The sequence below is a fragment of the Salmo salar genome, chromosome ssa06 (genome assembly GCF_905237065.1).
Source record: "Salmo salar chromosome ssa06, Ssal_v3.1, whole genome shotgun sequence".
Classification (NCBI taxonomy): Eukaryota; Metazoa; Chordata; class Actinopteri; order Salmoniformes; family Salmonidae; genus Salmo; species Salmo salar.
This window is the reverse complement of record NC_059447.1, coordinates 26,526,849-26,665,728: the sequence shown is the minus strand read 5'-3', so window position 1 is coordinate 26,665,728 and position 138,880 is coordinate 26,526,849. Positions and strand designations below refer to the sequence as shown.

Genomic DNA, 138,880 nt, shown 5'->3' with positions numbered 1-138,880 from the left:
GTTTACCTTAAATCCTACATCTTGACATTCTTTGACTCCTATTCTATAAGTCACTCGTCCTTGATGGTCAGTGTGTTATATAGTTTGTCTTTTACTTCTTATCAATGACAACGGCATTGTATAATTAGTACCGGAAGGTGGTGGATCTGGATGTATCAGAAAGATTACCAAGACTATGATGCAGCTCAGAGTCCCTAATATTTCCAAAAACCGCCAACCCTCTCCTGCCCTTAGTCGGTCTGCTAGGTACCACCCCATACTCACACTTCTAGGAGCACACACAGTGATGATAGGTCAGGGTAGGAAATCTTCGTTAAAGTGGTAACCCCGGACCCTATTGGTACTCGGTTCTGCTCCCTAACTCTGTGTGTGTTCAGCAGTGTTTGTATGCGTTCCTACCTTTTTGCAGTGGGTAACGTGGACCCAAGTGGCTCTCTCCGCTATTCTAATGGCAAAGGCGGTGGTTAACAGAACCTGGTATGGGCCGTCCCAACGGGGCCACTTCCAGTCTTTTCTCCTCAAGGATTGAATCCACACCCAGTCTCCCAGTTGGATCGAGGGAATCACCGTCTTCTGTAACTCACCTTTAGGACACAAAAGCTTTGAAATACGGGTGTGGTTAACCTGTTAGGGCTAGGGGGCAGTATTTACATGGCCGGATAAAAAACGTACCCGATTTAATCTGGTTATTACTACTGCCCAGAAACTAGAATATGCATATAATTATTGGCTTTTGATAGAAAACACCCTAAAGTTTCTAAAACTGTTTGAATGGTGTCTGTGAGTATAACAGAACTCATATGGCAGGCAAAAACCTGAGAAGATTCTGTACAGGAAGTGCCCTCTCTGACCATTCCTTGGGCTTCTTGGCTCTCTTTATTGAAAACTGAGGATCTTTGCTGTAACGTGACACTTCCTACGGCTCCCATAGGCTCTCAGAACCCGGGAAAAAGCTGAATGATGTAATTCCAGCCCCTGGCTGAAAAACATTAGCGCCTTTGGTAAGTGGTCTATCAGAGAACAATGAGACTGAGGCGCGTGCACGAGGCGACCCCATGTTTTTATTTTCTCTCGCTTTGAACTAAAACACAGATTCCCGGTCGGAATATTATCTCTTTTTTACGAGAAAAATCGCATAAAAATTGATTTTAAACAGCGGTTGACATGCTTCGAAGTACGGTAATGGAATATTTAGAACTTTTTTGTCACGAAACGCGTCGGGCGAGTCACCCTTCGTCACCCTTCTGATAGTGTCTTGAACGCACGAACAAAACAGAGGATATTTGAACATAACTATGGATTATTTTGAACCAAACCAACATTTGTTATTGAAGTAGAAGTCCTGGGAGTGCATTCTGACGAAGAACAGCAAAGGTACTCCAATTTTTATTATAGTAAATCTGAGTTTGGTGAGGGCCAAACTTGGTGGGGTTCAAAATAGCTAGCCCGTGATGGCGAGCTATCTACTCAGAATATTGCAAAATGTGCTTTTGCCGAAAAGCTATTTTAAAATCTCACACCGCGATTGCATAAAGGAGTTCGGTATCTATAATTCTTAAAATAATTGTTATGTTTTTTGTGAACGTTTATCGTGAGTAATTTAGTAAATTCACCGGAAGTTTGCGGTGGGTATGCTAGTTCTGAATGTCACATGCTAATGTAAAAAGCTGTTTTTTGATATAAATATGAACTTGATTGAACAAAACATGCATGTATTGTATAACATAATGTCCTAGGAGTGTCATCTGATGAAGATCATCAAAGGTTAGTGCTGCATTTAGCTGTGGTTTGGGTTTATGTGACATTATATGCTAGCTTGAAAAATGGGTGTCTGATTATTTCTGGCTGGGTACTCTGCTGACATAATCTAATGTTTTGCTTTCGTTGTAAAGCCTTTTTGAAATCGGACAGTGTGGTTAGATTAACGAGAGTCTTGTCTTTAAAATGGTGTAAAATAGTCATATGTTTGAGAAATTGAAGTAATAGCATTTCTAAGGTATTTGAATAACGCGCAATGGGATTCCACTGGCTGTTGAGTAGGTGGGACGATTTCGTCCCACATACCCTAGAGAGGTTAATGTAACCACGTTAACCGAGTTCAAAAAGGCTTTACGGCGAAAGCATAAAGTTAGATTATGTTAGGACAGTGAAAACACAAGAAAAACCACACAGCCATTTTCAATGCAAGGACAGGTGTCACCAAAAGCAGAAAACCAGCTAAAATGATGCACTAACCTTTGACGATCTTCATCACATGACACTCCTAGGACATTATGTTATACAATACATGCATGTTTTGTTCAATCAAGTTCATATTTATATCAAAAAACAGCTTTTTACATTAGCATGTGACGTTCAGAACTAGCATACACACCGAAAACTTCCGGTGAATTTACTAAATTACTCTTGATAAATGTTTACAAAATACATAAGAATTATTTAAAGAATTATAGATACAGAACTCCTTTATGCAATCGCGGTGTCAGATTTTAAAATAGCTTTTCGGCAAAAGCACATTTTGCAATATTGTGAGTAGATAGCTCGGCCATCATGGCTAGCTAAACAGACACTCGCCAACATCGAGGCTCAGTAAACTCAGATTTACTAGTAGAAAAATTGGATTACCTTTGCTGTTCTTCGTCAGAATGCACTCCCAGGACTTCTACTTCAATAACAAATGTTGTTTTGGTTCAAAATATTCCATAGTTATGTTCAAATATCCTCCGTTTTGTTTGTGTGTTCAGGTACCTATCCGAAGGGTGATGCGCGGACGCCTGTCGTGACAAAAAAATTCTAAATATTCCATTACCGTACATAGAAGCATGTCAAACGCTGTTTAAAATCAATTTTTATGCTATTTTTCTCATAAAATAGCGATAATATTCCAACCGGGCGACGTTGTTTTCGTTCAAAGGCTGAAAGAAAAACATGGCCACTTCTCGGGGCCGCGCATCTCCTGTCTCTGAGCCACCAGCCTGACCACTCACAAACAGCGCTCCTGTACCTAGCCCAGAGACAGCAGAGATCTCATTCCACTTTCTGGCGCCTTCAGAGAGCCTATGGGAGCCTTAGAAATTGTCACGTTACAGCAGAGATGCTGTATTTTTGACAGAGATGCCACAGAAGCACAAGAAATGGTCAGAGAGTGCACTTCCTGTATGGAATCTTCTCGGGTTTTGGCCTGCCATATGAGTTCTGTTACACTCACAGACACCATTCAAACAGTTTTATAAACTTTAGAGTGTTTTCTATCCAAATCTACCAATTATATGCATATTCTCGTTCTGGAAAAGAGTAGTAACCAGTTTAAATCGGGTACGTTTTTTATCCGGCCGTGAAAATACTGCCCCCTAGCCCTAAGAAGTTAAATGAAGGTCATAACAAAAATCCTAATCCGAAGAGTTATGATTAGAGATAGGCTTAGAACAGTCATCGATAAGTATGTGTTGACAGTATATGCATTTGTTTTCTCTGATGTCCTGAATTAGTTTGATTTTGTGTGACATTTCTGAATTAGTGTGATTTTGTGTGACATTTCTGAATTAGTTTGATTTTGTGTGAAATTTCTGAATCCAATAAAAATAGATGTGTTATAGTGTATGTGAAATATTTAGCCAATAGGGTGGATTGTAATGGAAATCATATGATTAACCTGTTATGGCTAGGGGGCAGTATTTTCACGGCCGGATAAAAAACGTACCCGATTTAATCTGATTATTACTCCTGCCCAGAAACTAGAATATGCATATAATTATTAGCTTTGGATAGAAAACACACAAGTTTCTTAAACTGTTTGAATGGTGTCTGTGAGTATAACAGAACTCATTTGGCAGGCCAAAACCTGAGAAGATTCCTTACAGGAAGTGCCCTGTCTGACCATTTCTTGCCCTTCTTGATTATCTCTATCCATTACAGGGGATCTCTGCTGTTACGTGACACTTCCTACGGCTCCCATGGGCTCTCAGAAGGCGGCAAAAAGCTGAATCGTGGCTTTGCAGGCTCTGGCTGAAAAAAAGTAGCGCGTTTGGTTAGTGGCTGGTCACAGTACTGTGAGACTCAGGCTCGTGCACGAGGGGATCCCATGCTTTTATTTTCTCTCTCTTTGTATGTATACACGCTTTCCCGGTCGGAATATTATCGCTTTTTTACGAGAAAAATGGCATAAAAATTGATTTTAAACAGCGGTTGACATGCTTCGAAGTACGGTAATGGAATATTTACAATTTTTTTGTCACGAAATGCGTCGTGCTCGTGACCCTTATTTACACTTCGGATAGTGTCTTGAACGCATGAACAAAACGCCGCTATTTGAATATAACAATGGATTATTTTGAACCAAACCAACATTTGTTATTGAAGTAGCAGTCCTGGGAGTGCATTCTGACGAAGAACACCAAAGGTAATCAAACTTTTCTAATAGTAAATCGGAGTTTGGTAAGGTCTAAACTTGGTGGGTGTGTAAATAGCTAGCCGTGATGGCTGGGCTATCTACTCAGAATATTGCAAAATGTGCTTTCACCGAAAAACTATTTTAAAATCGGACACCTCGATTGCACAAAGGAGTTCTGTATCTATAATTCTTAAAATAATTGTTATGTTTTTTGTGAACGTTTATCGTGAGTAATTTAGTAAATTCACCGGAGGTTTGCGGGGGGTATGCTAGTTCTGAACGTCACATGCTAATGTAAAAAGCTGTTTTTTGATATAAATATGAACTTGATTGAACAAAACATGCATGTATTGTATAACATAACGTCCTAGGTGTGTCATCTGATGAAGATCATCAAAGGTTAGTGCTGCATTTAGCTGTGGTTTTGTTTTTTGTGACATTATATGCTAGCTTGAAAAATGGGTGTCTGATTATTTCTGGCTTGGTACTCTGCTGACATAATCTAATGTTTTATTTTCGCTGTAAAGCCTTTTTGAAATCGGACAGTGTGGTTAGATAAAGGAGAGTCTTGTCTTTAAAATGCTGTAAAATAGTCATATGTTTGAAATATTGAAGTTTTTGTATTTTTGAGGAATTTGTAATTCGCGCCACGCCTATCATTGGATATTGGAGCAGGTGTTCCGCTAGCGGAACGTCTAGATGTAAGAGGTTAAAGTCAAATCATGATAGAGCACTACAGAAGCCGAGTCCTCTACTGCCCGAGCTGCTGCCACCATAGACTCTAAACATAGTGGCATGGCTTGGGCTACTTCCTTTAATCGGGAGGAATAGTAAGCAATAGGCCTATTTTCCCCCCCGTGTCTCTGGGTAAAGTACTGACGTCATGTACCCCTCCCTACAGTCTACTGTCTGTGTAAAGGGGCGATCATATCTGGGAAACGCCAGTACAGAGCTAGATGTCAATAACCTCTTTATGTTTACAAACTGATTTTCAGCCTCATCTGTCCACTTGATCTTATCTTTTGCTGCCATAGCTTTACCATATATCAATTCACTGAGCTTCCCTGTATGTAATGCAAAGTGGGGTATCCACACACGGCAATAGTTAATCATTCCAAGAAAACTCATCATCTATTTCTTATTGAGTGGTTTAGGTGCTTCTAGAATGGCTGTCTTTCTTGTAGAATTAAGTGTTCTCCCTTCCTGGGTTATAGTGTGCCCCAAATAAATAACTTCCTCCTGCCAGAGTTGCAACTTCCTCTTGCTAACTTTATGACCTTGTTCTGCTAAGAATACTAACAGAGCCAGAGCATCAGCCTTACAGCCCTCCTGAGAGGGATTCGCCATCAATATATCGTCTACATATATCAAAATTTGGCTGTAATTCGGGGGGTCAAATTGTCCTAGATTTTGGGTAAGGGCTTGGCTAAATATTGTTGGACTTTCCTAAAATCCCATTGGCAGTCTTGAATACACCCATTTCTTTCCCAAAAAGGTAAAGCCGAACCATCCCTGGCTGTCTGGGTGTACTGGAATGCTAAAAAATGCATTTCCTAAGTCTGTCACCGTGAGTTAAGCATTTTTGGGTTTCAACCGATTCAGTAAGGTGTGTGGGTCCGGTACGCATGGAATTCGTGGAATAATTTTATTATTAACCCCTTGTAAGTCTGTTACCATCCTCCAATCAGTACTGGGTGCTGTCTTGTTAACAGGGAAAACTGGTGAGTTGCAAAACGTTTCATCTCCTGGCACTATCACCCCTCCTTGTCTCAACTGCTCAAAAACAGGCATAATGCCTTTTATTGCCTCAGGTTTCATGGGATATTGCTTCTGATATGGTCGGAAATTTGATTTTGGCACTACTTGTTTGGGGACTACTCCTTTAATTAATCCTACATCTGCTGGGCCTTGTGACCATAAATATTCAGGAACTTGTCTTAACCTCTTGGGGCTAGGTGGGACGCTAGCGTGCCACCTGTGGTGCACTCCATCAACAGCAGGTGCATTTCAAGAGCGGCAAATTTGAATCCAAATAAATGTCAAAATTCAAATTTTTCAAAAATACAACTATGTTACACCATTTGAAAGATAAACATCTCCTTAATCTAACCACGTTTTACGATTTCAAAAAGGTTTTACGGCGAAAGCATAAATTTAGAGTATGTTAGGACAGTACATTTACAAGAGTTGTGTGTAATGTTTTGTCAAGTCAAAGACAGGGTCACCAAAACCATAAAACCAGCTAAAATGATACACTAACCTTTTACAATCTCCATCAGATGACACTCCTAGGACATTATGTTAGACAATGCATGCATTTTTAGTTCTATCAAGTTCATATTTATATACAAAAACAGCGTTTTACTATGGCATTGATGTTGAGGAAATCGTTTCCCTCCAATAACCGGCAGTCAAGTCAGCGTCAGAAATTAAATAATTAAAATTAGAAAACATTGTTAAAATATTATATTGTCATTTAAAGAATTATAGATTTACATCTTTTGAACGCAATCAACTTGCCAGATTTAAAAATAACCTTACTGGGAAATCACACTTTGCAATAATCTGAGCACTGTGCCCAGAAAAATACGCGTTGCGATACAGACTAGACGTCATGTTGGGGAGATCTAAAATCGAAAATACTATGTAAATAATCCATTACCTTTGATTCTCTTCATCAGATGTCACTTCCAGGTATCACAGGTCCATAACGAATGTAGTTTTGTTCAAAAAAGCTCATCATTTATGTCCAAAAATCTCCGTCTCGTTAGCACATGATGTAAGCCAGCCGGACTTCTCGTCATGAACGAGGGGAAAAAATATATTTCCGTTCGTTCAAACATGTCAAACGTTGTATAGCATAAATCATTAGGGCCTTTTTTAACCAGAACATGAATAATATTCAAGGTGGACGAATGCATAGCCTTTTATAACGTATTGGAACGAGGGTACCCAACATGAAGTAGCGCGCCAGGTGTCTAATGGGACATCACCGTTCCATGGCTCTTGTTCGGTCAGATCTCCCTCCAGAAGACTCAAAACACTTTGTAAAGGCTGGTGACATCTAGTGGAAGCAATAGGAAGTGCCAAAATATTCCTAAACCCCTGTGTCTTTCAATGGGATAGCTTTAAAGTCAATACAACACATCAGGTATCCACTTCCTGTCAGAAAATGTCTCAGGGTTTTGCCTGCCAAATGAGTTCTGTTATACTCACAGACACCATTCAAACAGTTTTGGAAACTTTAGAGTGTTTTCTATCCATATATAATAAGTATATGCATATTCTAGTTACTGGGTAGGATTAGTAACCAGATTAAATCGGGTACATTTTTTTTATCCAGACGTGCAAATGCTGCCCCCTAGACCCAACAGGTTAATTCCTCCTCTTGTCCCTCAGTCAGCAGATACATCTTTTCTCATTTCCCCCCATGGTCGCTCAGATGTACCCCAGGAATACTATTGGCTCTCCAATTCAGCTTCCTACGGTATCGATCAGTGGAGGGACTGTGCTGGTCTCCCCCCGTCACATCAATCCAATCTGTAATTCTCTTTCCCTTAGACACCCACTCTCCCATGTCCTCCCACCCCTCTGAAGGCTCTTTGGCGAGAGATACATGCGCACTCCCTCTCTCCCTGAACAGCTTCTTAGTCTGAGGCAACAATTCTACTTCGACTGCAGCGTGTGTACTGTCATAGTGAAACCAATTCAAACCGATAGTTCTTTCTGCTGTTTTAAACAAAACCTCCTCATAGGCTGGGTCTGGACCCGAATGCTTGTTATACCAGAGAGTACAGTGTAAATCATTGGGGGACATCTTAGTGGGTCCTGATACTACATCATCAGCGAGTTCCATCAAAGTTTTAGGAATATTGGTCAATCCCCCCCTCAGTAAATCTTGACTGTACCAATAATATGGTTCCCCATCTCCACAGACAACCATATTATCTCTGACTATGTATGCTTTCATTCCCCTCTCCGTGGGAGTAACTACCACATTCAGTTTAGTCATTACATCCCTACCTAACAGGTTAACCTCTTACATCTAGACGTTCCGCGAGCGGAACACCGCTCCAATATCCAATGATAGGGTGTGGCGCGAAATACAAACTCCTCGAAAATCCTATCCTAATTCTATCCAAAGCCAATAATTATATGCATATTGTAGTTACTGGGCAGGAGTAGTAACCAGATTAAATCGGGTACGTTTTTTATCCAGCCGTGAAAATACTGCCCCCTAGCCATAACAGGTTAACTTGGGTCAAACGTTTCGGGTAGCCTTCCACAAGCTTCCCACAATAAGTTGGGTTAATTTTGCCCCATTCCTCTTGACAGAGCTGGTGTCTCTGAGTCAGGTTTGTAGGCCTCCTTGCTCGCACACGCTTTTTCAGTTCTGCCCACAATTTTTCTATGGGATTTGGGTCAGGGCTTTGTGATGGACACTCCAGGAACCTCAAATTAGTATAATATGTTATGTTTGGTATGGTTATATAAGACAGAAGGTCACTTGAGGCAAAATCGAAAGGAGGGTGGTTGTTCGGAGTGGATTGGTGGGCACATAACACGAACATCTAGCAAATCAAAGGTTGCGTGTTTGAATCACATCAAGGACAACTTTAGCATTTTAGCTAATTATCTACTTTAACCATCAGTCATTGTTCTTCATGAATCTTTGCCACACTTGATGTTCTGACTCATTTTCTGTGTTCTGACACATGTTATGTTCTGATTTCATCTTCTGTCTCACTTTGTAAAAAAAGCAATTCTGCAATCCAGAGACAGAGTCCAGAAACAGACAGAGAGATACAATACCTGACCCACTCAATCTCTCAGCACACTTTCCTGTGTAGGAGGGTGGATAAAGTCCAAGAGGAAAATGTGTTTGTGTGTGTGTGTGTGTGCCTATGGTTTAACCTCTCTAGGGTAGGGGGCAGTATTTGCACGGCCGGATAAAAAACGTACCCGATTTAATCTGGTTATTACTACTGCCCAGAAACTAGAATATGCATATAATTGTTTGATTTGGATAGAAAACACCCTAAAGTTTCTAAAACTGTTTGAATGGTGTCTGTGAGTATAACAGAACTCATATGGCAGGCAAAAACCTGAGAAGATTCCTTACAGGAAGTGCCCTCTCTGACCATTTCTTGGCCTTCTACACTCTCTTTATTGAAAACTGAGGATCTCTGCTGTAACGTGACACTTCCTACGGCTCCCATAGGCTCTCAGAAGGCGGCAGAACGTTGAATGATGACTTTGCAGCCCATTGCTGAAAAACAGTAGCGCATTTGGATAGTGGTCGATCAGAGAACAATGAGACTGGGGGCGCGTGCACGAGACGACTCCATGTTTTTATTTTTTCGTCTTTGAACGAAAACAGGGTTTCCCGGTCTGAATATTATCGCTTTTTTATGAGAAAAATCGCATAAAAATTGATTTTAAACAGCGTTTGACATGCTTCGAAGTACGGTAATGGAATATTTTGATTTTTTTTGTCACGAAACGCATCGGGCGAGTCACCCTTCGTCACCCTTCGGATAGTGTCTTGAACGCACGAACAAAACAGAGGATATTTGAACATAACTATGGATTATTTTGAACCAAACCAATATTTGTTATTGAAGTAGAAGTCCTGGGAGTGCATTCTGACGAAGAACAGCAAAGGTAATCCAATTTTTCTTATAGTAAATCTGAGTTTGGTGAGTGCCAAACTTGGTGGGTGTCAAAATAGCTAGCCCGTGATGGCGAGCTATCTACTCAGAATATTGCAAAATGTGCTTTTGCCGAAAAGCTATTTTAAAATCGGACATAGCGATTGCATAAAGGAGTTCTATATCTATAATTCTTAAAATAATTGTTATGTTTTTTGTGAACGTTTATCGTGAGTAATTTAGTAAATTCACCGGAAGTTTGCGGTGGGTATGCTAGTTCTGAACGTCACATGCTAATGTAAAAGCTGTTTTTTGATATAAATATGAACTTGATTGAACAAAACATGCATGTATTGTATAACATAATGTCCTAGGAGTGTCATCTGATGAAGATCATCAAAGGTTAGTGCTGCATTTAGCTGTGGTTTGGGTTTATGTGACATTATATGCTAGCTTGAAAAATGGGTGTCTGATTATTTCTGGCTGGGTATTCTGCTGACATAATCTAATGTTTTGCTTTCGTTGTAAGGAACTGACTTCGGCGGAAATCGTGACAACGCTCTTCTCAATTTACCTCAACAACATAGCCCAGGCAGTAGGAAGCTCTCTCATCCATTTATATGCAGATGATACAGCCTTGTACTCAGCTGGCCCCTCCCCAGATTTTGTGTTAAATGCTCTACAACAAAGCTTTCTTAGTGTCCAACAAGCTTTCTCTACCCTTAACCTTGTTCTGAACACCTCCAAAACAAAGGTCATGTGGTTGGGGAAGAGGAATGCCCCTCTTCCCACAGGTGTGATTACTATCTCTGAGGGTTTACAGCTTGAGGTAGTCACCTCATACAAGTACTTGGGAATATGACTAGACGGTGCACTGTCCTTCTCTCAGCACATATCAAAGCTACAGGCTAAAGTTAAATCTAGACTTGGTTTCCTCTATCGTAATCGCTCCTCTTTCACCCCAGCTGCCAAACTAACCCTGATTCAGATGACCATCCTACCCATGCTAGATTATGGTGACATAATTTATAGATCGGCAGGTAAGCGTGCTCTCGAGCGGCTAGATGTTCTTTACCATTCAGCCATCAGATTTGCCACCAATATGTACATGAAAATATATGAATGAGCGATGGCCGAACGGCTTAGGCAAGATGCAGTAGATGGTATAGAGTACAGTATATACATATGAGATGAGTAATGTATGGTATGTAAACATTATATAAAGTGGCATTGTTTAAAGTGGCTAGTGATACATTTATTACATAAATGTTTCATTATTAAAGTGCCTAGAGATGAGTCAGTATGTTGCAGCAGCCACTCAATGTTAGTGATTGCTGTTTAACAGTCTGATGGCCTTGAGATAGAAGCTGTTTTTCAGTCTCTCGGTCCCCGCTTTGATGCACCTGTACTGACCTCACCTTCTGGATGATAGTGGGGTGAACAGGCAGTGGCTCGGGCGGTTGTTGTCCTTGATGAACTTTTTGGCCTTCCTGTGACATCGGGTGGTGTAGGTGTCCTGGAGGGCAGGTAGTTTTCGTCCGTTGATGCGTTGTGCAGACCTCACCACCCTCTGGAGAGCCTTGCGGTTGAGGGCGGTGCAGTTGCCGTACCAGGCTGTGATACAGTCCGACAGGATGCTTTTGATTGTGCATCTGTAAAAGTTTGTCAGGGTTTTGGGTGACAAGCCACAGTTCTTTGTTGGTAATCAAGCCTACCACTGTAGTGTCGTCTGCAAACTTGATGATTGAGTTGGAGGCGTGCATGGCCACGCAGTCATGGGTGAACAGGGAGTACAGGAGAGTGCTGAGAACGCACCCTTGTGGGACCCCAGTGTTGAGGATCAGCGGGATAGAGATGTTGTTACCTACTCTCACCACCTGGGGGCGGACGTCAGGAAGTTAAAGACCCAGTTGCACAGGGCGGGGTCAAGACCCAGGGTCTCGAGCTTAATGACGAGTTTGGAGGGTACTACGGTGTTAAATGCTGAGCTGTAGTCGATGAACAGCATTCTTACATAGGTATTCCTCTTGTCCAGATGGGTTAGGGCAGTGTGATTGCGATTGTGGACCTATTGGGGCGGTAAGCAAATTGGAGTGGGTCTAGGGTGTCAGGTAGGGTGGAGGTGATATGGTCCTTGACTAGTCTCTCAAACACTTCATGATGACGGAAGTAAGTGCTACGGAGCAATAGTCATTTAGCTCAGTTACCTTAGCTTTCTTGGGAACAGGAACAATGATGGTCCTCTTGAAGCATGTGGGAACAGCAGACTGGGATAAGGATTGATTGAATATGTCCGTAAACACACCAGCCAGCTGGTCTGCGCATGCTCTGAGGACGCGGCTGGGGATGCCGTCTGGGCCGGCAGCCTTGCGAGGGTTAACACGTTTAAATGTTTTACTCACGTTGGCTACAGTGAAGGAGAGCCCACAGGTTTTGGTAGCGGGCTGTGTCAGTGGCACTGTATTGTCCTCAAAGCGAGCAAAGAAGTTGTTTAGTTTGTCTGGGAGCAAGACATCGTGGTTCGCGACAGGGCTGGTTTTCCTTTTGTAGTCCGTGATTGACTGTAGACCCTGCCACATACCTCTCGTGTCTGAGCCGTTGAATTGCGACTCTACTTTGTCTCTATACTGCCACTTAGCTTGTTTGATTGCGTTGCGGAGGGAATAGCTACACTGTTTGTATTCGGTCATGTTTCCGGTCACCTTGCCCTGATTAAAAGCAATGGTTCGCGCTTTCAGTTTTGCGTGAATGGTTTCTGGTTGGGGAATGTTTTAACCTCTTACATCTAGACGTTCCGTGAGCGGAACACCTGCTCCAATATCCAATGATAGGCGTGGCGCGAAATACAAACTCCTCGAAAATCCGGAAACTTAAATTTTTCAAACATATGACTATTTTACACCATTTTAAAGACAAGACTCTCGTTAATCTAACCACACTGTCCGATTTCAAAAAGGCTTTACAACGAAAGCAAAACATTAGATTATGTCAGCAGAGTACCCAGCCAGAAATAATCAGACACCTATTTCTCAAGCTAGCATATAATGTCACATAAACCCAAACCACAGCTAAATGCAGCGCTAACCTTTGATGATCTTCATCAGATGACACTCCTAGGACATTATGTTATACAATACATGCATGTTTTGTTCAATCAAGTTCATATTTATATCAAAAAACAGCTTTTTACATTAGCATGTGACTAGCATTCCCACCGAACACTTCCGGTGAATTTACTAAATTACTCACGATAAACGTTCACAAAAAACATAACAATTATTTTAAGAATTATAGATACAGAACTCCTTTATGCAATCGCTATGTCCGATTTTAAAATAGCTTTTCGGTGAAAGCACATTTTGCAATATTCTGAGTAGATAGCCTGGCCATCACAGGCTAGCTATTTTGACACCCACCAAGTGTGGTACTCACCAAACTCAGAATTACTATTAGAAAAATTGGATTACCTTTGCTGTTCTTCGTCAGAATGCACTCCCAGGACTTCTACTTCAATAACAAATGTTGGTTTGGTTCCAAATAATCCATAGTTATATCCAAATAGCTGCGTTTTTTTCGTGCGTTCAAGACACTATCCAAAGGGTGACGCGCCCGGCGCGTTTCGTTACAAAAAAATTCAAAATATTCCATTACCGTACTTCGAAGCATGTCAAACGCTGTTTAAAATACATTTTTATGCGATTTTTCTCGTAAAAAAGCGATAATATTCCGACCGGGAGTCGTTGTTTTCGTTCAAAGACTGAAAATGAAAACATGGAGCCATCTTGTGCACGCGCGCACCAGTCTCATTGTTCTCAGATCGACCACTTACCAAATGCGTTACTGTTTTTCAGCCATGGCCTGCAAAGTCATCATTCAACGTTCTGGCGCCTTCTGAGAGCCTATGGGAGCGTTAGAAAATGTCACGTTACAGCAGAGATCCCCTGTTTTGGATAGAGATGATCAAGAAGGCCAAGAAATGGTCAGAGAGGGCGCTTCCTGTTTGGAATCTTCTCAGGTTTTGGCCTGCCAAATGAGTTCTGTTATACTCACAGACACCATTCAAACAGTTTTAGAAACTTTGGAGTGTTTTCTATCCAAAGCTAATAATTATATGCATATTCTAGTTTCTGGGCAGGAGTAATAATCAGATTAAATCGGGTACGTTTTTATCCGGCCGTGAAAATACTGCCCCCTATCCATAACAAGTTAATAGACGCTGTGGGTACAACATCACCGATGCACTTGCTAATAAACTCACTCAACCAGACCCACTGGTTGCTGCTTTTTTTAACTCTTAAGCCTCACTTCCCCCTATCTCTGATATCTACTGCAGCCCTCATCCTCCACATACAACACCCGTTCTACGAGTCACATTCTGATAAAGATCCCCAAAGCACACACATCCTTGGGTCGCTCTTCTTTTCAGTTCACTGCAGCTAGTGACTGGAACGAGCTGCAACAAACACTCAAACTGGACAATTTTATCTCAATCTCTTCATTCAAAGACTCAATCATGGACACACTTACTGACAGTTGTGGCTGATTTGTGTGATGTATTGTTGTCTCTACCTTCTTGCCCTTTGTGCTGTTGTCTGTGCCCAATAATGTTTGTACCATGTTTTGTGCTGCTACCATGTTGTGTTGCTACCATGTTGTCATGTTGTGTTGCTACCATGTTGTTGTTGTGTTGCTACTATGCTGTGTTGTCATGTTGTGTTGCTGCCTTGCTATGTTGTTGTCTTAGATCTCTCTTTATGTAGTGTTGTGTCTCTCTTGTTGTGATGTGTGTTTTGTCCTATATTCATATTGTATTTATTTATTTATTTTATTTTTAATCCCAGGCCCATGTCCCCGCAGGAGGCCTTTTCCTTATGGTAGGCCGTCATTGTAAATAAGAATTTGTTCTTAACTGACTTGCCTAATTAAATAAAGATTAAATAAAAAATATATAATAATAACATAAGTAACCTATAGCCATACTGCCTGCCATACTATACGTAACATACAGCCATACTGCCTGTCCTACTATACGTAACCTATATCCATACTGCCTGTCAAACTATACATAACCTATAGCCATACTGTCTGTCATACTATATGTAACCTATAGCCATACTGCCTCATACTATCCTTTCAAAATATCCCAGGTTTCGCATCTCATTTTTATTTTACTGAATTTTTTTATTCAACCTTTATTTAACCAGGTAGGCCAGTTAAGAACAAGTTCTCATTTACAACTGCGACCTGGCCAAGATAAAGCAAAGCAGTGCGACAAAAACAACAACACAGAGTTACATGGCGAGGTTTGTAAATGTCTAACCAAGATGCCTGGACAAGTGAATACATTATGGCTCCTATAAATGGTGTCTGAGGGAAGCAGTGTTGGCAGATAAAAACAAATGACAGGACTCTAATAGAGGCCTACCACTCCAACCGTTGCAATGACGTTGAAGGCTGAAGGGAAAAGAGAGACGAGGAGGAGGAGGGAGGGGTGAGTGGTTAGATGGAGAGAGTGGGTGAAAGAGACTCAATGCAATTGTTAAAATTCTATAAATAAAAAAATGTAAATCATGATTTCCGAAGATTTTGTTGAAAAGTTTGTTTTTAAATACCTCACCAACGTCTCTCTACCTCACTATCCATACCCTGACACAGGAAGCAGCAGATTTTACAGCGTTCCTAAAACAGCTGCCAGGAAATGAAACCTAAGATGTCACCATCAGGGTATCTATTCAATAGCCAGGTCCCAGATCTGTTTGCGCTGTCTTGCCAACCCCTATGGTCATTGTCACGCTATTGGTACAAACAGATCTGGGACCTGGCTATCTATTCAGGGGCTGGTTAACAGTGGGACCAGGGTCGATACACTTTTGCCTACATACTGTATAGCCAACAGTACCACGTTATTCACACACTAGTGAAAGTTCTGAAGCTGTGGTCAACAACATCAGACTGGTGTTAGAGTGCCACTTTCCATTGTGGACAGGCAAGGTGCTCTCATTTTAAGATATTTTTTCCATCAAGAAAGTCATCAAAACATAATAATCTATGCAGTGCAGTATATCAGCTATATGGTGGTGCTGCTGTAATTGTCACGTTCTGACCAGTAAAGGGGTTATTTGTTATTGTAGTTTGGTCAGGATGTGGCAGGGGGTATTTGTTTTATGTGGTTCGGGGTGTGTGTTTATGTAAAGGGGTGTTTGGTTAGTGTTTTCCAGGATTTTTGGGCTATGTTCTATGTTAGTATATTTCTATGTTCTAGTCTAGTCTTTTTAGTTTATTGATTTGGCCTTCAATTGGAGGCAGCTATTCCTCTTTGCCTCTGATTGAAGGTCATATAAAGAGGGATGTGTTTTGTTTGGGTTTCGTGGGAAGTTGTGATTGCATAGCTGTGTTTAGCCTGTAATCCTGTTCGGTTGTACGTTTTCGTAAGTGTTCAAAAATAAATATATAATGAGCACTCAACCCGCTGCGCTTTGGTCCACTTACTACGACGACCGTTACAGTAATGCTTGACATGATGCAACAGTTCTGTTCATGTTCGCAACGCAACAGTTCATTGGTTGCAGAGCAACAGCTTGTGTTTTAAAAGGGGATGTGGTTATGAGAGGGTGGTTTTCAGGGTTGAGTTAAATATATTCTGCTTTATAAAAGGCTGGCGTAGAGTAAGAGAGCAAGGAAGTCACAGAGCGAGCTGTGAAGAGATGATCTACACTAGATATTAGATAATTTTGTGATCTTTTAATGACTTTTGATTGAACAGAATCAATCTAAAACAGTTTGCATATGTTATGTTCTTGGAACAGTATGTCATATTTATATTTTATGTGACTATGTGGGTCAAAAACACTTGTTTTCATTTTCCGATCGCAAAAAGTTTTCATGGGGTGTGCCCTAGTGAACACAACCATTTCCTCTCCACATGCTGCGCCGGCTCCAGTCAGGCCTCTGGTCTAGTCCAGGTCAGGAAGTAGTTGAGACAGGCAGCCCATGTTTGACGGCTGTCTCGATTGTTTGAGCCTTTAGAAGAAACACAAAAAACAAATAGATCCAAAATAAATCCCAAACATTTGTCTAATATATTCATCATCTGCATGAACAGGAGAAGGGGTGAGGAGACAACAGGATGAGCTGGAACCGTGCCAAGATCATATCTATTGGCCTGTGATTGGCTCGCTAGCATATAAAGGGACTGTGTGGAATTATGTGTGTTGAATGGCTAGAGGAGGAACTTTGGGACAGAATAAACTGGTCTGTAAAGTGAATGTGCATTGACCCATAAAAATCACTCCAAGATCAGTGACAAACCACTTACCCAATTTGCAAAACTGGTTGAATCAACGCTGTTTCCATGTCATTTCAACCCAAAAAACTGAATAGGTTTGCAAAAATTCACCAACATAAGTGAATTTTGTATTTTTTTCACCTAACTTTTAACCTAAATATGATGACAGGGTAAAATTTGTGGTTGATTTCAAGTTGAATTCACATTCAATTCAAGTTAGTTGACAGCTCAACCAAATGTAAATCCAAACTAGACGTTGAACTAATGTCTGTGCCCAGTGGTTATGCATTACAATCAGTCAGGCTATTATGGTGAACAAGCCCATTTTTCTAAGTCTGGGGTAATATGATGAAGCAAGAAGTGTAAACTCAAAGGGTGAAACAGAATGGTAAACATTCATCTGACATGGCATCTGACATGACATTTGACAGGAATTAGGGTTTTCGTGTATTTCGTGAAAAGGTTAATTTTCCTTGGTACTGTAGCCCAGTCTCACTGACTGGCTTTAACGTCAGCTCTGAATAAAGTCTGTGGTGGACCATTTATACATCTGTGCTCCACATCTTCTCTAGTAGGGTCCAGAACATGTACAGTAGGTGAAATACTATTGTAATCCTATGTATAAGAACTATATTATCTAAAGCAAAGGCTTTGTGTACATACTCATTGTGAGTGTGAGGAAGTACATCTGCCTACTAAGCTAGTCTTTGCGTTTTTATGTATTGTAAGAAAGTTATGTTGGGAAATGAGCTACACTAGATGAATTATTGGCAGTGATTATTTTGTAAGGGATAAATGGTAGGTTATCAAAATGTTTTTCAGGTCCCACCTGCTCAAATATCTCAAAACTGCATCTGTTCAATCTTCTCTGCCTTAGTTCACAGTATCATCTGTCGGTGTAACTTAGCAAGAGTTCCCTCATCACTACCATGAGAATCCTTGGCAACTAAGGGCAGTACGTACAACAGACCCACACTAGGAATCTTGATGAATTCTTTGATCCATTGTTGGCACCACTAAAGTCTTGCCCAGGTCAGATTCTAGTCACACTAGGGTCACAGTAGAGTAAAACTGCTGCTCCTCCCTGGGCACCAGAATGAATCCAGGCCATGCCAGTTGTCTGTCACCACTAGGTCCACAGGTCACCAGAGCTCCATGCCTGTGCTATTGTTTAGGAGCGGGGAACACTGACGTATTCCAGATGGCCATCCCCACCCATCACCCAAATGTCCTCACCCCAAGACCTCACAAGTTCGTCAAGTCAACCAGCGTGTATTCCCCGTGCTCCTGCTTTTTCTATTCTCTCTTTTGCTAGTCCTCCCGGTTTTGACCCTTGCATGCCCTGACTCTGAACCCGCCTGCCTGACCATACTGCCTGCCCTGACCTCGAGCCTGCCTGCCACTCTGTACCTCCTGGACTCTGACCTTGTTGTGATATTTTTGCCAGTCCACGACCATTCTCTTGCCTGCCCCTTGGAAACTAATAAAAATCTGAGACTCGAACCATCTGCCTCCCGTGTCTGCATCTGGGTCTTGCCCTGTGCCCTTATAGGTTGGTCAAAATGAGGCTACATGAAAAGTGGAATTGTAACGGCTGTCGTCGGGAATAGGGGACCAAAACGCAGCAGGAATGTGGATGCTCATCTTGTTATTTTAAATAAAGATACCACCAAAATAACAAAACAGTCTTGTCACACTCACACAGGCAAAACAATCTCCCACAACACCAAACCAAACAATTACCCATATATAGGACTCTCAATCAGAGGCAACGAGAAAGCACCTGCCTCCAATTGAGAGTCCAACCCCCCATCAACCTAAACATAGAAATACAACAAACCAGAAAGAACACAGAAATATAGAACATAGACCAAAACCCGGAAATAATAAATCAAACACCCTACTACATACACAAACAAAATACCCTCTGCCACGTCCTGACCAAACTACAATAGCAAATACTCCCTAAACTGGTCAGGACGTGACAGGAATAATGTTAATAAAACCGTGTGTTAGTGTGGGTTTTCAATGAATTTATGTAAATTACAAAGCTCATCTGTATTTCCTCAACCACATTTCCTGTGATCAAATTAAGTGCCTACAGTGGTGACGTCTGCCACTAAGAAGGTGTTGACAACACCATAACCAAAAAGAACACCGTGTCTCTATAACGTTGTCAGAAACGCCACGTTGCACTCGGCTTCTTTGCTCTCAGCACTCCTTCTTCCTCTTCTAAGACAAATAATAACTGTACTAGCAAGAGGAGCAGAAGTACAATTGATATACTGTTGACGATGTGTTACAGTATGACAACGAATGTTTAAGAAATAGAATAGTGGCATTAAAAGTTAAAATCCTAAAGAAATTGATTATGATTGTGACAAAAAAAGCAACGATGATGATATTGTTCCTTTGAGTAAAATGTTGAATGTGCATTTTCTGTGTGGACCAAATAAACCACACGTTCTAAACCTGTGGTAATCCTGTGGCTTGGGTGGATGACTATTCAGTTTTCTGTCATTCAAAAGCTAAATACTGCTGTCCTATACTTAAAAAAAAAAAAAACTTTAAAATATTTTTTTACGCACAGTTCCCAGAAAGAAAATGACTTGTTTTTAATGTCCATTGTTAGTGGATTCAACTGGGAGTTTTGTATATTACACTACATTGTTATCCGTATGAAAAGACGCTATCTGCTCAAAGACGAAAAGGAGACAACCATATATTTGTCATCACGACCATTAATAGACAACCACAGCCTATGGGAGTGTGTCCAAGCAGTGTTCTGTATAACAATGAACAGTCTCACAACCCAGACTCCTTAAAATGTCTGATTAAATTTAGGCCATACAGTTTGATAGAGTGAAGTGGAAAACAAGGTTGTAGATAGAAAGAAAGACATAGAGAGGGGGAGGAAACTATTTGCACATCATTACAACACAGTATATATCCATAATATGACATTTGAAATGTCTCTATTCCTTTAGAGAGAGAGAGAGAGAGAGAGAGAGAGAGAGAGAGAGAGAGAGAGAGAGAGAGAGAGAGAGAGAGAGAGAGAGAGAGAGAGAGAGAGAGAGAGAGAGAGAGAGAGAGAGAGAGAGAGAGAGAGAGAGAGAGAGAGAGAGAGAGAGAGAGAGAGAGAGAGAGAGAGAGAGAACCACCTAAAAGGAAGCAATTCCCAAACCTTCCATAACAAAGCCATCACCTACAGAGAGATGAACCTGGAGAAGAGTCCCCTAAGCAAACTGGTCCTGGGGCTCTGTTCACAAACATAAACAGACCCCACAGAGCCCCAGGACAGCAACACAATTAGACCCAACCAAACCATGAGACAACAAAAATATAATTACTTGACACATTGGAAAGAATTAACAAAAAAACAGAGCCAACTAGAATGCTATTTGGCCCTAAACTTGCTTTGGCAATGTAAACAAATGTTTCCCTTGCCAATAAAGCCCCTTAAATTGGAGAAAGAGAGAGAGGCCAGTTTAGGTCGTGTTGTTGTCATGGAACCCTAAAGAGCAGAGATAAAAAAATATATAATTAAACAGCAGCAATTGCTAAACCCCCCTCCTCGTCCTCCAACCGCATTGCCCTCCCTCACTGTCTCAGGGGCGTGACTCAACAGCAGCGGCTCAACTGAAACTCTGCCCAGAAACCTCTTAGTATGTCAGTAAGCCAGACACAGCCCAGACCACCACACAGGGTGGAAGAGAAGGAGAGCGAGTCAGAGACAGAGAGTTCTAGGCAAGTGATGAGAGCACAGTGACTACTTGTCATTTTATCTCTCATTTGGTGATGTCAGCAGAACTCAGTCTACTAGACAGAAGCTTGACTGAGTTGATGGAAACGGGTGCCATTTATCTTCAGTAAAACAACCCTGAGAAGTTTGGAGAAACTCCTGAGAAGAAGAGAAGACGGATCTTTATCACACTTTTGAATAGAGTTTCAGCCCTGGTCTAATCTTGTGCGTTGTGATTCTCATAGAAGAGGTAGTGAGATTCTTCTTCACCATGACAGGCAGAGTGCATCTCCTGATTCTGGGTGAGTCATTTTTGTAAACTGTTTACACAGAAGTCATGTTGCCATGGAGAAGGTTGTGTGTTTGGGAGAGAAAGCACTAAATCAGAGAGTGTTTATGTTTGATCGGGGATGGTTAGATGAAGAGTAAAGTAGAGTAAAAGACGTGGATGTTGAACTTGAAGAGGCAAATCCTAACTTGAATTGAATTTTCACTTAGTCTCCCATTGATATCAAAGCATAACTAAGTGATCATTTGACTTAAATTAGGATTTGCCTGAAATGCTACTGTGCAAATTCATTGGCAGGTCATTATGATCAGGGTCCCACAGGAGGTCACTACAGGGTTGAACACCTCTCAGCTTAGCCTGCTCCAAGATCTGTTCTTACTGTCTTGCCAACCCCTATGGTCATGGTCACATGCCAGACACAAACAGATCTGGGACCAGGCTACTCTCAGATTGCATTAGACATAATTTCTGACATGAACTGAAACTACATTTAGGAACAACTGAAAAATGTTATTAAGTAAAGCGGAATGGTTGAGTTATCAGTGGTGGAAAAAGTACCCATTTTTCATACTTAAGGAAAAATAAAGGTACCTTAATAGAATATTTCTCAAGTAAAATTACGCAGTAAAATACTACTTGAGTAAAAGTCTAAAAGTATTTGGTTTTAAATGTACTTATTTATCAAAAGTAAATGTAATTGAAAAAATATACTTAAGTATCAACAGTAAAATATCTGGCAAAAATGCTGAGTTGTGAGTTACAGCCGCTCTAATATTCAAAAGTTATTTCTGGCTGTATATAATAATGCAAAGGACGTTCTGAGCTAATAAGGTGAGAAATAACATAAAAAGGAGCCATGAACACGGCGACCATCTCTATCAGCGCCATCTTGAAAGCTATGCAAGGGGGAAAAGATTATAAGCCTTGAGAGGCACCTAAGGGTAGAATCATGACAAGCCATGATGTCAACTGTCACACTCTGGCAAAACTGTGGAGGGAAAACATGGTGCCTAAGCCAGCCTGTCGGGCTTTCACGCCCTGGCTGGCTCGAGAGGTTTTCCTGGTTTGGCGGCTTCCCACCCCCATCACACTCTACTGGATCATCGGGCTCCCCTTCAGCGGGATCGACAGACGTCATGCCTCAGCCGGATCGTCAGGCTCTCATGCTTCAGCCGTGTCTCTAGGCTTTCACGCTCCTGCCGGTTCATCGGGTTTTACGCCCCAACTGGCTTGCCCAGCGCCCATGCCTCGGCCGGTTCGCCCAGGTGGGACGCCGGGTGGCGTTCCAAGATTAAGGGAAAACCCCCCTAATTTGGACAAAATAACATGGGAACATATTGGCATAGCACGAATCATACACACGATTGTAAATACCACCGAAAGCGGTCCATCTCCGGGCCAATCATATGGCAATTTTCCGATGGCAATTGCCAATTGTAACACCCCAAATTTCCAATAGATGGCGAGCGCGCTCCACCGTGGATTGATACCCAAGTCTACACCCAAGGGTCAGATTTTGATAATATGATATTTTTTTGAAAACTTATCAACCCTTAAAAAAGTGGTTTCTGGACCGTTTTTCGAAAATTTTTCGATTGTTATGTCAATTACACATGTATAAGAGCTGTATGAACATGCTTATGACGTTTTTTATTGACGTCGTTTTTTGGGTTGCTTTTGCTTGTGCACAAGGCATATGATTTGTGCATTTTGAATATGATTTCATAGGAAAAAAGTGACATTTTTCTTTTCATTTTTCTGGCAAAATGACATATCCAATGCTTTTTTTTGTCAATTATGAAAGTATTGAATGTGCCAAATCACAGCAAATATCCAATAGATGGCTAGAGCTCTCCGCAGTGAATTTTCATATTGCAAATGTAACACAATTCAAGACCCAAGAGTCAAATTTTGAAAAAATGACATATTTTTGGAAAACTTTTCAACCCCTTAAAAAGTGGTTTCTGGACCGTTTTTCGATTTTTTTTCGATTGTTATGTCAATTACACATGTATAAGAGCTGTATGAACATGCTAATGACGTTTTTTTATTGACGTCGTTTTTTGGGTTGCTTTTGCTTGTGCACAAGGCATATGTTTTGTGCATTTGGAATATGATTTCATAGGAAAAAAGTGATTTTTGTTTTTCATTTTTTTTGCAAAATGACATGTTCAATGCTTTTTTTTGTCAATTATGAAAGTATTGAATGTGCCAAATCACAGCAAATTTTCAATAGATGGCTAGAGCTCTCCGCTGTGAGTTTTCATATTGCAAATGTAACACAATTCAAGACCCAAGAGTCAAATTTTGAAAAAATGACATATTTTTTGAAAACTTTTCAACCCCTTAAAGAGTGGTTTCTCAATTTTTATGGCAATTACACATGTATAAGAGCTGTATGGACATACATTTGACATATTTTATTGACATAATTTTTTGGGTTGTTTTTGCTTGTGCATAAGGCATATGTTTTGTGCATTTGCAATATGATTTCATAGGAAGTCAAAAGTGACATATTTGCTTGTGCATAAGGCATATGATTTGTGCATTTGGAATATGATTTCATAGGAAGTCAAAAGTGACATATTTTTTTCTTTTTTTTATGCCAAATGCCATTAGAAATGTGCAAATGAAATGTCCAATTCTTTTTTGTCAATTATACGTGTATGAAAGTATTGAAGGTGCCAAATCAGGATGTTTGTCTGTTTGCCATGTACGATCATAGGAAGTCGGTTTCCAAACCCAAAAGTCAGTGAACCATAGTCCAAATGGTATTTATACTGCCCAAATGATATATAGCCCTATGTTAAGCCATGAATCAATGCAGACAGTCTACTTGTCATGTATGATGAGGGAGAAGTGGGACACTGTTGCTTTAAACATTTTTAACGGAATTTGACATGCTCAGAATGCCCAACTATCACATATGTCAGAGAAGGCCCATAATTCACAGTGCTTTCAATTTTAACCATAAAAAACCATAAAACACATAGTTACGTTATAGCTGCGGGTCCAGCTCTGACAATATGTGTAGGCCTATGTGAGGCGACCCCGAATCCCAAGTTTCGGCTCGATAGGTCATTCGGTGCCCGAGCAATGGCCTTAATTGGTGCTGAAAATCCACTTTTTCATGGTGTTACTACGGGGTCCCTGAATGAGCTATCGGACAGAGACATTGGGGTCCGTCTCTATGGGCTGAGGCGGTTTCAATGCACCTAGTCTTGCGACTCTGGGACATTTCTACATGTCGCCATGTCCGTGATATTCAAAATGAATTGAACATATTGCAAATGCACGAGGCGATTTCTCGGTCTGAGAACCTTCTAGAGCCACATAAATCACCGTGCACTATCGACTTGAGCTCTAGAACAGGTTTCTAAAATTTCGGAGCTCTAGGTCTGACGGTTCTTGAATTGTTTGAACGAAAATAACTATTGAAGGCGGTATAAGCCTCTAAGCCCCACACTATGTAACTATGGCCAAATTGTGTGTATGTGTTTTAGTTTTTTTTTGCAAAAAGAATAGACACACGTTGTCTTTGGGGTAGGCATATACAGAATCCTGAATATGAAATCTCTACCTTAAGAATTGAATGAATGACAGATGGTTGAGTTGCGTGATTTTCACTATATGAGTTTTATATGACAATAGCTCTAGGCTGTTTTTAACAACTTCCGGTTGTCACAGGAAGTTCTTACTCAACACACGTTGTCTTTGGGGTAGACATAAACAGAATCCTGAATATGAAGTCTCTACCTTAAGAATTGACTGAATGACAGATGGTTGAGTTGCGTGATTTTCACTATCTGCTGGTTTGCCATAAGACAATAGCTCTTGGGTGTTTTTATCAACTTCCGGTTGTCACAGGAAGTTCTTACTCCACACACGTTGTCTTTGGGGTAGACATAAACACAATCCTGAATAAGAAGTCTCTACCTTAAGAATTGACTGAATGACAGATGGTTGAGTTGCGTGATTTTCACTATGTGCGCTTTATATGACAATAGCTCTAGGCTGTTTTTAACAACTTCCGGTTGTCACAGGAAGCTCTTGCTCCACACACGTTGTCTTTGGGGTAGACATAAACAGAATCCTGAATATGAAGTCTCTACCTTAAGAATTGACTGAATGGCACATGGTTGAGTTGCGTGATTTTCTCTATCTGCTGGTTGGCCATATGATAATAGCTCTAGGCTGTTTTTAACAACTTCCGGTTGTCACAGGAAGCTCTTGCTCCACACACGTTGTCCTTGGGGTAGACATAAACAGAATCCTGAATATGAAGTCTCTACCTTAAGAATTGATTGAATGACAGATGGTTGAGTTGCGTGATTTTCACCGTGTGCGTTTTATATGACAATAGCTCTAGGCTGTTTTTAACCACTTCCGGTTGTCACAGGAAGCTCTTGCTCCACACACGTTGTCTTTGCGGTAGACATAAACAGAATCCTGAATATGAAGTCTCTACCTTAAGAATTGACTGAATAACAGATGGTTGAGTTGCGTGATTTTCACTATCTGCTGGTTGGCAATATGACAATAGCTCTAGGCTGTTTTTAACAACTTCCGGTTGTCACAGGAAGTTCTTGCTCCACACACGTTGTCTTTGGGGTAGACATAAACAGAATCCTGAATATGAAGTCTCTACCTTAAGAATTGACTGAATGACAGATGGTTGAGTTGCGTGATTTTCACTATCTGCTGGTTGGCCATATGACAAAAGCTCTTGGGTGTTTTTAACAACTTCCGGTTGTCACAGGAAGTTCTTACTCAACACACGTTGTCTTTGGGATAGACATAAACAGAATCCTGAATAAGAAGTCTCTACCTTAAGAATAGACTGAATGACAGATGGTTGAGTTGCGTGATTTTCACTATGTGCGTTTTATATGACAATAGCTCTAGGCTGTTTTTAACCACTTCCGGTTGTCACAGGAAGCTCTTGCTCCACACACGTTGTCTTTGGGGTAGACATAAACAGAATCCTGAATATGAAGTCTCTACCTTAACCTCTATGGGCTAGGTGGGACGCTAGCGTCCCCCCCGTGGTGCACTCCATCAACAGCAGGTGCATTTCAAGAGCGGCAAATTTGCAATATTGCGCGTTACGTTTGCAATATGATTCAATGGGCATTTAGCATCACAAATTTAGGCATGCTCAAAAATACTGCAGAAATGCATAATTGACTGGCCCGATGAACTCGGGATGGCCGGGCAGTGACTGTGGTTCCTCTCCATTGCTTGTCACCCAGCAGTCAGCGTCCATCAGTCAATTAGATGTCATTCTGACACCAAACTGATACCATCTGACACCAAATCCACTTTTTCCAACTCGTATAGAAGCCAACTATCACATATGTCAGAGAAGGCCCATAATTCACAGTGCTTTCAATTTTAACCATAAAAAACCATAAAACACATAGTTACGTTATAGCTGCGGGTCCAGCTCTGACAATATGTGTAGGCCTATGTGAGGCGACCCCGAATCCCAAGTTTCGGCTCGATAGGTCATTCGGTGCCCGAGCAATGGCCTTAATTGGTGCTGAAAATCCACTTTTTCAGGGCGTTACTACGGGGTCCCTGAATGAGCTATCGGACAGAGACATTGGGGTCCGTCTCTATGGGCTGAGGCGGTTTCAATGCACCTAGTCTTGCGACTCTGGGACATTTCTACATGTCGCCATGTCCGTGATATTCAAAATGAATTGAACATATTGCAAATGCACGAGGCGATTTCTCGGTCTGAGAACCTTCTAGAGCCACATAAATCACCGTGCACTATCGACTTGAGCTCTAGAACAGGTTTCTAAAATTTCGGAGCTCTAGGTCTGACGGTTCTTGAATTGTTTGAACGAAAATAACTATTGAAGGCGGTATAAGCCTCTAAGCCCCACACTATGTAACTATGGCCAAATTGTGTGTATGTGTTTTAGTTTTTTTTTGCAAAAAGAATAGACACACGTTGTCTTTGGGGTAGGCATATACAGAATCCTGAATATGAAATCTCTACCTTAAGAATTGAATGAATGACAGATGGTTGAGTTGCGTGATTTTCACTATATGAGTTTTATATGACAATAGCTCTAGGCTGTTTTTAACAACTTCCGGTTGTCACAGGAAGTTCTTACTCAACACACGTTGTCTTTGGGGTAGACATAAACAGAATCCTGAATATGAAGTCTCTACCTTAAGAATTGACTGAATGACAGATGGTTGAGTTGCGTGATTTTCACTATGTGCGCTTTATATGACAATAGCTCTAGGCTGTTTTTAACAACTTCCGGTTGTCACAGGAAGCTCTTGCTCCACACACGTTGTCTTTGGGGTAGACATAAACAGAATCCTGAATATGAAGTCTCTACCTTAAGAATTGACTGAATGGCACATGGTTGAGTTGCGTGATTTTCTCTATCTGCTGGTTGGCCATATGATGATAGCTCTAGGCTGTTTTTAACAACTTCCGGTTGTCACAGGAAGCTCTTGCTCCACACACGTTGTCTTTGGGGTAGACATAAACAGAATCCTGAATATGAAGTCTCTACCTTAAGAATTGACTGAATGACAGATGGTTGAGTTGCGTGATTTTCACTATGTGTGTTTAATATGACAATAGCTCTAGGCTGTTTTTAACCACTTCCGGTTGTCACAGGAAGCTCTTGCTCCACACACCTTGTCTTTGGGGTAGACATAAACAGAATCCTGAATATGAAGTCTCTACCTTAAGAATTGACTGAATGACAGATGGTTGAGTTGCGTGATTTTCACTATCTGCTGGTTGGCCATATGACAAAAGCTCTTGGGTGTTTTTAACAACTTCCGGTTGTCACAGGAAGTTCTTACTCAACACACGTTGTCTTTGGGATAGACATAAACAGAATCCTGAATAAGAAGTCTCTACCTTAAGAATAGACTGAATGACAGATGGTTGAGTTGCGTGATTTTCACTATGTGCGTTTTATATGACAATAGCTCTAGGCTGTTTTTAACCACTTCCGGTTGTCACAGGAAGCTCTTGCTCCACACACGTTGTCTTTGGGGTAGACATAAACAGAATCCTGAATATGAAGTCTCTACCTTAACCTCTATGGGCTAGGTGGGACGCTAGCGTCCCCCCCGTGGTGCACTCCATCAACAGCAGGTGCATTTCAAGAGCGGCAAATTTGCAATATTGCGCGTTACGTTTGCAATATGATTCAATGGGCATTTAGCATCACAAATTTAGGCATGCTCAAAAATACTGCAGAAATGCATAATTGACTGGCCCGATGAACTCGGGATGGCCGGGCAGTGACTGTGGTTCCTCTCCATTGCTTGTCACCCAGCAGTCAGCGTCCATCAGTCAATTAGATGTCATTCTGACACCAAACTGATACCATCTGACACCAAATCCACTTTTTCCAACTCGTATAGAAGCCAACTATCACATATGTCAGAGAAGGCCCATAATTCACAGTGCTTTCAAATTTAACCATAAAAAACATGAAACACATAGTTACGTTATAGCTGTGGGTCCAGCTCTGACAATATGTGTAGACCTATGTGAGGCGACCACGAATCCCAAGTTTCGGCTCGATAGGTCATTCGGTGCCCGAGCAATGGCCTTAATTGGTGCTGAAAATCCACTTTTTCAGGGCGTTACTACGGGGTCCCTGAATGAGCTATCGGACAGAGACATTGGGGTCCGTCTCTATGGGCTGAGGCGGTTTCAATGCACCTAGTCTTGCGACTCTGGGACATTTCTACATGTCGCCATGTCCGTGATATTCAAAATGAATTGAACATATTGCAAATGCACGAGGCGATTTCTCGGTCTGAGAACCTTCTAGAGCCACATAAATCACCGTGCACTATCGACTTGAGCTCTAGAACAGGTTTCTAAAATTTCGGAGCTCTAGGTCTGACGGTTCTTGAATTGTTTGAACGAAAATAACTATTGAAGGCGGTATAAGCCTCTAAGCCCCACACTATGTAACTATGGCCAAATTGTGTGTATGTGTTTTAGTTTTTTTTGCAAAAAGAATAGACACACGTTGTCTTTGGGGTAGGCATATACAGAATCCTGAATATGAAATCTCTACCTTAAGAATTGACTGAATGACAGATGGTTGAGTTGCGTGATTTTCACTATATGAGTTTTATATGACAATAGCTCTAGGCTGTTTTTAACAACTTCCGGTTGTCACAGGAAGTTCTTACTCAACACACGTTGTCTTTGGGGTAGACATAAACAGAATCCTGAATATGAAGTCTCTACCTTAAGAATTGACTGAATGACAGATGGTTGAGTTGCGTGATTTTCACTATGTGCATTTTATATGACAATAGCTCTAGGCTGTTTTTAACCACTTCCGGTTGTCACAGGAAGCTCTTGCTCCACACACGTTGTCTTTGGGGTAGACATAAACAGAATCCTGAATATGAAGTCTCTACCTTAGGAATTGACTGAATAACAGATGGTTGAGTTGCGTGATTTTCACTATCTGCTGGTTTGCCATAAGACAATAGCTCTTGGGTGTTTTTATCAACTTCCGGTTGTCACAGGAAGTTCTTACTCCACACACGTTGTCTTTGGGGTAGACATAAACAGAATCCTGAATAAGAAGTCTCTACCTTAAGAATTGACTGAATGACAGATGGTTGAGTTGCGTGATTTTCACTATGTGCGCTTTATATGACAATAGCTCTAGGCTGTTTTTAACAACTTCCGGTTGTCACAGGAAGCTCTTGCTCCACACACGTTGTCTTTGGGGTAGACATAAACAGAATCCTGAATATGAAGTCTCTACCTTAAGAATTGACTGAATGGCACATGGTTGAGTTGCGTGATTTTCTCTATCTGCTGGTTGGCCATATGATGATAGCTCTAGGCTGTTTTTAACAACTTCCGGTTGTCACAGGAAGCTCTTGCTCCACACACGTTGTCCTTGGGGTAGACATAAACAGAATCCTGAATATGAAGTCTCTACCTTAAGAATTGATTGAATGACAGATGGTTGAGTTGCGTGATTTTCACTGTGTGCGTTTTATATGACAATAGCTCTAGGCTGTTTTTAACCACTTCCGGTTGTCACAGGAAGCTCTTGCTCCACACACGTTGTCTTTGGGGTAGACATAAACAGAATCCTGAATATGAAGTCTCTACCTTAAGAATTGACTGAATAACAGATGGTTGAGTTGCGTGATTTTCACTATCTGCTGGTTGGCAATATGACAATAGCTCTAGGCTGTTTTTAACAACTTCCGGTTGTCACAGGAAGTTCTTGCTCCACACACGTTGTCTTTGGGGTAGACATAAACAGAATCCTGAATATGAAGTCTCTACCTTAAGAATTGACTGAATGACAGATGGTTGAGTTGCGTGATTTTCACTATGTGTGTTTAATATGACAATAGCTCTAGGCTGTTTTTAACCACTTCCGGTTGTCACAGGAAGCTCTTGCTCCACACACCTTGTCTTTGGGGTAGACATAAACAGAATCCTGAATATGAAGTCTCTACCTTAAGAATTGACTGAATGACAGATGGTTGAGTTGCGTGATTTTCACTATCTGCTGGTTGGCCATATGACAAAAGCTCTTGGGTGTTTTTAACAACTTCCGGTTGTCACAGGAAGTTCTTACTCAACACACGTTGTCTTTGGGATAGACATAAACAGAATCCTGAATAAGAAGTCTCTACCTTAAGAATAGACTGAATGACAGATGGTTGAGTTGCGTGATTTTCACTATGTGCGTTTTATATGACAATAGCTCTAGGCTGTTTTTAACCACTTCCGGTTGTCACAGGAAGCTCTTGCTCCACACACGTTGTCTTTGGGGTAGACATAAACAGAATCCTGAATATGAAGTCTCTACCTTAAGAATTGACTGAATGACAGATGGTTGAGTTGCGTGATTTTCACTATGTGCATTTTATATGACAATAGCTCTAGGCTGTTTTTAACCACTTCCGGTTGTCACAGGAAGCTCTTGCTCCACACACGTTGTCTTTGGGGTAGACATAAACAGAATCCTGAATATGAAGTCTCTACCTTAGGAATTGACTGAATAACAGATGGTTGAGTTGCGTGATTTTCACTATCTGCTGGTTTGCCATAAGACAATAGCTCTTGGGTGTTTTTATCAACTTCCGGTTGTCACAGGAAGTTCTTACTCCACACACGTTGTCTTTGGGGTAGACATAAACAGAATCCTGAATAAGAAGTCTCTACCTTAAGAATTGACTGAATGACAGATGGTTGAGTTGCGTGATTTTCACTATGTGCGCTTTATATGACAATAGCTCTAGGCTGTTTTTAACAACTTCCGGTTGTCACAGGAAGCTCTTGCTCCACACACGTTGTCTTTGGGGTAGACATAAACAGAATCCTGAATATGAAGTCTCTACCTTAAGAATTGACTGAATGGCACATGGTTGAGTTGCGTGATTTTCTCTATCTGCTGGTTGGCCATATGATGATAGCTCTAGGCTGTTTTTAACAACTTCCGGTTGTCACAGGAAGCTCTTGCTCCACACACGTTGTCCTTGGGGTAGACATTAACAGAATCCTGAATATGAAGTCTCTACCTTAAGAATTGATTGAATGACAGATGGTTGAGTTGCGTGATTTTCACTGTGTGCGTTTTATATGACAATAGCTCTAGGCTGTTTTTAACCACTTCCGGTTGTCACAGGAAGCTCTTGCTCCACACACGTTGTCTTTGGGGTAGACATAAACAGAATCCTGAATATGAAGTCTCTACCTTAAGAATTGACTGAATAACAGATGGTTGAGTTGCGTGATTTTCACTATCTGCTGGTTGGCAATATGACAATAGCTCTAGGCTGTTTTTAACAACTTCCGGTTGTCACAGGAAGTTCTTGCTCCACACACGTTGTCTTTGGGGTAGACATAAACAGAATCCTGAATATGAAGTCTCTACCTTAAGAATTGACTGAATGACAGATGGTTGAGTTGCGTGATTTTCACAATGTGTGTTTAATATGACAATAGCTCTAGGCTGTTTTTAACCACTTCCGGTTGTCACAGGAAGCTCTTGCTCCACACACCTTGTCTTTGGGGTAGACATAAACAGAATCCTGAATATGAAGTCTCTACCTTAGGAATTGACTGAATAACAGATGGTTGAGTTGCGTGATTTTCACTATCTGCTGGTTTGCCATAAGACAATAGCTCTTGGGTGTTTTTATCAACTTCCGGTTGTCACAGGAAGTTCTTACTCCACACACGTTGTCTTTGGGGTAGACATAAACAGAATCCTGAATAAGAAGTCTCTACCTTAAGAATTGACTGAATGACAGATGGTTGAGTTGCGTGATTTTCACTATGTGCGCTTTATATGACAATAGCTCTAGGCTGTTTTTAACAACTTCCGGTTGTCACAGGAAGCTCTTGCTCCACACACGTTGTCTTTGGGGTAGACATAAACAGAATCCTGAATATGAAGTCTCTACCTTAAGAATTGACTGAATGGCACATGGTTGAGTTGCGTGATTTTCTCTATCTGCTGGTTGGCCATATGATGATAGCTCTAGGCTGTTTTTAACAACTTCCGGTTGTCACAGGAAGCTCTTGCTCCACACACGTTGTCCTTGGGGTAGACATAAACAGAATCCTGAATATGAAGTCTCTACCTTAAGAATTGATTGAATGACAGATGGTTGAGTTGCGTGATTTTCACTGTGTGCGTTTTATATGACAATAGCTCTAGGCTGTTTTTAACCACTTCCGGTTGTCACAGGAAGCTCTTGCTCCACACACGTTGTCTTTGGGGTAGACATAAACAGAATCCTGAATATGAAGTCTCTACCTTAAGAATTGACTGAATAACAGATGGTTGAGTTGCGTGATTTTCACTATCTGCTGGTTGGCAATATGACAATAGCTCTAGGCTGTTTTTAACAACTTCCGGTTGTCACAGGAAGTTCTTGCTCCACACACGTTGTCTTTGGGGTAGACATAAACAGAATCCTGAATATGAAGTCTCTACCTTAAGAATTGACTGAATGACAGATGGTTGAGTTGCGTGATTTTCACTATGTGTGTTTAATATGACAATAGCTCTAGGCTGTTTTTAACCACTTCCGGTTGTCACAGGAAGCTCTTGCTCCACACACCTTGTCTTTGGGGTAGACATAAACAGAATCCTGAATATGAAGTCTCTACCTTAAGAATTGACTGAATGACAGATGGTTGAGTTGCGTGATTTTCACTATCTGCTGGTTGGCCATATGACAAAAGCTCTTGGGTGTTTTTAACAACTTCCGGTTGTCACAGGAAGTTCTTACTCAACACACGTTGTCTTTGGGATAGACATAAACAGAATCCTGAATAAGAAGTCTCTACCTTAAGAATAGACTGAATGACAGATGGTTGAGTTGCGTGATTTTCACTATGTGCGTTTTATATGACAATAGCTCTAGGCTGTTTTTAACCACTTCCGGTTGTCACAGGAAGCTCTTGCTCCACACACGTTGTCTTTGGGGTAGACATAAACAGAATCCTGAATATGAAGTCTCTACCTTAACCTCTATGGGCTAGGTGGGACGCTAGCGTCCCCCCCGTGGTGCACTCCATCAACAGCAGGTGCATTTCAAGAGCGGCAAATTTGCAATATTGCGGCGTTACGTTTGCAATATGATTCAATGGGCATTTAGCATCACAAATTTAGGCATGCTCAAAAATACTGCAGAAATGCATAATTGACTGGCCCGATGAACTCGGGATGGCCGGGCAGTGACTGTGGTTCCTCTCCATTGCTTGTCACCCAGCAGTCAGCGTCCATCAGTCAATTAGATGTCATTCTGACACCAAACTGATACCATCTGACACCAAATCCACTTTTTCCAACTCGTATAGAAGCCAACTATCACATATGTCAGAGAAGGCCCATAATTCACAGTGCTTTCAAATTTAACCATAAAAAACATGAAACACATAGTTACGTTATAGCTGTGGGTCCAGCTCTGACAATATGTGTAGACCTATGTGAGGCGACCACGAATCCCAAGTTTCGGCTCGATAGGTCATTCGGTGCCCGAGCAATGGCCTTAATTGGTGCTGAAAATCCACTTTTTCAGGGCGTTACTACGGGGTCCCTGAATGAGCTATTGGACAGAGACATTGGGGTCCGTCTCTATGGGCTGAGGCGGTTTCAATGCACCTAGTCTTGCGACTCTGGGACATTTCTACATGTCGCCATGTCCGTGATATTCAAAATGAATTGAACATATTGCAAATGCACGAGGCGATTTCTCGGTCTGAGAACCTTCTAGAGCCACATAAATCACCGTGCACTATCGACTTGAGCTCTAGAACAGGTTTCTAAAATTTCGGAGCTCTAGGTCTGACGGTTCTTGAATTGTTTGAACGAAAATAACTATTGAAGGCGGTATAAGCCTCTAAGCCCCACACTATGTAACTATGGCCAAATTATGTGTATGTGTTTTAGTTTTTTTTTGCAAAAAGAATAGACACACGTTGTCTTTGGGGTAGGCATATACAGAATCCTGAATATGAAATCTCTACCTTAAGAATTGACTGAATGACAGATGGTTGAGTTGCGTGATTTTCACTATATGAGTTTTATATGACAATAGCTCTAGGCTGTTTTTAACAACTTCCGGTTGTCACAGGAAGTTCTTACTCAACACACGTTGTCTTTGGGGTAGACATAAACAGAATCCTGAATATGAAGTCTCTACCTTAAGAATTGACTGAATGACAGATGGTTGAGTTGCGTGATTTTCACTATGTGCATTTTATATGACAATAGCTCTAGGCTGTTTTTAACCACTTCCGGTTGTCACAGGAAGCTCTTGCTCCACACACGTTGTCTTTGGGGTAGACATAAACAGAATCCTGAATATGAAGTCTCTACCTTAAGAATTGACTGAATGACAGATGGTTGAGTTGCGTGATTTTCACTATCTGCTGGTTGGCCATATGACAAAAGCTCTTGGGTGTTTTTAACAACTTCCGGTTGTCACAGGAAGTTCTTACTCAACACACGTTGTCTTTGGGATAGACATAAACAGAATCCTGAATAAGAAGTCTCTACCTTAAGAATAGACTGAATGACAGATGGTTGAGTTGCGTGATTTTCACTATGTGCGTTTTATATGACAATAGCTCTAGGCTGTTTTTAACCACTTCCGGTTGTCACAGGAAGCTCTTGCTCCACACACGTTGTCTTTGGGGTAGACATAAACAGAATCCTGAATATGAAGTCTCTACCTTAACCTCTATGGGCTAGGTGGGACGCTAGCGTCCCCCCCGTGGTGCACTCCATCAACAGCAGGTGCATTTCAAGAGCGGCAAATTTGCAATATTGCGCGTTACGTTTGCAATATGATTCAATGGGCATTTAGCATCACAAATTTAGGCATGCTCAAAAATACTGCAGAAATGCATAATTGACTGGCCCGATGAACTCGGGATGGCCGGGCAGTGACTGTGGTTCCTCTCCATTGCTTGTCACCCAGCAGTCAGCGTCCATCAGTCAATTAGATGTCATTCTGACACCAAACTGATACCATCTGACACCAAATCCACTTTTTCCAACTCGTATAGAAGCCAACTATCACATATGTCAGAGAAGGCCCATAATTCACAGTGCTTTCAAATTTAACCATAAAAAACATGAAACACATAGTTACGTTATAGCTGTGGGTCCAGCTCTGACAATATGTGTAGACCTATGTGAGGCGACCACGAATCCCAAGTTTCGGCTCGATAGGTCATTCGGTGCCCGAGCAATGGCCTTAATTGGTGCTGAAAATCCACTTTTTCAGGGCGTTACTACGGGGTCCCTGAATGAGCTATCGGACAGAGACATTGGGGTCCGTCTCTATGGGCTGAGGCGGTTTCAATGCACCTAGTCTTGCGACTCTGGGACATTTCTACATGTCGCCATGTCCGTGATATTCAAAATGAATTGAACATATTGCAAATGCACGAGGCGATTTCTCGGTCTGAGAACCTTCTAGAGCCACATAAATCACCGTGCACTATCGACTTGAGCTCTAGAACAGGTTTCTAAAATTTCGGAGCTCTAGGTCTGACGGTTCTTGAATTGTTTGAACGAAAATAACTATTGAAGGCGGTATAAGCCTCTAAGCCCCACACTATGTAACTATGGCCAAATTATGTGTATGTGTTTTAGTTTTTTTTTGCAAAAAGAATAGACACACGTTGTCTTTGGGGTAGGCATATACAGAATCCTGAATATGAAATCTCTACCTTAAGAATTGACTGAATGACAGATGGTTGAGTTGCGTGATTTTCACTATATGAGTTTTATATGACAATAGCTCTAGGCTGTTTTTAACAACTTCCGGTTGTCACAGGAAGTTCTTACTCAACACACGTTGTCTTTGGGGTAGACATAAACAGAATCCTGAATATGAAGTCTCTACCTTAAGAATTGACTGAATGACAGATGGTTGAGTTGCGTGATTTTCACTATGTGCATTTTATATGACAATAGCTCTAGGCTGTTTTTAACCACTTCCGGTTGTCACAGGAAGCTCTTGCTCCACACACGTTGTCTTTGGGGTAGACATAAACAGAATCCTGAATATGAAGTCTCTACCTTAGGAATTGACTGAATAACAGATGGTTGAGTTGCGTGATTTTCACTATCTGCTGGTTTGCCATAAGACAATAGCTCTTGGGTGTTTTTATCAACTTCCGGTTGTCACAGGAAGTTCTTACTCCACACACGTTGTCTTTGGGGGAGGACATAAACAGAATCCTGAATAAGAAGTCTCTACCTTAAGAATTGACTGAATGACAGATGGTTGAGTTGCGTGATTTTCACTATGTGCGCTTTATATGACAATAGCTCTAGGCTGTTTTTAACAACTTCCGGTTGTCACAGGAAGCTCTTCCTCCACACACGTTGTCTTTGGGGTAGACATAAACAGAATCCTGAATATGAAGTCTCTACCTTAAGAATTGACTGAATGGCACATGGTTGAGTTGCGTGATTTTCTCTATCTGCTGGTTGGCCATATGATAATAGCTCTAGGCTGTTTTTAACAACTTCCGGTTGTCACAGGAAGCTCTTGCTCCACACACGTTGTCCTTGGGGTAGACATAAACAGAATCCTGAATATGAAGTCTCTACCTTAAGAATTGATTGAATGACAGATGGTTGAGTTGCGTGATTTTCACTGTGTGCGTTTTATATGACAATAGCTCTAGGCTGTTTTTAACCACTTCCGGTTGTCACAGGAAGCTCTTGCTCCACACACGTTGTCTTTGCGGTAGACATAAACAGAATCCTGAATATGAAGTCTCTACCTTAAGAATTGACTGAATAACAGATGGTTGAGTTGCGTGATTTTCACTATCTGCTGGTTGGCAATATGACAATAGCTCTAGGCTGTTTTTAACAACTTCCGGTTGTCACAGGAAGTTCTTGCTCCACACACGTTGTCTTTGGGGTAGACATAAACAGAATCCTGAATATGAAGTCTCTACCTTAAGAATTGACTGAATGACAGATGGTTGAGTTGCGTGATTTTCACTATGTGTGTTTAATATGACAATAGCTCTAGGCTGTTTTTAACCACTTCCGGTTGTCACAGGAAGTTCTTACTCCACACACGTTGTCTTTGGGGTAGACATAAACAGAATCCTGAATAAGAAGTCTCTACCTTAAGAATTGACTGAATGACAGATGGTTGAGTTGCGTGATTTTCACTATGTGTGTTTAATATGACAATAGCTCTAGGCTGTTTTTAACCACTTCCGGTTGTCACAGGAAGTTCTTACTCCACACACGTTGTCTTTGGGGTAGACATAAACAGAATCCTGAATAAGAAGTCTCTACCTTAAGAATTGACTGAATGACAGATGGTTGAGTTGCGTGATTTTCACTATGTGCATTTTATATGACAATAGCTCTAGGCTGTTTTTAACCACTTCCGGTTGTCACAGGAAGCTCTTGCTCCACACACGTTGTCTTTGGGGTAGACATAAACAGAATCCTGAATATGAAGTCTCTACCTTAGGAATTGACTGAATAACAGATGGTTGAGTTGCGTGATTTTCACTATCTGCTGGTTTGCCATAAGACAATAGCTCTTGGGTGTTTTTATCAACTTCCGGTTGTCACAGGAAGTTCTTACTCCACACACGTTGTCTTTGGGGGAGGACATAAACAGAATCCTGAATAAGAAGTCTCTACCTTAAGAATTGACTGAATGACAGATGGTTGAGTTGCGTGATTTTCACTATGTGCGCTTTATATGACAATAGCTCTAGGCTGTTTTTAACAACTTCCGGTTGTCACAGGAAGCTCTTCCTCCACACACGTTGTCTTTGGGGTAGACATAAACAGAATCCTGAATATGAAGTCTCTACCTTAAGAATTGACTGAATGGCACATGGTTGAGTTGCGTGATTTTCTCTATCTGCTGGTTGGCCATATGATAATAGCTCTAGGCTGTTTTTAACAACTTCCGGTTGTCACAGGAAGCTCTTGCTCCACACACGTTGTCCTTGGGGTAGACATAAACAGAATCCTGAATATGAAGTCTCTACCTTAAGAATTGATTGAATGACAGATGGTTGAGTTGCGTGATTTTCACTGTGTGCGTTTTATATGACAATAGCTCTAGGCTGTTTTTAACCACTTCCGGTTGTCACAGGAAGCTCTTGCTCCACACACGTTGTCTTTGCGGTAGACATAAACAGAATCCTGAATATGAAGTCTCTACCTTAAGAATTGACTGAATAACAGATGGTTGAGTTGCGTGATTTTCACTATCTGCTGGTTGGCAATATGACAATAGCTCTAGGCTGTTTTTAACAACTTCCGGTTGTCACAGGAAGTTCTTGCTCCACACACGTTGTCTTTGGGGTAGACATAAACAGAATCCTGAATATGAAGTCTCTACCTTAAGAATTGACTGAATGACAGATGGTTGAGTTGCGTGATTTTCACTATGTGTGTTTAATATGACAATAGCTCTAGGCTGTTTTTAACCACTTCCGGTTGTCACAGGAAGTTCTTACTCCACACACGTTGTCTTTGGGGTAGACATAAACAGAATCCTGAATAAGAAGTCTCTACCTTAAGAATTGACTGAATGACAGATGGTTGAGTTGCGTGATTTTCACTATGTGCGCTTTATATGACAATAGCTCTAGGCTGTTTTTAACAACTTCCGGTTGTCACAGGAAGCTCTTCCTCCACACACGTTGTCTTTGGGGTAGACATAAACAGAATCCTGAATATGAAGTCTCTACCTTAAGAATTGACTGAATGGCACATGGTTGAGTTGCGTGATTTTCTCTATCTGCTGGTTGGCCATATGATAATAGCTCTAGGCTGTTTTTAACAACTTCCGGTTGTCACAGGAAGCTCTTGCTCCACACACGTTGTCCTTGGGGTAGACATAAACAGAATCCTGAATATGAAGTCTCTACCTTAAGAATTGATTGAATGACAGATGGTTGAGTTGCGTGATTTTCACTGTGTGCGTTTTATATGACAATAGCTCTAGGCTGTTTTTAACCACTTCCGGTTGTCACAGGAAGATCTTGCTCCACACACGTTGTCTTTGGGGTAGACATAAACAGAATCCTGAATATGAAGTCTCTACCTTAAGAATTGACTGAATAACAGATGGTTGAGTTGCGTGATTTTCACTATCTGCTGGTTGGCAATATGACAATAGCTCTAGGCTGTTTTTAACAACTTCCGGTTGTCACAGGAAGTTCTTGCTCCACACACGTTGTCTTTGGGGTAGACATAAACAGAATCCTGAATATGAAGTCTCTACCTTAAGAATTGACTGAATGACAGATGGTTGAGTTGCGTGATTTTCACTATGTGTGTTTAATATGACAATAGCTCTAGGCTGTTTTTAACCACTTCCGGTTGTCACAGGAAGTTCTTACTCCACACACGTTGTCTTTGGGGTAGACATAAACAGAATCCTGAATAAGAAGTCTCTACCTTAAGAATTGACTGAATGACAGATGGTTGAGTTGCGTGATTTTCACTATGTGTGTTTAATATGACAATAGCTCTAGGCTGTTTTTAACCACTTCCGGTTGTCACAGGAAGTTCTTACTCCACACACGTTGTCTTTGGGGTAGACATAAACAGAATCCTGAATAAGAAGTCTCTACCTTAAGAATTGACTGAATGACAGATGGTTGAGTTGCGTGATTTTCACTATGTGCATTTTATATGACAATAGCTCTAGGCTGTTTTTAACCACTTCCGGTTGTCACAGGAAGCTCTTGCTCCACACACGTTGTCTTTGGGGTAGACATAAACAGAATCCTGAATATGAAGTCTCTACCTTAGGAATTGACTGAATAACAGATGGTTGAGTTGCGTGATTTTCACTATCTGCTGGTTTGCCATAAGACAATAGCTCTTGGGTGTTTTTATCAACTTCCGGTTGTCACAGGAAGTTCTTACTCCACACACGTTGTCTTTGGGGGAGGACATAAACAGAATCCTGAATAAGAAGTCTCTACCTTAAGAATTGACTGAATGACAGATGGTTGAGTTGCGTGATTTTCACTATGTGCGCTTTATATGACAATAGCTCTAGGCTGTTTTTAACAACTTCCGGTTGTCACAGGAAGCTCTTCCTCCACACACGTTGTCTTTGGGGTAGACATAAACAGAATCCTGAATATGAAGTCTCTACCTTAAGAATTGACTGAATGGCACATGGTTGAGTTGCGTGATTTTCTCTATCTGCTGGTTGGCCATATGATAATAGCTCTAGGCTGTTTTTAACAACTTCCGGTTGTCACAGGAAGCTCTTGCTCCACACACGTTGTCCTTGGGGTAGACATAAACAGAATCCTGAATATGAAGTCTCTACCTTAAGAATTGATTGAATGACAGATGGTTGAGTTGCGTGATTTTCACTGTGTGCGTTTTATATGACAATAGCTCTAGGCTGTTTTTAACCACTTCCGGTTGTCACAGGAAGCTCTTGCTCCACACACGTTGTCTTTGCGGTAGACATAAACAGAATCCTGAATATGAAGTCTCTACCTTAAGAATTGACTGAATAACAGATGGTTGAGTTGCGTGATTTTCACTATCTGCTGGTTGGCAATATGACAATAGCTCTAGGCTGTTTTTAACAACTTCCGGTTGTCACAGGAAGTTCTTGCTCCACACACGTTGTCTTTGGGGTAGACATAAACAGAATCCTGAATATGAAGTCTCTACCTTAAGAATTGACTGAATGACAGATGGTTGAGTTGCGTGATTTTCACTATGTGTGTTTAATATGACAATAGCTCTAGGCTGTTTTTAACCACTTCCGGTTGTCACAGGAAGTTCTTACTCCACACACGTTGTCTTTGGGGTAGACATAAACAGAATCCTGAATAAGAAGTCTCTACCTTAAGAATTGACTGAATGACAGATGGTTGAGTTGCGTGATTTTCACTATGTGCGCTTTATATGACAATAGCTCTAGGCTGTTTTTAACAACTTCCGGTTGTCACAGGAAGCTCTTCCTCCACACACGTTGTCTTTGGGGTAGACATAAACAGAATCCTGAATATGAAGTCTCTACCTTAAGAATTGACTGAATGGCACATGGTTGAGTTGCGTGATTTTCTCTATCTGCTGGTTGGCCATATGATAATAGCTCTAGGCTGTTTTTAACAACTTCCGGTTGTCACAGGAAGCTCTTGCTCCACACACGTTGTCCTTGGGGTAGACATAAACAGAATCCTGAATATGAAGTCTCTACCTTAAGAATTGATTGAATGACAGATGGTTGAGTTGCGTGATTTTCACTGTGTGCGTTTTATATGACAATAGCTCTAGGCTGTTTTTAACCACTTCCGGTTGTCACAGGAAGCTCTTGCTCCACACACGTTGTCTTTGGGGTAGACATAAACAGAATCCTGAATATGAAGTCTCTACCTTAAGAATTGACTGAATAACAGATGGTTGAGTTGCGTGATTTTCACTATCTGCTGGTTGGCAATATGACAATAGCTCTAGGCTGTTTTTAACAACTTCCGGTTGTCACAGGAAGTTCTTGCTCCACACACGTTGTCTTTGGGGTAGACATAAACAGAATCCCTGAATATGAAGTCTCTACCTTAAGAATTGACTGAATGACAGATGGTTGAGTTGCGTGATTTTCACTATGTGTGTTTAATATGACAATAGCTCTAGGCTGTTTTTATCAACTTCCGGTTGTCACAGGAAGTTCTTACTCCACACACGTTGTCTTTGGGGTAGACATAAACAGAATCCTGAATAAGAAGTCTCTACCTTAAGAATTGACTGAATGACAGATGGTTGAGTTGCGTGATTTTCACTATGTGCGCTTTATATGACAATAGCTCTAGGCTGTTTTTAACAACTTCCGGTTGTCACAGGAAGCTCTTCCTCCACACACGTTGTCTTTGGGGTAGACATAAACAGAATCCTGAATATGAAGTCTCTACCTTAAGAATTGACTGAATGGCACATGGTTGAGTTGCGTGATTTTCTCTATCTGCTGGTTGGCCATATGATAATAGCTCTAGGCTGTTTTTAACAACTTCCGGTTGTCACAGGAAGCTCTTGCTCCACACACGTTGTCCTTGGGGTAGACATAAACAGAATCCTGAATATGAAGTCTCTACCTTAAGAATTGATTGAATGACAGATGGTTGAGTTGCGTGATTTTCACTGTGTGCGTTTTATATGACAATAGCTCTAGGCTGTTTTTAACCACTTCCGGTTGTCACAGGAAGCTCTTGCTCCACACACGTTGTCTTTGCGGTAGACATAAACAGAATCCTGAATATGAAGTCTCTACCTTAAGAATTGACTGAATAACAGATGGTTGAGTTGCGTGATTTTCACTATCTGCTGGTTGGCAATATGACAATAGCTCTAGGCTGTTTTTAACAACTTCCGGTTGTCACAGGAAGTTCTTCCTCCACACACGTTGTCTTTGGGGTAGACATAAACAGAATCCTGAATATGAAGTCTCTACCTTAAGAATTGACTGAATGACAGATGGTTGAGTTGAGTGATTTTCACTATGTGTGTTTAATATGACAATAGCTCTAGGCTGTTTTTAACCACTTCCGGTTGTCACAGGAAGCTCTTCCTCCACACACGTTGTCTTTGGGGTAGACATAAACAGAATCCTGAATATGAAGTCTCTACCTTAAGAATTGACTGAATGGCACATGGTTGAGTTGCGTGATTTTCTCTATCTGCTGGTTGGCCATATGATAATAGCTCTAGGCTGTTTTTAACAACTTCCGGTTGTCACAGGAAGCTCTTGCTCCACACACGTTGTCCTTGGGGTAGACATAAACAGAATCCTGAATATGAAGTCTCTACCTTAAGAATTGATTGAATGACAGATGGTTGAGTTGCGTGATTTTCACTGTGTGCGTTTTATATGACAATAGCTCTAGGCTGTTTTTAACCACTTCCGGTTGTCACAGGAAGCTCTTGCTCCACACACGTTGTCTTTGGGGTAGACATAAACAGAATCCTGAATATGAAGTCTCTACCTTAAGAATTGACTGAATAACAGATGGTTGAGTTGCGTGATTTTCACTATCTGCTGGTTGGCAATATGACAATAGCTCTAGGCTGTTTTTAACAACTTCCGGTTGTCACAGGAAGTTCTTGCTCCACACACGTTGTCTTTGGGGTAGACATAAACAGAATCCTGAATATGAAGTCTCTACCTTAAGAATTGACTGAATGACAGATGGTTGAGTTGCGTGATTTTCACTATGTGTGTTTAATATGACAATAGCTCTAGGCTGTTTTTATCAACTTCCGGTTGTCACAGGAAGTTCTTACTCCACACACGTTGTCTTTGGGGTAGACATAAACAGAATCCTGAATAAGAAGTCTCTACCTTAAGAATTGACTGAATGACAGATGGTTGAGTTGCGTGATTTTCACTATGTGCGCTTTATATGACAATAGCTCTAGGCTGTTTTTAACAACTTCCGGTTGTCACAGGAAGCTCTTCCTCCACACACGTTGTCTTTGGGGTAGACATAAACAGAATCCTGAATATGAAGTCTCTACCTTAAGAATTGACTGAATGGCACATGGTTGAGTTGCGTGATTTTCTCTATCTGCTGGTTGGCCATATGATAATAGCTCTAGGCTGTTTTTAACAACTTCCGGTTGTCACAGGAAGCTCTTGCTCCACACACGTTGTCCTTGGGGTAGACATAAACAGAATCCTGAATATGAAGTCTCTACCTTAAGAATTGACTGAATGACAGATGGTTGAGTTGCGTGATTTTCACTGTGTGCGTTTTATATGACAATAGCTCTAGGCTGTTTTTAACCACTTCCGGTTGTCACAGGAAGCTCTTGCTCCACACACGTTGTCTTTGCGGTAGACATAAACAGAATCCTGAATATGAAGTCTCTACCTTAAGAATTGACTGAATAACAGATGGTTGAGTTGCGTGATTTTCACTATCTGCTGGTTGGCAATATGACAATAGCTCTAGGCTGTTTTTAACAACTTCCGGTTGTCACAGGAAGTTCTTGCTCCACACACGTTGTCTTTGGGGTAGACATAAACAGAATCCTGAATATGAAGTCTCTACCTTAAGAATTGACTGAATGACAGATGGTTGAGTTGCGTGATTTTCACTATGTGTGTTTAATATGACAATAGCTCTAGGCTGTTTTTAACCACTTCCGGTTGTCACAGGAAGCTCTTGCTCCACACACCTTGTCTTTGGGGTAGACATAAACAGAATCCTGAATATGAAGTCTCTACCTTAAGAATTGACTGAATGACAGATGGTTGAGTTGCGTGATTTTCACTATCTGCTGGTTGGCCATATGACAAAAGCTCTTGGGTGTTTTTAACAACTTCCGGTTGTCACAGGAAGTTCTTACTCAACACACGTTGTCTTTGGGATAGACATAAACAGAATCCTGAATAAGAAGTCTCTACCTTAAGAATAGACTGAATGACAGATGGTTGAGTTGCGTGATTTTCACTATGTGCGTTTTATATGACAATAGCTCTAGGCTGTTTTTAACCACTTCCGGTTGTCACAGGAAGCTCTTGCTCCACACACGTTGTCTTTGGGGTAGACATAAACAGAATCCTGAATATGAAGTCTCTACCTTAACCTCTATGGGCTAGGTGGGACGCTAGCGTCCCCCCCGTGGTGCACTCCATCAACAGCAGGTGCATTTCAAGAGCGGCAAATTTGCAATATTGCGGCGTTACGTTTGCAATATGATTCAATGGGCATTTAGCATCACAAATTTAGGCATGCTCAAAAATACTGCAGAAATGCATAATTGACTGGCCCGATGAACTCGGGATGGCCGGGCAGTGACTGTGGTTCCTCTCCATTGCTTGTCACCCAGCAGTCAGCGTCCATCAGTCAATTAGATGTCATTCTGACACCAAACTGATACCATCTGACACCAAATCCACTTTTTCCAACTCGTATAGAAGCCAACTATCACATATGTCAGAGAAGGCCCATAATTCACAGTGCTTTCAAATTTAACCATAAAAAACATGAAACACATAGTTACGTTATAGCTGTGGGTCCAGCTCTGACAATATGTGTAGACCTATGTGAGGCGACCACGAATCCCAAGTTTCGGCTCGATAGGTCATTCGGTGCCCGAGCAATGGCCTTAATTGGTGCTGAAAATCCACTTTTTCAGGGCGTTACTACGGGGTCCCTGAATGAGCTATCGGACAGAGACATTGGGGTCCGTCTCTATGGGCTGAGGCGGTTTCAATGCACCTAGTCTTGCGACTCTGGGACATTTCTACATGTCGCCATGTCCGTGATATTCAAAATGAATTGAACATATTGCAAATGCACGAGGCGATTTCTCGGTCTGAGAACCTTCTAGAGCCACATAAATCACCGTGCACTATCGACTTGAGCTCTAGAACAGGTTTCTAAAATTTCGGAGCTCTAGGTCTGACGGTTCTTGAATTGTTTGAACGAAAATAACTATTGAAGGCGGTATAAGCCTCTAAGCCCCACACTATGTAACTATGGCCAAATTGTGTGTATGTGTTTTAGTTTTTTTTTGCAAAAAGAATAGACACACGTTGTCTTTGGGGTAGGCATATACAGAATCCTGAATATGAAATCTCTACCTTAAGAATTGACTGAATGACAGATGGTTGAGTTGCGTGATTTTCACTATATGAGTTTTATATGACAATAGCTCTAGGCTGTTTTTAACAACTTCCGGTTGTCACAGGAAGTTCTTACTCAACACACGTTGTCTTTGGGGTAGACATAAACAGAATCCTGAATATGAAGTCTCTACCTTAAGAATTGACTGAATGACAGATGGTTGAGTTGCGTGATTTTCACTATCTGCTGGTTTGCCATAAGACAATAGCTCTTGGGTGTTTTTATCAACTTCCGGTTGTCACAGGAAGTTCTTACTCCACACACGTTGTCTTTGGGGTAGACATAAACAGAATCCTGAATAAGAAGTCTCTACCTTAAGAATTGACTGAATGACAGATGGTTGAGTTGCGTGATTTTCACTATGTGCGCTTTATATGACAATAGCTCTAGGCTGTTTTTAACAACTTCCGGTTGTCACAGGAAGCTCTTGCTCAACACACGTTGTCTTTGGGGTAGACATAAACAGAATCCTGAATATGAAGTCTCTACCTTAAGAATTGACTGAATGACAGATGGTTGAGTTGCGTGATTTTCACTATCTGCTGGTTGGCCATATGACAAAAGCTCTTGGGTGTTTTTAACAACTTCCGGTTGTCACAGGAAGTTCTTACTCAACACACGTTGTCTTTGGGATAGACATAAACAGAATCCTGAATAAGAAGTCTCTACCTTAAGAATAGACTGAATGACAGATGGTTGAGTTGCGTGATTTTCACTATGTGCGTTTTATATGACAATAGCTCTAGGCTGTTTTTAACCACTTCCGGTTGTCACAGGAAGCTCTTGCTCCACACACGTTGTCTTTGGGGTAGACATAAACAGAATCCTGAATATGAAGTCTCTACCTTAACCTCTATGGGCTAGGTGGGACGCTAGCGTCCCCCCCGTGGTGCACTCCATCAACAGCAGGTGCATTTCAAGAGCGGCAAATTTGCAATATTGCGCGTTACGTTTGCAATATGATTCAATGGGCATTTAGCATCACAAATTTAGGCATGCTCAAAAATACTGCAGAAATGCATAATTGACTGGCCCGATGAACTCGGGATGGCCGGGCAGTGACTGTGGTTCCTCTCCATTGCTTGTCACCCAGCAGTCAGCGTCCATCAGTCAATTAGATGTCATTCTGACACCAAACTGATACCATCTGACACCAAATCCACTTTTTCCAACTCGTATAGAAGCCAACTATCACATATGTCAGAGAAGGCCCATAATTCACAGTGCTTTCAAATTTAACCATAAAAAACATGAAACACATAGTTACGTTATAGCTGTGGGTCCAGCTCTGACAATATGTGTAGACCTATGTGAGGCGACCACGAATCCCAAGTTTCGGCTCGATAGGTCATTCGGTGCCCGAGCAATGGCCTTAATTGGTGCTGAAAATCCACTTTTTCAGGGCGTTACTACGGGGTCCCTGAATGAGCTATCGGACAGAGACATTGGGGTCCGTCTCTATGGGCTGAGGCGGTTTCAATGCACCTAGTCTTGCGACTCTGGGACATTTCTACATGTCGCCATGTCCGTGATATTCAAAATGAATTGAACATATTGCAAATGCACGAGGCGATTTCTCGGTCTGAGAACCTTCTAGAGCCACATAAATCACCGTGCACTATCGACTTGAGCTCTAGAACAGGTTTCTAAAATTTCGGAGCTCTAGGTCTGACGGTTCTTGAATTGTTTGAACGAAAATAACTATTGAAGGCGGTATAAGCCTCTAAGCCCCACACTATGTAACTATGGCCAAATTGTGTGTATGTGTTTTAGTTTTTTTTTGCAAAAAGAATAGACACACGTTGTCTTTGGGGTAGGCATATACAGAATCCTGAATATGAAATCTCTACCTTAAGAATTGACTGAATGACAGATGGTTGAGTTGCGTGATTTTCACTATATGAGTTTTATATGACAATAGCTCTAGGCTGTTTTTAACAACTTCCGGTTGTCACAGGAAGTTCTTACTCAACACACGTTGTCTTTGGGGTAGACATAAACAGAATCCTGAATATGAAGTCTCTACCTTAAGAATTGACTGAATGACAGATGGTTGAGTTGCGTGATTTTCACTATGTGCATTTTATATGACAATAGCTCTAGGCTGTTTTTAACCACTTCCGGTTGTCACAGGAAGCTCTTGCTCCACACACGTTGTCTTTGGGGTAGACATAAACAGAATCCTGAATATGAAGTCTCTACCTTAGGAATTGACTGAATAACAGATGGTTGAGTTGCGTGATTTTCACTATCTGCTGGTTTGCCATAAGACAATAGCTCTTGGGTGTTTTTATCAACTTCCGGTTGTCACAGGAAGTTCTTACTCCACACACGTTGTCTTTGGGGTAGACATAAACAGAATCCTGAATAAGAAGTCTCTACCTTAAGAATTGACTGAATGACAGATGGTTGAGTTGCGTGATTTTCACTATGTGCGCTTTATATGACAATAGCTCTAGGCTGTTTTTAACAACTTCCGGTTGTCACAGGAAGCTCTTCCTCCACACACGTTGTCTTTGGGGTAGACATAAACAGAATCCTGAATATGAAGTCTCTACCTTAAGAATTGACTGAATGGCACATGGTTGAGTTGCGTGATTTTCTCTATCTGCTGGTTGGCCATATGATAATAGCTCTAGGCTGTTTTTAACAACTTCCGGTTGTCACAGGAAGCTCTTGCTCCACACACGTTGTCCTTGGGGTAGACATAAACAGAATCCTGAATATGAAGTCTCTACCTTAAGAATTGATTGAATGACAGATGGTTGAGTTGCGTGATTTTCACTGTGTGCGTTTTATATGACAATAGCTCTAGGCTGTTTTTAACCACTTCCGGTTGTCACAGGAAGCTCTTGCTCCACACACGTTGTCTTTGGGGTAGACATAAACAGAATCCTGAATATGAAGTCTCTACCTTAAGAATTGACTGAATAACAGATGGTTGAGTTGCGTGATTTTCACTATCTGCTGGTTGGCAATATGACAATAGCTCTAGGCTGTTTTTAACAACTTCCGGTTGTCACAGGAAGTTCTTGCTCCACACACGTTGTCTTTGGGGTAGACATAAACAGAATCCTGAATATGAAGTCTCTACCTTAAGAATTGACTGAATGACAGATGGTTGAGTTGCGTGATTTTCACTATGTGTGTTTAATATGACAATAGCTCTAGGCTGTTTTTAACCACTTCCGGTTGTCACAGGAAGCTCTTGCTCCACACACCTTGTCTTTGGGGTAGACATAAACAGAATCCTGAATATGAAGTCTCTACCTTAAGAATTGACTGAATGACAGATGGTTGAGTTGCGTGATTTTCACTATCTGCTGGTTGGCCATATGACAAAAGCTCTTGGGTGTTTTTAACAACTTCCGGTTGTCACAGGAAGTTCTTACTCAACACACGTTGTCTTTGGGATAGACATAAACAGAATCCTGAATAAGAAGTCTCTACCTTAAGAATAGACTGAATGACAGATGGTTGAGTTGCGTGATTTTCACTATGTGCGTTTTATATGACAATAGCTCTAGGCTGTTTTTAACCACTTCCGGTTGTCACAGGAAGCTCTTGCTCCACACACGTTGTCTTTGGGGTAGACATAAACAGAATCCTGAATATGAAGTCTCTACCTTAACCTCTATGGGCTAGGTGGGACGCTAGCGCCCCCCGTGGTGCACTCCATCAACAGCAGGTGCATTTCAAGAGCGGCAAATTTGCAATATTGCGCGTTACGTTTGCAATATGATTCAATGGGCATTTAGCATCACAAATTTAGGCATGCTCAAAAATACTGCAGAAATGCATAATTGACTGGCCCGATGAACTCGGGATGGCCGGGCAGTGACTGTGGTTCCTCTCCATTGCTTGTCACCCAGCAGTCAGCGTCCATCAGTCAATTAGATGTCATTCTGACACCAAACTGATACCATCTGACACCAAATCCACTTTTTCCAACTCGTATAGAAGCCAACTATCACATATGTCAGAGAAGGCCCATAATTCACAGTGCTTTCAAATTTAACCATAAAAAACATGAAACACATAGTTACGTTATAGCTGTGGGTCCAGCTCTGACAATATGTGTAGACCTATGTGAGGCGACCACGAATCCCAAGTTTCGGCTCGATAGGTCATTCGGTGCCCGAGCAATGGCCTTAATTGGTGCTGAAAATCCACTTTTTCAGGGCGTTACTACGGGGTCCCTGAATGAGCTATCGGACAGAGACATTGGGGTCCGTCTCTATGGGCTGAGGCGGTTTCAATGCACCTAGTCTTGCGACTCTGGGACATTTCTACATGTCGCCATGTCCGTGATATTCAAAATGAATTGAACATATTGCAAATGCACGAGGCGATTTCTCGGTCTGAGAACCTTCTAGAGCCACATAAATCACCGTGCACTATCGACTTGAGCTCTAGAACAGGTTTCTAAAATTTCGGAGCTCTAGGTCTGACGGTTCTTGAATTGTTTGAACGAAAATAACTATTGAAGGCGGTATAAGCCTCTAAGCCCCACACTATGTAACTATGGCCAAATTGTGTGTATGTGTTTTAGTTTTTTTTGCAAAAAGAATAGACACACGTTGTCTTTGGGGTAGGCATATACAGAATCCTGAATATGAAATCTCTACCTTAAGAATTGACTGAATGACAGATGGTTGAGTTGCGTGATTTTCACTATATGAGTTTTATATGACAATAGCTCTAGGCTGTTTTTAACAACTTCCGGTTGTCACAGGAAGTTCTTACTCAACACACGTTGTCTTTGGGGTAGACATAAACAGAATCCTGAATATGAAGTCTCTACCTTAAGAATTGACTGAATGACAGATGGTTGAGTTGCGTGATTTTCACTATGTGCATTTTATATGACAATAGCTCTAGGCTGTTTTTAACCACTTCCGGTTGTCACAGGAAGCTCTTGCTCCACACACGTTGTCTTTGGGGTAGACATAAACAGAATCCTGAATATGAAGTCTCTACCTTAGGAATTGACTGAATAACAGATGGTTGAGTTGCGTGATTTTCACTATCTGCTGGTTTGCCATAAGACAATAGCTCTTGGGTGTTTTTATCAACTTCCGGTTGTCACAGGAAGTTCTTACTCCACACACGTTGTCTTTGGGGTAGACATAAACAGAATCCTGAATAAGAAGTCTCTACCTTAAGAATTGACTGAATGACAGATGGTTGAGTTGCGTGATTTTCACTATGTGCGCTTTATATGACAATAGCTCTAGGCTGTTTTTAACAACTTCCGGTTGTCACAGGAAGCTCTTCCTCCACACACGTTGTCTTTGGGGTAGACATAAACAGAATCCTGAATATGAAGTCTCTACCTTAAGAATTGACTGAATGGCACATGGTTGAGTTGCGTGATTTTCTCTATCTGCTGGTTGGCCATATGATAATAGCTCTAGGCTGTTTTTAACAACTTCCGGTTGTCACAGGAAGCTCTTGCTCCACACACGTTGTCCTTGGGGTAGACATAAACAGAATCCTGAATATGAAGTCTCTACCTTAAGAATTGATTGAATGACAGATGGTTGAGTTGCGTGATTTTCACTGTGTGCGTTTTATATGACAATAGCTCTAGGCTGTTTTTAACCACTTCCGGTTGTCACAGGAAGCTCTTGCTCCACACACGTTGTCTTTGGGGTAGACATAAACAGAATCCTGAATATGAAGTCTCTACCTTAAGAATTGACTGAATAACAGATGGTTGAGTTGCGTGATTTTCACTATCTGCTGGTTGGCAATATGACAATAGCTCTAGGCTGTTTTTAACAACTTCCGGTTGTCACAGGAAGTTCTTGCTCCACACACGTTGTCTTTGGGGTAGACATAAACAGAATCCTGAATATGAAGTCTCTACCTTAAGAATTGACTGAATGACAGATGGTTGAGTTGCGTGATTTTCACTATGTGTGTTTAATATGACAATAGCTCTAGGCTGTTTTTAACCACTTCCGGTTGTCACAGGAAGCTCTTGCTCCACACACCTTGTCTTTGGGGTAGACATAAACAGAATCCTGAATATGAAGTCTCTACCTTAAGAATTGACTGAATGACAGATGGTTGAGTTGCGTGATTTTCACTATCTGCTGGTTGGCCATATGACAAAAGCTCTTGGGTGTTTTTAACAACTTCCGGTTGTCACAGGAAGTTCTTACTCAACACACGTTGTCTTTGGGATAGACATAAACAGAATCCTGAAGAAGAAGTCTCTACCTTAAGAATAGACTGAATGACAGATGGTTGAGTTGCGTGATTTTCACTATGTGCGTTTTATATGACAATAGCTCTAGGCTGTTTTTAACCACTTCCGGTTGTCACAGGAAGCTCTTGCTCCACACACGTTGTCTTTGGGGTAGACATAAACAGAATCCTGAATATGAAGTCTCTACCTTAACCTCTATGGGCTAGGTGGGACGCTAGCGCCCCCCCGTGGTGCACTCCATCAACAGCAGGTGCATTTCAAGAGCGGCAAATTTGCAATATTGCGCGTTACGTTTGCAATATGATTCAATGGGCATTTAGCATCACAAATTTAGGCATGCTCAAAAATACTGCAGAAATGCATAATTGACTGGCCCGATGAACTCGGGATGGCCGGGCAGTGACTGTGGTTCCTCTCCATTGCTTGTCACCCAGCAGTCAGCGTCCATCAGTCAATTAGATGTCATTCTGACACCAAACTGATACCATCTGACACCAAATCCACTTTTTCCAACTCGTATAGAAGCCAACTATCACATATGTCAGAGAAGGCCCATAATTCACAGTGCTTTCAAATTTAACCATAAAAAACATGAAACACATAGTTACGTTATAGCTGTGGGTCCAGCTCTGACAATATGTGTAGACCTATGTGAGGCGACCACGAATCCCAAGTTTTCGCTCGATAGGTCATTCGGTGCCCGAGCAATGGCCTTAATTGGTGCTGAAAATCCACTTTTTCAGGGCGTTACTACGGGGTCCCTGAATGAGCTATCGGACAGAGACATTGGGGTCCGTCTCTATGGGCTGAGGCGGTTTCAATGCACCTAGTCTTGCGACTCTGGGACATTTCTACATGTCGCCATGTCCGTGATATTCAAAATGAATTGAACATATTGCAAATGCACGAGGCGATTTCTCGGTCTGAGAACCTTCTAGAGCCACATAAATCACCGTGCACTATCGACTTGAGCTCTAGAACAGGTTTCTAAAATTTCGGAGCTCTAGGTCTGACGCTTCTTGAATTGTTTGAACGAAAATAACTATTGAAGGCGGTATAAGCCTCTAAGCCCCACACTATGTAACTATGGCCAAATTGTGTGTATGTGTTTTAGTTTTTTTTTGCAAAAAGAATAGACACACGTTGTCTTTGGGGTAGGCATATACAGAATCCTGAATATGAAATCTCTACCTTAAGAATTGACTGAATGACAGATGGTTGAGTTGCGTGATTTTCACTATATGAGTTTTATATGACAATAGCTCTAGGCTGTTTTTAACAACTTCCGGTTGTCACAGGAAGTTCTTACTCAACACACGTTGTCTTTGGGGTAGACATAAACAGAATCCTGAATATGAAGTCTCTACCTTAAGAATTGACTGAATGACAGATGGTTGAGTTGCGTGATTTTCACTATGTGCATTTTATATGACAATAGCTCTAGGCTGTTTTTAACCACTTCCGGTTGTCACAGGAAGCTCTTGCTCCACACACGTTGTCTTTGGGGTAGACATAAACAGAATCCTGAATATGAAGTCTCTACCTTAGGAATTGACTGAATAACAGATGGTTGAGTTGCGTGATTTTCACTATCTGCTGGTTTGCCATAAGACAATAGCTCTTGGGTGTTTTTATCAACTTCCGGTTGTCACAGGAAGTTCTTACTCCACACACGTTGTCTTTGGGGTAGACATAAACAGAATCCTGAATAAGAAGTCTCTACCTTAAGAATTGACTGAATGACAGATGGTTGAGTTGCGTGATTTTCACTATGTGCGCTTTATATGACAATAGCTCTAGGCTGTTTTTAACAACTTCCGGTTGTCACAGGAAGCTCTTGCTCCACACACGTTGTCTTTGGGGTAGACATAAACAGAATCCTGAATATGAAGTCTCTACCTTAAGAATTGACTGAATGGCACATGGTTGAGTTGCGTGATTTTCTCTATCTGCTGGTTGGCCATATGATAATAGCTCTAGGCTGTTTTTAACAACTTCCGGTTGTCACAGGAAGCTCTTGCTCCACACACGTTGTCCTTGGGGTAGACATAAACAGAATCCTGAATATGAAATCTCTACCTTAAGAATTGACTGAATGACAGATGGTTGAGTTGCGTGATTTTCACTATGTGCATTTTATATGACAATAGCTCTAGGCTGTTTTTAACCACTTCCGGTTGTCACAGGAAGCTCTTGCTCCACACACGTTGTCTTTGGGGTAGACATAAACAGAATCCTGAATATGAAGTCTCTACCTTAGGAATTGACTGAATGACAGATGGTTGAGTTGCGTGATTTTCACTATCTGCTGGTTTGCCATAAGACAATAGCTCTTGGGTGTTTTTAACAACTTCCGGTTGTCACAGGAAGTTCTTACTCCACACACGTTGTCTTTGGGGTAGACATAAACAGAATCCTGAATAAGAAGTCTCTACCTTAAGAATTGACTGAATGACAGATGGTTGAGTTGCGTGATTTTCACTATCTGCTGGTTGGCCATATGACAAAAGCTCTTGGGTGTTTTTAACAACTTCCGGTTGTCACAGGAAGCTCTTACTCAACACACGTTGTCTTTGGGGTAGACATAAACAGAATCCTGAATAAGAAGTCTCTACCTTAAGAATAGACTGAATGACAGATGGTTGAGTTGCGTGATTTTCACTATGTGCGTTTTATATGACAATAGCTCTAGGCTGTTTTTAACCACTTCCGGTTGTCACAGGAAGCTCTTGCTCCACACACGTTGTCTTTGGGGTAGACATAAACAGAATCCTGAATATGAAGTCTCTACCTTAACCTCTATGGGCTAGGTGGGACGCTAGCGCCCCCCGTGGTGCACTCCATCAACAGCAGGTGCATTTCAAGAGCGGCAAATTTGCAATATTGCGGCGTTACGTTTGCAATATGATTCAATGGGCATTTAGCATCACAAATTTAGGCATGCTCAAAAATACTGCAGAAATGCATAATTGACTGGCCCGATGAACTCGGGATGGCCGGGCAGTGACTGTGGTTCCTCTCCATTGCTTGTCACCCAGCAGTCAGCGTCCATCAGTCAATTAGATGTCATTCTGACACCAAACTGATACCATCTGACACCAAATCCACTTTTTCCAACTCGTATAGAAGCCAACTATCACATATGTCAGAGAAGGCCCATAATTCACAGTGCTTTCAAATTTAACCATAAAAAACATGAAACACATAGTTACGTTATAGCTGTGGGTCCAGCTCTGACAATATGTGTAGACCTATGTGAGGCGACCACGAATCCCAAGTTTCGGCTCGATAGGTCATTCGGTGCCCGAGCAATGGCCTTAATTGGTGCTGAAAATCCACTTTTTCAGGGCGTTACTACGGGGTCCCTGAATGAGCTATCGGACAGAGACATTGGGGTCCGTCTCTATGGGCTGAGGCGGTTTCAATGCACCTAGTCTTGCGACTCTGGGACATTTCTACATGTCGCCATGTCCGTGATATTCAAAATGAATTGAACATATTGCAAATGCACGAGGCGATTTCTCGGTCTGAGAACCTTCTAGAGCCACATAAATCACCGTGCACTATCGACTTGAGCTCTAGAACAGGTTTCTAAAATTTCGGAGCTCTAGGTCTGACGGTTCTTGAATTGTTTGAACGAAAATAACTATTGAAGGCGGTATAAGCCTCTAAGCCCCACACTATGTAACTATGGCCAAATTGTGTGTATGTGTTTTAGTTTTTTTTTGCAAAAAGAATAGACACACGTTGTCTTTGGGGTAGGCATATACAGAATCCTGAATATGAAATCTCTACCTTAAGAATTGACTGAATGACAGATGGTTGAGTTGCGTGATTTTCACTATATGAGTTTTATATGACAATAGCTCTAGGCTGTTTTTAACAACTTCCGGTTGTCACAGGAAGTTCTTACTCAACACACGTTGTCTTTGGGGTAGACATAAACAGAATCCTGAATATGAAGTCTCTACCTTAAGAATTGACTGAATGACAGATGGTTGAGTTGCGTGATTTTCACTATGTGCATTTTATATGACAATAGCTCTAGGCTGTTTTTAACCACTTCCGGTTGTCACAGGAAGCTCTTGCTCCACACACGTTGTCTTTGGGGTAGACATAAACAGAATCCTGAATATGAAGTCTCTACCTTAGGAATTGACTGAATAACAGATGGTTGAGTTGCGTGATTTTCACTATCTGCTGGTTTGCCATAAGACAATAGCTCTTGGGTGTTTTTATCAACTTCCGGTTGTCACAGGAAGTTCTTACTCCACACACGTTGTCTTTGGGGTAGACATAAACAGAATCCTGAATAAGAAGTCTCTACCTTAAGAATTGACTGAATGACAGATGGTTGAGTTGCGTGATTTTCACTATGTGCGCTTTATATGACAATAGCTCTAGGCTGTTTTTAACAACTTCCGGTTGTCACAGGAAGCTCTTGCTCCACACACGTTGTCTTTGGGGTAGACATAAACAGAATCCTGAATATGAAGTCTCTACCTTAAGAATTGACTGAATGGCACATGGTTGAGTTGCGTGATTTTCTCTATCTGCTGGTTGGCCATATGATAATAGCTCTAGGCTGTTTTTAACAACTTCCGGTTGTCACAGGAAGCTCTTGCTCCACACACGTTGTCCTTGGGGTAGACATAAACAGAATCCTGAATATGAAGTCTCTACCTTAAGAATTGACTGAATGACAGATGGTTGAGTTGCGTGATTTTCACTATGTGCATTTTATATGACAATAGCTCTAGGCTGTTTTTAACCACTTCCGGTTGTCACAGGAAGCTCTTGCTCCACACACGTTGTCTTTGGGGTAGACATAAACAGAATCCTGAATATGAAGTCTCTACCTTAGGAATTGACTGAATAACAGATGGTTGAGTTGCGTGATTTTCACTATCTGCTGGTTTGCCATAAGACAATAGCTCTTGGGTGTTTTTATCAACTTCCGGTTGTCACAGGAAGTTCTTACTCCACACACGTTGTCTTTGGGGTAGACATAAACAGAATCCTGAATAAGAAGTCTCTACCTTAAGAATTGACTGAATGACAGATGGTTGAGTTGCGTGATTTTCACTATCTGCTGGTTGGCCATATGACAAAAGCTCTTGGGTGTTTTTAACAACTTCCGGTTGTCACAGGAAGTTCTTACTCAACACACGTTGTCTTTGGGATAGACATAAACAGAATCCTGAATAAGAAGTCTCTACCTTAAGAATAGACTGAATGACAGATGGTTGAGTTGCGTGATTTTCACTATGTGCGTTTTATATGACAATAGCTCTAGGCTGTTTTTAACCACTTCCGGTTGTCACAGGAAGCTCTTGCTCCACACACGTTGTCTTTGGGGTAGACATAAACAGAATCCTGAATATGAAGTCTCTACCTTAACCTCTATGGGCTAGGTGGGACGCTAGCGTCCCCCCCGTGGTGCACTCCATCAACAGCAGGTGCATTTCAAGAGCGGCAAATTTGCAATATTGCGCGTTACGTTTGCAATATGATTCAATGGGCATTTAGCATCACAAATTTAGGCATGCTCAAAAATACTGCAGAAATGCATAATTGACTGGCCCGATGAACTCGGGATGGCCGGGCAGTGACTGTGGTTCCTCTCCATTGCTTGTCACCCAGCAGTCAGCGTCCATCAGTCAATTAGATGTCATTCTGACACCAAACTGATACCATCTGACACCAAATCCACTTTTTCCAACTCGTATAGAAGCCAACTATCACATATGTCAGAGAAGGCCCATAATTCACAGTGCTTTCAAATTTAACCATAAAAAAACATGAAACACATAGTTACGTTATAGCTGTGGGTCCAGCTCTGACAATATGTGTAGACCTATGTGAGGCGACCACGAATCCCAAGTTATGGCTCGATAGGTCATTCGGTGCCCGAGCAATGGCCTTAATTGGTGCTGAAAATCCACTTTTTCAGGGCGTTACTACGGGGTCCCTGAATGAGCTATCGGACAGAGACATTGGGGTCCGTCTCTATGGGCTGAGGCGGTTTCAATGCACCTAGTCGTGCGACTCTGGGACATTTCTACATGTCGCCATGTCCGTGATATTCAAAATGAATTGAACATATTGCAAATGCATGAGGCGATTTCTCGGTCTGAGAACCTTCTAGAGCCACATAAATCACCGTGCACTATCGACTTGAGCTCTAGAACAGGTTTCTAAAATTTCGGAGCTCTAGGTCTGACGGTTCTTGAATTGTTTGAACGAAAATAACTATTGAAGGCGGTATAAGCCTCTAAGCCCCACACTATGTAACTATGGCCAAATTGTGTGTATGTGTTTTAGTTTTTTTTGCAAAAAGAATAGACACACGTTGTCTTTGGGGTAGGCATATACAGAATCCTGAATATGAAATCTCTACCTTAAGAATTGACTGAATGACAGATGGTTGAGTTGCGTGATTTTCACTATATGAGTTTTATATGACAATAGCTCTAGGCTGTTTTTAACAACTTCCGGTTGTCACAGGAAGTTCTTACTCAACACACGTTGTCTTTGGGGTAGACATAAACAGAATCCTGAATATGAAGTCTCTACCTTAAGAATTGACTGAATGACAGATGGTTGAGTTGCGTGATTTTCACTATGTGCATTTTATATGACAATAGCTCTAGGCTGTTTTTAACCACTTCCGGTTGTCACAGGAAGCTCTTGCTCCACACACGTTGTCTTTGGGGTAGACATAAACAGAATCCTGAATATGAAGTCTCTACCTTAGGAATTGACTGAATAACAGATGGTTGAGTTGCGTGATTTTCACTATCTGCTGGTTTGCCATAAGACAATAGCTCTTGGGTGTTTTTATCAACTTCCGGTTGTCACAGGAAGTTCTTACTCCACACACGTTGTCTTTGGGGTAGACATAAACAGAATCCTGAATAAGAAGTCTCTACCTTAAGAATTGACTGAATGACAGATGGTTGAGTTGCGTGATTTTCACTATGTGCGCTTTATATGACAATAGCTCTAGGCTGTTTTTAACAACTTCCGGTTGTCACAGGAAGCTCTTGCTCCACACACGTTGTCTTTGGGGTAGACATAAACAGAATCCTGAATATGAAGTCTCTACCTTAAGAATTGACTGAATGGCACATGGTTGAGTTGCGTGATTTTCTCTATCTGCTGGTTGGCCATATGATAATAGCTCTAGGCTGTTTTTAACAACTTCCGGTTGTCACAGGAAGCTCTTGCTCCACACACGTTGTCCTTGGGGTAGACATAAACAGAATCCTGAATATGAAGTCTCTACCTTAAGAATTGATTGAATGACAGATGGTTGAGTTGCGTGATTTTCACTGTGTGCGTTTTATATGACAATAGCTCTAGGCTGTTTTTAACCACTTCCGGTTGTCACAGGAAGCTCTTGCTCCACACACGTTGTCTTTGGGGTAGACATAAACAGAATCCTGAATATGAAGTCTCTACCTTAAGAATTGACTGAATAACAGATGGTTGAGTTGCGTGATTTTCACTATCTGCTGGTTGGCAATATGACAATAGCTCTAGGCTGTTTTTAACAACTTCCGGTTGTCACAGGAAGTTCTTGCTCCACACACGTTGTCTTTGGGGTAGACATAAACAGAATCCTGAATATGAAGTCTCTACCTTAAGAATTGACTGAATGACAGATGGTTGAGTTGCGTGATTTTCACTATGTGTGTTTAATATGACAATAGCTCTAGGCTGTTTTTAACCACTTCCGGTTGTCACAGGAAGCTCTTGCTCCACACACCTTGTCTTTGGGGTAGACATAAACAGAATCCTGAATATGAAGTCTCTACCTTAAGAATTGACTGAATGACAGATGGTTGAGTTGCGTGATTTTCACTATCTGCTGGTTGGCCATATGACAAAAGCTCTTGGGTGTTTTTAACAACTTCCGGTTGTCACAGGAAGTTCTTACTCAACACACGTTGTCTTTGGGATAGACATAAACAGAATCCTGAATAAGAAGTCTCTACCTTAAGAATAGACTGAATGACAGATGGTTGAGTTGCGTGATTTTCACTATGTGCGTTTTATATGACAATAGCTCTAGGCTGTTTTTAACCACTTCCGGTTGTCACAGGAAGCTCTTGCTCCACACACGTTGTCTTTGGGGTAGACATAAACAGAATCCTGAATATGAAGTCTCTACCTTAACCTCTATGGGCTAGGTGGGACGCTAGCGCCCCCCCGTGGTGCACTCCATCAACAGCAGGTGCATTTCAAGAGCGGCAAATTTGCAATATTGCGCGTTACGTTTGCAATATGATTCAATGGGCATTTAGCATCACAAATTTAGGCATGCTCAAAAATACTGCAGAAATGCATAATTGACTGGCCCGATGAACTCGGGATGGCCGGGCAGTGACTGTGGTTCCTCTCCATTGCTTGTCACCCAGCAGTCAGCGTCCATCAGTCAATTAGATGTCATTCTGACACCAAACTGATACCATCTGACACCAAATCCACTTTTTCCAACTCGTATAGAAGCCAACTATCACATATGTCAGAGAAGGCCCATAATTCACAGTGCTTTCAAATTTAACCATAAAAAACATGAAACACATAGTTACGTTATAGCTGTGGGTCCAGCTCTGACAATATGTGTAGACCTATGTGAGGCGACCACGAATCCCAAGTTTCGGCTCGATAGGTCATTCGGTGCCCGAGCAATGGCCTTAATTGGTGCTGAAAATCCACTTTTTCAGGGCGTTACTACGGGGTCCCTGAATGAGCTATCGGACAGAGACATTGGGGTCCGTCTCTATGGGCTGAGGCGGTTTCAATGCACCTAGTCTTGCGACTCTGGGACATTTCTACATGTCGCCATGTCCGTGATATTCAAAATGAATTGAACATATTGCAAATGCACGAGGCGATTTCTCGGTCTGAGAACCTTCTAGAGCCACATAAATCACCGTGCACTATCGACTTGAGCTCTAGAACAGGTTTCTAAAATTTCGGAGCTCTAGGTCTGACGGTTCTTGAATTGTTTGAACGAAAATAACTATTGAAGGCGGTATAAGCCTCTAAGCCCCACACTATGTAACTATGGCCAAATTGTGTGTATGTGTTTTAGTTTTTTTTGCAAAAAGAATAGACACACGTTGTCTTTGGGGTAGGCATATACAGAATCCTGAATATGAAATCTCTACCTTAAGAATTGACTGAATGACAGATGGTTGAGTTGCGTGATTTTCACTATATGAGTTTTATATGACAATAGCTCTAGGCTGTTTTTAACAACTTCCGGTTGTCACAGGAAGTTCTTACTCAACACACGTTGTCTTTGGGGTAGACATAAACAGAATCCTGAATATGAAGTCTCTACCTTAAGAATTGACTGAATGACAGATGGTTGAGTTGCGTGATTTTCACTATGTGCATTTTATATGACAATAGCTCTAGGCTGTTTTTAACCACTTCCGGTTGTCACAGGAAGCTCTTGCTCCACACACGTTGTCTTTGGGGTAGACATAAACAGAATCCTGAATATGAAGTCTCTACCTTAGGAATTGACTGAATAACAGATGGTTGAGTTGCGTGATTTTCACTATCTGCTGGTTTGCCATAAGACAATAGCTCTTGGGTGTTTTTATCAACTTCCGGTTGTCACAGGAAGTTCTTACTCCACACACGTTGTCTTTGGGGTAGACATAAACAGAATCCTGAATAAGAAGTCTCTACCTTAAGAATTGACTGAATGACAGATGGTTGAGTTGCGTGATTTTCACTATGTGCGCTTTATATGACAATAGCTCTAGGCTGTTTTTAACAACTTCCGGTTGTCACAGGAAGCTCTTGCTCCACACACGTTGTCTTTGGGGTAGACATAAACAGAATCCTGAATATGAAGTCTCTACCTTAAGAATTGACTGAATGGCACATGGTTGAGTTGCGTGATTTTCTCTATCTGCTGGTTGGCCATATGATAATAGCTCTAGGCTGTTTTTAACAACTTCCGGTTGTCACAGGAAGCTCTTGCTCCACACACGTTGTCCTTGGGGTAGACATAAACAGAATCCTGAATATGAAATCTCTACCTTAAGAATTGACTGAATGACAGATGGTTGAGTTGCGTGATTTTCACTATGTGCATTTTATATGACAATAGCTCTAGGCTGTTTTTAACCACTTCCGGTTGTCACAGGAAGCTCTTGCTCCACACACGTTGTCTTTGGGGTAGACATAAACAGAATCCTGAATATGAAGTCTCTACCTTAGGAATTGACTGAATAACAGATGGTTGAGTTGCGTGATTTTCACTATCTGCTGGTTTGCCATAAGACAATAGCTCTTGGGTGTTTTTATCAACTTCCGGTTGTCACAGGAAGTTCTTACTCCACACACGTTGTCTTTGGGGTAGACATAAACAGAATCCTGAATAAGAAGTCTCTACCTTAAGAATTGACTGAATGACAGATGGTTGAGTTGCGTGATTTTCACTATGTGCGCTTTATATGACAATAGCTCTAGGCTGTTTTTAACAACTTCCGGTTGTCACAGGAAGCTCTTCCTCCACACACGTTGTCTTTGGGGTAGACATAAACAGAATCCTGAATATGAAGTCTCTACCTTAAGAATTGACTGAATGGCACATGGTTGAGTTGCGTGATTTTCTCTATCTGCTGGTTGGCCATATGATAATAGCTCTAGGCTGTTTTTAACAACTTCCGGTTGTCACAGGAAGCTCTTGCTCCACACACGTTGTCCTTGGGGTAGACATAAACAGAATCCTGAATATGAAGTCTCTACCTTAAGAATTGATTGAATGACAGATGGTTGAGTTGCGTGATTTTCACTGTGTGCGTTTTATATGACAATAGCTCTAGGCTGTTTTTAACCACTTCCGGTTGTCACAGGAAGCTCTTGCTCCACACACGTTGTCTTTGGGGTAGACATAAACAGAATCCTGAATATGAAGTCTCTACCTTAAGAATTGACTGAATAACAGATGGTTGAGTTGCGTGATTTTCACTATCTGCTGGTTGGCAATATGACAATAGCTCTAGGCTGTTTTTAACAACTTCCGGTTGTCACAGGAAGTTCTTGCTCCACACACGTTGTCTTTGGGGTAGACATAAACAGAATCCTGAATATGAAGTCTCTACCTTAAGAATTGACTGAATGACAGATGGTTGAGTTGCGTGATTTTCACTATGTGTGTTTAATATGACAATAGCTCTAGGCTGTTTTTAACCACTTCCGGTTGTCACAGGAAGCTCTTGCTCCACACACGTTGTCTTTGGGGTAGACATAAACAGAATCCTGAATATGAAGTCTCTACCTTAAGAATTGACTGAATGACAGATGGTTGAGTTGCGTGATTTTCACTATCTGCTGGTTGGCCATATGACAAAAGCTCTTGGGTGTTTTTAACAACTTCCGGTTGTCACAGGAAGTTCTTACTCAACACACGTTGTCTTTGGGATAGACATAAACAGAATCCTGAATAAGAAGTCTCTACCTTAAGAATAGACTGAATGACAGATGGTTGAGTTGCGTGATTTTCACTATGTGCGTTTTATATGACAATAGCTCTAGGCTGTTTTTAACCACTTCCGGTTGTCACAGGAAGCTCTTGCTCCACACACGTTGTCTTTGGGGTAGACATAAACAGAATCCTGAATATGAAGTCTCTACCTTAAGAATTGACTGAATAACAGATGGTTGAGTTGCGTGATTTTCACTATCTGCTGGTTGGCAATATGACAATAGCTCTAGGCTGTTTTTAACAACTTCCGGTTGTCACAGGAAGTTCTTGCTCCACACACGTTGTCTTTGGGGTAGACATAAACAGAATCCTGAATATGAAGTCTCTACCTTAAGAATTGACTGAATGACAGATGGTTGAGTTGCGTGATTTTCACTATGTGTGTTTAATATGACAATAGCTCTAGGCTGTTTTTAACCACTTCCGGTTGTCACAGGAAGCTCTTGCTCCACACACCTTGTCTTTGGGGTAGACATAAACAGAATCCTGAATATGAAGTCTCTACCTTAAGAATTGACTGAATGACAGATGGTTGAGTTGCGTGATTTTCACTATCTGCTGGTTGGCCATATGACAAAAGCTCTTGGGTGTTTTTAACAACTTCCGGTTGTCACAGGAAGTTCTTACTCAACACACGTTGTCTTTGGGATAGACATAAACAGAATCCTGAATAAGAAGTCTCTACCTTAAGAATAGACTGAATGACAGATGGTTGAGTTGCGTGATTTTCACTATGTGCGTTTTATATGACAATAGCTCTAGGCTGTTTTTAACCACTTCCGGTTGTCACAGGAAGCTCTTGCTCCACACACGTTGTCTTTGGGGTAGACATAAACAGAATCCTGAATATGAAGTCTCTACCTTAACCTCTATGGGCTAGGTGGGACGCTAGCGTCCCCCGTGGTGCACTCCATCAACAGCAGGTGCATTTCAAGAGCGGCAAATTTGCAATATTGCGCGTTACGTTTGCAATATGATTCAATGGGCATTTAGCATCACAAATTTAGGCATGCTCAAAAATACTGCAGAAATGCATAATTGACTGGCCCGATGAACTCGGGATGGCCGGGCAGTGACTGTGGTTCCTCTCCATTGCTTGTCACCCAGCAGTCAGCGTCCATCAGTCAATTAGATGTCATTCTGACACCAAACTGATACCATCTGACACCAAATCCACTTTTTCCAACTCGTATAGAAGCCAACTATCACATATGTCAGAGAAGGCCCATAATTCACAGTGCTTTCAAATTTAACCATAAAAAACATGAAACACATAGTTACGTTATAGCTGTGGGTCCAGCTCTGACAATATGTGTAGACCTATGTGAGGCGACCACGAATCCCAAGTTTCGGCTCGATAGGTCATTCGGTGCCCGAGCAATGGCCTTAATTGGTGCTGAAAATCCACTTTTTCAGGGCGTTACTACGGGGTCCCTGAATGAGCTATCGGACAGAGACATTGGGGTCCGTCTCTATGGGCTGAGGCGGTTTCAATGCACCTAGTCTTGCGACTCTGGGACATTTCTACATGTCGCCATGTCCGTGATATTCAAAATGAATTGAACATATTGCAAATGCACGAGGCGATTTCTCGGTCTGAGAACCTTCTAGAGCCACATAAATCACCGTGCACTATCGACTTGAGCTCTAGAACAGGTTTCTAAAATTTCGGAGCTCTAGGTCTGACGGTTCTTGAATTGTTTGAACGAAAATAACTATTGAAGGCGGTATAAGCCTCTAAGCCCCACACTATGTAACTATGGCCAAATTGTGTGTATGTGTTTTAGTTTTTTTTTGCAAAAAGAATAGACACACGTTGTCTTTGGGGTAGGCATATACAGAATCCTGAATATGAAATCTCTACCTTAAGAATTGACTGAATGACAGATGGTTGAGTTGCGTGATTTTCACTATATGAGTTTTATATGACAATAGCTCTAGGCTGTTTTTAACAACTTCCGGTTGTCACAGGAAGTTCTTACTCAACACACGTTGTCTTTGGGGTAGACATAAACAGAATCCTGAATATGAAGTCTCTACCTTAAGAATTGACTGAATGACAGATGGTTGAGTTGCGTGATTTTCACTATGTGCATTTTATATGACAATAGCTCTAGGCTGTTTTTAACCACTTCCGGTTGTCACAGGAAGCTCTTGCTCCACACACGTTGTCTTTGGGGTAGACATAAACAGAATCCTGAATATGAAGTCTCTACCTTAGGAATTGACTGAATAACAGATGGTTGAGTTGCGTGATTTTCACTATCTGCTGGTTTGCCATAAGACAATAGCTCTTGGGTGTTTTTATCAACTTCCGGTTGTCACAGGAAGTTCTTACTCCACACACGTTGTCTTTGGGGTAGACATAAACAGAATCCTGAATAAGAAGTCTCTACCTTAAGAATTGACTGAATGACAGATGGTTGAGTTGCGTGATTTTCACTATGTGCGCTTTATATGACAATAGCTCTAGGCTGTTTTTAACAACTTCCGGTTGTCACAGGAAGCTCTTGCTCCACACACGTTGTCTTTGGGGTAGACATAAACAGAATCCTGAATATGAAGTCTCTACCTTAAGAATTGACTGAATGGCACATGGTTGAGTTGCGTGATTTTCTCTATCTGCTGGTTGGCCATATGATAATAGCTCTAGGCTGTTTTTAACAACTTCCGGTTGTCACAGGAAGCTCTTGCTCCACACACGTTGTCCTTGGGGTAGACATAAACAGAATCCTGAATATGAAGTCTCTACCTTAAGAATTGATTGAATGACAGATGGTTGAGTTGCGTGATTTTCACTGTGTGCGTTTTATATGACAATAGCTCTAGGCTGTTTTTAACCACTTCCGGTTGTCACAGGAAGCTCTTGCTCCACACACGTTGTCTTTGGGGTAGACATAAACAGAATCCTGAATATGAAGTCTCTACCTTAAGAATTGACTGAATAACAGATGGTTGAGTTGCGTGATTTTCACTATCTGCTGGTTGGCAATATGACAATAGCTCTAGGCTGTTTTTAACAACTTCCGGTTGTCACAGGAAGTTCTTGCTCCACACACGTTGTCTTTGGGGTAGACATAAACAGAATCCTGAATATGAAGTCTCTACCTTAAGAATTGACTGAATGACAGATGGTTGAGTTGCGTGATTTTCACTATGTGTGTTTAATATGACAATAGCTCTAGGCTGTTTTTAACCACTTCCGGTTGTCACAGGAAGCTCTTGCTCCACACACCTTGTCTTTGGGGTAGACATAAACAGAATCCTGAATATGAAGTCTCTACCTTAAGAATTGACTGAATGACAGATGGTTGAGTTGCGTGATTTTCACTATGTGCGCTTTATATGACAATAGCTCTAGGCTGTTTTTAACAACTTCCGGTTGTCACAGGAAGCTCTTGCTCCACACACGTTGTCTTTGGGGTAGACATAAACAGAATCCTGAATATGAAGTCTCTACCTTAAGAATTGACTGAATGGCACATGGTTGAGTTGCGTGATTTTCTCTATCTGCTGGTTGGCCATATGATAATAGCTCTAGGCTGTTTTTAACAACTTCCGGTTGTCACAGGAAGCTCTTGCTCCACACACGTTGTCCTTGGGGTAGACATAAACAGAATCCTTTATATGAAGTCTCTACCTTAAGAATTGATTGAATGACAGATGGTTGAGTTGCGTGATTTTCACTGTGTGCGTTTTATATGACAATAGCTCTAGGCTGTTTTTAACCACTTCCGGTTGTCACAGGAAGCTCTTGCTCCACACACGTTGTCTTTGGGGTAGACATAAACAGAATCCTGAATATGAAGTCTCTACCTTAAGAATTGACTGAATAACAGATGGTTGAGTTGCGTGATTTTCACTATCTGCTGGTTGGCAATATGACAATAGCTCTAGGCTGTTTTTAACAACTTCCGGTTGTCACAGGAAGTTCTTGCTCCACACACGTTGTCTTTGGGGTAGACATAAACAGAATCCTGAATATGAAGTCTCTACCTTAAGAATTGACTGAATGACAGATGGTTGAGTTGCGTGATTTTCACTATGTGTGTTTAATATGACAATAGCTCTAGGCTGTTTTTAACCACTTCCGGTTGTCACAGGAAGCTCTTGCTCCACACACCTTGTCTTTGGGGTAGACATAAACAGAATCCTGAATATGAAGTCTCTACCTTAAGAATTGACTGAATGACAGATGGTTGAGTTGCGTGATTTTCACTATCTGCTGGTTGGCCATATGACAAAAGCTCTTGGGTGTTTTTAACAACTTCCGGTTGTCACAGGAAGTTCTTACTCAACACACGTTGTCTTTGGGATAGACATAAACAGAATCCTGAATAAGAAGTCTCTACCTTAAGAATAGACTGAATGACAGATGGTTGAGTTGCGTGATTTTCACTATGTGCGTTTTATATGACAATAGCTCTAGGCTGTTTTTAACCACTTCCGGTTGTCACAGGAAGCTCTTGCTCCACACACGTTGTCTTTGGGGTAGACATAAACAGAATCCTGAATATGAAGTCTCTACCTTAACCTCTATGGGCTAGGTGGGACGCTAGCGTCCCCCCCGTGGTGCACTCCATCAACAGCAGGTGCATTTCAAGAGCGGCAAATTTGCAATATTGCGCGTTACGTTTGCAATATGATTCAATGGGCATTTAGCATCACAAATTTAGGCATGCTCAAAAATACTGCAGAAATGCATAATTGACTGGCCCGATGAACTCGGGATGGCCGGGCAGTGACTGTGGTTCCTCTCCATTGCTTGTCACCCAGCAGTCAGCGTCCATCAGTCAATTAGATGTCATTCTGACACCAAACTGATACCATCTGACACCAAATCCACTTTTTCCAACTCGTATAGAAGCCAACTATCACATATGTCAGAGAAGGCCCATAATTCACAGTGCTTTCAAATTTAACCATAAAAAACATGAAACACATAGTTACGTTATAGCTGTGGGTCCAGCTCTGACAATATGTGTAGACCTATGTGAGGCGACCACGAATCCCAAGTTTCGGCTCGATAGGTCATTCGGTGCCCGAGCAATGGCCTTAATTGGTGCTGAAAATCCACTTTTTCAGGGCGTTACTACGGGGTCCCTGAATGAGCTATCGGACAGAGACATTGGGGTCCGTCTCTATGGGCTGAGGCGGTTTCAATGCACCTAGTCTTGCGACTCTGGGACATTTCTACATGTCGCCATGTCCGTGATATTCAAAATGAATTGAACATATTGCAAATGCACGAGGCGATTTCTCGGTCTGAGAACCTTCTAGAGCCACATAAATCACCGTGCACTATCGACTTGAGCTCTAGAACAGGTTTCTAAAATTTCGGAGCTCTAGGTCTGACGGTTCTTGAATTGTTAGAACGAAAATAACTATTGAAGGCGGTATAAGCCTCTAAGCCCCACACTATTTAACTATGGCCAAATTGTGTGTATGTGTTTTAGTTTTTTTTTGCAAAAAGAATAGACACACGTTGTCTTTGGGGTAGGCATATACAGAATCCTGAATATGAAATCTCTACCTTAAGAATTGACTGAATGACAGATGGTTGAGTTGCGTGATTTTCACTATATGAGTTTTATATGACAATAGCTCTAGGCTGTTTTTAACAACTTCCGGTTGTCACAGGAAGTTCTTACTCAACACACGTTGTCTTTGGGGTAGACATAAACAGAATCCTGAATATGAAGTCTCTACCTTAAGAATTGACTGAATGACAGATGGTTGAGTTGCGTGATTTTCACTATGTGCATTTTATATGACAATAGCTCTAGGCTGTTTTTAACCACTTCCGGTTGTCACAGGAAGCTCTTGCTCCACACACGTTGTCTTTGGGGTAGACATAAACAGAATCCTGAATATGAAGTCTCTACCTTAGGAATTGACTGAATAACAGATGGTTGAGTTGCGTGATTTTCACTATCTGCTGGTTTGCCATAAGACAATAGCTCTTGGGTGTTTTTATCAACTTCCGGTTGTCACAGGAAGTTCTTACTCCACACACGTTGTCTTTGGGGTAGACATAAACAGAATCCTGAATAAGAAGTCTCTACCTTAAGAATTGACTGAATGACAGATGGTTGAGTTGCGTGATTTTCACTATGTGCGCTTTATATGACAATAGCTCTAGGCTGTTTTTAACAACTTCCGGTTGTCACAGGAAGCTCTTCCTCCACACATGTTGTCTTTGGGGTAGACATAAACAGAATCCTGAATATGAAGTCTCTACCTTAAGAATTGACTGAATGGCACATGGTTGAGTTGCGTGATTTTCTCTATCTGCTGGTTGGCCATATGATAATAGCTCTAGGCTGTTTTTAACAACTTCCGGTTGTCACAGGAAGCTCTTGCTCCACACACGTTGTCCTTGGGGTAGACATAAACAGAATCCTGAATATGAAGTCTCTACCTTAAGAATTGATTGAATGACAGATGGTTGAGTTGCGTGATTTTCACTGTGTGCGTTTTATATGACAATAGCTCTAGGCTGTTTTTAACCACTTCCGGTTGTCACAGGAAGCTCTTGCTCCACACACGTTGTCTTTGGGGTAGACATAAACAGAATCCTGAATATGAAGTCTCTACCTTAAGAATTGACTGAATAACAGATGGTTGAGTTGCGTGATTTTCACTATCTGCTGGTTGGCAATATGACAATAGCTCTAGGCTGTTTTTAACAACTTCCGGTTGTCACAGGAAGTTCTTGCTCCACACACGTTGTCTTTGGGGTAGACATAAACAGAATCCTGAATATGAAGTCTCTACCTTAAGAATTGACTGAATGACAGATGGTTGAGTTGCGTGATTTTCACTATGTGTGTTTAATATGACAATAGCTCTAGGCTGTTTTTAACCACTTCCGGTTGTCACAGGAAGCTCTTGCTCCACACACCTTGTCTTTGGGGTAGACATAAACAGAATCCTGAATATGAAGTCTCTACCTTAACCTCTATGGGCTAGGTGGGACGCTAGCGTCCCCCCCGTGGTGCACTCCATCAACAGCAGGTGCATTTCAAGAGCGGCAAATTTGCAATATTGCGCGTTACGTTTGCAATATGATTCAATGGGCATTTAGCATCACAAATTTAGGCATGCTCAAAAATACTGCAGAAATGCATAATTGACTGGCCCGATGAACTCGGGATGGCCGGGCAGTGACTGTGGTTCCTCTCCATTGCTTGTCACCCAGCAGTCAGCGTCCATCAGTCAATTAGATGTCATTCTGACACCAAACTGATACCATCTGACACCAAATCCACTTTTTCCAACTCGTATAGAAGCCAACTATCACATATGTCAGAGAAGGCCCATAATTCACAGTGCTTTCAAATTTAACCATAAAAAACATGAAACACATAGTTACGTTATAGCTGTGGGTCCAGCTCTGACAATATGTGTAGACCTATGTGAGGCGACCACGAATCCCAAGTTTCGGCTCGATAGGTCATTCGGTGCCCGAGCAATGGCCTTAATTGGTGCTGAAAATCCACTTTTTCAGGGCGTTACTACGGGGTCCCTGAATGAGCTATCGGACAGAGACATTGGGGTCCGTCTCTATGGGCTGAGGCGGTTTCAATGCACCTAGTCTTGCGACTCTGGGACATTTCTACATGTCGCCATGTCCGTGATATTCAAAATGAATTGAACATATTGCAAATGCACGAGGCGATTTCTCGGTCTGAGAACCTTCTAGAGCCACATAAATCACCGTGCACTATCGACTTGAGCTCTAGAACAGGTTTCTAAAATTTCGGAGCTCTAGGTCTGACGGTTCTTGAATTGTTAGAACGAAAATAACTATTGAAGGCGGTATAAGCCTCTAAGCCCCACACTATTTAACTATGGCCAAATTATGTGTATGTGTTTTAGTTTTTTTTTGCAAAAAGAATAGACACACGTTGTCTTTGGGGTAGGCATAAACAGAATCCTGAATATGAAGTCTCTACCTTAAGAATTGACTGAATGACAGATGGTTGAGTTGCGTGATTTTCACTATGTGCATTTTATATGACAATAGCTCTAGGCTGTTTTTAACCACTTCCGGTTGTCACAGGAAGCTCTTGCTCCACACACGTTGTCTTTGGGGTAGACATAAACAGAATCCTGAATATGAAGTCTCTACCTTAGGAATTGACTGAATAACAGATGGTTGAGTTGCGTGATTTTCACTATCTGCTGGTTTGCCATAAGACAATAGCTCTTGGGTGTTTTTATCAACTTCCGGTTGTCACAGGAAGTTCTTACTCCACACACGTTGTCTTTGGGGTAGACATAAACAGAATCCTGAATAAGAAGTCTCTACCTTAAGAATTGACTGAATGACAGATGGTTGAGTTGCGTGATTTTCACCATGTGCGCTTTATATGACAATAGCTCTAGGCTGTTTTTAACAACTTCCGGTTGTCACAGGAAGCTCTTCCTCCACACATGTTGTCTTTGGGGTAGACATAAACAGAATCCTGAATATGAAGTCTCTACCTTAAGAATTGACTGAATGGCACATGGTTGAGTTGCGTGATTTTCTCTATCTGCTGGTTGGCCATATGATAATAGCTCTAGGCTGTTTTTAACAACTTCCGGTTGTCACAGGAAGCTCTTGCTCCACACACGTTGTCCTTGGGGTAGACATAAACAGAATCCTGAATATGAAGTCTCTACCTTAAGAATTGATTGAATGACAGATGGTTGAGTTGCGTGATTTTCACTGTGTGCGTTTTATATGACAATAGCTCTAGGCTGTTTTTAACCACTTCCGGTTGTCACAGGAAGCTCTTGCTCCACACACGTTGTCTTTGGGGTAGACATAAACAGAATCCTGAATATGAAGTCTCTACCTTAAGAATTGACTGAATAACAGATGGTTGAGTTGCGTGATTTTCACTATCTGCTGGTTGGCAATATGACAATAGCTCTAGGCTGTTTTTAACAACTTCCGGTTGTCACAGGAAGTTCTTGCTCCACACACGTTGTCTTTGGGGTAGACATAAACAGAATCCTGAATATGAAGTCTCTACCTTAAGAATTGACTGAATGACAGATGGTTGAGTTGCGTGATTTTCACTATGTGTGTTTAATATGACAATAGCTCTAGGCTGTTTTTAACCACTTCCGGTTGTCACAGGAAGCTCTTGCTCCACACACCTTGTCTTTGGGGTAGACATAAACAGAATCCTGAATATGAAGTCTCTACCTTAAGAATTGACTGAATGACAGATGGTTGAGTTGCGTGATTTTCACTATCTGCTGGTTGGCCATATGACAAAAGCTCTTGGGTGTTTTTAACAACTTCCGGTTGTCACAGGAAGTTCTTACTCAACACACGTTGTCTTTGGGATAGACATAAACAGAATCCTGAATAAGAAGTCTCTACCTTAAGAATAGACTGAATGACAGATGGTTGAGTTGCGTGATTTTCACTATGTGCGTTTTATATGACAATAGCTCTAGGCTGTTTTTAACCACTTCCGGTTGTCACAGGAAGCTCTTGCTCCACACACGTTGTCTTTGGGGTAGACATAAACAGAATCCTGAATATGAAGTCTCTACCTTAACCTCTATGGGCTAGGTGGGACGCTAGCGTCCCCCCCGTGGTGCACTCCATCAACAGCAGGTGCATTTCAAGAGCGGCAAATTTGCAATATTGCGCGTTACGTTTGCAATATGATTCAATGGGCATTTAGCATCACAAATTTAGGCATGCTCAAAAATACTGCAGAAATGCATAATTGACTGGCCCGATGAACTCGGGATGGCCGGGCAGTGACTGTGGTTCCTCTCCATTGCTTGTCACCCAGCAGTCAGCGTCCATCAGTCAATTAGATGTCATTCTGACACCAAACTGATACCATCTGACACCAAATCCACTTTTTCCAACTCGTATAGAAGCCAACTATCACATATGTCAGAGAAGGCCCATAATTCACAGTGCTTTCAAATTTAACCATAAAAAAACATGAAACACATAGTTACGTTATAGCTGTGGGTCCAGCTCTGACAATATGTGTAGACCTATGTGAGGCGACCACGAATCCCAAGTTTCGGCTCGATAGGTCATTCGGTGCCCGAGCAATGGCCTTAATTGGTGCTGAAAATCCACTTTTTCAGGGCGTTACTACGGGGTCCCTGAATGAGCTATCGGACAGAGACATTGGGGTCCGTCTCTATGGGCTGAGGCGGTTTCAATGCACCTAGTCTTGCGACTCTGGGACATTTCTACATGTCGCCATGTCCGTGATATTCAAAATGAATTGAACATATTGCAAATGCACGAGGCGATTTCTCGGTCTGAGAACCTTCTAGAGCCACATAAATCACCGTGCACTATCGACTTGAGCTCTAGAACAGGTTTCTAAAATTTCGGAGCTCTAGGTCTGACGGTTCTTGAATTGTTAGAACGAAAATAACTATTGAAGGCGGTATAAGCCTCTAAGCCCCACACTATTTAACTATGGCCAAATTATGTGTATGTGTTTTAGTTTTTTTTGCAAAAAGAATAGACACACGTTGTCTTTGGGGTAGGCATATACAGAATCCTGAATATGAAATCTCTACCTTAAGAATTGACTGAATGACAAATGGTTGAGTTGCGTGATTTTCACTATATGAGTTTTATATGACAATAGCTCTAGGCTGTTTTTAACAACTTCCGGTTGTCACAGGAAGTTCTTACTCAACACACGTTGTCTTTGGGGTAGACATAAACAGAATCCTGAATATGAAGTCTCTACCTTAGGAATTGACTGAATAACAGATGGTTGAGTTGCGTGATTTTCACTATCTGCTGGTTTGCCATAAGACAATAGCTCTTGGGTGTTTTTATCAACTTCCGGTTGTCACAGGAAGTTCTTACTCCACACACGTTGTCTTTGGGGTAGACATAAACAGAATCCTGAATAAGAAGTCTCTACCTTAAGAATTGACTGAATGACAGATGGTTGAGTTGCGTGATTTTCACTATGTGCGCTTTATATGACAATAGCTCTAGGCTGTTTTTAACAACTTCCGGTTGTCACAGGAAGCTCTTCCTCCACACATGTTGTCTTTGGGGTAGACATAAACAGAATCCTGAATATGAAGTCTCTACCTTAAGAATTGACTGAATGGCACATGGTTGAGTTGCGTGATTTTCTCTATCTGCTGGTTGGCCATATGATAATAGCTCTAGGCTGTTTTTAACAACTTCCGGTTGTCACAGGAAGCTCTTGCTCCACACACGTTGTCCTTGGGGTAGACATAAACAGAATCCTGAATATGAAGTCTCTACCTTAAGAATTGATTGAATGACAGATGGTTGAGTTGCGTGATTTTCACTGTGTGCGTTTTATATGACAATAGCTCTAGGCTGTTTTTAACCACTTCCGGTTGTCACAGGAAGCTCTTGCTCCACACACGTTGTCTTTGGGGTAGACATAAACAGAATCCTGAATATGAAGTCTCTACCTTAAGAATTGACTGAATAACAGATGGTTGAGTTGCGTGATTTTCACTATCTGCTGGTTGGCAATATGACAATAGCTCTAGGCTGTTTTTAACAACTTCCGGTTGTCACAGGAAGTTCTTGCTCCACACACGTTGTCTTTGGGGTAGACATAAACAGAATCCTGAATATGAAGTCTCTACCTTAAGAATTGACTGAATGACAGATGGTTGAGTTGCGTGATTTTCACTATGTGTGTTTAATATGACAATAGCTCTAGGCTGTTTTTAACCACTTCCGGTTGTCACAGGAAGCTCTTGCTCCACACACGTTGTCTTTGGGGTAGACATAAACAGAATCCTGAATATGAAGTCTCTACCTTAAGAATTGACTGAATAACAGATGGTTGAGTTGCGTGATTTTCACTATCTGCTGGTTGGCAATATGACAATAGCTCTAGGCTGTTTTTAACAACTTCCGGTTGTCACAGGAAGTTCTTGCTCCACACACGTTGTCTTTGGGGTAGACATAAACAGAATCCTGAATATGAAGTCTCTACCTTAAGAATTGACTGAATGACAGATGGTTGAGTTGCGTGATTTTCACTATGTGTGTTTAATATGACAATAGCTCTAGGCTGTTTTTAACCACTTCCGGTTGTCACAGGAAGCTCTTGCTCCACACACCTTGTCTTTGGGGTAGACATAAACAGAATCCTGAATATGAAGTCTCTACCTTAAGAATTGACTGAATGACAGATGGTTGAGTTGCGTGATTTTCACTATCTGCTGGTTGGCCATATGACAAAAGCTCTTGGGTGTTTTTAACAACTTCCGGTTGTCACAGGAAGTTCTTACTCAACACACGTTGTCTTTGGGATAGACATAAACAGAATCCTGAATAAGAAGTCTCTACCTTAAGAATAGACTGAATGACAGATGGTTGAGTTGCGTGATTTTCACTATGTGCGTTTTATATGACAATAGCTCTAGGCTGTTTTTAACCACTTCCGGTTGTCACAGGAAGCTCTTGCTCCACACACGTTGTCTTTGGGGTAGACATAAACAGAATCCTGAATATGAAGTCTCTACCTTAACCTCTATGGGCTAGGTGGGACGCTAGCGTCCCCCCCGTGGTGCACTCCATCAACAGCAGGTGCATTTCAAGAGCGGCAAATTTGCAATATTGCGGCGTTACGTTTGCAATATGATTCAATGGGCATTTAGCATCACAAATTTAGGCATGCTCAAAAATACTGCAGAAATGCATAATTGACTGGCCCGATGAACTCGGGATGGCCGGGCAGTGACTGTGGTTCCTCTCCATTGCTTGTCACCCAGCAGTCAGCGTCCATCAGTCAATTAGATGTCATTCTGACACCAAACTGATACCATCTGACACCAAATCCACTTTTTCCAACTCGTATAGAAGCCAACTATCACATATGTCAGAGAAGGCCCATAATTCACAGTGCTTTCAAATTTAACCATAAAAAAACATGAAACACATAGTTACGTTATAGCTGTGGGTCCAGCTCTGACAATATGTGTAGACCTATGTGAGGCGACCACGAATCCCAAGTTTCGGCTCGATAGGTCATTCGGTGCCAGAGCAATGGCCTTAATTGGTGCTGAAAATCCACTTTTTCAGGGCGTTACTACGGGGTCCCTGAATGAGCTATCGGACAGAGACATTGGGGTCCGTCTCTATGGGCTGAGGCGGTTTCAATGCACCTAGTCTTGCGACTCTGGGACATTTCTACATGTCGCCATGTCCGTGATATTCAAAATGAATTGAACATATTGCAAATGCACGAGGCGATTTCTCGGTCTGAGAACCTTCTAGAGCCACATAAATCACCGTGCACTATCGACTTGAGCTCTAGAACAGGTTTCTAAAATTTCGGAGCTCTAGGTCTGACGGTTCTTGAATTGTTAGAACGAAAATAACTATTGAAGGCGGTATAAGCCTCTAAGCCCCACACTATTTAACTATGGCCAAATTATGTGTATGTGTTTTAGTTTTTTTTTGCAAAAAGAATAGACACACGTTGTCTTTGGGGTAGGCATATACAGAATCCTGAATATGAAATCTCTACCTTAAGAATTGACTGAATGACAAATGGTTGAGTTGCGTGATTTTCACTATATGAGTTTTATATGACAATAGCTCTAGGCTGTTTTTAACAACTTCCGGTTGTCACAGGAAGTTCTTACTCAACACACGTTGTCTTTGGGGTAGACATAAACAGAATCCTGAATATGAAGTCTCTACCTTAGGAATTGACTGAATAACAGATGGTTGAGTTGCGTGATTTTCACTATCTGCTGGTTTGCCATAAGACAATAGCTCTTGGGTGTTTTTATCAACTTCCGGTTGTCACAGGAAGTTCTTACTCCACACACGTTGTCTTTGGGGTAGACATAAACAGAATCCTGAATAAGAAGTCTCTACCTTAAGAATTGACTGAATGACAGATGGTTGAGTTGCGTGATTTTCACTATGTGCGCTTTATATGACAATAGCTCTAGGCTGTTTTTAACAACTTCCGGTTGTCACAGGAAGCTCTTCCTCCACACATGTTGTCTTTGGGGTAGACATAAACAGAATCCTGAATATGAAGTCTCTACCTTAAGAATTGACTGAATGGCACATGGTTGAGTTGCGTGATTTTCTCTATCTGCTGGTTGGCCATATGATAATAGCTCTAGGCTGTTTTTAACAACTTCCGGTTGTCACAGGAAGCTCTTGCTCCACACACGTTGTCCTTGGGGTAGACATAAACAGAATCCTGAATATGAAGTCTCTACCTTAAGAATTGATTGAATGACAGATGGTTGAGTTGCGTGATTTTCACTGTGTGCGTTTTATATGACAATAGCTCTAGGCTGTTTTTAACCACTTCCGGTTGTCACAGGAAGCTCTTGCTCCACACACGTTGTCTTTGGGGTAGACATAAACAGAATCCTGAATATGAAGTCTCTACCTTAAGAATTGACTGAATAACAGATGGTTGAGTTGCGTGATTTTCACTATCTGCTGGTTGGCAATATGACAATAGCTCTAGGCTGTTTTTAACAACTTCCGGTTGTCACAGGAAGTTCTTGCTCCACACACGTTGTCTTTGGGGTAGACATAAACAGAATCCTGAATATGAAGTCTCTACCTTAAGAATTGACTGAATGACAGATGGTTGAGTTGCGTGATTTTCACTATGTGTGTTTAATATGACAATAGCTCTAGGCTGTTTTTAACCACTTCCGGTTGTCACAGGAAGCTCTTGCTCCACACACCTTGTCTTTGGGGTAGACATAAACAGAATCCTGAATATGAAGTCTCTACCTTAAGAATTGACTGAATGACAGATGGTTGAGTTGCGTGATTTTCACTATCTGCTGGTTGGCCATATGACAAAAGCTCTTGGGTGTTTTTAACAACTTCCGGTTGTCACAGGAAGTTCTTACTCAACACACGTTGTCTTTGGGATAGACATAAACAGAATCCTGAATAAGAAGTCTCTACCTTAAGAATAGACTGAATGACAGATGGTTGAGTTGCGTGATTTTCACTATGTGCGTTTTATATGACAATAGCTCTAGGCTGTTTTTAACCACTTCCGGTTGTCACAGGAAGCTCTTGCTCCACACACGTTGTCTTTGGGGTAGACATAAACAGAATCCTGAATATGAAGTCTCTACCTTAACCTCTATGGGCTAGGTGGGACGCTAGCGTCCCCCCCGTGGTGCACTCCATCAACAGCAGGTGCATTTCAAGAGCGGCAAATTTGCAATATTGCGCGTTACGTTTGCAATATGATTCAATGGGCATTTAGCATCACAAATTTAGGCATGCTCAAAAATACTGCAGAAATGCATAATTGACTGGCCCGATGAACTCGGGATGGCCGGGCAGTGACTGTGGTTCCTCTCCATTGCTTGTCACCCAGCAGTCAGCGTCCATCAGTCAATTAGATGTCATTCTGACACCAAACTGATACCATCTGACACCAAATCCACTTTTTCCAACTCGTATAGAAGCCAACTATCACATATGTCAGAGAAGGCCCATAATTCACAGTGCTTTCAAATTTAACCATAAAAAACATGAAACACATAGTTACGTTATAGCTGTGGGTCCAGCTCTGACAATATGTGTAGACCTATGTGAGGCGACCACAAATCCCAAGTTTCGGCTCGATAGGTCATTCGGTGCCCGAGCAATGGCCTTAATTGGTGCTGAAAATCCACTTTTTCAGGGCGTTACTACGGGGTCCCTGAATGAGCTATCGGACAGAGACATTGGGGTCCGTCTCTATGGGCTGAGGCGGTTTCAATGCACCTAGTCTTGCGACTCTGGGACATTTCTACATGTCGCCATGTCCGTGATATTCAAAATGAATTGAACATATTGCAAATGCACGAGGCGATTTCTCGGTCTGAGAACCTTCTAGAGCCACATAAATCACCGTGCACTATCGACTTGAGCTCTAGAACAGGTTTCTAAAATTTCGGAGCTCTAGGTCTGACGGTTCTTGAATTGTTAGAACGAAAATAACTATTGAAGGCGGTATAAGCCTCTAAGCCCCACACTATGTAACTATGGCCAAATTATGTGTATGTGTTTTAGGTTTTTTTTGCAAAAAGAATAGACACACGTTGTCTTTGGGGTAGGCATATACAGAATCCTGAATATGAAATCTCTACCTTAGGAATTGACTGAATGACAAATGGTTGAGTTGCGTGATTTTCTCTATCTGCTGGTTGGCCATATGATAATAGCTCTAGGCTGTTTTTAACAACTTCCGGTTGTCACAGGAAGCTCTTGCTCCACACACGTTGTCTTTGGGGTAGACATAAACAGAATCCTGAATAAGAAGTCTCTACCTTAAGAATTGACTGAATGACAGATGGTTGAGTTGCGTGATTTTCACTATGTGCGCTTTATATGACAATAGCTCTAGGCTGTTTTTAACAACTTCCGGTTGTCACAGGAAGCTCTTCCTCCACACACGTTGTCTTTGGGGTAGACATAAACAGAATCCTGAATATGAAGTCTCTACCTTAAGAATTGACTGAATGGCACATGGTTGAGTTGCGTGATTTTCTCTATCTGCTGGTTGGCCATATGATAATAGCTCTAGGCTGTTTTTAACAACTTCCGGTTGTCACAGGAAGCTCTTGCTCCACACACGTTGTCCTTGGGGTAGACATAAACAGAATCCTGAATATGAAGTCTCTACCTTAAGAATTGATTGAATGACAGATGGTTGAGTTGCGTGATTTTCACTGTGTGCGTTTTATATGACAATAGCTCTAGGCTGTTTTTAACCACTTCCGGTTGTCACAGGAAGCTCTTGCTCCACACACGTTGTCTTTGGGGTAGACATAAACAGAATCCTGAATATGAAGTCTCTACCTTAAGAATTGACTGAATAACAGATGGTTGAGTTGCGTGATTTTCACTATCTGCTTGTTGGCAATATGACAATAGCTCTAGGCTGTTTTTAACAACTTCCGGTTGTCACAGGAAGTTCTTGCTCCACACACGTTGTCTTTGGGGTAGACATAAACAGAATCCTGAATATGAAGTCTCTACCTTAAGAATTGACTGAATGACAGATGGTTGAGTTGCGTGATTTTCACTATGTGTGTTTAATATGACAATAGCTCTAGGCTGTTTTTAACCACTTCCGGTTGTCACAGGAAGCTCTTGCTCCACACACCTTGTCTTTGGGGTAGACATAAACAGAATCCTGAATATGAAGTCTCTACCTTAAGAATTGACTGAATGACAGATGGTTGAGTTGCGTGATTTTCACTATCTGCTGGTTGGCCATATGACAAAAGCTCTTGGGTGTTTTTAACAACTTCCGGTTGTCACAGGAAGTTCTTACTCAACACACGTTGTCTTTGGGATAGACATAAACAGAATCCTGAATAAGAAGTCTCTACCTTAAGAATAGACTGAATGACAGATGGTTGAGTTGCGTGATTTTCACTATGTGCGTTTTATATGACAATAGCTCTAGGCTGTTTTTAACCACTTCCGGTTGTCACAGGAAGCTCTTGCTCCACACACGTTGTCTTTGGGGTAGACATAAACAGAATCCTGAATATGAAGTCTCTACCTTAACCTCTATGGGCTAGGTGGGACGCTAGCGTCCCCCCCGTGGTGCACTCCATCAACAGCAGGTGCATTTCAAGAGCGGCAAATTTGCAATATTGCGCGTTACGTTTGCAATATGATTCAATGGGCATTTAGCATCACAAATTTAGGCATGCTCAAAAATACTGCAGAAATGCATAATTGACTGGCCCGATGAACTCGGGATGGCCGGGCAGTGACTGTGGTTCCTCTCCATTGCTTGTCACCCAGCAGTCAGCGTCCATCAGTCAATTAGATGTCATTCTGACACCAAACTGATACCATCTGACACCAAATCCACTTTTTCCAACTCGTATAGAAGCCAACTATCACATATGTCAGAGAAGGCCCATAATTCACAGTGCTTTCAAATTTAACCATAAAAAACATGAAACACATAGTTACGTTATAGCTGTGGGTCCAGCTCTGACAATATGTGTAGACCTATGTGAGGCGACCACGAATCCCAAGTTTCGGCTCGATAGGTCATTCGGTGCCCGAGCAATGGCCTTAATTGGTGCTGAAAATCCACTTTTTCAGGGCGTTACTACGGGGTCCCTGAATGAGCTATCGGACAGAGACATTGGGGTCCGTCTCTATGGGCTGAGGCGGTTTCAATGCACCTAGTCTTGCGACTCTGGGACATTTCTACATGTCGCCATGTCCGTGATATTCAAAATGAATTGAACATATTGCAAATGCACGAGGCGATTTCTCGGTCTGAGAACCTTCTAGAGCCACATAAATCACCGTGCACTATCGACTTGAGCTCTAGAACAGGTTTCTAAAATTTCGGAGCTCTAGGTCTGACGGTTCTTGAATTGTTTGAACGAAAATAACTATTGAAGGCGGTATAAGCCTCTAAGCCCCACACTATTTAACTATGGCCAAATTGTGTGTATGTGTTTTAGTTTTTTTGCAAAAAGAATAGACACACGTTGTCTTTGGGGTAGGCATATACAGAATCCTGAATATGAAATCTCTACCTTAAGAATTGACTGAATGACAGATGGTTGAGTTGCGTGATTTTCACTATATGAGTTTTATATGACAATAGCTCTAGGCTGTTTTTAACAACTTCCGGTTGTCACAGGAAGTTCTTACTCAACACACGTTGTCTTTGGGGTAGACATAAACAGAATCCTGAATATGAAGTCTCTACCTTAAGAATTGACTGAATGGCAGATGGTTGAGTTGCGTGATTTTCTCTATCGGCGTTTGGCCATATGACAATAGCTCTAGGCTGTTTTTAACAACTTCCGGTTGTCACAGGAAGCTCTTGCTCCACACACGTTGTCCTTGGGGTAGACATAAACAGAATCCTGAATATGAAGTCTCTACCTTAAGAATTGACTGAATAACAGATGGTTGAGTTGCGTGATTTTCACTGTCTGCTGGTTGCTATATGACAATAGCTCTAGGCTGTTTTTAACAACTTCCGGTTGTCACAGGAAGCTCTTGCTCCACACACGTTGTCTTTGGGGTAGACATAAACAGAATCCTGAATATGAAGTCTCTACCTTAAGAATTGACTGAATAACAGATGGTTGAGTTGCGTGATTTTCACTATCTGCTGGTTGGCAATATGACAATAGCTCTAGGCTGTTTTTAACAACTTCCGGTTGGCACAGGAAGTTCTTGCTCCACACACGTTGTCTTTGGGGTAGACATAAACAGAATCCTGAATATGAAGTCTCTACCTTAAGAATTGACTGAATGACAGATGGTTGAGTTGCGTGATTTTCACTATGTGTGTTTAATATGACAATAGCTCTAGGCTGTTTTTAACCACTTCCGGTTGTCACAGGAAGCTCTTGCTCCACACACCTTGTCTTTGGGGTAGACATAAACAGAATCCTGAATATGAAGTCTCTACCTTAAGAATTGACTGAATGACAGATGGTTGAGTTGCGTGATTTTCACTATCTGCTGGTTGGCCATATGACAAAAGCTCTTGGGTGTTTTTAACCTCTATGGGCTAGGTGGGACGCTAGCGTGCCACCCGTGGTGCACTCCATCAACAGCAGGTGCATTTCAAGAGCGGCAAATTTGAATCCAAATAAATGTCAAAATTCAAATTTTTCAAACATACAACTATTTTACACCCTTTGAAAGATAAACATCTCCTTAATCTAACCACGTTTTACGATTTCAAAAAGGTTTTACGGCGAAAGCATAAATTTAGAGTATGTTAGGACAGTACATTTACAAGAGTTGTGTGTAATGTTTTGTCAAGTCAAAGACAGGGTCACCAAAACCATAAAACCAGCTAAAATGATGCACTAACCTTTTACAATCTCCATCAGATGACACTCCTAGGACATTATGTTAGACAATGCATGCATTTTTAGTTCTATCAAGTTCATATTTATATCCAAAAACAGCGTTTTACTATGGCATTGATGTTGAGGAAATCGTTTCCCTCCAATAACCGGCAGTCAAGTCAACACCACAAATTAAATAATTAAAATTAGAAAACATTGGTAAAATATTATATTGTCATTTAAAGAATTATAGACTTACATCTCTTGAACGCAATCAACTTGCCAGATTTAAAAATAACCTTACTGGGAAATCACACTTTGCAATAATCTGAGCACTGCGCCCAGAAAAATACGCGTTGCGATACAGACTAGACGTCATGTTGGGGAGATCTAAAATCGAAAATACTATGTAAATAATCCATTACCTTTGATTCTCTTCATCAGATGTCACTTCCAGGTATCACAGGTCCATAACGAATGTAGTTTTGTTCAAAAAAGCTCATCATTTATGTCCAAAAATCTCCGTCTTGTTAGCACATGATCTAAGCCAGCCGGACTTCTCGTCATGAACGAGGGGAAAAAATATATTTCCGTTCGTTCAAACATGTCAAACGTTGTATAGCATAAATCATTAGGGCCTTTTTTAACCAGAACATGAATAATATTCAAGGTGGACGAATGCATACTCTTTTATAACGTATTGGAACGAGGGTACCCAACATGAACTCGCGCCAGGTGTCTAATGGGACATCATCGTTCCATGGCTCTTGTTCGGTCAGATCTCCCTCCAGAAGACTCAAAACACTTTGTAAAGGCTGGTGACATCTAGTGGAAGCAATAGGAAGTGCCAAAATATTCCTCAGCCCCTGTGTTTTTCAATGGGATAGGTTTAAAGTCAATACAACACATCAGGTATCCACTTCCTGTCAGAAAATGTCTCAGGGTTTTGCCTGCCAAATGAGTTCTGTTATACTCACAGACACCATTCAAACAGTTTTAGAAACTTTAGAGTGTTTTCTATCCATATATAATAAGTATATGCATATTCTAGTTACTGGGTAGGATTAGTAACCAGATTAAATCCCGTACATTTTTTTTATCCAGACGTGCAAATGCTGCCCCCTAGCCCTAACAGGTTATCAACTTCCGGTTGTCACAGGAAGTTCTTACTCAACACACGTTGTCTTTGGGATAGACATAAACAGAATCCTGAATAAGAAGTCTCTACCTTAAGAATAGACTGAATGACAGATGGTTGAGTTGCGTGATTTTCACTATGTGCGTTTTATATGACAATAGCTCTAGGCTGTTTTTAACCACTTCCGGTTGTCACAGGAAGCTCTTGCTCCACACACGTTGTCTTTGGGGTAGACATAAACAGAATCCTGAATATGAAGTCTCTACCTTAACCTCTATGGGCTAGGTGGGACGCTAGCGTCCCCCCCGTGGTGCACTCCATCAACAGCAGGTGCATTTCAAGAGCGGCAAATTTGCAATATTGCGCGTTACGTTTGCAATATGATTCAATGGGCATTTAGCATCACAAATTTAGGCATGCTCAAAAATACTGCAGAAATGCATAATTGACTGGCCCGATGAACTCGGGATGGCCGGGCAGTGACTGTGGTTCCTCTCCATTGCTTGTCACCCATCAGTCAATTAGATGTCATTCTGACACCAAACTGATACCATCTGACACCAAATCCAATTTTCCAACTCGTATAGAAGCCAACTATCACATATGTCAGAGAAGGCCCATAATTCACAGTGCTTTCAAATTTAACCATAAAAAAACATGAAACACATAGTTACGTTATAGCTGTGGGTCCAGCTCTGACAATATGTGTAGACCTATGTGAGGCGACCACGAATCCCAAGTTTCGGCTCGATAGGTCATTCGGTGCCCGAGCAATGGCCTTAATTGGTGCTGAAAATCCACTTTTTCAGGGCGTTACTACGGGGTCCCTGAATGAGCTATCGGACAGAGACATTGGGGTCCGTCTCTATGGGCTGAGGCGGTTTCAATGCACCTAGTCTTGCGACTCTGGGACATTTCTACATGTCGCCATGTCCGTGATATTCAAAATGAATTGAACATATTGCAGATGCACAAGGGGGTTTCTCGGTCTGAGAACCTTCTAGAGCCACATAAATCACCGTGCACTATCGACTTGAGCTCTAGAACAGGTTTCTAAAATTTCGGAGCTCTAGGTCTGACGGTTCTTGAATCGTTTGAACGAAAATAACTATTGAAGGCGGTATAAGCCTCTAAGCCCCACACTATGTACCTATGGCCAAATTGTGTGTGTGTGTGTTTTAGTTTTTTTTGCAAAAAGAATAGACACACGTTGTCTTTGGGGTAGGCATATACAGAATCCTGAATATGAAGTCTCTACCTTAAGAATTGACTGAATGACAGATGGTTGAGTTGCGTGATTTTCAGGGGTTTTTTCAGGGCGTTACTACGGGGTCCCTGAATGAGCTATCGGACAGAGACATTGGGGTCCGTCTCTATGGGCTGAGGCGGTTTCAATGCACCTAGTCGTGCGACTCTGGGACATTTCTACATGTCGCCATGTCCGTGATATTCAAAATGAATTGAACATATTGCAAATGCACGAGGCGGTTTCTCGGTCTGAGAACCTTCTAGAGCCACATAAATCACCGTGCACTATCGACTTGAGCTCTAGAACAGGTTTCTAAAATTTCGGAGCTCTAGGTCTGACGGTTCTTGAATCGTTTGAACGAAAATAACTATTGAAGGCGGTATAAGCCTCTAAGCCCCACACTATGTACCTATGGCCAAATTGTGTGTGTGTGTTTTAGTTTTTTTTGCAAAAAGAATAGACACACGTTGTCTTTGGGGTAGGCATATACAGAATCCTGAATATGAAGTCTCTACCTTAAGAATTGACTGAATGACAGATGGTTGAGTTGCGTGATTTTCACTATGTGCGTTTTACATGACAATTGCTCTAGGCTGTTTTTAACAACTTCCGGTTGTCACAGGAAGCTCTTGCTCCACACATGTTGTCTTTGGGGTAGACATAAACAGAATCCTGAATATGAACTCTCTACCTTAAAAATTGACTGAATGACAGATGGTTGAGTTGCTTGATTTTCACTATGTGCAGGTGGCCATATGACAATAGCTCTAGGCTGTTTTTAACCACTTCCGGTTGTCACAGGAAGCTCTTGCTCCACACACGTTGTCTTTGGGGTAGACATAAACAGAATCCTGAATATGAAGTCTCTACCTTAAGAATTGACTGAATGACACATGATTGAGTTGCGTGATTTTCACTATCTGCAGGTTGCGTATATGACAATAGCTCTAGGGTGATTTTAACAACTTCCGGTTGCTCCAGGAACCTTAGAATCGACACAGGTAGACCTCACAGTAGCCTGATGGATTGTTATAGAAGACAGGTTCATAAGGCATTCATAACCCACATAGACTTCAGGTTGAATTTAGGAGAATTGTCAATGTATTCCTATGGGGAGAGAAGTCATTGCACACTTTTTGATCTAAACACCTTCTTTTTACTGTGAAGGGTTAATGCCACAGGGTCAAGGTTAGTCTTGCACAGATCGGGAGGACCTCAGGAACGCTCCTGAGGTTGAACTGTGCTTCTAACCCTAACGGTTCTCTCACTGTCACCCAAAAGCACTTGACATATTGGTGCAGGCATCATTTTGGGCCTAGTTTTCTCACGGTCGCTGCGCTCAGACCGAACGACCTATGGTCAAGCGGGGCATCTCGTTGAACTCGTCTCAGCCTAGAGATAATGGTAATGCCATTGCAGGCTCTTTGTGTCTTTAAGCACCGCACTGTGTCACTCCGTCCTTGCTGTGTGTGTGTGTAAGAGAGCTTTTCTTTGACATCTGATGGGATATATGACTGAATTAAAGTTCATGAGGGTTGCCTAGTCACACATATGAAGTTGTGGAAAGATCTGACCTTTTTAACCCTTCAAAACAGCCCCTATGACACCATTTTAAGGCACTTCTGGTTGACACAGGAATCTGAACGTTAGGCTCTTATAGAATATTGAGTTTTAGGTCTTTATGTTAAGAACTGACTTATTTACAGAGGGTTGAACAAGTGTGTGTTGTTTCAGAAAATCACAGAAAATCACAGAAATCTCGCAGAGCTCCGAAACCCGCCTTAACGGACTCATCTGAACATGCTGCAACTGGATATGTAACTTTTTTGAAAAAGAAACCTCCTGTTGTTGAATATCACCAATGTGTCATTGTACAATTTCTCTGAAATGAACATTGGTAAATGCATGGTTCCTTTTTTCCTGACAGCGTAGGCTCATGTAGTTTGATGTGAAGCGGTCAAATCAGCACTCTATTTTCCTGTTTGACTTTCAATCCCAGAAAAATAGCCTTAACTCGAAAAGCGTCGAGGCCTCGACTCCATCCTGTTCGGGGGCCAACTGCCCATAATGCCAAACCCACGCAGACCGAGTTTCGTCTTCGAATTCTTTTCCGTTTAGGAGAAAAAGCCATGTCGTGATTGGTGATATATGTTACATTTGCAATATGATTCCGTTCGCCCTCTCGTGGAATAATCCGGGACTGCAAAGAAATGACAAAATTTTGAACATTTTATTAAACGGAAACGGAAGGTTCGAGAGACTCCGTTCGATGACTTCCTGGAAGATCCGGCCCCCTTGAGCGGCCCGACGCCGTCCGCGGATTTATCGGACGTAGTCGGACGTCGAGTAAGGGAGCGTACATTTGCAACATGCACTTCCTTACTAACCACACAGCTGGCGCACGAGAGTTCCCTTCATGTATGGGAGGGCTACTGTCACGTCTGCTCCCGCTCTTCCCTTCCCCTGGCGCTTGAGGGCGCCAGATTACCCTGCATCACACGCTCCTGCCATCAATCATGCACACCTGCCTTCCCTCGTCACTCGCATCAGCGTTATTGGACTCACCTGGACTCATTTATCACCTGTTATTTCCTCCCCCATATTTGTCAGTTCCCCAGCTCTGTTCCCCGCTGCTGCATTGATTGTTTTTGTCTTTGTATTTGTTTCTGACGCTGTTCCTGTCTCGTTATATGTCCGTTATTCATTAAATGTTTACTCCCCGTACCTGCTTCGTCTCTCCAGCGTCATTCCACGTGACATGGAGGGTTGTGAAGGGAGAGAATAAAGCTACTGTATCAGAGAACAATGTTTGACAGATGGTTCCTCAATGAAAAGTTCCACTATTTAAAAACGTTTTTTTCTTAATATTTTTTACTAGTTAGAATGAAACAGAGAGCACCAGAAATGTGGAGCTTAAACAGTGCATACACATCGTTTTAGAAGACTCTCTCTGTGACAACAACATTCCACACTACTGCTGCCTCTTCTCTCCACTCATTAACACAATGGACTGACTACCCATTCACTATCATACAGACTGAGGAGGTTTACAGTCATTATCACACAGTCCCATGCCAGGTGATGGCTTCCTGGTAAAGAGGAAATGGTCACCTCCGGACAGCCGTGTGCAATTCAGGAGTTATTATGGGCATATCCTGTGAGCACAGATGCCGTAGGAACAATCTGCTGAAATCCAGATAGGGGGTATACCTTTTTGAACAGAGAGAGAGAAATATTTAAACCTTTAAAAACTATTGCTGCACGTTTCTGTGCCTGAAACCTCTCCAACTGATTAATGTTACAACCTTACAATCATAGTCAAAGGTTGGTTCTAAAAAAGTAGTTTTGTCATGTACTTGTCAATATTACACATGTTCAGGGCACTCCCCCAATACCATTCATGTTCTGTGCTATCCAGTATCCTTGGGACGTCCCTACCATATTGAATTTGAAATGTAAAAAGGTAAGAGTGAAGGTTAGGGTAAGGTGAGGGTTAAGGTTAGGGTTAGGCTTTAGGGTAGGGATGTTCCAAGTATCCAGGATAGCAGTGACCATACGATAATGGGACAACTTATTAGAGAATCTGCCTGTTTCTTACTCTGCAGCTCTTCACCTTGCCCCGCTGATGGTACATGTATCAGCCTGTCCCCCAGGATTCTCTACAAAGGGGAAAGATTGCATTGGTATGTACATGTCTGGCTTGTATTATATCTTCTATATACAGTTGAAGTCGGAAGTTCACATACACTTAGGTTGGAGTCATTACAACTTGTTTTTCAACCACTTCATACATTTCTTGTTAACAAACTATTGTTTTGGCAAGTCGGTTAGGACATCTACTTTGTGCATGACACAAGTAATTTTTCCAACAATTGTTTACAGACACAATTCTAATGGGTCAGAAGTTTACATACACTAAGTTGACTGTGCCTTTAAACAGCTTGGAAAATTCCAGAAAATGATGTCATGGATTTAGAAGCTTCTGATAGGCTAATTGACATAATTTGAGTCAATTGGAGGTGTACCTGTGGATGTATTTCAAGGCCTACCTTCAAACTCAGTGCCTCTTTGCTTGACATCATGGGAAAATCAAAAGAAATAAACCAAGACCTCCGAAAAAACTTGTGGACCTCCACAAGTCTGGTTCATCCTTGGGAGCAATTTCCAAACGCCTGAAGGTACCACGTTCATCTGTATAAACAATAGTACGCAAGTATAAACACCATGGGACCACACAGCCATCGTACCGCTCAAGAAGGAGACGCGTTCTGTCTCCTAGAGATGAACGTACTTTGGTGCGAAAAGTGCAAATCAATCCCAGAACAACAGCAAAGTACCTTGTGAAGATGCTGGAGGAAACAGGTACAAAAGTATCGATATCCAGAGTAAAAACGACTCCTTTATCTGCATAACCTGAAAGGCCGCTCAGCAAGGAAGAAACCACTGCTCCAAAACCACCATAAAAAAGCCAGACTACCGTTTGCAACTTTACATGGGGACAAACATCGTACTTTTTGGAGAAATGTCCTCTGGTCTGATGAAACAAAAATAGAACTGTTTGGCCATAATGACCATCGTTATGTTTGGAGGAAAAAGGTGGAGGCTTGCAAGCCGAAGATCACCATCCCAACCGTGAAGCACGGGGGTGGCAGCATCATGTTGTGGGGGTGCTTTGCTGCAGGAGGGACTGGTGCACTTCACAAAATAGATGGCATCATTTGGTACGAAAGTTATGTGGATATATTGAAGCAACATCTCAAGACATCAGTCAGGAAGTTAACTTGTTATGGATAGGGGGCAGTATTTTCACGGCCGGATAAAAAACGTACCCGATTTAATCTGATTATTACTCCTGCCCAGAAACTAGAATATGCATATAATTAAGCTTTGGATAGAAAACACTCATGTTTCTAAAACTGTTTGAATGGTGTCTGTGAGTATAACAGAACTCATTTGGCAGGCCAAAACCTGAGAAGATTCTGTACAGGATGTACCCTGTCTGACCATTTCTTGGCCTTCTTGATCATCTCTATCCAAAACAGGGGATCTCTGCTGTTACGTGACATTTTCTAACGCTCCCATAGGCTCTCAGAAGGGGCCAGAACGATGAATGGTGACTTTGCAGGCCATGGCTGAAAAACAGTAGTGCATTTGGATAGTGGTCGATCTGAGAACAATGAGACTGGGGTCGCGTGCACAAGACGACTCCATGTTTAAATTTTCTGTCTTTGAACGAAAACAACGATTCCTGGTCGGAATATTATCGCTTTTTTACGAGAAAAATCGCATAAAAATTGATTTTAAACAGCGTTTGACATGCTTCGAAGTACGGTAATGGAATATTTTGAATTTTTTTGTCACGAAACGCGCCGGGCGCGTCACCCTTCTTTACCCTTCGGATAGTGTCTTGAACGCACAACAAAACGCCGCTATTTGGATACAACTATGGATTATTTGGAACCAAACCAACATTTGTTATTGAAGTAGAAGTCCTGGGAGTGCATTCTGACGAAGAACAGCAAAGGTAATCCAATTTTTCTTATAGTAAATCTGAGTTTGGTGAGTACCAAACTTGGTGGGTGTCAAAATAGCTAGCCCGTGATGGCGAGCTATCTACTCAGAATATTGCAAAATGTGCTTTCACCGAAAAGCTATTTTAAAATCGGACACCGCGATTGCATAAAGGAGTTCTGTATCTATAATTCTTAAAATAATTGTTATGTTTTTTGTGAACGTTTATCGTGAGTAATTTAGTAAATTCACCGGAAGTTTCGGTGGGTATGCTAGTTCTGAACGTCACATGCTAATGTAAAAAGCTGTTTTTTGATGTAAATATGAACTTGATTGAACAAAACATGCATGTATTGTATAACATAATGTCCTAGGAGTGTCATCTGATGAAGATCATCAAAGGTTAGTGCTGCATTTAGCTGTGGTTTTGTTTTTTGTGACATTATATGCTAGCTTGAAAAATGGGTGTCTGATTATTTCTGGCTGGGTACTCTCCTGACATAATCTAATGTTTTTCTTTCGCTGTAAAGCCTTTTTGAAATCGGACAGTGTGGTTAGATAAAGGAGAGTCTTGTCTTTAAAATGGTGTAAAATAGTCATATGTTTGAAAAATGGAAGTTTTCGGATTTTCGAGGACTTTGTATTTCGCGCCACGCCCATCATTGGATATTGGAGCAGATGTTCCGCTAGCGGAATGTCTAGATGTAAGAGGTTTTTAAAGCTTGGTTGCAAATGGGTCTTCCAAATGGACAATGACCCCAAGCATACTTCCAAAGTTGTGTCAAAATGGCTTAACGACAACAAAGTCAAGGTATTGGAGTGGCCATCACAAAGCCCTGACCTCAATCCATAGAAAATTTGTGGACAGAATTGAAAAAGCGTGTGCGAGCAAGGAGGCCTACAAACCTGACTCAGTTACACCAGCTCTGTCAGGAGGAATGGGCCAAAATTCACCCAACTTATTGTGGGAAGTGTTGATGATTAGTTATTTGAGAAGGAGACAAGTCAAGACGCTGGACCGGGTGATTCAGTTTATAGTAAGGCAGTTTATTATGAGACAAAGATATTTGGCTGAGCGTGCACGGACTCCTTCGTTTAGCTCATAGGGAACTAGCAGAAGAGAGCCCCGAAACATAGTATACATCCAATTTATACAATGAAATAACAGTGTGTTGACGTTGAGTCTAGTAGGTCCGCTCTCCTGACTGGTCGATGAGTGGAGGGACGGTCCACTCTCCAGGTGGTGTCGACTTCCCATTGGCCCTTGGCAGTGTCCTTTGTCCTCGGAGTCCAACACACCTAAGTGTGTGTGTGTGTGTATTTCTGGTAATTCGTGTCTGGGTGCTTGCGATATTCATGGAATGTTGTTCTTTACACCAGTGGTCAGTTCGTGTGGCTAGGGCTTAAGTCAGCCATCTGTCTCTGGGTGTGGTCGTGATTGGTATCAGTTGGTCGCTCAATATGTCTCTGGAATTTTGTTGTGTGTTGTTGTGAAACATGTTGTGCAAATGCCCTCCTTATATATCATTAGGTAAAACGTTAGATTATCTTTATTACAGAAGCTTGTGGAAGGCTACCTGAAACGTTTGACCCAAGTTAAACAATTTTAAAGGCAACGCTACCAAATACTAATTGAGTGTTTTTAAACTTCTGACATTCTCTCTACTATTATTCAGACATTCTTAAAATTAATTGGTGATCCTAACTGACCTAAGACAGGGAATTGTTAATTGGATTAAATGTCAGGAATTGTGAAAAACTGAGTTTAAATGTATTTCGCTAAGGTGTATGTAAACTTCCGACGTCAACTGTATATCTCTCTTATATTTTGAATGACCATTCCCATTCCCCTACCTCTCTTCACACTTTCTCAATGCTTGTTTTTGACCCCAGATGAGAATGAGTGTAATCCTCCTAGTGATGAATATAACGATGACCCTGAAACACCACAAATCTGTGGTGAGAATGCAGCATGCATCAACACTGAAGGAAGCTTCTACTGTCAATGTGCTCCTGGGTTCAGATCATCATCACAGCGGATTAACTTCACAGCTGTCTTACGTGAAACATGTATAGGTAAACGACTCTCTTTTTACTTACCTTATAGCATTTCTATACATTGCAGTCCTGGCCAGAGAACACAGCACTGCTGCAATGTTGGAATCCATACACTTATTCGCTATAGTGACTATACTGAACAAAATATAAACGCAACATGCAACAATTTAAAATAATTTACTGAGTTACAGTTTATATATAAGGAAATCAATCAATTTAAATAAATACATTAGGTCATTATCTATGGATTTCACAGGACTAGGAATACAGATATGATCTCTTGGTCACAGATAACTTTAAAAAAAGATAGGGGCGTGGATCAGAAAACCAGTCAGTATCTGGTGTGACCACCATTTGCCTCATGCAGCACAACACATCTCTTTCGCATAGAGTTGATCAGGCTGTTGATTGTGGCCTGTGGAATGTTGTCCCACTCCTCTTCAATGGCTGTGTGAAGTTGCTGAATATTGATCGGAACTGGAACACGCTGTCGCACACGTCGATCCAGAGCATTCCAAACATGCTCAACATGTCTGGTGAGTATGCAGGCCATGAAAGAACTGGGACATTTTCAGCTTCAAGGAATTGTGTACAGATCCTTGCGATATGGGGCTGTGCATTATCATGCTGAAACATGAGGTGATGGCAGCTGATGAATGGCACGTCAATGGGTCTCTGGATCTCGTCACGGTATCACTGTGCATTCAAATTGTCATAGATGAAATGCAATTGTGTTCGTTGTCTGTAGTTTATGCCTGCCCATACAATAACCCCACTGCCACCATGGGTCACTCTGTTCACAATGTTGACATCAGCAAACCGCTCTCCCACACAACGCCATACATGTGGTCTGCGATCGCGAGGCCGGTTTGAAGTACTGGCAAATTCTCTGAAACAACATTGGAGGCGGCTTTTAGTAGAGAAATTAACATTCAATTCTCTGGCAATAGCTCTGGTGGACATTCCTGAGGTCAATTGCACGCTCCCTCAAACGTGAAAAATCTGTGGCATTGTGTTGTGTGACAAAACTGCACATTTTAGAGTGGCCTTTTATTGTCCGCAGTACAATGTGCACCTGTGTAATGATCATGCTGTATAATCAGCTTCTTGATATGCCGGATTATTTTGGCAAAGGAGAAATGCTCACTAACAAGGATGTAAACAAATTTGTACACAACATTTCAGCTCATGAAACATGGGACCAACACTTTACATGTTGCATTTATATTTTTGTTCAGTGTATATTCTACGTTTGCATTTGAGGTGTGACTGACTATTCCTTTCTCTGTGCCTCAAGACATCAACGAGTGTTTGGAGAAGGCCACCTGTGGTCCCAATGCCGAGTGTCACAATGTGTTAGGGTCATACTCCTGCATCTGCAATGAGGGGTTTGTCTCCAATACTGGAGTGGAAAGATTTATATTTGGCCAAGGAGTCACATGTAAAGGTAAGATGCCAAAGAAAACTGGTGATAACACTTACTATCAAAAGATGTGTACAGTACATCCAGAGAGCATATCAGGCATATACAGGATGTCATCATGTATGAAATGGAGAGTTTCCTTTTCCTAATGGTCTTTTTTACCCAGGTATTTGTAGTTGTCCACATATTCTAAGTCAGAACCGTCCAGAGTAGTGATGCTGGACGGGCGGGCAGGTGCAGGCAGCGATCGGTTGAAGAGCATGCATTTAGTTTTACTTGTATTTAAGAGCAGTTGGAGGCCACGGAAGGAGAGTTGTATGGCATTAAAGCTCGTCTGGAGGGTAGTTAACACAGTGTCCAAAGAAGGGCCAGAAGTATACAGAATGGTGTCGTCTGCGTAGAGGTGGATCAGAGACTCACCAGCAGCAAGAGCGACATCATTGAATGACCATTCCCATTCCCCTACCTCTCTTCACACTTTCTCAATGCTTGTTTTTGACCCCAGATGAGAATGAGTGTAATCCTCCTAGTGATGACTATAACGATGACCCTGAAACACCACAAATCTGTGGTGAGAACGCAGCATGCATCAACACTGAAGGAAGCTTCTACTGTCAATGTGCTCCTGGGTTCAGATCATCATCACAGCGGATGACCTTCTGATTAGAGAATGTATATGTTTAAAGGTAATGACTAAACAATTCCACCCTGAAACGTAATTATGACATGCAACATATATAATGAATAATTAGACAAACGTAACTATTAGTAATTATTAGATTCTGTAACATGTATAATGAATTAGAATGTTAAACTTCAGTCTAATAAGGTTTGGTCAAGACAAGTAGAAATGTGTGTGTGACTAAGAAAATACCGAGAACAATTAAACTGTGTATGACCTGACCTGGCTAGAACTCTGAGAAACTTACGGCAGGAAAGGGAGTTCCATCAAGGTCCCTCTAATCTCGGGGGAATGGAACTGCCAGCTTGGTAGTGATAAACAGTGGTGAGAACTATGGGGAAGGATACATCCCACCTACTGTTCGTGTGTATGTATGTGTGTACGCTATCTACTGTTTGTGTGTAGGTACTGTATGTGCGTAAGCAGGGAGGGAGTGAGTTATAAAATGATATGTTCTTTGTATTTTGACTTTAGAATGTTCTCGTGAATAAACTTTACAGGCCTTTTGCATTAGCTGAGTCTTTGCCTAATTATTATTAAACCCAGAGTCTTACAAACCTTGGGGATTGGTCAAAGCTTATTGATTGTTAGTTATTATCATTGGGATTGAAAATTCTCGTGACACCTTCAGAGCTGACTCACCTGAAAAAGGTATAGGTTAACAACTCTCTTTTTTAGTTACCTTATAACATTTCTATACATTGCAGTCCTGGCCAGAGAATACAGCACTACTGCAATTTTGGAATCCATACACTTATTCGCTATAGTGACTATACTGAACAGAACAAAATAGATGGCATTATGCGGTAGGAAAATTATGTGGATATATTGAAGCAACATCTCAAGACATCAGTCAGGAAGTTAAAGCTTGGTTGCAAATGGGTCTTCCAAATGGACAATGACCCCAAGCATACTTACAAAGTTGTGTCAAAATGGCTTAAATAATTGTTATGTTTTTTTGTGAACGTTTATCGTGAGAAATTTAGTAAATTCACCGGAAGTGTTCGGTGGGAATGCTAGTTCTGAACGTCACATGCTAATGTAAAAAGCTGTTTTTTGATATAAATATGAACTTGATTGAACAAAACATGCATGTATTGTACACTGCTCAAAAAAAATTCTCAAACATATGACTATTTTACAGCATTTTAAAGACAAGACTCTCGTTAATCTAACCACACTGTCCGATTTCAAAAAGGCTTTACAACGAAAGCAAAACATTAGATTATGTCAGCAGAGTACCCAGCCAGAAATAATCAGACACCCATTTTTCAAGCTAGCATATAATGTCACAAAAACCCAAACCACAGCTAAATGCAGCACTAACCTTTGATGATCTTCATCAGATGACAACCATAGGACATTATGTTATACAATACATGCATGTTTTGTTCAATCAAGTTCATATTTATATCAAAAAACAGCTTTTTACATTAGCATGTGACGTTCAGAACTAGCATACCCCCCGAACACTTCCGGTGAATTTACTAAATTACTCACGATAAACGTTCACAAAAAACATAACAATTATTTTAAGAATTATAGATACAGAACTCCTTTGTGCAATCGAGGTGTCCGATTTTAAAATAGCTTTTCGGTGAAAGCACATTTTGCAATATTCTCAGTAGATAGCCCAGCCATCACGGCTAGCCATTTAGACACCGACCAAGTTTAGCCCTGACCAAACTCCGATTTACTATTACAAAAGTTTGATTACCTTTGTTGTCTTCGTCAGAATGCACTCCCAGGACTGCTACTTCAATAAAAAATGTTGGTTTGGTCCAAAATAATCCATCGTTATATCCGAATAGCGGCGTTTTGTTCGTGCGTTCCAGACACTATCCGAAATGGTAAATCAGGGTCGCGAGCATGGCGCAATTCGTGACAAAAAAATTCTAAATATTCCATTATCTTACTTCGAAGCATGTCAACCGCTGTTTAAAATCCATTTTTATGCCATTTTTCTTGTAAAAAAGCGATAATATTCCGACCGGGAATCTCCTTTTAGGTAAACAGAGGAAAGAAAACAAAGCTTTCGGTCGACGCGGGCACGAGCCTGAGTCTCACAGTACTGTAACCAGCCACTACCCAAACACGCAACTTTTTTTCAGCCAGAGCCTGCAAAGCCACGATTCAGCTTTTTGCCGCCTTCTGAGAGCCTATGGCAGCCGTAGGAAGTGTCAAGTAATAGCAGAGATCCTTTGTAATGGATAGAGATGGCAAAGAAGGCCAAGAAATGGTCAGACAGGGTACTTCCTGTACAGAATCTTCTCAGGTTTTGACCTGCCATTTGAGTTCTGTTATACTCACAGACACCATTCAAACAGTTTTAGAAACTTTGGAGTGTTTTCTATCCAAGGCCAATAATTATATGCATATTCTAGTTACTGGGCAGGAGTAGTAACCAGATTAAATCGGGTACGTTTTTTATCCAGCCGTGTCAATACTGCCCCCTAGCCCTAACAGGTTAAATGTATTTCGCTAAGGTGTATCTAAACTTCCGACTTCAACTGTATATCTCTCTTATATACATTATATATATTTTTTTATTTCCCCCTTATTTAACCAGGTAGGCAAGTTGAGAACAAGTTCTCATTTACAATTGCGACCTGGCCAGATAAAGCAAGCAGTTTGACACATACAACAACACAGAGTTACACATGGAGTAAAACAAACATACAGTCAATAATATAGTAGAACAATACGTCTATATACAAAGTGAGCAAATGAGGTGAGATAAGGGAGGTAAAGGAAAAAAGGCCATGGTGGCGAAGTAAATACAATACAGCAAGTAAAACACTGGAATGGTAGATTTGCAGTGGAAGAAAATACAAAGTAGAAATAGAAATAATGGGGTGCAAAGAAGCAAAATAAATAAATAAATACAGTAGGGGAAGAGGTAGTTGTTTGGGCTAAATTATAGATGGGCTATGTACAGGTGCAGCACTCTGTGAGCTGCTCTGACAGCTGGTGCTTAACCCTCCCGTTGTCTAGGCTGGGTCAGAGTGACCCCGGCGGGGGGCAGCATTAGCAAGGTGTATGTTATAACCCCCCCTCCCGTTGTCTAGGCCGAGTCAGAGCGAGCCATGGACTCCACCGACCTGCGTGCCTACGTAGGGCTGCTAATCCTAGCGGGCATCTACAGGTCCCGAGGTAAGGCCGCGGCCAGCCTGTGGGACGCGGAGAGTGGCAGGACCGTGTTCCGAGCCACCATGCCGCTCAAGGTTTTTCACAAGTACTCGAGGCTGCTGCGATTCGACGACCGCCAGTCGAGACCCGCGAGACTCGCCACCGACAGACTGGCGGCCATAAGAGAGGTCTGGGACCTGTGGGAGGAGCGGCTGTCGACCCTCTACAACCCGGGGTCTGACTTGACGGTGGACGAACAACTGGTCCCGTTCAGAGTTACTGTGTGTATGTATGTGTAGTATACAGAGGTAGCAGCAGCAGTAGCATCAGCAGTAGCAGCATCAGTAGTAGTAGCATCAGCAGTAGTAGCATCAGTAGTAGCAGCGGTGGCGTGTAACATAAACGCCGTGCGCCCCAATGATGAGCCAGTAACGACGACGCTGATAATCTCTTCTCCCTCTCCCAAAAGGATGCTGTCCTTTCCGACCGTACATTCCCAGCAAGCCAGCCAAATACGGCATCAAGTCGTAGGTGGCCTGCGATGCCAAGTCCAGCTACGCTTGGAAGATGCAAGTCTACACCGGTAAGGTGGCCAGCGGAGGCCCCGAGAAGAATCAGGGCGTGCGAGTCGTCCTCGATCTGACAAAGTGACTGCGCGGTGGTCACAATGTCACCTTGTGACAATTTCTTCACCTCCTACGAACTCGGACAGTGGCTCTTCGAGAAGAACCTCACCATGGTCGGCACAGTGCTAAAGAACAAGCCCGAGATCCCTCCCGCTCTGCTCCAGTCAAAGGGCAGACAGGTCTCATCCTCCAGGTTCACCTTCACGCCCACCGCCACTCTAGTGTCCTACCTGGCAAAGAGAAATAAGAACGTGCTACTTCTGAGCACGCTGCACACAGAGGCCGAAGTTAGCGATTGCCGCGACCGAAAGCCTGCCCTCGTCCTAGACTACAACAAGGGCGGCGTGGACAACCTAGACAAGGTGGTCGGGACCTACAGCTGCAGATGGATGACTGGCCCCTGGTCATCTTCCACAACATCCTCAACGTGTCCTCCTACAACGCCTTTGTCATATGACGAGAGATCAAGCCCGAGTGGATGCCTCAGAAGCGGAACAAGAGGAGGGTTTTCCTGGAGCAGCAGGGAAAGGCACTTGTGAAGCCGTTGATCCAAAGAAGGCAGCGTCTCCCCCGCACCGAAGCGGCGTCCGCACTTGTCAAAGTCCTACAGAGTGCTACTGCCGCAGATCGTCCGCAAGCCCGGGAACACGCCGCCAGCCCGGCCGCCGCTGACACCCCCGCCGCCCCGCTAGAGGCAAGTAAGAGGAAGAGGTGTCAGCTCTGCCCTCCCAAGAAGGACGCCAAGACACACGCGGCGTGCTGCAGGTGTAAGAAATACATCTGCAAAGGATGTTCACACGCATACTGTCACACTTGTGCCCACTGGGCCTTTAGCCAAGACGGGACAGGGTGACCCGGGGGGACACGGTGTGGTAGGCATAATACGAGGACAACGGGAGGGTTATATAACAACCATTCCCAAAAGGCACAATATCCACAACCAAGGGAAGGTAGTGTAGGAGGGGGGGCATTTTTAGAGTCCATACCCAAACTCACACGGGGCCCAAGGGCAGTACAGGGGGCAGACTGTCCATTCGCACACAGTGCCCTTGGCCAGAATGTTGAATCTGTGAGTTTTCAGGCAGGACCTCTGACTAGTGGCCACCATCACATCTCAGATATCGAACACTTGATATTCTATCCAATGTACTAATACAGGGAAGTACTTATATGTGAGGTTGGGTTGTGTGGTGGCTAATTTCTGCATTACCAAATGAGGATTTACAAACACACCAGTCCGAGTTAAAACTACATCTTTAATACTTTAAGATACTTTTGCAAAAGTTCTTGACCCCACTAATGCATTCTCTCGAATGAACCATTTAATGAGGTGCTTACAGAATGGCTCAGGGATCTTTTATAGCAACGATACAGCCCCTTCAACGTACATTGACAAACCACAGATACTTAGTAACAGTTCACAAAGGTTAAGTTTTGTATGACAGATATCAATAAAACACATCAGACAGTAACTGCTATGTCAACAGGATTAATGGTATAGCCCAGTATCTGGTCTCCTTAGAACTGTCCCTCCCTGGTACGGTATTGAACAGAACTATTTCATCCAATACCATATATCAATTGTCAACTCTAGATACTCCCATCTCAAGCAAACCCCCTCTTGACCCCACTCCTGGACAGGCTCACTGGAGGGAGTGAGCCTCTAGGCCATATATTATCACAGGATAAGGGTGAGATCTAAGAGACCATGGTCCCAGACACTGCCATAAACCTCCCCACAATAAGGAAAAGGAGGGTGTGACTTGCTCACAGACATTGTGGAGACAAGTCATTGGTCCCCCAGTAATCACGCCATCCCTTCACATGGTTTAAGCATAGGTAAAGAGACATTCACATATGAAGACAATATTTCATTCTGTCCTCCTCTCTTGCTGATATTCTGCAGAGCAACAGAGACAAGTAAAAGACAAGTCTGACCTCTTCCCCTCTCTGGGCCCCAAGTGTCTGAGCCCCAGCTAAGGGAAATGTGTAACTGAAAAGACACCAGAGTCCAATGGACACTTTCTAATGACAAGTACCTCAAATAAGCATATTATACTAATAAAACATCTTAATTATCTATGTTACCCAACTAATTCTGATTCGTCCACGACATTCCCCTCTCAAGGGACTCCGTCCCTTCTAGAGAATCAGAACAGTAACGTTACAGCGGAACCAGTGTCTAAACACAGGCTTCATCACAACAGAAAAGACAGTCATCCCTCTGTGTCCCCTCTCAACTTAAAAGAAAATCACCAGATTTAAGAACATTCATTCACATAGAACATACATATATATATTCTACATCAACCAAAAATCACAAAACAATAACTCATTGCATGGGGTTCCTGCACATAACATCCCAAGAAACTCAGCACTGTCTCTTATTATCATCCCCCAACATTTACTAAACACTCTAGCAATTTGTCTGGGAAGGCCATGATACACAGTCACCTGCACGAACCCATGAAGAAAAACAAAAAATGCATACAGTTTATGAGATTCAAAGCTATATTTTCCATAGACAGTGAAAATCGCATATTTAATGCATAATGCAGTGCATGCAACAATGGAGTTTAATAAAATAATCTTTAGTTATCTATCACACTCCAATGGATCAGCATAGTATGTTGGAAATGACTAATCCCAGAAACTAAGATTAGCATATCTTGTTCTACAAATCCATGTAGTGACTCCTGGTTTAAGTAAAATGTATTCCATTGATGCCTAATAAACATGACCCAAGACAAGCATCATGATTCCACTATTTATAAGGCAATGCCTATAGATCAAATAGATTAGGATCAGTTTCACTCTCCAGATCAGAGTTCACCCATGTCATTCACCCATGGCATGCTTATAATAACCTCAACATCTTTAGTTCATAACAACAATCAAAACAATCTCCAATACATTAATTCCTTCACTCATTTAGATATTAACATACTCAACTCAAATCAATCTTTCAGTTTTAAAATTCATTCAATTTCCAAATAAAATCATAATTAGAACTTAATTAGAACTTAATTATCCAACCAAAATTTCAAAATGACATTGCTCAGTGATTCAAATTTGTCTTATCACTCAAAGTAAAAAATAAATTTAAACACACATCAATATTAGCAGAATGTCCATTCATTTTAACATCCAGTATAATTATCCCATAATTTCTACTATTAACAATTTTATCACGATTATTCTACAGATCAGTATCTCAATGCATTCTTAATCTAAATTACTATAATTTTACGTGGTGTAGACCTCTACAATCAACCTGATACCCCAAAAGTCTAAACAGTTATGGGCACAGTTGACCAAACCCCTCTCTCCAGGCACTGATTCTTCTGGCGTCCTCTTCGTTCTTCTTCAGATAACTTTAAAGTTCAAAGTGAATGACCCATTATAATGTCCCAATGTCAATGTTTCACCTTAGATGCCCATTATGTCTTGTCCATTCGTCAACCAATATACCAGCAACATAAGAATAGTTTAGAACAGCACCTTTCCCCATGCTCACTCCATGTGGACTCCTCTCACACTCCTGAGAGAAACATGAGATAAAAGCAGTTGATAGCTTAGATCGGATACTGTACACCGGTTGCTGGCTCGGCCATTCCTCTCAGTAGAAATGGTTCGGACAGGGCCATATTCAACGCCTTCGTCACTCCTTCTTCAGCCAATTAGAGGGGGTTTGAGGTACACACACTTTTCGGTCCAATTATCTCTTCCATGCATTAAGATACCGTCTGATGTCACTTTTCATGATAACCTCGAAAGAACAGATCAGAACAACAGTTTAGTTCAGTTCATTAACTACATGATAAATTATTACTTTTACCAATTATTCTTAATACAAATGTCTAAACATTATTCAAAGAGAATAACAACAAATTCTATTGAAATTATTCTTTCACATTGGCTAATACTTCCCATCACGATTTCAACTCCATCGCAGAGACACAGAATCAGGAAGTTAGACCTATAACCCATCGGTAATAGAACCGAACAAACAACACAACAATACACTCCTTCACATATCACTCAAGGTGTGTAAACTTCAATCCAAATTTCAAAGAACTGAATCCAAACCTTCAAAGGACTGTATCCTCCCCCATTTTTTAACACATAACTCTCCATGAGAGTAATGTATAAAAAACACTACTACAAATCAAAAGATAAAACAAAATGTCAAATAACATAACCAAATGAAAATCACTACTCTGAAAATCTCCACAAAGAAAAAATGATTTACCCATATGGTCATAGGAAAACAGACTTCGAGCAGCCTACCCTAAGTGAAAGGCAATGCCCTATATCACATAGGTCCAAATTACAAATATGTCTAAGAACTTTAAATTCCATCATAATTATAAATTTCACGAATTACCTTGAAATCAGTATAACAAATGACCTAAAATGTATTATCCAAATGGCTTTCCCATGAGGCTGATCAGACCACACAGGAAAACCCAGACAAAGGTCATAAGTCAAACCACCCCTTCCCAGAAATGTTTCTTACTATCTTAGACAAAAAAAAATCTAAATCAAACATCATTTTCTACATGTTGTATCACAGGTTACCCAGAACATTTCATTAACAAAAGAATCCACATGTTTAATTAAAACTCAGGAAAAAACTTCTAAAAATTCCATGTGTATACCCCTTTAAGATATCTTAGCACTAAGTCATATGGAAAACACACCAATCCCACAGGAAATAGAAAAACAAATCAAACATACTATTTTAACAACACAAACAAATAGCAATAACAAATGTGTTGTGTGTGGGTATTTGCAAACCCTAAAGTAAAAACAAACAAAAAATGTCCAGGCCTCTTCCATTTTGGTAGTTTATAGCCTCAATCTCACTCACCCAAGATTATAGCCCCAGGAAACATTCCAAAGAGAGACAATGAAATCCCCATTTTCCCAAAGAAAAACACAAAACACTTCTTTAGCAGTCATTATACTACACCAATTCAGAAACCCAAAAGTTAACTACAAACAAAACCTAATGAAAATTCCACTGTACTCCCTCATCATTAGTTTTAATCTGCATCAATGTATATGCATGCTTAATTGACCCTTAGATACAATTATCCTGGTATCATTACTAGACCAATGTCCAACAAATATGTGATAGCTTTTTTACACCTTTGTATTGTTTCTGTTACCCCACTAAATGAAAAAAAAATTATGTTGCAAATGTAGTACATTTCTCAGCATAAGAAATCAGCAATATTTAATTACAGTCATTTAATAAAATGTAGTTTGAGACGTGTTCTCTCATATCGCCTTTAACATACATACTTCAGTTGACTTTCATCCGTCCTGGAGGAAAGAATCCTACTCAAACACATCAGATAATACAATGTTTAATTAAGTGAAAACAACACCAAAAATAAACAATAAACAGTAAACAATAAACAAACCCATAACCTCTTTCCCGCAATCAAATCATTTCAACCTGTTGCATAAATTTAGTACAACAAACCTTGTTTAACAAATCTAAAACCTTAAAAAAGTGTGCGTCTCATCAGCATAAGAATCAAAACTAACTTTTTTCCACTCATAATATACAATGTTTTAATTCCCCAAAGGTCAATAATGTTCAGCTCATACATGAATGATCTTCCTTCTGTCTGTACAGAGTCTGAAGTTCCAATGTATGCAGATGATACAGTGATAAATGCATGCAATTAACAAACAACCTACACAAAAACTCACTACTGTAATGGTTGAGATGACAAAGTTGCTCAGAGACTCATGTTTGCATCTCAATAAAATTAAAATAAAACACCAAACACAGTCTGCATGTTCCTTACAAAGAAAACAACTGATGCCCCTGAGACAGATGTCTATTTATCAGGGGAAAAGTTCCACGTGATATCTGATTTTAAGTTCCACGGCATCATACTTGATTCCAACCTCTCTTTTAAAAGCAAATGAAAAAGGTCATTCAAATAACCAAATGCAACCTAGCTAATTTCCAAAACATATGAAATTGTTTTACTACATAAGTAACAAAACTATGCTTCAAGGTCTCAGAGCGAGTAACGTCACCGATTGAAACGCTACTAGCGCGCACCATCTCGGTTACACTCACCTCCCTTACAAAGCTCGTCCTCGCGCTATCTTGCGACTCTACGTCTTACAGGAACGCACACGCCGGCCAAGCACACGCACAACTGTGATGAATTTGCACTGTCCCTGTAAAATAAAATTAACTCAACCTGCAATTCACTGTACTGTCCTGACATTGTTCCACGTAATGGAAACAGAGTATAATGTTTAAATACATAAACTTCCTTCTCTAATTCACTGGTGTTACCTAAACATTCAAACCAAGAATCAATAACCAGCTTTCTATCACAAAATCCTTCCTTCCAGCCAAACATAGCCCAAGCATAGCTCAGCGCACATAACCAATTCTCTTCTCATCTTTTGTTTTACCCATAAGCAAAAATATAACCCACTACTCAACCAACGTTCTGCCTTACCTCTATAGTAAGATTAAAACCAAACTTTACAACTTCCTCTTCTCTTTCAGCTTCACACTTATGAAATATCCAAGACTTTAAAAGTAACATGTAAATCGCCATACTTATAAAAATAACATCATTCAACTCTTTCTCTGTATGTCAGTTCCAGCAACAGACAACGTATCATATCAAAATTCCCTCGCTATTATTTTCTAATGAATTAGTCTTTCAATTTAAACTAATCAAGCTATCAAAACGTTACATTTATATCTTAAACAAACGCTAGCAACCGTATCTCTCCAGGCAAAACATTTCAATAGTTAAATTAACATTTAGTCCCCTGGTGCATGGGCTAGGATACCCTGGCCTCCTATGTGGCAGGTGACAATTCTACCCCTGTACCACCAATGCTATTTAATTGAACCAGACTCCCAGCAAATAAACCCATTCACAATTGTCTGTAGTCGTAAAATCAGGCACGTATTACCGAGACAATTCCCAGAAAATAGCCCTAATTTCAAAGTCCAAGCGTTACTCTGGCGATGATTCTCACATGCCAAATGAATAGATTAGCAGTCAAAGAGTAAAATCAACATTCATAGACTAGGAAACAGATCTTGCGCATTTTAATACAAGTAGATTATGTTTTCTCAACGTATTTCAATTACTTTACTTCATCATATTAAAATCAGCCAATGATAATTAGTTTGATGGATACCCTAGGCTTTGTCCGACTTTATAAATTATGTCGAGATTCCATCTTAATTCGCTCCAACTTTATGGAAAACGGTGTATTCAATAAATCCAGCAACTCCTCTCATACTGGGAGGAAAAATAAAACAGTTTCAGACCTTAAGGGCAGTTTTATTTCAACTGTTTTACCCAGACGGATATAATCCAATAAGCATTTATAGTTACATCATTAGGGTAAGATAACCAAAAGTGGACACACTCCAATCAGTTTCTAGAGCACAATTTCCCAAACATTGTAGACAGTTTAATAACGCTTAAAAACTCATCTTTATCAAATTATCCATTAAAGATACCAACTCAAAACCTACGTACGTCTACGAATGGGTGGTTTAAATTGTATCTAATTATATTCTCAGCATTACTTTCTTTATCAAATCTCTAGTAATCGATTATACACACACATACAATTTATCATATTTTCACAGAATCCAAATAAAACGTTAGAAACTTTTAGGGACTCACACAGAACTTTAAGGATCACCCACACAGAATTGGCCCGATACTCACACAGAACTGGTCCGATGTTCACACAGAACATAATTGAAAGGTTAGTCACACAGAGTAAACCTACTCACGCTCACACAGAACGCTCCTACAAAGATTACCTAGTGGTAACTTTAACAAAATACTCACACAGAGTAACCCAGGGCATACCTGGCTAGCACATTTAAAATAATTGGAATTCACCACCTCTGAGGGTCACTTAGACAGTCACACAGACATTCTCAGAACTAGGTCCTTATTCCAATAGGGCTTCACCAAGTACCGTGTTTCACACAGAACACACAGTCACCCTGGCCCCTCACCCCCACAGACCGCACCAATCCCCACTGTGATCAATTCAGTGTCGGGACGGCTCTAGGTCGCCCGCAACCGACCAGTGGCAGAGTATCATTGAGTCCGCAAACTCTCAGATTGCTCTCCTCTGACTCGGCCCTGTTTACGCCTCCAAGGTGCCCCCTCACAAAGGAATACACACTCAGAGCTCACGTAACAGAGGCTTTTCTAAAAACTCGACTTCAAGTGTGTTTTGCTCACCTCTTTCTTTAAAAAAAACTAAGTTTGAAATGTGGTATCCACTCGGCTCGCTACCTCTCAGATCAAAGGTGGGTCCATCTGCTTCGTTCCCGAAGTGTGGTTTCCCTGAGATCCCAAGTTTGAGGGATCCCTCGTGCACGATTTACCTAGGTCGTCAGGAGCGATCATCAAGTGAAGATTCACATCACATCCTCGTTGCCAAATGTGGTGGCTAATTTCTGCATTACCAAATGAGGATTTACAAACACACCAGTCCGAGTTAAAACTACATCTTTAATACTTTAAGATACTTTTGCAAAAGTTCTTGACCCCACTAATGCATTCTCTCGAATGAACCATTTAATGAGGTGCTTACAGAATGGCTCAGGGATCTTTTATAGCAACGATACAGCCCCTTCAACGTACATTGACAAACCACAGATACTTAGTAACAGTTCACAAAGGTTAAGTTTTGTATGACAGATATCAATAAAACACATCAGACAGTAACTGCTATGTCAACAGGATTAATGGTATAGCCCAGTATCTGGTCTCCTTAGAACTGTCCCTCCCTGGTACGGTATTGAACAGAACTATTTCATCCAATGCCATATATCAATTGTCAACTCTAGATACTCCCATCTCAAGCAAACCCCCTCTTGACCCCACTCCTGGACAGGCTCACTGGAGGGAGTGAGCCTCTAGGCCATATATTATCACAGGATAAGGGTGAGATCTAAGAGACCATGGTCCCAGACACTGCCATAAACCTCCCCACAATAAGGAAAAGGAGGGTGTGACTTGCTCACAGACATTGTGGAGACAAGTCATTGGTTCCCCAGTAATCACGCCATCCCTTCACATGGTTTAAGCATAGGTAAAGAGACATTCACATATGAAGACAATATTTCATTCTGTCCTCCTCTCTTGCTGATATTCTGCAGAGCAACAGAGACAAGTAAAAGACAAGTCTGACCTCTTCCCCTCTCTGGGCCCCAAGTGTCTGAGCCCCAGCTAAGGGAAATGTGTAACTGAAAAGACACCAGAGTCCAATGGACACTTTCTAATGACAAGTACCTCAAATAAGCATATTATACTAATAAAACATCTTAATTATCTATGTTACCCAACTAATTCTGATTCGTCCACGACAGTTGTTACAACATTTTACATGTATCAACACTGGGGAAGAGGTATCAGCTATATCAAGCATGACTATAACGGGTCACCTGTTCATTTTTGTTGCAACAATGCACTTGTCTCTATGTGTGCATCTGTATGGAAAGCACAGTGTCATCAGTGATGGACCTGTGCTTGAAGAAGACTACCTGGGTGTGGATGGGGGACTTGACCTTGACGGAGAATATCGTGGTATGGATGGAGGGCCTGAGTTTGACAGAGAAGACAGGGTTGTGAACGGAGGCACTGAGTTTGACAGACCCTGATTACAAGGGAGATCTAGAGTGGCCCGTTCTATCGAAGGTGGTTGGAATGACCACTCTATGCCTGACCTCATTGGGGTAGAGAAAGGTTATTGCTACAGGAACATTTGTATGCAATTTGACACCTGGAACGTTACTTACCGGGTGACATTGATGAAACCATACCAAGTGTATAAACTTGATTGTAAATGTCTGCCTATCACTCTAGTACGCTACTACGGAAAAGGAAAGCCTGACGTCTTGGTGTTCTCTGTGGTGTTTAACTGGAAGACAACGTGTACTCAGTCTCTAATACCCAGTGGATCACAATACAAGGGAGGTGTACAGATCTTGGTGAACTGTGCATCTGGAAGAGACATGGATGGTCCCGGAACAGCCGTGGTAGATCGGCCTTACTATGCAGCCTGTCCTGTGGACTGTACCAGATACAACGTGAACACTGGCGCCAGACTACATTCCCTGGGTCTCAGTGTACTGAAGACTGAAGGTGTGAGGATGATGGACCCAGCATCGGTCTCACTGAATCTGACACTGCTCCGTGAAAGTATGGGGGAGATGTAATTATCCTACAGTTGAAATGTTATATTGTATTAATTTGGTAATATGGACCTCTTTTATCAATAAAGTACTTGACAGTTGCTTGTCTGAGCATACTTTATTTTTTACTTGCATTCAACAGCATTATAAACTATAACATGGCTATAATGTTAGTGTAATGGTGCTATTTACAAGTGGAGCTGTACATTTCACTTTCCATGTAAGTCATTACCTAGAGCATAGTGGTTAACATGTCCATAATAGCCTCATACCCAAGCCCTCACAGTGAACAAGCATGGAAGCCAGTATCGGCTCCTGTGGCTTCTTAGGCCCGCTCTTATAGGGTCCTGTGGCTTCTGTCAAGCTCTGTGTGATTGATGATGCTTCCTTAGTCCCTCCCTAGCAGGACTCAGTCAGCAAGCATGGAAGCCCTTATAGGCTCCTGTGGCTTCTGTCAAGTTCTGTGTGATTGATGATGCTTCCTTAGTCCCTCCCTAGCATGACTCAGTCAGCAAGCATGGAAGCCATTATAGGCTCTTGTGATCTATGACAGATTGTTTAGACCCTGCACTATCATGACTCAGTCTGTAGAACATTTACATTTACATTTAAGTCATTTAGCAGACGCTCTTATCCAGAGCGACTTACAAATTGGTGCATTCACCTTATAATATCCAGTGGAACAACCACTTTACAATAGTGCATCTAAATCTTTTAAGGGGGGGGGGTAGAAGGATTACTTTATCCTATCCCAGGTATTCCTTAAAGAGGTGGGGTTTCAGGTGTCTCCGGAAGGTGGTGATTGACTCCGCTGTCCTGGCGTCGTGAGGGAGCTTGTTCCACCATTGGGGTGCCAGAGCAGCGAACAGTTTTGACTGGGCTGAGCAGGAACTGTGCTTCCTCAGAGGTAGGGAGGCGAGCAGGCCAGAGGTGGATGAACGCAGTGCCCTTGTTTGGGTGTAGGGCCTGATCAGAGCCTGAAGGTACGGAGGTGCCGTTCCCCTCACAGCTCCGTAGGCAAGCACCATGGTCTTGTAGCGGATGCGAGCTTCAACTAGAAGCCAGTGGAGAGAGCGGAGGAGCGGGGTGACGTGAGAGAACTTGGGAAGGTTGAACACCAGACGGGCTGCGGCGTTCTGGATGAGTTGTAGGGGTTTAATGACACAGGCAGGGAGCCCAGCCAACAGCGAGTTGCAGTAATCCAGGCGGGAGATGACAAGTGCCTGGATTAGGACCTGCGCCGCTTCCTGTGTGAGGCAGGGTCGTACTCTGCGAATGTTGTAGAGCAGGAACCTACAGGATCGGGTCACCGCCTTGATGTTAGTGGAGAACGACAGGGTGTTGTCCAGGGTCACGCCGAGGCTCTTAGCACTCTGGGAGGAGGACACAAGGGAGTTGTCAACCGTGATGGCGAGATCATGGAATGGGCAGTCCTTCCCCGGGAGGAAGAGCAGCTCCGTCTTGCCGAGGTTCAGCTTGAGGTGGTGATCCGTCATCCACACTGATATGTCTGCCAGACATGCAGAGATGCGATTCGCCACCTGGTTGTCAGAAGGGGGAAAGGAGAAGATTAATTGTGTGTCGTCTGCATAGCAATGATAGGAGAGACCATGTGAGGATATGACAGAGCCAAGAGACTTGGTGTATAGCGAGAATAGGAGAGGGCCTAGAAAAGAGCCCTGGGGGACACCAGTGGTGAGAGCACGTGGTGCGGAGACAGATTCTCGCCACGCCACCTGGTTGGAGCGACCTGTCAGGTAGGACGCAATCCAAGCGTGGGCCGCGCCGGAGATGCCCAGCTCGGAGAGGGTGGAGAGGAGGATCTGATGGTTCACAGTATCAAAGGCAGCAGATAGGTCTAGAAGGATGAGAGCAGAGGAGAGAGAGTTAGCTTTAGCAGTGCGGAGAGCCTCCGTCACACAGAGAAGAGCAGTCTCAGTTGAATGCGCAGTCTTGAAACCTGACTGATTAGGATCAAGAAGGTCATTCTGAGAGAGATAGCAAGAGAGCTGGCCAAGGACGGCACGTTCAAGAGTTTTGGAGAGAAAAGAAAGAAGGGATACTGGTCTGTAGTTGTTGACATCGGAGGGATCGAGTGTAGGTTTTTTCAGAAGGGGTGCAACTCTCGCTCTCTTGAAGACGGAAGGGACGTAGCCAGCGGTCAAGGATGAGTTGATGAGCGAGGTGAGGTAGGGGAGAAGGTCTCCGGAAATGGTCTGGAGAAGAGAGGAGGGGATAGGGTCAAGTGGGCAGGTTGTTGGGCGGCCGGCCGTCACAAGACGCGAGATTTCATCTGGAGAGAGAGGGGAGAAAGAGGTCAAAGCACAGGGTAGGGCAGTGTGAGCAGGACCAGCGGTGTCGTTTGACTTAGCAAACGAGGATCGGATGTCGTCAACCTTCTTTTCAAAATGGTTGACGAAGTCATCCGCAGAGAGGGAGGAGGGGGGGAGGGGGAGGAGGATTCAGGAGGGAGGAGAAGGTAGCAAAGAGCTTCCTAGGGTTAGAGGCAGATGCTTGGAATTTAGAGTGGTAGAAAGTGGCTTTAGCAGCAGAGACAGAAGAGGAAAATGTAGAGAGGAGGGAGTGAAAGGATGCCAGGTCCGCAGGGAGGCGAGTTTTCCTCCATTTCCGCTCGGCTGCCCGGAGCCCTGTTCTGTGAGCTCGCAGTGAGTCGTCGAGCCACGGAGCAGGAGGGGAGGACCGAGCCGGCCTGGAGGATAGGGGACATAGAGAGTCAAAGGATGCAGAGAGGGAGGAGAGGAGGGTTGAGGAGGCAGAATCAGGAGATAGGTTGGAGAAGGTTTGAGCAGAGGGAAGAGATGATAGGATGGAAGAGGAGAGAGTAGCGGGAGAGAGAGAGCGAAGGTTGGGACGGCGCAATACCATCCGAGTAGGGGCAGAGTGAGAAGTGTTGGATGAGAGCGAGAGGGAAAAGGATACAAGGTAGTGGTCAGAGACTTGGAGGGGAGTTGCAATGAGATTAGTGGAAGAACAGCATCTAGTAAAGATGAGGTCAAGCGTATTGCCTGCCTTGTGAGTAGGGGGAGAAGGTGAGAGGGTGAGGTCAAAATAGGAGAGGAGTGGAAAGAAGGAGGCGGAGAGGAATGAGTCAAAGGTAGACGTGGGGAGGTTAAAGTCACCCAGAACTGTGAGAGGTGAGCCATCCTCAGGAAAGGAACTTATCAAGGCGTCAAGCTCATTGATGAACTCTCCAAGGGAACCTGGAGGGCGATAAATGATAAGGATGTTAAGCTTGAAAGGGCTGGTAACTGTGACAGCATGGAATTCAAATGAGGAGATAGACAGATGGGTCAGGGGAGAAAGAGAGAATGTCCACTTGGGAGAGATGAGGATTCCAGTGCCACCACCCCGCTGGCTCGATGCTCTAGGGGTATGCGAGAACACGTGGGCAGACGAGGAGAGAGCAGTAGGAGTAGCAGTGTTATCTGTGGTAATCCATGTTTCCGTCAGCGCCAGGAAGTCTAGGGACTGGAGGGTAGCATAGGCTGAGATGAACTCAGCCTTGTTGGCCGCAGACCGGCAGTTCCAGAGGCTGCCGGAGACCTGGAACTCCACGTGGGTCGTGCGCGCTGGGACCACCAGGTTAGAGTGGCAGCGGCCACGCGGTGTGGAGCGTTTGTATGGCCTGTGCAGAGGGGAGAGAACAGGGATAGACAGACACATAGTTGACAAGCTACAGAAGAGGCTACGCTAATGCAAAGGAGATTGGAATGACAAGTGGACTACACGTCTCGAATGTTCGGAAAGTTAAGCTTACGTTGCAAAAATCTTATTGACTAAAATGACGAAAATGATACAGTACTGCTGGCTGGTGGAGTAGGCTAGCTAGCAGTGGCTGCGTTGTTGACTTTGAACGTGTAGCTGGCTAGGTAACCTTGATAGTTTCAGTACTACACCTTGTCATGATACAAAAGCAACTTTGTAGCTAGCTAACATAACACTAATCAAGACGTTCCTTTGTAATGTATTTAGTTTCTACAATGCTGCTTGTCGGTAATAGTTGGCTGGGTTTGGAAAAATGGCGTCGCGGGGGAAGGAAATGGCTGGCTAGCTAACCTCGATAATTACTAAACTACACAATTATCAAGCTATGACAAAGACAACTATGTAGCTAGCTAGCTAACACTGCACTAGTCAAATCGTTCCGTTGTAAAGTATTAGTATCTACAGCGCTGCTAGTCGGTAACGGTTGGCTAGCTAGCAGTGGGTTAATGATGACTAGGTGTGTTGACTAAGTCTGGCGTCGCGTCGCGGCTGGCTAGCTAGCCTCGATAATTACTCTAAACTACACAATTATCTTAGATGCAATGACAGCAAAGACAACTATGTAGCTGGCTAACTAACACTAACACTACACTAATCAAGTCGTTCCGTTGTAATGTAATAGTTTCTACAGTGCTGCTCGTCGGTAGAAGTTGGCGTGTTGGCTAGCTAGCAGTGTTGACTAGCTAGCTAGCAGTGATGACTACGTTAGGAGGACGAAGATAGCTAACCTCGATAATTACTCTAAACTACACAATTATCTTTGATACAAAGACGGCTATGTAGCTAGCTAAGAAAAATTGCTCAGATCAAACAAATCAAACCGTTGTAATGTAATGAAGTGTAATATTACCTGTGGAGCGAAGCGTAGTGCGACTGCTCGCTCCAAACCGGAAATGAGCTCCGGGTCTTTGGCAATAGGGGGGCAAATCAATATATTAATGACTACACTGATGCCTCTTAAGAAGCAGAACAGAGTGTATAATGGCACATGGGAAATCAGAGTCTTTTTATACACTCAGATATTGTAATACAGCAAAGGGAAATGACAGTAGCGATGACTCAGACGTTGACTTTGTTAGTGGCAGCACATGCAGAGAGCTGCAGTTCAACCCTGTTACAGTTGAAGATGCCCAGTTGATGTGCACTAGGCTGAAGGTGCAATGCAAGAAGAGGTCTCTCAGTCATACTGCGTCTGGTGTGTTAGGTGCTCCTTGTAAGAATGTGAAAATAAAAGGTGACGGAAATTGTTTCTTCAGAGCGGTCAGTGAAGCACTATGTGGTACAGAGGAGTACCATGAACCAATTCGAAATGCGGTGGTGCAGCAGCTACAGAGCAAACAACATACGTATAGGACCATCCTGAGAATGTGTTACCGTTTAGTGTCAGAGTACATTACGGAGTCCAACATGAATTGTTTAGGTAGTTGGGCGACCAAAGTGGAGATTCAAGCCGCTGCAGACATGTTGGGTGTAAGCATATATACATACTATACCAACCGTTGGATTGAATACAGATGTAATGGTTTAGAGGTGTCTAAGCAAGGCATATATTTGGAGAATAATCGGAACCATTATGAGACAGTTGTTTGTGTCAAGAGGTCTCAGACTCAGTCTTGTTACGGTTACTGCCAGGGTTATGAGATTGGGAATAGCTGTATACCACAAGCAGTTAGATCCTCAGGCTCCAAATCATCTGATTCCGAAAGCAGTTGGGGAGCGGCCATGGCAGGTGACTATGAGGATTGGATGTGTGATGATTATCAGGACTATTGTCAAGAGGACTATACCCATACCCGAGAAACTCCCGGTGCTGACATGGAGGATACCAGAGACCAGGAGGCTGAAACTACTCCCCATTATTATTCAGCCGATAGTCTTGTGGACTACGACATTTACGATTCCGAGGAGTCAGACTACGATGCCCCCACGCAAGATGTCGACAGTAAACAGGTTGACGGTGAAGAGTTGGTGTACTGTGAAGGGGTTGACACTGGCACTGTCGTGGAATGTGAAGAAGTCTTTGATGACGAGGTGGTGGACTGTGATGACCTGTATGATGAAGAGGTTTACGATGACGAGGTGGTGGACAGCAACGAAGGCTACGATGAAGTGGGTAGTCAAGTACAGGTTTACTGTGAAGGTGGTCACGACTCGATTCGAGCTGTGGAAGATTCCAGACAGCAACATCAGATGGAAAGCATGCTTAATTGGTCTATACTGAACAAATCATGGCATTCCTTCCTAGAATGGCTGGGGGAGCACTGGTGGGGATCAGTCTCTAAAGAGCAGATTATCACATTCATGGATAAAGCTAACATTCGCAAAGGGGACATTGTCGTCGCAGCACACTTTGGTGGTATGCAAGGAGGAGTGTGTTCGATTATGGTGAAGACACAGGATTCAGTCATGACCTTTACTGTTGCCATTAGTCGAGGCAGATACATCTGTACCGATATGGTACAAGGTCTATTTTCAACCCCTATTGACATTATGAAAGTTCTGGTGCGTAAACTAGGAGAAGGACACTTGCTACGTAGACCCGGGTACATGACTCATAACCCCAAATGCTTTGCTATGGCACATATAGTGGACGAGATGTGTTATATGGTAAAGGTGCTGAACACATCATGGTGGGGGGCTACATTCCTAAGTTTGAAAATGTCACCACTACATGGTGAAGTGATTGAGCTTCTACGAATGAGGACAAACAAGCACACCAACCCAGCTGCCGCAATCCATTATATCGATGAGGACAGTTTGGGATACCTGTTTGATATTGTAACTGCCAACGGAAAGAGATTCAAGGTGGCGTTTGATAACTCAGGATTTACGATTGGGACAGGCGAACGATTTTCAGAAATCACATCTGTACTTTCTCGCATCTGCTGCCTTGAAAATGTAACCTTTGTAGCACGACCAAGGAACCACATCTTTGGGGATGGAGACCTGGAACGTCACCCAGGTGTCATAGATGCCTGACACACTGTCTAGAGTAGGAAAGATATACGTATGTGGAAAGCAAATGTAATCACTGTCATATTGCTTGGTAAATGTGCCATTTTAAAGTGCTTGTGGTATATTATTCAATGTCCATATCCTTATGTGAATAAAGACAATAATATCCTGAGCAAGAATACCAGGTCACATTTATTTACAGACTACATTACATTACATTTAAATACATCCATACAAAAAGTAGGACATAGTTGCAGTTCAAAAAGGAATAAAATGGGTTCAGTGTAGTAAGGTCTCAACACATTGCAACCTAGTCATCTCCATCCTCATCATCTCCATCCTCATCATCTCCATCCTCATCAGCTCCATCCTCATCATCTGCCATATACTTGAGAGAAAGAGACATAACCACATTACCAACAAGTCATACACACAAGCAAAAGTGTCATCACAGTATACACTACCATATCTACCATTTCATCTTCTGCATTGTTCAGCTGGGGAAGAGGAGGTAATGCTAGGTGAGGTTGAGGCTGGTTGATGACTTCTGGGGGAAACAGTGGAAGAGCTTGTTCCAAGACAAGGTTCCTAGGTCCCTCATCGTCAGACGATAGTATGTAATCACTCTCCTGAATGTGTATTATCGGCATGGGAAATGTATCACCTATACATGGTATACTTTACAACAGTGAATGAAAGGACATCAAACCGAGTACCTACAGAACGGGTCAGGATTATAGTAGATACCTGTGGAGTAGAGTTGAGTGTTAGAATCAGTACAAGCTAAATGTCTATGGTTAGGATGGTCTATGAAACAGGTGTCTATAGAGAATGATAATCATGTGTGTATCTTACCGGGCTCAGCTCACTTGTCAGTTTCTATACCACTCTCCTCTGACATGCTTAGAGGTCAGAATACACAATTGCCTGAGGTAAGGAGATATAGGTCAATGATTAGCTGTTAAATGTGACACCTACTGCAACTGTCACAGTTAAACACCTTTTCATGAGTGGTTTGTGTTACGGATTAGGTATGGTTGTACAGAGGTGAAAGCTGTTCATAAGGCTGCATGTGATCATAATCATGATGAGCAACTAGCCACGTCTCTAGCAACAACAGTTAGAAAACATAAGGCCCTTTCCTGGGGTTGATGATAGTGTGCGGCTTTGGGGTATGGTTCCAATTTCCTACAACTTACAATGGCTGAATCACAAGAACTATGATACCAATTACATACATATAGCGAAATAGGTAAGTGGTTGGAAGATGGCCTATGTGGGGAGAAAACAATTCGAATCACTCCGTGTCTCTAAGCAAAGGACATATGGCAACTGGCCTCTATTGAACAGATCCTGGGGTCATGACCATTGCATTACTGTACATCTCAACTAATATTTGGGACAGTATATGTGTCATTACAATATACATATATATCATTATATACACTTAATAAAGTGTATCACCAGTCATGTCAGAGCCTTGTTCTTCACTTACCATTGCAACTACACATGTTTCACAAAGTGATTATGGCTGGGCTATCCACCCGGTACTGTTTCGTCCAACTGTGTCTGTGCTTTCCACAAAGGCTCCATTCATGCCACAATGCCTTGGTTATTCATCCGTGGCCTGTTACTCAATCACTTGTGTTCATCCAACATTGTCTCTATATCCACACATTATACATACCTCCACCCTAGTGGTGTCTAGGACTCATCATCTTTAGGACTCATAAGGTGGCTGTTGTATCCACACAGGCTTACTTTCTCCAACGCTGTCTTGTGTATCTTACCACCACCTGGACAGTGCTCTACTTGTGTATCCAGCCCTGGGCACTCATCCAGCTGTGTCTGTGTTTTCCAAAATGAGTCCATTCCTGTCACAATGGCTGGGTTAATCATCCCTGGCCTGTTACTCAACCACTTGTGTGCATCCAACCTAGGGGTGTTTAGCAACCCATTTACCAGTCATCATAAGGTGGTGGTTGAGTCCACACAGGCTTACTTCTCCAACCCCTTCTTCTTTATCTTCCCACCACTTTGGCAGGAGTCTACTTGTTTATCCAGCCCTGGGCACTAATCCAAACATGCCTGTCTACCCAACTCAGGGTGTTTACCCAACCAAGTATTTGAGCGAAGCTTCCCTGTGGCTCATTTGGTAGACAGGCATGGTGTGTGCAATGCCAGGGTTGTGGGTTCGATTCCCACGGGGGGCCAGTACAAACAAAAAAAAATGCATGAAATGAAATGTATGCATTCACTACTGTAAGTTGCTCTGGATAAGAGTGTCTGCTAAATGACTAAAATGTAAATGTTAAATAGCAAGGTCTGTTCTTAGGATCTTAAACATTTAGCCTGTCTCAACACGGGGGAAAAGATATCAAGTGTGTATTCCAAATGGCTTGGATGGAAGTAGCATATGGAAACTGGCCTCTATTGGACAGATCATGGCTTTCATTTGTAGAGTCACTGGGTGACCACTGGTGGGGTTCCGTATCTGAGGAAGAAATGACATCTTTCCTGAATATACCTGAGGTGAAGGTGGGAGCTTTTGCCATATCGGAAGACCGTGGAGCGGTGCCGGGAGGAGTGTGTTCATGTATGATGAAGACAGGGGATTGTGTCATTATCTCATTTGCAATATATGTCACCGGAGGCCAGCAAAAATTATAGAAGAAATGATTGCAAAATACCCAGGAGGGTACCTGATGGCTAGACCTAGAGCCATACCTGATGGTGAAAGCAAGGGAACTTGCATACGTGTAATGGAAGAGATGCATAGCATGATACAGTCACTAAAGAGTGCATGGTGGGGACTGTCTGTTGGACAATCACCAAGTGCTAGGTCCCCAGGGTCATGTGAGCACACTGCCTTGTTAAACAGTCTAAAGAGTATGCAAAGTGAAAACAGCAACCCTGCTGCTGCAATATGTTTCATGGATGAACGCCGCTCTGGATACCTCTTTGACATTGTAACAGGGAAAGGAAAGGGATACAAATTGATGTTCGATAGGTCTGGGTTTCAATGTGGGACCAATCTACACTTCTCTACTATAGGAGAGTTGATGGACTACATGACAAGGGCTAGGAATGTACCTTTTGTGCCACGGCCTTCCCCCCCTAAAGTGAGGGGAGACAATGACAATGACAAGGATGGAGTAGGATCGAAGGACACAAGAGGGTCCGATATGCTCAGCACAAGGCTATGGTTATGAATAGTGAACTCTTTTCATAAAATACTCTGTAAGCTATTATACAATGTTACAGCTAGAGTGTAGTTTTCTTTACATGAATAAACCACATGAATGATCAGTCAGAGAGATGTGTATTTTGCCTTTATTCAATATATGTATAACATAGTCCTCCTGCACATATCACGCAATTGTTGTTAACCCATACATGTTGCCCCATAGTAAAAATTATACCAATCCCTTAAGGACATATGGTTATTCAACATAAACTTCAACTGGGTTCTCCTGATCAACACCTCGGTGCTTAACTGTGTAACAGTATCAATACTGTCAGTCTTCTTCCTCACATCCCTACGCAAGCCTCAGCCCATGGATGAGTTTGGTGTATATGTCCCAGAGTGTTGTTCCATTGAGTATGGTGATTGAGAGATGTCCAGTGATTTCACCTATGTTATCAGAGGGGCTCTGGATCAAGACTTTGATGTGAGGCCTATTTTCGTCTACAATGGCAATGTTGTCTGCGTACTCGCTCATGGTCTGGTACAGTGCGGTGACGTACAGCATATGGGATGACAATGCCCCCCGCATACATGTGTCTAGGAGGGAAAGATGTACAGTCGAGGTCTTGGAAGGCTCGCGGGGTTCCAATTGCCATCTCCTGAGTGACTCTGTGGAGAATTCCAAGGTCATCAAGGGAGGCAGATCGCAAAAGAGCGAGGACATTTCTGAGAGCATCATAGTCCTTGTCAGTGCTGAGTTGATGGGAAGGTATGCACACGTAGCTGTCTGCACACTGGGGGAAAGAAAAGGATGCTATTCCACTGGGTCCCCTGGTAACGCTGACAAGGCCTATCGCTGAACACGGGCCGCATGTGAATTGAAAATCCCCTCGGGTAGAAGCGACCAGAACGTCTAAAGCTCTTTTCGCTCTGTCGGAGACCCAGAGACTGTTCGACATCATGAAGGCTAAGACATTGATGAGAGCCTGCCTGTTGTCGTCGTCATACACAGATAGGGTTCGATTGAAAGGCACTGTGTCCGTGCCAGCTATCTTGATACAGGAGCCACCCTTAATGTCAACATTCCACTGGGATGAAAGCTTAGATGGATCATTCGTCAGGATCCTTGTCTTGTTGTCATTGAGGACAGTGAACTTGACTGGTATTTTGTCCAAGGTGCCTTGCTTGTATGCTCTAACTGCCATGTTGTTAATCATGAACAGAGTGCTGCAGTCTCCAAAGGGTATGAGCCCGGGTAAGTCAATCTTGAACATGGTAGGCTGATGTGCTTCACTGACCTTGTTCATTGTGTGGATAAACACATACCCCTTCTGACTGAAAGACATCTTTACCCGTGCTTGGGATGCTATGCTAAAGGTGTACTATCACCGGTGGTTACTTGATGCATGTATAACAAATCGTATATATGGGGCTTTTTGTCTCAATCTAGGTTCAGGCACTGTTGAGGAGAGCGAGACCAGGCCGGGCTCAGGATCACGAGAGCCACCGCCTTTCATTGACACACCGCCCTATCCTTCTCTTCTTGTCTTCACCGTAGACACGCTGGATAAGCCTGTGACCAGGGATATTGTTGGTGAAGAGGTCCATGTAGAAGTTTTTACAACCTGTGCAATGATACATAACCACCCTGCAGTCAGAGAGAGGACGTGTCCTCTTTCCGAGCTTGGCACGAATAGGGGTGATCTACTTCTTCTCCCTTAAGGTCTCGATCCAGGTTCTCATGACTTTGGTGTCGGCGCAACAGTATGGCATGATGCAAAGAGCAGATTTGGGGTACATAACGGGCCCAGAGCTGAACGCGTCAGGGTTCTGTATCTGCAACATGAGTACTGCCTGATACAGAAGGCCTGCCAGGTCAACCAGAGTCCTCTCGCATAGCTCGCTTCTCACTATGGAAAGCCTACCAATAGTAGAGTAGGTGATCCCAGCGTCTTGCAACATGACAATCGGCAACGAAAGCAAGATGGAGGCGTCAGAGCAAGAGTCGTTGTCGACAAGGGACAGTATGCCTTCCGCTATGGCTTCCGTGAGCCTTTTCCCGAGCGAGACGCTTAGGTTCCTGTAGACATCACGGGCTGTAGGGACATGCCCTTGGTGATCACATTGCTGCAGACCTCGAGTTTCTCACCGGGCAGACGCGCCACAGTTTCCCTGTTTATCCTTATCATGTGTTCGGGGCAGTTGTTCATTACCGTGTTGAAAGCCATGGTTGCCCTCTTCAGCCTCTGTCTGACTGAGGAGATGGAGGTGAGCAAGTGCTCTTTGCAATCATCCAGGCTGTGGGAGCCAAGGGCAGAACTGTACATGTAGCGGGGTAAGCAGTAGTCTATAATGCAGTGAGCTAAAAGCTTTCCAGAGCGGTTCACCAAGGTACAGTCTGCGTAGTGAGCTATCAGCACCCTGGAGTTGGCGAAACATTTGTTGAATGGCTGGTAGGGGTGTGAAATGATCTCTGTGTACGAGGAGGAATCGATTGGGGTTAGGGTCCTGGGGGCCTGGTTGTGATGCTCCTCTGTGTTGTCCTCTCTAACGTGATTGGACCCGTAATCGTATTCGTTGTCACCGTCAGACACCTTGCTTGTCTCGGAACGCTTGGCCTCGCATATGAGCGAACCACAGAACATGGCCGTGATACACTCTGTGTTAGCCTGGAGGTTCAAGGGGTATCTGTAGAAGGCTGCTTTGCAAGGGTTACACTTATGATACTCGGGGCACTCGACGGGCTTGACAGAGAGTCCTGTAATCTGCTGTCTTCACAGTTTCTAGGTAGGTTGTTTTAACACTGGAGTTGGCTACCTTCAAGCGATCCAGCGTTTGTTGACTAAAGTGTTTGTTCTTTGATGATTTGATGAGACTGCTCCAAGGAAAGAACCCTGCTGCCATCTTGGACGCGATGAGTTGTGATGCTTTGCACGCTAAAAGGTCTCTGAGGATGGCTTCCTTGCGCGAGAACATGTGGTTCATGCAGTATTTCCAGTCCTTGTACAGTGTTCTCACTGTGATGGTGTCGCTCGACGCAGACTCGTAGCCCTGTACGGGAACCAGTGTCGTAGAGACCGCAGAGAACCCAGAGTCCAGCTTCAACGTTATAACATCGTCCACTCTGTAAGAGGTGAGGAAGGAGCTAGCTCGATGTAAGTCTAACCACTGCCCGAGATCGTCCAGGATCGGTTCCCTCTCCAGGTATAGGATTACATCTCCAGCTTTGAGCTGGTGCCAGGGAGAGGTTGGAAAGCAGGATAACACGTCAGTCTCCAGTTTGACACAGTCTCCCCTCATGACGCAGGATATGAAGGTGTCCGTCATGGCAGAATCACAAGGGGAGCGCATACTTTTGAAGGCTGACAGCCCCCTGACCTTTACGGAGATCGAAGACAGATCACCCTTGTCGTCTAGGTTGTGACTGAGAGCCACGTAGGTCTTCTTAGCTACATGACAGTAGACCAAGCAACTGTTTTCATACTCCAGCTTGACTCTCCTGTCTTTGACGAAGGGTCCTGTGACCTCAGCAACTTCTTCAAACCCAGGGACGCTTGCCACATAAACGGGATATCCTTCCTTGGTGAATGTTTCTTTCGAGTCTCTGACTACATTTCGGTGTGTGTTACCTCTGCCTATCACGTACATCCTCTCGAGAGTGTCCTCAACCAAGGCCATGTGCACGTAGTCCAGAAAGGCAGGCACCTGGGCACCAGCCCTCTTAAACATGTCACCCACAGCCGTCCGGGCCTTACAGGCAAAGCTCTGGAGGAGTTTGCTATCAGTCTCCCCCGACCGGGGCGTATCTGCTCTGTGCAGGACTACATTAGACACGTACCTTTCAGGAAGGTCCCCGGGACCGTATCCAACTGAGACCATGACACTGTCAGTGTCTCTGTAGACAACGGGGCAGCGGTGCTGGTAGAAAGTAGACACGCAGTTGTTTACCACGGAAATCTGTTGCCTGCCATGGCCAGATATGAGAGGCCCGCAGGGACGAGGAGCAGTTCCGTAGAAGGAGTTGGCTAGGACTTTACACTCTCCCTCCTGCAGCTTGTAGAGACCCGCTCGGCCTCGCTGATGTCAGGGTTCTGCAGTTTCCTCTTGAACTCAGCTCGCTGGTTGAGATAATACTCTACTGAGGAAGAGAATATGCCCGGGGCACGACTAAAGCAGCCTTGGGTCTGGTCGTACTTGAGAATGAGCGATGCGTACTGAAACCCCTCAGCCTCCCAGTTATAACACACCCAACCGGATAGATCGTGGGGAAAGTTAACGGGAGGCCAGGGGATGGTGGACTGAGGCGAGATGTTGAGAGCGCACATGATCGAAGGGTACATACTGGAGAAGTCAAACGACAGCTCCAGACCCATGCCAGGCCCCGAGTAGTGTAGGCCAGTGAGTGGGTCACACACAGATCCTCCCTTCCACATGTCACTGTCACCATTGTCTGAGGCGAGATTAGGATCCCATCGCAGGCGGCTGTTCAATTCCATGCCCAGGGGTCCCGCTTTCACTCTGAGGGTATCGAGTGTAAACTTGAGCTGGGGGATCTGAACCGAGTGAATGCTCTGCACAAAGCCGCAAAAGTTATCCCCTTCCGTGTACCACCACGTCTATATTGAGAGTGGCCCTACATCGATGAAACAGAGCTGATACTGGGTTGAGAACTTTAGCCAGCCTGGCGCACAGCTGTGAGTCGACCAAGTTATAGACCAGCACGGCAAATAGACTCCTACCTCCGAGTCTGATCATCTCGTCCATGCTAGAGTAACCCACGTCCGCTAGCTTGCTAAGCTTTCTGGTGTCCGTTGGGGCCTTTCTGTGTAGCTATCTGACCTTGGAGATGACAAAGGGTGCCACGTCGTTCAACTTCATGCTGGTACACGCAAACGTTATATCTCTGGTCCCCGCCATCCTGTACAGATCTATGATGTTCATACCGCAGCTGTTCATCTTGAAGTGGCCCAGCTTGGCCTTCTCTTTGTTGAACGTTTGGATGTGCACAGATATCAGTTGGAGCTTGTACTCGGTCAAGGTTCCGTTGAGCAACACAGAGCCTACGCTCTTCAGCATCTCCTTGTACATATCAAGGTAATGTACGTTTTCGAACTGGAAGAATGGTACCATGTCATGGGCCAGGGCCTTGGTGACAAAAAGGCCGTACCAGGCTCGCAATAGTGAGGCTCCTCGTTCCTGGGTAACGGCGTCTCGGAACTTGTAATTACCTTGTAATTCGATTGGGTGTAAAAATGGACACGCTGCTCAATCACTCTCACATCAAATTCGGCGTTGAACACGTACAGCAGTTCTATGCCGTACTTGTACAGCAGTTGGATCATCTTCTCCAGGACTGTGAGTTCTCCGGCGCACGGGTAAAACATAATCCTTGTGACATCGTCTATACCGGCACCCCTGGCTAGTTCGTGGTCAGCCTCTGGGTGATGGTTGTGTGTTACCTTGCATTTATTATAGACAACTATCAGCTTCTTCCAGTGGTGGTCAGGTGAAGTCTTGGGTATGTGGGAGTTAAGGATCACGAGAGAGATGCAGGTTATCTCGTGCTGCTGACCTGGCATGTCAGGTGATAGAGTAGGGATATAGAAGTGCTTACAATGTTTTGGCAATTGTGCCCTGCCAGTGTTTAGCATGTGAACCAGCTTAGTCCTGTACTCTGTCATGCCCTCGACCGTACGCTCAGTGCAGTAGGGGAACCTGTAGGCGAATGAGTCGCATCTTAGGGACATATCCCGGTATGATTTGTCAAACACGGTCTCAATGTCCAGACACGCTGCCTTGTAGAAATAGGCCACATGTTTACTGTCAAAGAGCTTAGTCTCTGCCTCAGACAGGTCGTGATCATAGATGAGTTCGGACACTGAGAGCACCTGGTTCAGCTTGTTTGCAGATATGAAATAGACCCTACCGAACATGACATCGGAGCACAAGGCAGGCGTGTTACCGTCTCGAGCAATGTAGTAGCCCTTGTCGGGGCAGAAGTCTCCGAAAGTGAGTGCTCCCCTTACAGATTCTACATACCTTTTGGCCAAGGATATACATTTAAGCGGGAAAACGAGAGCATTTACTTTCCGCTTAATGTCATCATGGAGAACGTGGACGTTCACTGGCTCAACAGCAAAGTGTTTAGACCAATTTCTACCAACCAGTTCCCAGGTTTCTTCCTCGCCATCCTGATCGCGACCTAAGTCTAGGTCAAAACCCACAACAGGAGCTATACCAGTAACTTTGAAGTGTACCGTAGTGTAGATGTTGATATCTCGAGCCTGCACCACCAATCCTCTGCATAACAGCGCCTCCTCCTGTCTGTTAAAGAGGACAGACTTGATCATCACCCCTACCAGATTAGGCTCAAGGTCAGGGTTTACAACTCTACGCTCAGGGTAGATGTCAGGAAAGTAATCCACGAAAGGCACGGCTTTGTTCATGATTGTTACTCAAACGACCTAGGGGACTTTATTCTACAGAGTGTTGTCACATCTTTTCATAGAACTACTGTTCAGTGACAACAGGATACCCTTTGTATGGTATCAAGCATCCAACTGCTGCTAAGATATCAAATGTTGAATTAAGGAGCATACGGAGAGCAAAGGGTGAAGATCTTCATTGAAAAACCAAGTACAGGCCTACACAACCAGGGCTGTATTGTCCGTTCAGTGCTGAATCATCCATTTCAGGCCAAGGCTGAGGTACCGACCACGGCTAACTTATCCGTCTCCAGCCAGGTGCCAATATATCCGTACACAGCTAACTTATCCAACTAAGAGACCCCGGTTTATCCGTTCAGAGCTGAATTATCCTGTTCTGGCCAAGTCTGAGGTACCCGACCACGCCGGACCTATCCAACTAAGAGACATTGGTTTATCCGTTCAGAGCTGAATTATCCTGTTCTGGCCAAGGCTGACGTACCCGACCACGGCTGACCTATCCAACTACGAGACATTGGTTTATCCGTTCAGAGCTGAATTATCCTGTTCTGGCCAAGGCTGAGGTACCCGACCACGGCTTTCTTATCCGCTCAGAGCTGAATTAGCCATCTCCAGCCAGGTGCTCATGTATCCAAACACGGCTGACCTATCCAACTACGAGACACTGGTTTATCCGTTCAGAGCTGAATTATCAGTTTTCTGGCCAAGGCTGAGGTACCCGAGTACGGATTAGATATCCAGCCAGGGCTCACATTGTATGACACTACTGACTCACTCATGACTCACCAAAGTATGAGACATTGTGAAACTTGAAAGCTACCCTCTCAAGGACATTAGGTTTAGTGTAACATGTATCCCAAGGGGGGGTAGGAAGTAGTCTCACCTAGAGCTCTCAATTGTGTTAGACCAATTATCTAGGCATGGCCACCAAGAAAGGTACAACGGTGTCAACCTATTGTAATGTTTTGCCTCACAGGCAAGCAAATACAGCTGTATTAGAAACTGAAGGTTCCTTTAGATAGGAGAGCCTTCTTCTTAGCTGTTGACACAGACATACTACACGACAGGATATCCGATGAGCTGTCTTTTGGCGCGTTGTCACCAACGGAGAGAGCTACGTTCCAATTTCTCTTATACCTGACATATTGCTGCAAAGGAGAGGTTCTCCAAGTAACTCTGGAGAACACAGATTTTTGCAGTATGTCACCACCTATCAGAGAAGATTTTGCTCAAGGCCGCCTATTCTGTTTTATCCTAGACATGAGCAAGGAGGAGCCATGTGAAACAAACACGCTATCGTCTAGCCTTGGTGTACAATCCAGGTTAACCTGTTGAGGACAGAACCCCGTTCCGCCTGTGGAACCCCTAGCCAACAGCCAATGGCATCGCACGACGCGAAATACAAAAACCAACTAAAATACCACAATTCAATTTTCTCAAACAATCAGCTATTTTACACCATTTTAAAGATAAGGCTGACCACTCAAAAACAAAGCTCCTGGACCTTGCCCAGAGACATCAGAGATCCCATTCCACTTTCTGGCACCTTCAGAGAGCCTATGGAAGCCTTAGAAATTGTCACGTCACAGCAGAGATACTGTTTTTTCGATAGAGAGGCAACAGAAGGACCAGAAATTGCCACTTCCTATATGGAATCTTCTCAGGTTTTGGCCTGCCATATGAGTTCTGTTATACTCACAGACATCATTCAAACAGTTTTAGAAACTTTAGAGTGTTTTATATCCAAATATACTAATTATATGCATATTCTAGTTTCTGGGCAAGAGTAGTAACCAGATTAAATCGGGTACGTTATTTTCACCCGGTCGTGAAAATACTGCCCCCTATCCACAACAGGTTTTAAGCACACTGGCCTCTTCTGATGACACGGATGGAGTGTCCAGTACCCAGTTGCTCAGTCTCATGAACATGAGTGTGAACATGGACGGGTTCAGAGGAGATGACGCCAGGCATGATACCAATAACGGCCCGTTCCCACATGAAGTAACTGCCGATGATATGACCGAACCCCTTGAGGAGGCGTTCAACGCTTTCATGCGACTGCAATTGGTTAGGAAAAGGGCATGTACACCCCAGCCTGTCAGTCAGGGAGACAGGCTGTTATCTTACCAGAATCTATAATGGACCTAAATCTCAATGTTCTGGAGACCTCCATAGGGAGGATCACAGACAGTACAAGTGAAGGTGAAGCCAAGACGTTGTTCCTAGCAATCATGTCTAAACTGACGAGCGTGCAATGGCTGAAACAGAAGATTATTCAAACGGGTTATAACGCGACCATGCCAGAGGATATGAGGTTCGTTGAAAAACTGAAACGGTTCACGGTTGAACTCAATAGGTCCTCGGGTGGTATGGATGTTGACATCAGAGGTCTCTTGGTATTCAGGTACTCTGTGGAGAAACTCATTGACAGGGAGAACCCGGACCTATTTCTCAACTCTCTGATCCACAGGCACATGCCCGTCACCAGAGCCGCATTGCCAGGGTGTTATGTGACGTAAAGAGAAGATGCAGGACTAAAGCTATCGCGTCTTTGCTGAAGAAAGGACAGTGTCATTGCAAGACAAGGCTCACCAAGGACCGAATTGGAGCATGTAGCGGAGAGTGTCAGACCGCATATTCATGTTTCTACAACACTTCAGAGCATCACCCCTTCATTGTGAGTAAAGATGACCACAGCTACTACTTTGCACACCTGTACCCTCATTTGGGTAAGCTGGAGCGCCTCAGCAAGGAAATTAAAGTAAAGTACAGAGGCCGCAGGATATGGTGTTCAATATCCTTGTCAGGCACCAATTCAGTGAGAAAGTGTCACTGTACGAAGGTTTGACCGACGTGATAGACCACAAAATGAGAAACTCGAGCTTGTCTCTTGGTCACGACCTCACCGAGATACACGAGTCGTTTTACCTGGCGCCGGGCAATAACGAGGAATACCCAGAGCATTTGGACACTCTGAATCCGGTGAAGGTGTATGACCAAGCATTGGTGCGCTACTTGTTCTGTGACAGCCTTCAAGTGGGCAGGTTGTTTCAGGTGTCTACAACGTTCAATTACATTATCACCAACACCGCTTCCAGGTACACGATCGAACGGATTATGCTCTTAAACGTCACGGGTCCCGGTGAAGGTAAGAGTTACGCCAACAACTTGCTAAACTACCAGTTCAGGACTGTAAAAGGCTGCACTGAGACGCTGACATCTTTCACCCCGCAAGCTTTCAAGTACAAGCAGAAGACGAACGCCTGTGTAGTCATGATAGACGACGCCCATTTAACCCACGAGAAGAACATGAAAGCCGTCGACAAAGAGTCCAACGTGATCCCCAATACGTTCAAGAACCTGTTGGACACCAGCATACTGGAGAGCAATGTGGTAACCAGAGACATGAGCAGCGGCAAGGTGGACACTGTGAAGTACCACGCTGTCCACAACTGCGGCTTTGTGTGGAACACCAACACCATGGGCTTTGTGAGCGACACTTGGGCAGACCGGTGTCTGATCATGGAATCAGAGTTTCCCGAACATGTAACTCGTACGCGTAGCACCAATCAGATACAGGACACAGTAGTCAAACTCAAGATGGACCGCATAGCTGCAGTGTGTCTATAGGCAGAACCTGATACAGTCAGCGACAATGATTGCAGAGTCCGAGATAATGCAGTTCGTTGTGAGGTTCGACACCAGCAGGGACGCATGCCTTGCAGCCTTATACGCTAGTCACATTGTGTGCACGGAAGTCATCAGTCGGAGAGTTCCGTTCCTCATCAACCAGCTTGTGTTTGCTGAGGCCATGCAGTTGGCGTGTCACTTTGTCTTTGACATATGGATCCCTCCGTGGACAGACATCCCAGATTAGAAGGATTTTCCCCACCTGAGGGGTTACATGAAGCAGATGAACAAGAACAGACAAAGCTCTCAACAAGCTTTCCTTCGGACAGATCTGCCTAGAGACCAACGCTGTCTACAAACTGTGCACTGCGGCCTGTCTGCCAGACATATGTCCCCGTGCGGTCGACATACAGGGTCACTTTGCCTGCAAGGTGCTAGGGTACATCTTAACCCAGATCCATGAGCAGCAGCTGAAGACTAGTTTGAAAAATGGACACATGTCCATTGCGGGTATAGATGCTATGTTTTTCTCTGATAAAGACATCAAGGGTGGCAACGATGTTGCGAACGGGATGCTTTTTCTGTGCTCCACATGCAAGGTCCCGGCTCGGCGGGGTACGAAACCTGCTGTAACGACTTACAAGCTGTGTACGTACAGATACGCCACCAACCACAGTGCTCCGCATATCAGGAGAGGCAACTCAAATCATTGCAAGAAAGTAGGTTCTGTCACAGTTCCACTTGAAGCTGTATATGATATCCTTGCCCTATACGCTCCAAGGTCTCACTCAGGCTTTTGGGATCAGTTGGGTGAAGCGATGGTGGAGGTGTACGAGAAAGGAGACTTCGAGGACGTGAATGCTTTCGGGCAGTTTGCCAATGGAAGCAGTGAAGAGCAGCTGCATAGGCCCAGATTGACATTCACCTTGGACTTCAACAAGGACCCGCTGCGGTCTATAATACTGGAAGCCATGTCGGCAATAGAACCACTAAACAAACTCACTTTCGACAAGGGCGTGCTGGGAGGGGAGATGTTCCAGTGCTCCGCGCCCTTGTATTATGGGGGAGTTGTCAGAAAGGCCTTGGCTCGGAATGCACCTAAGGAATCTTATGATAAAAGACACCTGAAAGAATCTAGACTAGGCCCGAGAGGCACCTTCCACGGTCCCAGACTGAACGTGTATTCAGCGGAGTACTCTCGTGTACCCGTGAAAAACGTCAGCTCGTTTTGCACCACCCGGACTGTGTATCACCAGAAAAAGATACTTTGACAGTCAACCATGATAATCGCAGTCACTTAGCTGAGTTAAAGGAGGATTGGGAGTGGAAGGATATGACCGAGGTATTGAACAAGGTTCATGGGACTGACGTATTCTCGGTTGAGATGTTGAAACGGGACTACGCTGCGACCATGATGTATGATAGCGGCCGAGTGAGTTGACACTCGTACCTTTGCTAGTGTTTCTGCTACTGTATTCACGACCTTGGGAAGATGTCGGCTTGTGGATGGGATCGGAATTAGGCACTCGTCAAAGGGCACCTTGATGATTACATGGCCCGCTTCTGCCACTGTGTAGAAGGTGGGTACGTCGAGCTCTACCGAAAGATAGTTAGACCTGTAGACGGCTCGGTTCAGAGAGAGAATTGTGGCATCACAAGAGGAGGGTGTGAGAAAGTCCCTGATCTCTGTCGCAGTGGGGTTGTATGCGGGGTCGCGATGTCTTAGACTCATGACACTCGAGACCTCGCAGATGGCAATCGTCGCCGATGCGGCACTATCTGCGTTGGTTATGCCCACCCCAGGTGCTCTGGAATTGGCTATGCAGAACCTGTTGCCTTTGGAATGAAAACAATTTTCCCCCAGTTGAGCGTAACATGTACCTATCGACTCGGAGTCCCCGAGGCCTACATAGGTGAGAACACAGGCGTAAGGAGAGTTCCAGATAGTAAGGACCTCATCTGTCTCTGGCCATATTCTGCTTGCATCTGGGGCGTGTAGCATCCTCCTCAACAGCTTGTAAGCTGAGCACTGAGGATCGGCCACGCAGTCAGCCATGGGGTCCTTGCCGAAGTAATAGTCTCTGTTAGCAGGTGTGGCGTGGAGTAGAATTGAAATCTTATTCAACGGGGTGTTTGCCACAACACGGTCTGAACAATTGAACCCTCCAGGGACCACTACACAGGAGGCCCTGACCAACCTCCTAACATAGGCGCCAAGTATGGAGCCTTCAGCTTGATGCCTGTCGAGATCGCCCACCGAGTCTCGTAAGGGTCTCCAGTGTGTGTAGATCCTCCCCGGGCAGTAGTGTGTGCACACGTCTCTAGTTCTTGTGTAGTTGTTGACATTTAAATCAAAGCCGCTTTGGCTCCTACCCTGACACCAGCCTGTCTGGCTGCTGCATGTGATGGCCGTGACAAACGTAAGGAGCATATCCGTAAGGACCGTTGTTGTTGACAGGGGAGCAGATTAGGTATGGGTGCAATGAGAGTGAGATCACTATCAGGAGCCTCATGGTTGCAATTTTTGATGGTTTAGGTGAAGGGTTCCAGGTCGAATATAATGTCAAGTCTTTGTGATGCATAAACAAAATTAGGATAACAGTCAGTCACACTGTGATATGGTAAGGTTATAGATAGTACCTTGTTATTGCTGACAGTGTTACAACAGAGGATTAGTCGCTGGAACCCTGTCATTGTCTGTGTGCTTGTATTTCATCAATGCTTGACATGTAGACGCAAGACCAATGAACTGTTTAACGGCATCATTGTGAACCTTAGCCACGTCATGGTCAGGAACGAAAAGCGGTGTACCCATGTGAGTGGTGATGCGGTTCATGATGCGTAGAGAAGCAGCATTGGCTAGCAAGTACGATTTGCTAATCAGGTCCACGGACATGTTCTGTATCACACCGATTACATTTTCATCCCTCATAGTGTGGCCTAGATGAATGTTGACTTGTTGCTCTGTGAATCTGTGGTTGTAAGAGTCGAGGTAACCCTTCACCTCATGGCACTTCAGCACTTTGATGGAGTCCAAGGTGTTCCTGTCTAATTCGCACACGGGACAACCGGTGCCCTCATTCTCGTACTGTACTTCGACTATCGAGGGGTGCTCGCTAGCGTTAAGGTTCATGTACAGCATGGGGTATTGTTTCTGTAAGAAGCGGTCATTCTCGCTGATCTTTTATAGCTCCTGATCCTGTTGCTCCACGGGCTCTGGGAACATGTGGAATATAGCGTCAGCTGCCATATCAGAAGAATATCCTCTCTTCGATGCAGCCCACATCCTCTGAGGTCTCCTGATGTCCATTCTGGGGCATGTTAGGGTTACTAATACAAACGGATGCTTGCTTCTTACCACGTGTAGCCTGACGGTGACTGCAGCCGGCAGTGGTTCGAATCTTAGTCCAAGGTTGTTCGTTCATGTCGTCCCGGTCGGTTCTAACCCTTACTCTCTTATTCCGTTGTCCTCTCTCAGGGAGGCTGCCTTGAACACCCTCAGTCGATGATGGAAGCTGCTGAGAGTAACACTCAGAAGGAGAAGAAGAACAAGAAGGTGAAAAGGAAGCTTGTTCTGTCATCTTCCGCTGCTGGTAAAAGCGGAGACGTATACCTGGCTGTGGCTGGATTTATCGAAAGAGATATATATGCACTGTGGCAGGAGGGCTTATAGGGTCGTGTTGCAGCTTACTGTGGGATCGACACTGCTTATTTCGTGTCAGTTCCAAGCACGTAATTTTCATAGTAAACAGTTCACTGATAGGTGACAGAAGCCTAGATCTTCGCCTCATCTGCAATGTCCCCCGGCAAGGTAAGACCCTTGGTGAGCCAGGGGTCTAGGGTAGGCCCTGTGTTCTGCCAGAAAAACATGTGCGCGTTTGTGAAAGTGTCAACCCAGGACAAGAAGAGAGCTGTGGTAAACATTACCAGCATGACCTTAGTCGACTATGCAGATAGAAGCGAGTACCCCAAAGGGCCCCTACATTCTGACCCATCTCTATTTGTGCCGATCTTCTGCACGGAGTGCTACGGCACCAACGATGAGGATTGCACAGAGGCCATAGCTACTGTTGTTTCTACTCAGTGACAAGTTCCTCGTGGGGGTGTGTAGTGTGTATGGAGTGTCTCAGGGTGAGGCTTACCCAGAGTCAAGGAAAGATTTCATTGTGAGCAACGACATGGCTTACTCTGGAGCATGTCAGCCTCAACCTGGAAAGGCTGTATTTTTACACAAGGTCAAAAAGGACATTGGTCACGTTAAGTGTTACTGGCACGTGCACAGTAGGTCAGTTGACAAAACCTACCTGTAATGCTGTGTGGCGTGCGATGACACCGAGTACACCAATGGCGTACTGAATCCCGAGATTATTGCCTTCAGCTTAGGCACAGTGGGAGATAACAAGAGTGGCCCCATAACGGAAGAGTGTAGTTTAGTCTCTGTGTCCATGAGACCGGGCTGCTTTTGCACCATGGTGACAGGTCAATATCTGGCCCAGACAATGACCAGGATGGGATTTTCCACCCTGAAGGACTCAGCCCTCGACACGGGCGTCGATACGAAGGATATCGCATCGGTTGTCTATGCCCCGACAGTAATGCTCTCAGATGCATTGGACGAGAGCTCACAGGGCCAGAGTATCACAGAGACAGTCATCTCACTAAGAAAGGCCGTGCTACACCAAGCTGCAGAGGTGCAAGTGCTGAAGGATCTATTGGAGGCCATCAAGATTCAGAATACCATACTAACTCAGACACTGACATGTCCTGAAGATCCGGACACATTGTTCACGATGCAAGGAGCAAATGATTTCACCCAACATACTGGGGTGAAAACTAAACTGTGCGCTGGGGTTAAACCTACTGACGAAGATACTAACAGCGGAGTAACATACCCTAGAAGAGAAATGCTATCACCTAAGCACCAACAGATGGAAGATACAATGGCCGTTAACCTGTTTGGGATAGGGGGCAGTATTTTCACGGCTGGATAAAAAACGTACCTGATTTAATCTAGTTACTACTCCTGCCCAGAAACTAGAATATGCATATAATTAGTAGATTTGGATAGAAAACACTCTAAAGTTTCTAAAACTGTTTGAATGGTGTCTGTGAGTATAACAGAACTCATATGGCAGGCCAAAACCTGAGAAGATTCTATGCAGGAAGTGCCCTGTCTGACAATTCGTTCTCCTTCTAGGGCATCTCTATCAAAAATACAGCATCTCTGCTGTAACGTGACATTTTCTAAGGTTTCCATTAGCTCTAGGAAGGCGCCAGAAAGTGGAATGAGAGCTCTCCAGTCTCTGGGCGAAAAACAGCAGGAGTTTTTGTGAGTGGTCCTGCTGAGAACAATGACACTGGAGCGTGCGGTCACGAGACGACTCCATTTTTTTCTTTCAGTGTTTGAACGAATACAACGTCGCCCGGTTGGAATATTATCGCTATATTACGAGAAAAATAGCATAAAATTTGATTTTAAACAGTGTTTGACATGCTTCGAAGTACGGTAATGGAATATTTTGAAATTTTTTGTCACGAAATGCGCCAGCGCATCACCCTTCGGATAGTGACTTGAACACACGAACAAAACGGAGCTATTTGGATATAACTATGGATTGTTTCGAACCAAAACAACATTTGTTGTTGAAGTAGAAGTCCTGGGAGTGCATTCTGACGAAGAACAGCAAAGGTAATCCAATTTTTCTTTTAGTAAATCTGAGTTTGGTGAGGGCCAAACTTGGTGGGTGTCAAATTAGCTAGCCATGATGGCCGGGCTATGTACTCAGAATATTGCAAAATGTGCTTTCACCGAAAAGCTATTTTAAAATCGGACACCGCGATTGCATAAAGGAGTTCTGTATCTATAATTCTTAAAATAATTATGTTTTTTGTCAGCGTTTATCGTGAGTAATTTAGTAAATTCACCGGAAGTTTGCGGTGGGTATGCTAGTTCTGAACATCACATGCTAATGTAAAAAGCAGTTTTTTGATATAAATATGAACTTGATTGAACAAAACATGCATGTATTGTATAACATAATGTCCTAGGAGCGTCATCTGATGAAGATCATCAAAGGTTAGTGCTGCATTTAGCTGTGGTTTTGGTTTTTGTGACATATATACTTGCTTTGAAAATGGCTGTGTGATTATTTTTGGGAGGGTACTCTCCTGACATAATCTAATGTTTTGCTTTCGTTGTAAAGCCTTTTTGAAATCGGACAATGAGGTTAGATAAAGGAGAGTCTTGTCTTTAAAATGGTGTAAAATAGTCATATGTTTGAGAAATGGAAGTTTTTGCATTTAAGGTATTTGTAATTCGCGCCACGCTATACCATTGGATATTGGTGAGGCGTTCCACTAGCGGAACGTCTGTCCCTAACAAGTTTTAATCAGACCCAAATAAATAATCTGATCAAGCTTTTGCAGCAGCAGCCGAATCTACCTCAGCAGCAGCCGGTTCTGCCTCAGCATCAACAATATCAGCAGACGCAAGCACAACTACAAGCTCTCCAGAGTTTCATGCATTTGGTACCCACACTTCAGAATTATACCCAACCTCAAGCCCAACATCTGTGGAATCCTCACCACCAGCAGCAGCAGCAGCAGCAGCCGGGGCAAGGGTTCTTCAGGGGAGAGACGATGTACAAACCGAGCTGTTCACCTACTCTTGGTGAGAAATCTTTTCAGTACGGGACTCTGACTGAGGAGCAAAGGAGGAAGATAGCCATGGAGTACAACACGGAAGAATCCGAGAGACAGGCAGCCTCCCAGAAAGAGCAAGAGAAGATGATAGATTCGATAAAGTCCAGCATAAGAGACGTTATTGTAGAACAACAGCGCAGCTCGGTGTCACAGGAGGCAGCCTCTAACCAGTCCAGTATGGATAACTTGCAGAGTTTGGTGAGAGACACTCCGTATAAGCGTGCGCGCAAACAAGCCAAGGATGATCATGATCCTGGTGATGTCTCTAAATTGATGAACGAACTACGCAAATTTACGAAGCAGATCTCAAAGCATGGCAATAGCGGCTCGAGCGAGGAGAGCTGCGACCTGGTCACTATGGACACGGAAGACATGGGGGCTGCAACAACCTCGTCATCCAACAGCCAACAGTGTCAGCCACCAGCACATCAGGCGACTATGACAGTGATGAACAAACAACAAGCTGGGTACTCGGTACCCTCTGGTGGAAGCGGAGGCCTGACCAATTCCACCTCCATGGCTGATTTCATCTCAAGTGTTGTCACAAAGATATACAATACATCTCAATATTACATTAGCCGGACAGGGTACGGTAACATATTGGGAGCATACTAATTTGTACATCCTTTGAAATGGTTTCTATTATACATGTTGATGTATCCCATAACCGAAATAAAGCCTTGCAAAACATACTTGGGTGTAAAGTGTTTGTTTCCTTTAATAACTTGTCATGATAGTTGATCTATTGGGAGTGGGTTATGATGAGGGATGAACTGTTTACACACTAGTAAGCAAGCCACTAACGACACACCTTACAACAGTGTACATCAAACTGACACTCAACCATCGAGACTGTACCTCATCTTACTATGACCATGCAGAGGTCCATCTGTTTCATGCTCAACAAACAACCCCTGACAGCAGCCCCACAACAGCGATCGACCTCACGGAGGCGCTTGATGAACGATGACCGCAGCGATAACCAGGTGCTGGTATTGGGGCTGAACGGCTATAAAGGTCAATGGAACAACCTAGCCCTGGGTAATCTTGACTTCAATCACGTACCCTCTCAACTGATCGCATCAACTACCAAACACCATGCTGGAGTTGGAGACGTGTGTGTCAGATTAATGCCCATTGTCAGTCAATCCGAAGAATATTCATTGATCGCGGACCTGTACAACACCTACATCGCCAAGGGAAGCTCACTGCTAGCCAAACGGTGTATAAACAGCTATACAGGCACCAAGGAACTGTACATCCCCACAATCCCCATCCACACATTTGTCTCGGAGTGGAACAAGTCGCTCCAACAGTTCCACGATATGATCACATTTACATTTTACATTTTAGTCATTTAGCAGACGCTCATATCCAGACTTACAGTAGTGAATGCATACATTTCATACATTTTTTTTCTGTGCTATGATCAGGAGCGGCGGCTTGGGTGACCGTCAGACGCAACGCCAGCGTCGCATCACCCTGGTGTCCAACGTGACAGAGGTCGCTCTCAAGAACGTACCGATTCTAAGTGACCATTTATGGTTCGTACTACACTCTATTGTGTCAAAGCCGTCAATGGTCAGACGAGTCCTGCAGCTGGTGGGCTCCATTGCTTCCAAATCGGGCACGGTGTACCACACAGGCGATGTGGAAAACACCACAGTTCCGGGTGAGGACGCTATGCACGCTGGGAAACTACACCTAATAGCAAAATCTTTACCTTCCACCGGAAACAATGTTACAGTTTTGGGAGACGAAGCCGGTGTTATGCTAGTTCTCATCTGGGTCACTGGCGAAGACGCACTGCAAGACCACCTGCGAAACAGCCAAAACTGCTACTACGTACATATAGGTACCAGGACGGGGAACACCTTCAGGTGCAAAGGGTTCTGTGATTGGCAATATTATAACCACAGCGTGTTCAATAGGATGGCTACAATCGGACAGGAAACAGTGTCCAAGTTTGAAAGCACGACGCTGGCGGGTAACCCGGCTAGAGTGCTGAAACAAACTTAGCAT

General features: G+C 42.8%; 1 protein-coding gene across 2 annotated transcripts; it reads left to right on the top strand.

Annotated features, from left to right (window-relative positions):
* Positions 1-20,977: 20,977 nt before the first annotated feature.
* Positions 20,978-96,676, top strand: LOC106606771 (adhesion G protein-coupled receptor E2). Of its 2 annotated transcripts, XM_014203129.2 has the most exons (5): positions 20,979-21,370; positions 90,095-90,172; positions 93,894-94,076; positions 95,356-95,505; positions 95,987-96,676. In XM_014203129.2, the coding sequence occupies exons 1-5, from the start codon at positions 21,340-21,342 to the stop codon at positions 96,142-96,144; spliced, it is 600 nt and encodes a 199-aa protein (XP_014058604.1). In that variant the 5' UTR covers positions 20,979-21,339; the 3' UTR covers positions 96,145-96,676. The 2 variants fall into 2 exon arrangements, with proteins under 2 accessions (XP_045576009.1, XP_014058604.1); XM_045720053.1 differs by lacking the exon at positions 93,894-94,076 and having other exon boundaries at positions 20,978-21,370.
* The last annotated feature ends 42,204 nt before the right edge of the window (positions 96,677-138,880 follow it).

Bases quoted from the DNA above. Each gene is read 5' to 3' on its own strand.
- LOC106606771 (XM_014203129.2), top strand. From the start codon at position 21,340: ATGACAGGCAGAGTGCATCTCCTGATTCTGG. The intron at 90,173-93,893 runs GTATGTACATGT...TTTTGACCCCAG, and splicing joins AAAGGGGAAAGATTGCATTG to ATGAGAATGAGTGTAATCCT. The intron at 95,506-95,986 runs GTAAGATGCCAA...TTTTGACCCCAG, and splicing joins CCAAGGAGTCACATGTAAAG to ATGAGAATGAGTGTAATCCT.